Genomic DNA, 120,956 nt, shown 5'->3' on the forward strand with positions numbered 1-120,956 from the left:
GTAACAAAAAATGTACAACTATGATCATGGTGGTGATGATGAAAATAATAATGAAAAATTAAAACAAACCATCCACAGCTTTGTTGCCCTGACCTACAGTACAGACAAAAATCAAATTTAACTAGCTCCATAACGGTGTCATCACTCCACGAAAATTGTTTAATTGAATAAATCAAGTAATGAAGTATAAATTAGTCTTTAAAACCCACCGAGCTCTTCCGTAACAAAATTATGAGTCCAAATAGGAAGTTATAGATTCGTTTTTCCAAGTAATTTAATCATCATGTGTAATCTCACACAACGTCACACAATTAAATTCTCTTTCAGATTATTATTCTCTTTTCAAACTGTGCAGTTAACGAAAGTACCACATCCATTCTCTTCATTCTTTAATCAGGTTAATGTCCAAACTACAATATTGGTCAAAATCACACACACACACACACACACACACACACACACACACACACACACACACACACACACACACACACACACACACACACACACACACACACACACACACACACACACACACACACACACACACACACACACACACACACACACACACACACACACACACACACACACCTCATGTGGGCCAGCCAACAATATGAATGTGTGCAAAACAGCAAAAGAACAAAGGAGCTTTCCAAACAAACAAACATACATATTGAAAGTATTCAAACGTTTCACTGAATTATGCACACAGTTTATGTTCGTAAAGTGTAATAAATCACATCGCTACAATGTTTACAATCAGTTCAGTGCCATGTAAATTGTAATGCAGCCCGACCCAACCTCTCACTCGATTGACAGGTTTCAGATAGGCTCCCTGTTCTCAAATGTGTGTTCTACTCTACAGTATCATCTCCAGAACCTGTGGGGTGCTGATGTGTAATATATATACCATATTAATGTAACATAATATAACATATACAATTCCTGAAGAAGATCCAGCCGGATCGAAATGTTGAGAAGCAATAAGCTGAGATAAAACCAGTGTTGCGGACTTTATTCCTTTCCAGTTGCATTGCCGTTTGTTCTGCACCTGGGTGAGATCGCCTTTGTGCTGATGTGTAAAACATGGTAAAACATGTGATAAACAACTGTCACAGTTTGTTCTGTACTGTAGATCCAAATATTTTTATTTTGTGGCAAAAGTTCCACTGTTCACCGTTAAGTATACATTTGAACTGTTGTGCCCTATGCTGCATTTAAAAAAACAATACACAGAATCCGCAGTAATAACAGTGTGGCTTCCCTGTGCAATCTGTAGCTATGGATAGCAAGTTACTAGGTGTGCGCAATTCGTGAACAAAGCATGTGCAAATGTGCTAACATGAGCTTAGCAACGTGAGGTGAGCTGATGATTGTTGTAGCAGCGTCAGCTGAGAGCTACGTGGTTCACTCTGATTGGTCTACATTTGCGGGGACATACAAACTTACATACCGAAAAACCCTGTTCTAGACAGCTGGCACCAACGTGTAACAAAGCATAAACAGGCATCTCAGGCCTGTGGGTCCTTTTCAGGATATTAGTTCATAGGCTTACTTTTTGGAGTGAGTGTTTCACTGTGTCTTTTGGTCAGGAGGTTTAGCACTTTAGAGGTTTAGTGCTTCTACTTGCTGATGCTTTCCTCCAAAGTGTCTTGTTAATGAGAGGGCAGGTGCAGGGATTGAGCCATGAACAAGAGAGAGGAACGGATCAGCCTGTGCTTTTACTGGTCACGTCAGCTCTGATGTGAGTCTCAGTGTTAGCAGCAGCCAGGTCACGACGCTCAGCTGATGACAGCACCCTTTATCTTTAGCTGGACAGCAAGAAAGAATTGGTCAATAGGCTACGCAGTCAAATCTTCAACTCTTAGAATTAAATTCACACTGAAGATTTTGCGTACTATTCTGTGTGTTTTTCTTATGTCTGAGAGAATAATGAATTGGAAAAACAGCATTTGACAGTACTTCTGGATGTGAAATAATAATAAATACAATGGTCAAGGTTTTCGTTCTCATACGTACCAATAGAATTTCGTCCTTTCTTAAGTCTTGGGTTCTCTGTAGAAACGTAAATATATCACACTCACACCTTTATGCATAAGCAAATAAATCTGAATGTATCTACTGTATTACACAACCAAGACTCACCAAACACAATGAGACGTGTGTGGGTGTCGGTTGAGCCCAGAGGGTTCTGCGCCGTGCAGCGGTACATGGAGCCGTTGAGCTCGGCGGGAACGCGGTCGAGCACCAGTTGTCTCCCATCATGCGACTCTCTGCCGTCCAACAGCGGCCCACCCACCTTTGTCCAGGTGAACAACGGCTCAGGGAAGACTTCATTCTGTGCACATTGCCCAACAGATGGGAAATATAAGCTGTATTTTACCCATTGTGCAACTTTACTGAAGAAGCTTTTGGTTTGGTTTAGTTGCATATAAAAATGAGACATTACGCTAGGAGACCGGGGTCCCCCAGGGCTCTATGCTAGGTCTGCTATTATTTCCCTCTATACCAAATCTCTTTGGTAAAAATAGCAGCAAGCTCACTATGTGCTGTGTTGTGTACACAGAGAAGAATAAATGAACGCTCGCATGCTGAGGGCTCCAATACGACAGATGCTTTATTGCACAAAAAAAAAGCTGAGAGTCTGAGGAAGAGCCTTGTGCTCGAAACGTCACAGCTTTTTTTTTGGTGCAATAAAGCATCTGTCGCATTGGAGCCCTCAGTGTGCGAGTGTTTATTCATTCTTCTCTACTTACTGTTCGTCGCTCAGCACCTGCCCAAACTTGGGTTGGGGATGTGCATGTCGTTTCTCTTTTTTTCTGTGTTGTGTACACCCCAGAACAGGGATGCTTGTGTTTAAACTGATTTAAAAATGATAGCGATTAAATAATATAGTTCTATAACCACAGGAAATGATAGTTACACATTCGTGCAGACAAGGTACAAAAAAATAGTTTGACCTCTAAACCCCTAAATATGAGTGTGTTATGTATTTCTATATGACTGTATATAATTAGACTCTTGATTGTTGTTCTTTCTCATGTCCCTTTGTGTACTGTGGTGGTCCCTGTCCGTTGTCTGGGGAAGTTGTACACTGTGTGCTTCCTCAGAAGTCTAAAAATAGGAAAAAGGTTTGTTTTGTTTGTTTTCTGACTACTTGGATTGTAGACTTGCTAGTGCAGAGAGACATCTAGTGGTGAACTGCTGTCTATAAGAGCAGCAGTTTTCAAACTTTCTGCGCCCAAGGCACACCAACAGGCAAGTCAAGTCATGCTGCTTGATGGTCGCTCACTTTTACTTTACCTCAGCAGAAAATGTGCAATATGCAGTAGACCTATAGAAGATTTATGCCACAGATGCACTTGCGTCAGGGTGTGCCCACCTAAATTTTGCTACCGTTATCTTTGAGAAATTTGAGGCGCACAGCGCAAAGGGGTTGCATTAACCACTTGAACCCTATATGGTTGACCGGAGTACATCAGGCCTTCATACTAAAGTGTCTTTTCTGTTTTCACTCAACATGAAATATCTTCATTGAAAATAGCCGCTCTGCAAGCTCACAATCTGCACGCAACAATGAGACGGTTAAGTCTCTGAATAAATTAGATTAGATCAATCAGAGAGACTCCTCCCCTTCCCTTTAAGAGCAAGGTTTAGGTGCACACTTGAGCATGGCATGTTGCTATTTAAATGATGGATTGGAGGAGATGCGAACAATTTTCTGCTGAGGTAAAGTGAAAGTGAGCGACCATCGAGCAGCATTAATAATGTGATGTAATGATTTCAGGAGACGACGGAAACTGGCATTTTGAGAATGCAATCATACTAATCACACCTAACTCGATCCAGCAACGTCTTCTCATTTATGCTCCAAGTCACATCCGTGATATCTTGAAATATCAACTTAAATCATTAATAATCACATTCTCATCCTCAGTTATGTTCTTTATTTAAACCTATTAAAGCATGACGGGGTGTTCTCCAAAGACACATAGAGACATTCTTATCATTATTCATGACAAAAATCAAGCTTGAAAATGGTTTATCTGTGCAATAGAAAAGGCAGATAAACCATTTTAAACCATTTTACTTGAATTCTGATGGATTGTTGATTGCAAGCAGTGTGCCCAGATATATAGGTCAATCTACTATCCATTGTGCTCTCTAAATAATAGCATGGAAATGCTGCGCTGGGGGGCTGCACTAGACTTTAGACCAGTGGTTACCAAGCAGAGGGTTGAGTAAATATCATATTCAAAACATTTTCTAAAGAATTTCAGAAATGTTCTAAGAAATCTAAGAAAATTCGATCTTGAGCTGAAAAGTTTGTGAACGACTGCTTCAGACCAGGTCAGAGCAGGTCTAAAGCACAGAAACACCGCTTTAGACCAGGTCAGAGCAGGTCTAAAGCATAGAAACACCGCTTTAGACCAGGTCAGAGCAGGTCTAAAGCACAGAAACACTGCAGGTCTAAAGCACAGAAACACTGCTTTAGACCAGGTCAGAGCATAGACCAGGTCAGAGCAGGTCTAAAGCACAATCGCTTTTCGACTCTTCTCTCTGTGTGTAAGATAGCATTGCGTGTACTCAAAGATCTGATAAAATCAAAAGATAATTCATAACTTTTTGTATAACTGTAAAGACAATAACAACGTGTGGTCACACAGCACACCAGTGAGTGTTCCTCGGCGCACCTTTTGGGGAACACTTGGTCTACAGTGGTGGAAAGTAACTAAATACATGTACTCAACTACTGTACTTTATAAGTACAATGTTGAGGTACTTTTGCTCTACTTGAGTATTTTTCAATACTTTATACTTCTATCCCACTATCAGAGTCAAATATATAAATCATACCACTAATTCATTTCTGAATAATATAAAGCTGAGGAGAATATTGCTTCAGACATCCCTCAGAGTAGAAAGTCTAGCACTGAAAATATGAAGAATATGAAATATGATCTCTGTTCTGTTATAGTTGTAACTTATGTTGCTCTTATTTTTCTGTGCTCAAGGTCTTTTTTCCGGCAAGGGACAAACTCCCCCTTAATTCTTTCTTTATTGAGAAAATATTGGGTTTTGTTCTCTCCCTGTTTCCCTGAAGCAGAGATGGAGATATCATAATGGAGATATGGAGACACCATACAGCCATAGACAAGGCTCTGATGGGATTACATTCCAGCCCAAGAAGGAGGCATACAGTGTTTCCCCAAAGATTTTCAGCTCCAGACCCAAAAGAGAAATTTGGTGTCTCCCTGGGACCCAAGCGTACACAAATACATGTATTAACCACTTATGCCCTATTTCAATATTAGTGAAAGACGCAGACCTACAAGCTCACAACATGTTGACACGCTGTGAGCTTGTAGATCGGCTTCTCATATTTGCACTATTTTGGAAAACATTTCAACATTTCTGGAAAATGTTTGATTTGGGGATCATGACCCTATGGGAAACAGTGATAATAGTTCCTGAGTTTTAACCATTATACTGACTATCTCTGGACACAGTTAAATGACAATTATACATGCTCTAATCAATTAAATCAATGTGGAGATGTAGACCTTTGTTGTTAAAACAAAGAAAGCTTAGACTTTTTCAAAAGTGTTCAATTCGTTCATGAAATATAGTTATTGAAGCTGGTAAATGTTAACATGCTAACAGGGAACTGCTTTAAGGTTTGTCAGCAGCACCTTCCTTTACTCTTTGCTCCTTAATGACAGGGATATGTCAAACCTTAAAGGAGGAGTTCACCCAAAAAATGACTTATTTTCTATCAATTGCACACCCTATGAAGCCTTGAATCCATGGATTATTTTTTGTTTTTGTCGCATTCTTAAGCTAATAATTTGATTCCCGTCTCCTACCGGCTAACGTATCCGGTAGGAGACTCAAAGTAGATTATTTGTGTCTCCTACCGGAAATACACACGGTCATCAAATTATTGTCTTAGGAATGCCACAAAAACAAAAATAAATCCATGAAATCAAGGCTTCATGGGGTGTGTAATTGATAGAAAATAAGTAATTTTTTGGGTGAACTCCTCCTTTAAACCTCTGGTACAAAGAAGAACACATGAACATTTACATCATAATACATGTTTGATCAAATCTGTGATTTTACCTGTTTTTCTGAATATATTGAGAAAATAATATTCTCTCTTTGGGAGACTGCACATAACTGAACTGAATCAACCTGCAGTGCGGTAGAGATGATCATATTTTTGTCCAAAACAAAGACGACAACAACAACTACACTTGCAGAAGAACAGTGTGTGCGATGAACTTACTGGAGAGGATCCTAGCTGGAAGCCCTGGACCACGATGCGGACGGTGTCTCCTACTATGGCCCTTTTAGGGGTCATGAACAGCTTGGGCCCTCTGGGAGCAGCTGAGAAGGATGCAGGCAACCATGTTGGATCAATACTTTACAGTAGGCTACTGTACCATTTTAAAACGCTCTCACATTCATTCAATCCTTTGTTTTGGCCATTGATCTCTGTATGTGTGCTATTGTTGTGGCACATAATGGATTCATTCTGGATTATCTCGTTTCGTCAAAATCGTTCAGGACCCAACGATTGCTTGGGCTTGCATTCGGATTAAGCTTGAAGCTGCAATCCAGAACTTATTTTAATGAATAAAATATGTTTATAAAATTATAACTAGCACATCTGCAATTTTAGGAGGTGGTCTCCCTGCACTTCCATTGAAAGATGTAGATCCTGTTGTCAAGTAGAGTAGGACAGCACCTACTGGTTGACAAGTAGTACTGCCTGAAGCTCTAAGCACAATATCTCCACTGGCCGAGCAGGCATAAAACATAAAACATAAAAAGTTGAAATGTGGAGATACAAGGTTTCTGCCCGACGGCAACGAAATATAACTTGCACCAACAGCTACCTTTGTAACAAACATTATATTGGTATCCAGTAGATACATAGTACTTTTTACGTTGTTACACCAAAGGGGCTTCTGTCTAGAACAGTGTTTGTCTGTATCCTGTATATGTAAGTACCCTGCATGTACTGTATGTCCAACAAGGACAATAGATACATCACAGGAAACTATACACAGCTCAGATGCTGCTGCTACACCAATCACAGTCCCCCCACAAAAGTAGGCTGTAGGGTGGGCGATGGCTGATTTAGCACAGTATATAACACTATTGGTATTTAGTACTTGCCTACATATAAAGCTAAATCTGGAGTGTTAATCCAAATTTCAATTTCCACATTGCCACACACGACACACCTATGAGACTTGAACACTATACTTGTAGATATTATGTGAACATTTTTGGGGTGTTATCGGCTGTTCAGAGTAAAACCCGCAGCCATCTCCCTTCCACTGCAAATTATCAGGAACTAGCTGCTCCAGAACAGATAAAATCTTGTCTTGTTGTCAGGTGGGCGTTGTCAAAGTGACTGAGGGCATCCAGTCCTATCTTTTCAATCAGAATTTGATCAGAAAAGATTAAAAATTTATGTAATAGCTCACTCCTGCTCACTCTGTTAATCCTAACTCGCAAATTCCCCCTCCATTACTAATGGGTTTGTGCTCAAACCACAGAATGTCACATTTCTCTCAGAAAGTCCCACCCAGGGTAATATATTTGCATTCTAAATAAGGAATAATATTACAACTCTTGAAGACCTTGAAAATCTGGTTCTTATAAACTATTAGAATCCGATAACTACCATCAAGTCTGGAATATGTCATAACATGGCGTTGACATAATTGAATCCCCAAAGGTGAATTTCAATAGATCACAGTTCCTTATCTAGTAATTTATGGGCTTCCAAAAGTGCACCAAAATCCTACTAAACCTCCACTCAAACCAATCATCAGCAGTATTGGCTCAGTCACCAAGATGTTGTCTAATGACCACTTCCTTAAAGACATTTGTGCTAAAACTTCCATCAATAATTAACCACTTAATCCCTAGTCTAGACGTACTAAACTGGACCTGAGTTGGCTCTGTAATGAAATGGTATTATCATATCATTTGTTTGTTTTTTAATAATCAGATGAAAATTATTTCCATACGTTTACTTCCTATCTCAACCATACCACACCCTTTCTTAATTTACAGAAGAAAGCAGTCCTATACATCTGCTAATTTCCTTGATGTAACACTCTCCAAGGAACATGACAATAAAATCCAAACACCAATCTATCGAAAACCAATGTAAAGGAATATCATCTTGCACTTTAACCACAAAAACCCTTGCGTCCCTGGCGAGAACATTCTGTGAAACTAGCAGATCAGATCCCAAGTATATCTTGTTCCGATATTTCAACTTCCTTTGATGGTTTTTACACTAGTACAGACTGAAGCTTACATTTCAGTGAATCAGTGAAGATTGACTATGCCAGCTGTGAGCTGTGACAGGAAAGGTTACGGCAGCACTTATATTTGTAAATTACTCTGATGTTATTTGGGTCACTCAGTACCACTAAGATGTGACTAAAAATCAAGCTTTGAAATGTCATTCTCATGCTGCACTAAAGTTTTTCAAAAGCCGTCATAGTTCAACAAGAAGTGAAGTTGGAGTGACAAGTTGGACCTGTTTTTATATGCTTATATATCTTAAAGGTAGGGTAAGTGAAATGTTTTGGTTGAAACAAAAAGTTTTTTGTTAAAAGGTTAAAGCACTATATTGTGATAACAATCATTGATATAGACTAGAGTGTTTGTTCATTAACAGGGGTCTCCATGTCTCTCCATCTCTTTAATTAACAGAAAGTACATTTTCAGGTGGGTTGCAAAATTCCAGCCAATCAGGCGAGAGTACTATCAGCTAGTGTTCCAATTTTGTCTGCTCATTTCTTTGTGTCATCACTTCCAATTCCACTTGTTTAATCTGTATCCTCTGTGAGTTCTCGAACCTGATTGGATACAATTGGTATCCTGACCTGGAAATGCCTTTTCTGTTTTGGAGAGACATGGAAACTCCTGTTACTGAGCAAACACTCTATAGCAATGATTACTATCACAATATAGAGCTATTTAACACTTATTTTAACAAATAAATATCACTTAACTATGTTCCCCAGTGGTGCATTAAAAAAATAAAGAAAGCATAAATAAAATATAATAAGGCAGTGGCGTTTATATCCGTTTCTCCCTCTCCCACAGGAGAGAGATAATTGCAACAATGTCCAAACTAAATCTGGTGTACCGTGTACCCATACCTTCACTGACATTGTGTACACAACTCCAGTCTAAATTTGTCAATGGAAGAGAAGGGAGACCACCTCCAACCACTGCAGATGTGCTAGTTATAAACATACTCTACCATACAGATCTGTTAAAATAACAGTTTATTCATTAAAATAAGTCCTGGATTGTAAGTTAAAGAAGGATTTTCCCCCCTCCAATTATATTTCATCTAAATATTTCCAAAAACAAATTTTGGACATTTCGGAGGGTAAAGATGTTTTTACACTCTATACACTCTATTCTAAAACGAACCCCCAGAATACGGATGCTGGGGTTCTAGTGCTTAAATGAACACTCGGCATTTGACTGTGTCCGTGTGCCAGCTCACCCAGTGTGACTTCGGCCTGCATGGGCATGGACAGCGCCGGGTGCTTGACCTCGCAGCTGAACAGCGCGTCGTTGTCCAGCTGGGGGTTGAGGCTCCAGGTCAGCATGGCGCGCACCTCCATGGTGCCGTCGCCGGACACCAGCCGGCGGTTCTGGAAATGGTACAGCGGGTCCGTGCTCTGGACCCAGCGGGGGAACTCGCGGCTCACCACTGTCTCGGGGATCACCTCCGGGGTGGGGTCCGGAGCGGGCTCCATCTCTTGCTCCCCACCGCCGCCGCCTACAGGGCCGTCCTGGTTCTGCTTCTGTCCCAGCTGAGACGGCTTCTCGTCCTGCTCCAGCAGGGACAGGGACCGCTGCACCTTGGTGTCATCCAGGTCTCGCCTGATTAGAGTCAAAGGGGTATTTCACTTTAAAACACTTCTGGGTTCATTTTCATGTCTGCTCTGCCTTTTGTGTGCAGCCCAGACAGTTTTTTAAGTTGCTTGATTCAATATTTAGATATTTCATATTAATTTGATCAGACCTCCTATATGCTATAATCCATTCAACTTCAAACTCCACGTTAATCCCATTAGACTCATTGAAATCACTCACATGTCACTGGTTTTTATGACTGATATTGTCCTTCTAATGTAGTTATTTCATTTTGTTCATATTATTTTCTGTAATGTAAAGTTGTATCAAGTCCATCCATGAAATCCATGAAATTCATGGGTGCAGTCTTTTTTAAACATTCCCCCTGTCAAATACCCCATATTACAACTAAAACTAAAACTAAAACTAAACTAAACTAAACTAAACTAAACTAAAACTAAGCCTTTTAAAAAATTGTAGCTAAACCAAACGAGAAAACCCATTTCAAAATCTAAATTAAAAACGAAAAGTCTAAACAAAACGAATGAAAAATGCAAAACTTGAATAACCTTGGACGGGAGCTCCGATGGGCCCTCCGCTTCGGGCTCTGTTCTGGGCCCTGGGTCTTGCTGAGGTGTCCCTCTGTGGAGGAAGGCTGGGCAGGTGGCACCACGTCAATGAGCTCCCCGTCCCGCTTAAAGTACACCTGAAACAGGTTGCATGGAGTTGTGACTCGATGTGACAATAACCTTGTCTCACTCATTCGTTCCCTGGACCAAAAGCCACCACAAAAGCAGGAAAATAAACCAATGCATGGAATAAACATGGAAACAACTGAACAGAAATGTGTCATTTGTGAAGGTTGCTGCTAAATGAGCCAGTCTGGAGATAAGCAATGAAAATGTTACTCCCCCCCCCCCTAAACCTACTATTTTTTGCCAAAAATAGCCGATTTACTAGCTTACAGGGCATCGCAACACAACATTTCTTGTGCGCATGTATACATCTCTAGCTAGCCTACATGACATTCCCCATAGGGATGCTAGGGTTCATGTACATGTAACAGGCTCAAGCTTGCTTCCCATTTTAATTACGATTGGCGGATTGCCATCCTGCTCTATTTAAAGCTGCAATTCATAATTTGTAATCGCAACTGTAACACCCGGGATTCGAACACGCATCTACCACGTGGGAAAACCAAACATCTACTGCTCAGGCCAGTAGGGATCCCTGCTTGTCCAGGGGAGATACTGAGCCTATGAGCTTCAGGCAGTACTACAGGTCAACCAGGTCTACATTTCTCAAAGGAAGAGTAGGGAGACCACCTTCAACCACTGCAGGTGTTCTAGTTGTATTGTATTAACATACTCTGCAACAGACTTGTTAAAATACTCTTATTCATCAATATAAGAGCAGCTTTAAGAATTCAGTGTCTACTGAAAAAGTGCTCCCTGGATGCACCTTTAAGTTCCAAGACAGCACTGCCAGCTATATGGGTGGGTCCTATGGGGCTAGGCTCAACCAATCAAATCACTACATCCTCAGTGAGCATAAGGTAGAACATATGTGTATAACACAAATATCTTAGCACACAGCATTTGTGGGATAAGAGGTTCTGCCAACTGCAACTGAAAATAATGTGAGATAAAAAAAGAACACATAGACATAGGCCCAACAATTATTGCAAACAAAAGAGGAGGACATGAGAAACACATTTCAGTTAGTGCTTGTGGCTCATAAACCACTAGGTGGTATTCAGCTACTTTATTAGCTGGCAGAAGATCTCAGGGTTTAATCACCTTTGGCTCAGATTTCTGACATCCAGAAGCAGGGCCCTGCTTGCCACAAGTCTGGGCAGAAACCCAAAGGTGATCTTGACAAATCGTGGGCCACTGGCACAAACTCTTTTCAAATGGCCGTCCAAATGGGGGTCCTGATACATATACATTTGGAGGTCTAATACATTTCAATTTCGAGGTCCTTGACATGAAAATATTTGAGAACCATTGTTGTTGTTGTTTTTGGTTGCTCTGGTGTGTCCAATTCCACACCACCACTGTAAAATCCTTGATTTTACTGTGCAGTTGCACAGAATCATTAGTCTAATTATTATTAGTTACCACGGGAGCCGGCTTTCCTCCAGTGACGACGCAGACCAGAGTGAAGTTCTGAGCCTCGTAGCGGCTGAACGGAGCTGGACTCTGTGCTGCCACCACCGATATGGACTGAGGAGGAACTACAGACGAAAGAGAAGGTCAAATACTAGAGCCACACACACACACACACACACACACACACACACACACACACACACACACACACACACACACACACACACACACACACACACACACACACACACACACACACACACACACACACACACACACACACACACACACACACACACACACACACACACACACACACTTATTGATTTCACTTGAAAGTGTAACCAATTTTCAACATTCAGGAGTTTTCTGCAGCAATTGAGTGATCGTTAAATTGAATTTTAACACTGACTTTCCAGCATTTTGTCTCAAAGCCACAACCCATTATCCAGTACATATGGTAGAGCTTTTAAAATGTCTGCACTATTTTGTGTTTAGAAGTAAAAGTGTCTCTTGTCGCAACGTATAGGTGCTTTAAGAGTTTCAAATGATCTGCTGGTTAATGCAGTCTCTGGTGAGTTTTTTTGTATTAATGCGGAACCATTATATTGATTTTGCTGTGCTACATTGTAAATTGAGGAGCTGTGTGGCTCTAAACTGGTTCTCCTTTGAGTAAAGATATGGGTCACTGCCAAATACATTGCTTATTAAGCAATGCTTAATGAACAGAGCTGCTGTACCCACCAAGGCAATTCAGAGGACATTAATTATTATTATTTATGTTTTTTGATCAGCAATAAGCAGTGCAAACAAGCCTCAGTACTACTCTGCAACTCTGAATTGCTCTTAAGTGGAAAACCGTCTTGTGTGTTTAAAATGATCAATGACCCTGAAAAAAGGCAAAGGACCACAATGGAAAGAAGTCTTAGGACTTTGTTGTGTATATCCTCGAACTGCTGTAACCCTGTAGTTTCATTGCATTTCAAAGCAAATCAAATCAAATTCATACCCTGGGAATATCTGCACATGGAGGGCAATTGGATAATCAACAATTATTCCTGAAATTACAGACAATTTCCCTCCTTAGAAATGGCAGGTTTCTGCAATAATGTTTTAACTGTTTATAAAACAGAAATCTTCTCAGACAATGACGGTAAAATTGAATTAAATGGATAGTTATCCTGAGTGAAGGTCTTTTCAGCCATCATATGTATACATTAAGTATAAATAAAGCTTTAATTGAACTGCTTATGGAGTACCGACTTTGCAGAGGACTAGTTTACTGTGAATCTCTCCCTCCTCCCTCCTACCTATGACAGTGAGCATGAAGCTACCGGAGGCTAGGACCACCTTGTCCCTGGAGGTGCGGTCATAGATGCCCACATGACACTCGTACAAGCCATCGTCCGCCATCTGGACCTCAGGCAGCCTGCCCACAGACACAGGAACCAAACAGATTACTGGGGGTATTTAAGGCCTTTCACTGAACAGGTGGGTTCTGCTAAATTGAAAATGTTCAAGGCGAGCCCTAGCCAGAAAATCAGTTAACAATAACATACTGTTAACTTTCAAAGAAGCAAAAATATCATTCAGTGCATATAAAATGTATCACATAAAGTGCAGAATGAGTGAGGAAAGGTCAATACAGCTGTATCCATTAGCAGACCAGTAGTGTTATTTTAAATGTAATTTATACTCCAACGCACGAGGGCAGAGGGAGAGAAAGAACAGATCTACAAGCTAACAACTTGTAGATCAATTATTTTTGGCAAGCAATTATTTTTGGCATCATATAACAGAACATTAATTGGGCTTTTTAGGAGCCAAGCCTGCATACGTAGATCCTGAATAAGCTAAAAAATAAGGCTGCTTATTGATTTTGTCAATAGATCACTATAATTTTAAGAGCACTAATCATTTACCAAGGTCGTCCAACTCTTTCAAATGTAAGTCATTTTGTAATGAGCTTCAAGCAGCGGGATTGGAGTGCATGGCTCTACAAAGTGGTCCACTACGGTGAGCCAACAATATCTGCATCTCCATATGGTTCAGAAACGCTAGCTTTCAACATATGGTTGGTAGAAACATACAACGCCACTGTTTTTCTTTGTGCTCTTTAGATACCTCTATAAAATTATACAGTGTACACATCGAAAAGCAACACAGCAGAAAACAATGTGTGATATGTCTTCTTTTATTTACCTGAGCAGAGTATTTTATAAAGGTCTCAATCAGTTCAGAAATAGTGTTTGTTCATAAGCTGTCCAGCTTGCTCTCATAGACTCAATGTTATTGTGAAATGTTATTTCACTGAACTTCCGGTGTGAGTCTGCCACCCAGTGCAACGAATCTGCCGGCTGGAATTGTAGGATAGAGAAAATGACGTTGGCGTCTCTTCCTTTTAAAATAAATTCCTTGCTAGAGGCCAAGGAAAAACCTTTGCCCTGCATTTTTCACATCTGCCTTTTATAGTGCCACCAGGAGGACGACTTATGTAAAACAAAATGTTTGATATTACTCTTTCAGATTTTATAAAATGTTCATGCAAATCGGTATACATGATCTCTATAGTCTGTAGTTTGTCGGTTAGATTTTTCTTATTCCATCCTTATTGGCTAAGATTGACTTCTAAAGTTTGCTGGAGTGGCCCATTTTGAACAAAATTCCACAAATCATGAACGCAGCGTCCGATTGCGGTGAAACTTTGCACGCACATTCGCACTATGTTGAGGAACAAATGCCACCCTTTTAACATTGCCCTATTATAGCGCCACCAGGAGGCCCATTTTTTCATGTTACTCCAGCAAATGTTGGCCAAACATCACACAAATCATTATCTCTATAGTCAAGTGATCAAGACGGATCCGTCCGATTTATCATATTCCATCCTGATTGGCGAATTCCGAACATTGCTAGCCCACAATAACCTACCTAACCTGCCGGAGAGCCGGGCTCCGAGGAGCACTTTTTCTAGTTCACAATAAGTTACAGCTATAGTACACTACAGTATGAACTCATAGTACACTCACTATGAAGTCATAGTGCACTACAGTATAACTCATAGTACACTACAGTATAACTCATAGTACACTACAGTATCAACTCATAGTACACTCACTGCAGTATCAACACACAGTACACTACAGTATCAGCTCAAAATACACTATTGCATCAGTTAAAACCAGCAGAATCATTCATGGAGGTTAATTACCTAACAGTAGACTGGTACACCAGGTCTTCTCGCTTGACATTGTCCTCCATGTGGGAGTAATTAGTGTTGTACATGGCATCATATGTGAAGATCTTCTGCTTGGCACTGCCCCCATCTGCCACCTGTGCGGGGAGTTGAGATGTATTACATTTGTTAGAGCTAATTAGAATCATTTCCTAAAACCTCTGGGAAATAAAACATTATATGTGCCATCACTGCAACTGTACGTAAAGACACAATAACACTGGTTATTGATTTAACTGAGCGTAAGAAAATGGACCCTACGCTTTTATAATTCTAAGTCTCCAAAGCCCTATGTGACCAACAGCGACTTTTCTTCAGCTATGAAAAATGAATGATATACCCTCTGAGCCCTTCTAAAGCAGGCTTTACATACCAAATACAAGCATGCTACTCTTTCAAGGCAGTGCCTTCAAAGGGCTGCACCTTAAAAAAAAAAAAAAAAAAAAGTCTTTCAGGCTTTTGTTTGGTTGCTTTGATCAGTGAATATATCAAGGTTTAAAGGATTTATGTCTCAGCAGGACTTAGAGAAAACTGTCCCTGCATTCATCTGTTGTAGACTCGACTGCTGTAACAGTGTCATTAAAGGTCTCCCTAAAAATCGATCAGACAGCTGTGGTTGATTGAAAACGCTGCAGTACAAGTCCTTACTAATACCAAGAAAGTGGACCACATCAGCCCAAAGATATTTACACCGACCTTCTCTCTGTCAAAGAATAGATTTCAAAATACTATTGTTGGTTTATAATTATTGTATGGTTTAGGAACAAAATACATTTCTGATCTTGTGCTACATTATTAACCATCCAGACCTCTCAGGTCTTCGGGGACAGTTCTGTTTTCTGCCCCCAAATGAATGAGAAGCAGCATTCAGTTTTTCTGCACCACAAAACTGCAGGTCTGCTACAACTCTCCGTTATTTTTAATCAAACCTGAATACTGTTGGCCACTGCCTTCTAACTTTTACTGATTAATTTCTTGTGCTGCACAGTCATTTGATTTTCTTGCTTTTCTGTTTTATCCATATTTTCTATTCTCTTAACACTTTAATGACCTTGAAATATCCTTTTAGAATGTGTGTAATAAATACAGCAATACAAAAATAATAGCCAGCACTCCGAAGTCCACAAAGTGCACCCGGCAAATTGCATTTATATAGACTGAGTGTGCTCGTTTTGTTTCTAATTTAATAAGTAATGTCTTAATGCTTTTAATGTTTTGTATGAAGCACTTTAAATTGTATGGTTGTTGAAATGTGCTATACAAATTAACCTTTCTTGGCTGGACATTGAAGATGATGCTGGTTTAAGAGTGAAGACACTCACAAGGTACTCTTCAGTTCATCCCCAAGTTCTGAAGAATGCAAACTTATTAATCGTGCAGTGGCATCTCTGCAGTGAGCTGTATTTATTTGTACTGTGTATTGGGATACTCTTGTCTCTTCTCTCATGTCTCCCTTATGCTTTGATCTGAGTTTTAATGAAAGTGCCAGTGACAAACAGATAATAAATATTTCATGCACTTTAAAATGCTATGGAGTACATATAGCTCTATGGTCAGGTAGGAATTGCTCTACAGGGATGTATCAATAATGTATATAGCGTTAGAAATCATGGCCAGTTAAACATTGTTGTTTCTTGTGTGGTTGATAGGCGTACTATATAGTTCCTTTTAATTTACTCACTGGTCCTGAAGGATATATTTTATAACCACACTGAACTTATACATACAAGATGAAGCTATTATTACTGTAAATAATATATGATATTTGATGCTTAATATTAGAATGGTCTTTTATCAATGTTTTATTGTTATCCATTTCTATTTCATACAGTATATGTCTATATGGCATTCTATGATATTAATTAAATCATACTACATAGTATAGTATAGTATTGTTTATTATAGATCCCCATTAGTGACTGCCTCAGCAGTGACATTTATTCCTGGGGTCAAACCAAATAAAAAAAATGATGAAGTGATGAATTAAAATATGACATGATTTTTTTTAGTATACTATACTAAAACATTTCATGTCATATTTTAATATTTTAATTCATCATAGTATAGTATAGTATAGTATAGTATAGTACATAGTATTCATTTGTAATAATTATGGTGAATGGCTGGTATGAAGTTCACCTGTGTGCTCACCCGAAACCATACAATCTCTCGGAGGTTGCCGTCGGTGCGGAAGTTGCACTTCAGTGTCACCGTGTCCCCAATGACGACAGGCGAGAGAGGCTCGATGACCACATTTAAATAACCTGCAGGGGAGAGGGGTATTGTTATTTGTGAGTGACTCGCTTACACAGTAAATTCCGCAGTGTTAATATATCCATTTGTAACAGATTTTCTACAGTGTAGATGAGGTCGATCGCTGGTCGAGAGACGGAGAGAGGCAGGGGCAGCCCGTTGAGACAGCGAGAGGCATTTACCAATTAACACTGCATTGTGTGCCAGAAGGTCATGGGAGAGAAAATTGTGGGCAGAGAAGATAAAACGCAGAGTGAAGAACCGTTTGCACTGTTTCCTTAAAGCGAACACGTTCATTTCGGCTTGTTGTAGTTTGTGTCTGTGGGAGAGTCGTGGTGTATGACTTATTTCCAAATGAACAATGATAATGTTTATTCTCCACATCTTTCCATGCAAAGGAAACTTGTCATATACCTCTTACTACATTTGATCATTCTCATAGCCTGTTGCAATGTTTATGTTGACTTATGAATGAGCTCATATCCATGCATTATAGCATTGGCCTACATCTACAATACACATAAAACATATGCCATTTATTATTATCCCATAGTAATCAGTCCCATTGTCAGAGCACTTAGTGCAATACCCTTTTTATTCTTCTATCTATGTGAGGACGGCTGTAGCTTACTGGCTAGAGAGGTAATCTGGTAATCAGAAGGTCACCGGTTCGCCTCCCCGCTCCGGCCTATCAAAGTGTCCCTGAGCAAGACATTTAACCCTGAAAGTCCTTGATAACCATCGGAGCAGCCAATAACATTGGAGCAACCATCAGCTGGGTGAAGCCGAAACCGAATTTCCCCTGCAGGATTAACAAGGTCTACAAAAAATAATAAATCTATGATGTCAGTACTATGATGTCAGCACTCGTTGTCAAAGTACTTGGGGGCCTTTCTATGACATTAGTCTAGCTCGCAGCTGGGACACACCTACTTGGGAGCATTTGGGGAGCTTATCTCTGTATTTGGGACAAACCAGACAGGCAGGCAGACAGACAGACAACTTTAACTTAGATGATTTACTTATTATTCACTCATCATAGCAGATGGTGTGCTTTGTGACTGCTTTGTGATGTCCATGGTGTGCTCCTCAGTTATTTTCCTGTCCATTAGTAGTGCTGAATGTAGGCCTATTTAATTGGCTGATAGGTGTATCATGTTGCTGCTTCAATGGTAACAACTGCATGTGCTCTTAGAACAGGTTGTATGTGAACTGACAGAACCGGCAGTAATCATAGAAGAGTCAAGGCTGTTGCATATGTCACCAACACTGCTCAATTTTACTTAAGAGCGATTCATCAGAGAACTGCATTGACTGCATAAAGATCTGTGGAGAACCACTGAAAACTGTGAAGTCCACCTACCATAGCCTCGTGATGTAGGATTTCACACCACAACCATATGGTTTGATGAGAAAAGGGGTATGTAATGTAATGGTGGGGGACATTTATTAAACCAACAACAATGTAAGTTTTATGTCTGTTGTTTCACGCTCCCGACAGAGGTAATAAATAATAAAAAAGAAAGGGAAGAAGAAGAGGGGGGGGGGGCAAGGGGAAGACAGATCAATCAATAAAAAAAAAAATCAATCCGGTGTGCCCTCTGCTTCAAATAATGACACTGTCGGTGTCCTACCAAACACCTGGGTCTCCCCACTCTTTCTCAATGGAAGAGTAGAGGGACCACCTCCAACCACTGCAGATGTGCTTATATAGTATTAGCATACTCTATTTCAATTCAATTCAATTCAATGTTATTAACCCATTAAGACCTGGAACTGTGTCATTTTTTGATTTGAGCTAAAAAGCATTATTTTACATTTTTGGCTATTCAAAAATAGCAGATCTACAAGCTCATAGCGCGGCACCGAGTGCCGCGCTACGAGCTTGTAGATCTGCTTTTTTTTAAATGTGTGCAAATCTTTGAATATATAGATTTTTAAAGCGAACATTTTTAATTCAAATCTTTGCTTCTGGGGGTCCCTGGAACAAAATATTTTGATGGGGGTCTGCGGCCAAATACATATAATTGTGGGGGTCCTTGACATGAAAAAGATTGAGCACCACTGATATAGAAACATAGGTTTTTCAGAACACTGTTGAGATTTAGGAGACATGTAGAATCGGCTTCAGGTCTCAATGTTATTAAAGTGTCATATCACAACAAGTTGTCTCAAGACACTTTACAGAGACCCGACAGTCCCACCCTGAGCAAGCAATTTTGCGACAGTGGCAACGAAATAAGACTGATCTTTCAGTATGCTACTCTAGTCTACCACACAGATTGATTACAATAACATTTTATTCATTAAAATAAGTTCCGAATTGTAGCTTTAAGCGGATACTGCTGTGTTTTTTTCCCCTCATTGGTGCTCCATACAGTACCTAACCCATAATTGTTTTAATGTGGATGAGTGAAAGTAAATAATGATTTAAAAGACAAATATTGCACTGTATAAAAACGTTTTATTGTCCAACATCATTCTGCAATATTTGTTATTGCACCCATAGCTTCATGCTATGACAAGTTTCACAATAGCTTTTTTTTGCTTTTGTTTTTACTTATCCACATTTTGACAATGATGGATTACATCTAGCTACAGTATGGACCTAAATCCGAACCAAATCTATGCTCACTATCCGCCCCATTAGACTGATCTTTCAGTATGCTAAATACTGAAATAAAAACAAGCCTAAACCTGCAGAACTATCACACAGTGTGCCTGATAAGGCATTTGAGGTCATGGCAAACAATACCATGTGTTCCTTCTCACCCTACTGTTTTTAGGCTTTATTTCAGATATAGGTCAGCGTAGACTGTAGAGAGACATGAAACCATTAGGGCAGAGAGAGAGAGAGAGAGAGAGAGAGAGAGAGATAAGGATAATTCCTTTAACAGGTCCGTTCATGAAAGTCCTTGCTGTCTTGTTTCCAATGAGGGCCTGTGAGCAATTAGGGGTTAAGAGTCTTGCTCAGGGACAAATTTCATTTTCATCAACACATTTGCTGGCCTGGCCTGGAATCGTACCTGGGGCAACCAGGGCCTCTGGCTCCCTAGGCGGGCTCACTAACCACTCAGCTATGGCCGCCCCGAGAGAGAGAAAGAGAGAGAGAGAGAGAGACATGCGAGGCAAGACAGGGATCAGATTTGAGCTCACACTCACAAGGACATGCTCTGTACACTGGCTGAACCTCCGGGCACCCCATTATGTTTGGATTCATATAGTGTGAATCTAAACATAATGACACAATGACACAATATGCGTTTATTGAGTGACACTTAACAACTCTCAACCTGGCATGTCACAATTAAAAAATATATCAAAATAGCAGAGCTCACAACGCATTGGGATGCGATGTGCTGTGACCTTGTTGATCAGCTATTCATTCTATTTTTGCGCAACACCATTGTACGACAAAGTATAAAACAGGGCTTAAGTGGTTAACAGGGCATAAGTGTGAATAAACATGACGGCTATTAATACCATGCAAGTTTAATGTGTGTTTGTCCTTGGTTTCACCCACTAGGTGACCCACTGGTGAGGCTTGATCTGGTGCACTTGGAGCCAGCTTTGCTGAGCTTCTCACACAGTCACAGCTTGCTAGGCCTTTGGAGGCAGCGTAATCTCCTGCATCGTAATGGACAACCCATCTACACAATGCTAGGCTCTCTAAATCATGAGGGCGGCAAGCCTGCAGATTATTTTTCCCATGTTTTTCCAGCCTAATCCCCGTTTGCTAGCGTTTCATCTAAGAGTCGGCCATTCGCCAAGCACTGGCCTAGTCCACACACACACACACACACACACACACACACACACACACACACACACACACACACACACACACACACACACACACACACACACACACACACACACACACACACACACACACACACACACACACACACACACACACACACACACACACACACACACACACACACACACACACACACACACACACACGTGCACGCACATGCCCACATACACCCCCCCCCACCCACCCACCCACACACACACACACACACAGATGCCAGATTGCCTCATAGGAACAGCCCCGAGAAATAACTGACTTTCAGAATCCAGTCTCTAAACAACAAACAATACGTATTCACTGAACTGAGTGTGCTAAGAGAAAACATGTTTTAAAATGAGATCCCAACACTGAAATTAGATACTGGTGCATAGATATAGATACTGTATAGGCTAATATCACTGTCACTTCATTGGTTCCTTTAAGACTGCAGTCATATTTGCCCAGGTATTTGTAGGCTACTTAACATTGGTGACCAACATTGATACAGTAGAAACAATATGTTCAGCTTCTGATTTACGGCTTATGCCATGTCTAGAGATAAGCCTGGTTTATCTGAGCCTGAATCTGTGCTGTGTGAGTTCACCCCGAGATGTAGTAAGGGACCAGGGTGTCAGCATTTTAGAGAAGACCAGATTTCCAAGTAGTGGCACATTCAAAGGTTAAAACAATCTTGATCTTGAGTTAGAGTAAGTTATGAATGGTCGACAACCATTCAAATGAAAGCTGTGCTCTACTGGTAATAATGCCAGCGGTTCAACTCATATTAATGCTCTGCTTTGATCACAGAGCTCAATTCCATATTCAGGAGGGACACAGAGTCAACGAGAAGCATCTGTCATCTCCAAACTCTAGCCAAAAGAATACACCCGGTAAGGCAACTGGCATGTTATTTCATGATTGTAGACAGTTGAGTATTGAGGTCACCACTGTAAATAAGAATAGTCTTTAATGAATTGTCTGGTTAAATAAAGATAAATATTAGGCTATTAGTATAAAAACCTGGGGGTGGGGTGGGGGTATTAGCGTTTTTCAAGCTTTACTTTGGCAGAACAAAATCTCTGTTCTGTCAGGTCACATAAACATCAAAGTGACAGTCTAAAGAACATTGTGGACACATTACTGTATTTGAACTTGAACACCCAAATGAGCCATCATTTATTCTGCTAAAGAAGCAAGTGGCCTTATAGCCTTTATAATTACCATTGTTACCATTGTCCACTGAGCCAATCTTCCAATAACTGTAAATGAAATCGATTAATTAAAGGTCTATTTATGTCATCATGAGTCAATCTTAGCTCTCTTATTTGTAGGTTTTTTTAAAGACATAATTTGTGGGGTAGCTGAAACAATTATTTGTCACAACAAAAAGAAATGGCCAAAATAAATGTCCATTGAAAATGTAAAAGTGTGTAATTTTGTATGACAAAGCTCTCCCCAACATGTGAGTCACAATTCACAAAGCATATTCCTCATCAGCATTTCATTTTGTCTATATAAAAAAAATAGATGACAGATTACATTCTAAAGCTTGACACAATCTTCTTGCTCCAATGTACAACAACCAAGGATTGCAGAAAACATTATGATTCTGAGTTACATCCTGATAATAAATATTACACAGATAATCACAAATTATTCAAGGACCCTGGGGGACCCCACTTTGAGAACAACTGAGTAACTATAACCCCCTACGCGAGCGCACACACACACACACACACACACACACACACACACACACACACACACACACACACACACACACACACACACACACACACACACACACACACACACACACACACACACACACACACACACACACACACACACACACACACACACACACACACACACACACACAAACCTTGTAGTTGATCTGCACAATAGGTCTAATAGACAATAAATGCCTCCTCTCATCATAGTCTCATCACAGCACACTTCCAGAAGCTTACAATTCACACTGATCATAGGCTATACTTTACACCATTAACCTTTTTATATCTTACTTGTATATTTTATACTTTATCCTCTTATCTCGCTGTATATAGGCCTTGTGTCTGAGACTCAAGAGTAATATGCACATATGGTAGACTACTAGTCCTAGGATATATGTGGAAAATAATTGGCAATAGGGCTAAACAGATGCTGATCTGATTGCAATCCGATCAACATCTGTTTAGCCTATTGTAAGTATATCCACATAGCCTGCAAGGACGAGTTGTCTTGATGAATTGCTCTGAGACACAAAAAACTATATACAAAAATAATATAGCCTAACAGAAAATAAGAAATTCACACAATAATGTAGGCTATCCAGTTTTAGAGCTTGGTGGGGGGGCAGGAGGCGAAACACTCACACGAACATCTATACAAAATACTGCAATTAGTAGACTAAATGTGCGTTTGGCGCGCATAACCTATAGCTACCATAGGTCAGGAATACAAGACTTTCAGGTTGACTTACCCACTACTAATTCGGAAAGAGCCGCACAAACGAGTAGCCATAAAGTAAAAAGACAATTCATCTTCTTGTGCTCTTAATATGTTGCTCAAGTGGACAGACACGCCATCTGTTGTCGGGTCAGGTCAGTTAACGGTAATAGCGTGGCATCATCATCACCATCATGTTCCATCCATCATCCATGCTGCTGGTCCTGCGCTCAGCTGCGCTGCTGTATCCTCACACTGGGGAAGAATGTGCGCTCTGAGGGGATCCTGCTTTCTATTAAGCGGGACGGGGGATGGTGGGGGGGGGGGGGGGGTGGCTGGTGCTCCACTTCACTCCACCCCCCTTTTCATCGCTGCCCTGCACAGTAGGCTAAAAATCCTCAGTGTTCATTTAACGCTGAGTTAAATGGACACCCGGGATTTTACAGTGTGGTTTATCGTGTGAGGATTAGATAATCACACGCCCCCCCTCAACCCCACCCCCCCTCCCCCGGCCCCTTTCTCTCAAAGAAAACAGATGGCACTACACGGCAGCAACTGAGCATTTTTAGTGTTAAGCCATTTAAAAAATGTCATATCGTTGGCGAAACGCCACAGACAGTGAATGCACTGCTTCATGCTTTTGGAGTTGGGATGGAGTGATGACTGCCTGGAAATGGAACTGTGCATAATTCAGCCCCCTTAAGTGTCAATGTAAAGGCCAAAGGGACCACCCAACTTTTAGTCCTTTGGGGACATTTCCAATAATATGCAGCATATGGTTATTAATTGTTGGTATAATGGTATTCCACATGTCTCATCTCATACACCCAATAAAGAAGTGGAAGAAAGTAACTAATTACTCAAGTTCAAGTAGAATTTTAGTGGTATTTTTTACTTGACTTGAGTATAATTTCAATTACTTGATATGTTATATTCTACTCAACTCCACTACATCTCAGAACGTTTTACTTTTTGTACTTTTTACCCCACAAAAATTGTTTGATCACTTTAGTTACTAGTTACTTTGCAGATTTAGATTATTAATACAAAACATAATTTAACTGATAAATGATTACAGGTTAATGCACCAGCAATCATAAAGTCATTCAAATCAGCCCCACCTGTACGAGCTGCAACATAAAAGTGATGAACACATCACTAAATACAATCCAATAATATGATTGTGAAATGGACCGTTCTGCATTATGAGTACTTTTACAATTGGTATTGTACCTTACAATACCAATACCATAGCCTACTTGAAATATACTTGGATCTGGTTTTGATTTGTAATTTTACAAAGTAAATCTTTTAATGGACTTTTATTTGTAACAGAGTATTTATACAGTACATTGTGCTATTGCTACTTTTACGGCCTTAGTACTTCTTCCACCACTGCAATAAAGTATCGACTTTATGTTTACAATTGCTTGAAAAACGAAATGATGGACTTTTTAATCTAAACTAAGTGAATCTTCGTGGAAAACAGCTTTATTTTATGCTGTACACTCATTGAAATATCCCATCGATGACTATGATGTTATATCTATTTTATGTTCAGTAGCTCTGTGCATCCATGATGAAATACACATGAACATTTTTCAGGAACTGGAAAAAGAAAAGTGTGCCAATGGATCCAGTAGTTATTTAGTCGCACGCATTAATAATGAAAAAATTTAAAAAGATAAAACATGGAGATAGTGAGGATATGGAAAGTGCTCAGTATATAAACTGAATGAAAGACAGGAGCCTATATGTGTTGGGTGGCATTAATCCACACAAGATTCCCTGACTGTCAATCCTTAAATGGCCTGATAGGGGGATAAAATACAGTATCTATGCATCATCATACCCTGCTCCCTGGATTACCTATCGTCACTGTTGGGCAGAAAACTTAAATCTCCATTATATTTTGTATTTTTTCACAAAAGTTGAGTTTATTTTTTTTGTGTATACATGCCCCAAATAGGGACAAAAGGTTGAAAGTGGTTAAAGTGGTCCATTGGAACACAGGTTATTTTTTCCATATCCTGAAAAGTAATGTTGTGGACACATATGTATGTGACATGATATTTTTCTATGTATTACCAAACCCTCCTCCCTGGATTACTTATATAAAATTAATTATGCTAAAACTATGGGATGGGATAACAACAGACAGACCCATGTGGAAGGGTGGAGAGACTACAGTATATCCTTCCCAGCATACAATTAACTTTGAAAGCACTGCCTGTTCTCTCCGATACTATAATGAACAAATAGATCTGAATATCCAGATTTCTATGACACAGGGGAAAAATCCAAGGGTGAGATACACTCTCTGACATTTGTACACTCTCAGGATTCTAATGTGTAGAATGCTTTATGTGTAACTAAATAGTTACATTTGTATTCAGACAATCAGTCAGAATTCCTGAAAGATTTAAAAACCCTTATCTTTTGAACATGTTATGGCAGTCGGTGGCAAATACGTACATTTATCACAGCTCACTGGTTAATAGATGACAAAACTAAAAATGATTAGATTGACAGTGAGAGAAATGTATTTAATTAATTTAATTATTTACATGGACGTGAATAACTGACATGTTGATCAATGTGCATTGTCCCTGTTAAATAAATAAATAATTGAAAACTACTAACCATAAACAATATTTTGTAAAGATATTTTAACCACAGATGTACTGATCTAGAAACCTCATTTATGTTTTATGTACCATGAGAAATTATTTACTAGTCATTTTCCTTTTGGTAAAGCACTTAACTTCTACTCTTAAAGCTGCAATCTGGGACTTATTTTCATTAATACATTTTTATTTAAATTAATCTGTATGTGGTAGAGTACGGTAATAAGATATCACTAGCACATCTGCAGTGGTTGGAGGTGGTCTCCCTATACTCTTCCATTGAGAAATGTTGACACCGGTGTCGAGTAGGATGCCTACTGCTGGTTGTATTCATGCATGCAGCTCTTAAGCCCAATATTTTCCCTGTAAGTGGGGATTCCTTTGTGGATGAGCAGTATACCTGTATATTTGGCCCCCCACACGGGGATCTGAGTTTGAATCCGAGGTGTTATAGTTCCATTGACCTCTCTCCTTCGGGAGAGGACATAAAACTTACTTTAATTTAGAAGCAAATGGCACTTTCTGTTAAATCGTTTGGAATATACAGATTGCACAATTCTTTCTTTTTTTAAAGATATTTTTAGGTCTTGTTCTGCCTTTTTGGAGAGGAAAGTAGGCTGACAGGAAATGGGGAGAGAGATGGGGAGGTGACATGCAGCAAAGGCCATTGGGATCGGGAGTCGAACCCGCGACACGCAGTCAGACTGGATTACCAGCCTATGTGGTATGCGCCTGGACCGCTAGGCCAGTGGGTGCCCCAGTTTGCATCATTTTGATAGCAGAGGCAATTAGTTTCAAAACATATGTTAGTTTAGGTCAGACAATAAGCGTCTGTTTGAAGCCCAGATGTTAAACAGTTCTTAATGAATTATTGAAAGTTGCAGCACCATAATAAGACGAATGATGCTGGCAAGAGCGCAAATCACCAAGGCTTTTATGGGTAATTTTTATTTGGCATTTTTATCTCAGGACTTCAAGTTTCATTTTTTCAAGTAAACTAATGTCTAAAAGTATGGCAGAATATTCAGTTGATTTGCTGTTGTGTTGCCATCCTGAACCACTGCCAGAGGCTTGAGCTACAGCAAATGTGGGATTGATGCCAGACATTGCCAGTGTTACTTTACTCCAAGTTGGTGGAGCACGACTACAGATTCTTGAGACTTGTGCTGCCGATTAGGCCGAAACGAGCTATACAGTAGCACGAAGCCTTTCAGAACACAGGAATACAGAATTGAAAAATGGCTTCAGGCTGCTCTTCAGGGACCAAAATATGACACGTTTCTTAAGGTATATCATTGACATAAGCTAGGGTGTAATTGGAACTGTAATATTAGGTGTAATTCAAACAAATTACACCGTAGTAATATATAAACATTACAATCGGTGTAGAGTACAAGTTCAATATTAATTCCTCTTGGCTCCAAACATTTCCATCTCTAAATAATTAGCAATGTGTGTTAATGTATGGTTTTGGTCTGGAATTCTACATCTTACACAATCAAATATTTTTGCTCATGTAATTCTTTGGTCCTTTGCTCAGTTTAACATCAGTGTTATCTAGAGACAGAACTCACATATGGTTCGGTGACGGTCACTCACCTCCAGCGTCTGTCTGTGGTATACAGCCACTTTTCCATTGGCCAGTCCTGCAAACAGGAAGGATGCTGAGTGTTTGAGGCACAGCACTGGACAGCCATCGGGGGTGGAGAAGCTCTGCAGGCACTGGACAGCCGTGACCATGCTACCGTACACCAGGGTGCTGGCATGGTCAAGAGAAGGCTTCTTAATAGGCGAACGACCAATTTGAGAACACCAACATCAGAATTGCATTTTGATGAAGCGTGGAAAGTTTTGTCTGATTTTGAGGTGTTTAACATGTGATTTGAGAGACATCAGACTTCAATAACAATCACGAATAGGCCAATATATCTTAATAACTGAAAAACATTCAATCTTACTAAAGAGTGTCAAATGACCCACATGTCAAAAGGGCTGGTATCCTCGGATCCTCCCTTATATTTACAGCGTATGACCTTTGTTACTTATTAAATACAAAGAATTAGTCAGCAAAGCTGGAGGACATATTGTCCACCATCTTGACATGCTGAGTAGGTGGATCATGTGACTCACTTGCCATCCTGCAGGCCAACACAGATGGCATTGCCTGTCTTGGCTGCACAGCTAGGGGGCATCCTGCGGCCCCTGTCCCTCCGTGGTGGTCACATGCTCCAGACACAGGACCAGGCCTCCCACCTGGATGGACTTGACCAGGCGGGGAGATCTCTAGTTGGCCGTGATGCAGAATCTTTCTTCCACTGGCCACTTGATCATGTCAAATCAAACAGAATAAAATATATTCATGAAGGTGTGGTCAGAACATGAACTCACTTTAGGAGAGGAACACAGGATGTACTAGTTAGATAAACAGCGGAGCCCTATAACAACTATTTGACTATAATCAGACAATTTCTAGTACTTATAGCTGTATGAAATTATGTATGTGATTGTGTGTAGAACACATTTGACTGCTCAGGAACGTGTCAATTCATTCTGAAAGTGTAAAAAGAGTTCAAGCAGGATGGATTCCTCAGAATTTGACTGTGTATGTGTATATATATGTTGAAGTGTCTGTAGCTAGTAGCTACGCACCCAGAGGTAGCCCTGTGGGGGGGACCAAAACTCAGTAGGGCACACTGGGCTGGACTGTGAAGAGCTGCTTCCAGTTGCAACTAAATGTAAAAAGTTTGAAGTAAAATTAAATCATTGTTCAATTCCTGTTTATTTCCTCCCCCCTCTTTCTTTCTTCTTTAGCTTTGTGCTTTCAGCAATTTATACAATGAAACAAATGAAAGCGAATGTACTGGCGATTATTTGTGTACTTTCATTATATGAAAGTGTAGGGCTAATCCCCTACAGTAGAAATATTGCCCTGTGATGCAACTATACATTGATGCAGACATGCTTGCATGGTAATCTCCACAATCTCCTCACTATTGAAATGAGATTTATTTTTAGTTTGAGATTTGTTTTAGTATGGAAATGTCATGTTTCAGGTGATGTATGTGTGATTATATACTCATTCTGGTGTTGAACAGAGACAGTAAGAAAACAAATAACTGTTCAAAAAGAGTACAGGTCGGAGTACAACAAGGCAGCCCTGAACCAACATTTACATAATTTCTGGAGGGCTGAAGGCTGATTCTGACATACACGCCTACTACTGCACAGATATGCACACACTGCACACGAAAATCTACTGTTTACCATTGCATGATTCCCTTGTAATGACAACCTCTCTTCACATCAGGTGCCAACAGATATGAGGAATTTTCTGGCTTGCGATCTGCTGATGGCGAGCCCAGCCCCCCAAATAAAGTATACTGAAAGTTAAAGGGATTGTAGGCAACATTAAGCCTAAATTTTAAGAATATTTATATATATATATTTTGAATTTTTTCCCCTCTATCAGCCACTATATAATGATGCTGGGGTGTTTTCCTGCACAGTCCTCTTTCTGAAATCCGTATTTTCCCTACAATTTATGTTTTGACATCCGGGTATCCGGGACGTAAATGCATGGACGCGCATGTGCGCGTCCGTGCGCGTCCGTGCGCATCCGTGCCCGTGTGAAGTGTTCGGGTGAAACCGAATGGGACCGAGTGCAGCCGACAAAAATGGAACGAGCCGCCATTGTTTTCTCTGTAGGCAGTTTATACTTCTTACTTTCGGTTTTAAAACGCTCTCAAACGTATTTTTTGAGGCACGGAATTTACTTTTAAGATAGCGTTTGGATAGAATGTAGTTGTTTAACTTCATATATGTGGTCAATTTATCATGAAAGAGCCTATTTAAAAATAAAAATTCAGAGAACCGGCAGGGGCGGGCAGTGACATGCATTGTATCCGAATAAAGCAACCTATTTTCGGCATGGCCCGTTTAGAAGTCCCCCCTGCGTCACCCCCCGGCGGTCGGGGAAACGAACTGCTGATGAGGAGGGGGGGAGTGGAGGTGTGGTGTTTGACAATAGTTTTTTTCTTTTTTTTATCTCTGAACTCGCCTACAATCCCTTTAATGGAGTAAACTGTGATCCGCTTTAAAACTGGACTTACTTTCTAGTAGCTGAAAACGGCATTTTAGTGTTGCAGTGTTTGTTTGCTAAAGTGATTATCCTTTATTGTTAAGGATATTTATATTTATATTATATTTATATTTATATATATATTTTGAATTTTTTTGACCTGTGAGATCAACACAGGCATACTGTATTATTAAATTACAGAAAAACAAAACAAATTCTCAACAAAAGCTGAATCTATTTGTGAAAACTGCCATCAAAAGTGTACAGAGAAAGTGTAGTGAGTGAGTGATTATGTAAGATAAATGTCTGGTCTCCCAAATCAAACTGAACAGAGATAAATAGTATACAGTACATTCATCTCATGCCATTGGTTCTCAACGTGGGGTCTGGGGGACCCCCGGGGGTCCTTGGGGGGTTCCAGGGGGTCCCCAGCAAAATGTGTTAATACAGCATCACAATCATTTTAACCACTTTATCCATTTACACGTTGGCTATTCAAAAAATTGCAGATATACAAGCTCACAGTGCGTCACTTAGCGCCGCGCTGCGAGCTTATACAGCTGCTATTTTTGAAAAGCTTGAAAGTGTTTTAAAAATTTTAAACACAAATCTTCTCTTCTGGGGGTCTCTGGCACAAAACTTTTTCAGATGGGGGTCTGCGGCCAAATATATATAGTATATATATATAAGTTTGAGAACCACTGGTTTAAGCTAATGCTGGCATGATATTCTCGAGAGCATATCTATGTCTTCTTAACATAATTGTTGCACTTTGACCTTTGTTTTTAGGCTACTATTAGGAAAAACGAATGTCAAAGTGCAACGATTATGGTTCTATCCTTTTTAATTAGTTTGATTCCCTCTATTCTTTATTGCTTTTTAAATGTCTTTGTATGCATATACATTTTATGCTTGTAACTTCTATCTGTATATGTTGGATATACAGTATATACTAGAGGATCGGGCCATCACATAAGTTGCACCGCCAATTCGACCAATATGTCTGAGTCATAGTGTCGGCGGCTTTGTCATAAAGTCTGTGTCCCTTTTGTGCCCATATATGGCGATGTCTATTTCTGTCTGTCTACCTAGCTGTGTCCCTTTTATGCCCATATAATTCAATATGTCAGTCCTTGTCCCTTGAATGCCCATATATATATTATTATTTTTCATTGGGCCCCACTCCTTTGGGGGTATTTTTTTTTGTCACTGTATTATTTGCACATTACGTGAAATTTGGCCTCTGCATTTTACCCATCCTATAATCAATAGGAGCAGTGAGCAGCCATTGTGCGTCGCTCGGGGAGCAATTAGGGGTTAAGAATCTTGCTAAGGGACACACATCTACAGGGGCAGCAGTGGCTCAGGGGTAGAGTGGCCGATAGAGCGGGAACCGCAAGGTTGCCAGTTCGATCCTGGGCTCCCCCAGAGTTAGTGTTGAAGTGTCCTTGTGCAAGACGCTGAACCCCTAATTGCTCCCGATGAGCAGGTTGGTGCCTTGCATGGTTTCCTTTGCCATCGGTGTATGAATGTGTGGGAGAATTTGTGAATCTAATGCACAATCTATGTAAAGCGCTTTGGATAAAAGCGCTATATAAATTTACCATTTACATGGATACATTGCTGGCCTGGCCTGGAATCGTGGTCTGGGACAACCAGGAGCACTGGCTTCTGGCTCAGCTATGGCCACCCCATATATGGAGGTCCCTGATGTCATCAGCATATGCATATATTGGACCAATATGCCCATATATGGGCATATTGGTTGGATCGGTGGTTCTGGCTAACTGGATATCCGAACTGCTCGACGGCAGGCACCGTACTCACAGTCCCTCGAGTCCATCCATGGTTGGTCACATATATGCACATGACCATATATGGGCATAGTGGCATCTGTGGCTCTGGACAACCGGATCTCTGTATCTGTCAGTCCTTGTCCCTTTAATGCCCGTATATGGAGATCACTGATGTCATCAGTATATGCCCACCCATATATGGGCATGCCCCCTTTTGTGCCCATATATGGAGCTGACTAATTTGTTTGCGCCTGATGCCATGACAACCTTGAGGTTAGACAACACACTCCATTTTGGAACTCCTTATATGGTTAAGGGCCGAGTCATAGTGACATGAGCGTGATGACGTGGTCCGCCGGCCTGCCCGCTGGTCCCATAGAGGTATAATATAACTAGAGGGCGGATTGCCCCGCCCCCAGCTATTCATTTCAATGAAAGTGCTCAGTGGCGTTTTAAGCACCTGAAGCACTACCTGCCGGAAGTAGAATTATTGAGACGTTTCGAGCAACCATAGAGTTATGAGCATGCGCACTAGTGTCCTTTTTGCTTCCTATGGCAGCCGGTGTGTTGAGCCATGAACGCGAGATATTTATTAAATACACTCGAGATGCATATTTATATGTAAATGCGTATTTATGTATAATATGTTTACATATTTGTATTATATTATGCGTATTTATGTATAATATGTTTACATATTTGTATTATATTATACATATTTATATAGTGTTTTTGGGTCGTGCATGTATTTCTCCCCGCATGCAGTTCCAGCTTTGGCCACTGGGGTGGCGGCTTCAATGTTTCTCAGCAACTCTGGGGGCCTGACTGGTCCTCCCTTAAACAAATTTAAATATGATTTTAATATATATATATATATATATATATATATATATATATATATATATATATATATATATATATATATATATATATATATATATATATATATATACACACACACACACACACACACACACACAATAGCCCTAGAATGTCTGTGATCTTACATACATTTCAAGTATTCCAAATACACAGTCATAGATCGCTCTCGTCGACCCACTGTGTAGTGACGATCTGCGCGGCCATAAAAGTGCTCTAAACTCCGTCTGTACTCACCCAATAATTAATTCCTAAGACTTGGAGTCATATTTTGTCCTCTAGTTTCATATCCATGTGAAAGTTCTGCCAGAAAACGTGTGTTTAGTCAAATATCTCCACTTTTTCACGAGCTGCACACGGACGACTTTCTGTACGGAGCTAGGGGGCGCGACTTGAGTAACCTCGCATCACCAGTCTTTCCACCTCGGAGGAAAGCCTGGTGTCTGTTACTAAAGACCCATATGATCCGGTCTAGGCCACGCCTACTGAAAAAGAAAAAAGAATCCTGTTTCCGGATTGTCGCGATCCGGTTTTGCGGTGCCGCTTTGTTTTGGTTCCCCAATCCCTATTTAAATGGAATAGAATTTCCCCGTGGGATAATACGGATAATACAGACGCTAAATAGTCTCCGGAAAGTACACTCACATTTATATTTAAAAAATAAGCTAAACTACGCCGCATCAAGGATTTTATAGGACGGACCTATTTTGGGGTGAGACGTGTTTCCGGTTTGTCGCGATCCGGTCGCTGATGACGCGGATGACGTAGAGCTCCCGACCGGATCATATACCCGAAAAGGAATGGTGCCCAGGCTACGACTTGAGTGACGGACCGAATTTACCCAAACGGTCCATCACTCAAGTCGCCCCCCCTAGCTCCGTACAGAAAGTCGTCCGTGTGCAACTCGTGGAAAAGTTTGGAATACTTGAAATGTATGTAAGATCACAGACATTCTAGGGCTAACACACACAACTGCTACCCTGAACATGGCTTCCTCGTAAAAGAGATCTTATATCTCAATAGCTTTGGTAAGAAAAAGCATTTGGGAACTTCCTTTGTGCATTAAAATGTGATGCACAAATAATCTTGCACCACCTTCTACACAACTGCACCCATGACAATCACACAATGTGCCCTCAAAACTTCTATTCCACACTTCAGTCCAGTTGGTGCGGATACGGAAACAACAGTGCCTGCATGTATAATAAAAGGCGGGCCCTAGACCGGATCACACAGGTTTTCCGCCGTGTGGAAACCGGTCGAAAAAGAAAGCCAGTTGAGTTGGCGTGAAGCAGCCCAGTAGACAACGAAGTGAGAAATATGAGAAGAAACCATAGAGACGGAGAAGAGTACTGCTTGCCTTCATTTCACGGAGTGATCATCAAACGCTGCAGCTGTTAGTTATTTTTATGATTGTTCAAGTTGCCCAGCAGACCGTAAACAACAGAGTACTACTAGCAGCGATGCTAGCCTAGCCAGCCAGCCTGGGTCGTCCCAATCGATCAGTGTGTGTGCAGACTGCAGAGGGGGCGTCGCTCCTAGTAATGTGGTGAATGAAATGTGCATTGTGCACCCTGGTCTGCCTGCAAAACATTACCAGTGTTGCCTTGTCCGCTTATTATAAGCCACTTTGGGCTTCTTTTTCTTTTCCCCATACAAGATTTGTGTTGTTAAAATGTTTCAAAAATATCCCCCCCCCCCCTGATGATGTGACGCATTGTGAGCTTGTAGGTCGGCTATTTTCAAATACAGCAGTGTGCTCAATCTGCTCATGTAGCTTATAGTCGCAATTATTTTGGGCTTGTTTTCATAGACCTAGTATGGTTGCTTATTTCTATCGCAAAATCTGGCAACACTGCCAGGGAAACTTCCACAGGCGTGCTTCAGCTCGCCACTTAGCTTAGTTAGCCTACTTAAGCTATTCGGGGAAATGGATGGAACCAGAACCGCCACACTATCTGAGCATTGCAGACTGTGTGGTTTGAGAATGCTTGTTAAAAAAAACAAACACAATTTATTTAATGGTAAAACTAACAACAAAGCAGACTACGCAGTGGTCCTTGAAGAGCTCACAGGAGGACCGGTGAATCGCGGTGATCTATTAAAGGCTGTGTGTGGGAGCTGCCGGAGTAGATTACAGGGTTATAAACGATGTAAGGACGAAGTTCAAAGACGTGGCGACGAGATCAAAGCCTTGGCTCTTCAGAACCAAGCTGCTAAACGGTGCGCTGGGTCCACATCTGACCCTACCGAGAAACACGTTTCTAGTGTAGAGGACGACAAGCCAAGTCATGAACTAGCGGGTGCCACTGAGGTGAGTGAGTCTAAACTGTCTCGATCTGTGTTGTAGCAAATCATCATAACAATAATTGTGATATTTGATTTCACATTGTTGTGTGTAGCCCCAGGAGCCAGCCTCTGTTGAACATATGCAGGCCACCGGGTTGAAACCAGACATCAAGTCGAACAGTCTTGGTATGTGCTGTTTTATTATTTTATTTTATTTTATTTTATTCTGTTTTCCTTATTTTATCCCCTCTCTGGCTAAATCCCACACTTCCTGCTTACTTTAGCTTAGCTCTTAGTGTTATTTCTGCACACTGGCTCATCAGTGAGGCATCATTCTTAGCAATATTGTTCTACTGTCTGTGCTGCAATCATTGTTATGCCTAGTGTTTGAGAGTGTTGCATTCAATTTCTTATGCCTAGGTGAAGGTTCTGAGATGGATTGATTGATTGATTGATTGATTGATGTACTTTATTTAGTAAGACATGAGAACATCAGTACATGGAAGTACAAATTCACAATACAAGGTCTACTAAACTGGGAGTCTCATTAAGCACTAAGCTTGTTTAAGATGAGATCCCCATGCACACAAATCATGATAATAATAATAATAATAATAATAATAAACTTTATTTGTATAGCACCTTTCATGACATGAAATGCAGCTCAATGACATATAAGAGACAGACAGATATACACACTGCTATACAGAAAGTCATACAATCAGCTTACAGGTTACTGGTATGAAAAGTGAAAACAAAATGTACAAAAGAAGAAAAAGAAAGGGGGGGGGGGTAGGTTAAGACTTAGACAGGGGCCATTTTCGAATTGCAGCCTCCTGAAGGTGTATCTTTATGGCAGTTTTGAAGGTGAGTAGGGTTTTACACTCCTTTACTCCTTTTGGTAGGGCATTCCACATTTTTGATGAATAGCATGAGAAAGAGTTCATTCCCTTTGTTGAGCCAAATCTGGGTTGCACATGATTTGTGGAGCTGCCTCTGGTGTTATGATCGTGGACTTCATTAACATTTAGGAAGTATTTAGACAAATACAGGGGGATCCCAATGTTGTGGTGTATCTTGAAGACCAGGCCCATAGCAAGTTGCTGTACTCTGTCCTCAACCCTAAGCCATCCAATCCTAGCAAAATGAGCAGGGGTTAGATGGGTTTTGTAGTTGAGGCCAAGAAGTAGCCTTACTAGTTTGTTTTGGGATGTTTCAGAAGTCTCTAATCTCTGTCTGTATGTATGTGTATCTTCTATTTTGTAGCCTTGTGACAGAACTCCACTAGTACCTCTGTAAAAGACGTCAGAGGCTTATTTACTCCAAAGAAAGTATTGAAGTCTTTGTTCTATTCCTTAATTCTAGACCAGTCGGTGGAGTCCAGCCTGCAGATGAAGATGAGTTCTCCAGTGCCTGCCAGGACCATTTCTATTAATCAGGAACCTGTAGCTGAAATTGAAGTTGAAATTGAAGACCACCTGGATCTCAGTAAGTTTCATGCTTTCTTTCCTTTTTTTCTGTTATGTTGCAGGACTATCATCTTATCAACCTAATAATAATTAGTAATATATCATTATAATATATATGTATACGTATCTAGCTATCATTTGAAAGATATCACTCGAAGGCGCTCTGTGGCGCAGTGGTAAAGTTCTTGCCCATCACCATGGAGGTTGTGGGTTAAAACCCACCGTGGTGCATCCGGCTTTGTCGAGCGTCTACACATCCTGCTACACAATCAGAGTCTGTGCCCTTTCCTGTACCAAAAAGTTTAGGTACAGCTCACGGCCAAAGCAGTGGTCCAATTCTCTCCCAACTTGCTACAAAATCATGGCTCATGGCTTTTCTGACAATATAATCTACTTTCTTTTCCACCTTCACGTGTCTCCACTTCTAATAATCACAAAGTGTTTGCAATATTTCAGCTCGCAGTTTACTTCCGGGATGTGCTGCAACGTCAAAGTGATCACAATTTGGCAAGCCAATCATGTGTGAGAAACAAACGCTGGCGTTGCCACATCCGTGAAACGAGAGAGAGAGAGGCTAATTGTATTTAGTTACTTTACACGTGTGTGGGGGGGGTAATTTACTAACATCAAGCCATGTGTTTCATTAAGCACAATATTTGTACTAATAGTAGCTACGAACTACTTCGGCGCTCCCGTCCTGTGGAAAATTACTGTTCCGCCTCTCCACACTCTCTCTCTGTGTGTGTATTTGTGCTGCGCACGCTGTACTGCTGACTTTTTCACTCAGCAGCAGACCCACACCAGCACACATCACGCACGCGGAGGCACACACTTCACGACTGCAATAACCACCTAACCACATAACCACAAACAATATATCGCCCATTTTGGGATGTATATAGAGATAGATAGATTGATAGATATATATAGCTAGCGCATTTGGCTGTCTTCACTTGCATAACCATGCTGCTTCACAGTGTTGTCATCTGTACAGTAGGCTACCAACATCTTCTCCATTTACCTTGCACAGCTCTGTAAACTGACTTCATTCATTAAGCCCTCATGTTATCCAAACTCACGTCCCTTTGCATTTTGTGTGTGTACTTTGTTTGCAAACTCAACCCCCCCCCAAGTATGTGTGTGTGTGTGTCTCACACACCTCCCCCCTGCAGTTTCACAATTACTACTGTTCCGTTACAATTACAGCTCAAATCATTGAACACTCCTTCACATACAAACACAAATGTACGTATTAAGGGTGTCACGATACTCGCTCGATACGTACCGAAAATGTACCGAAAATGGCGTTCGATACAGTGTATTGAAACCGTATCACGATTCAAGGGTTAATTTAAAAAAGATACTCCCGCGCATGCACACATCCGATTGCACGTCCGGGTGAAGCCATGCTCGAGCCGCTGTTATTGTTTTTCCATGCATCGCGCATGCGTGCTTACGACGGGGGAGGAAAAAAAAGACGACAGGACAAACCCACACACACCACAGAGGAGTTTGGAGGAGACAGAGAGAGAGACAGCTGTAGCGTTGCGTCTGTACTTTACATTTCACCATGGCCACTGCTGAAGCCAGCGATGGTAATGATGATAACACACAAACGGAAGAATTGGAAAACCCTCCCGCTTCCTTTAAGTCAAAAGTCGGGCAATATTTTGGTTCCCAGTGAATTATGAGGGCACCCGACGCGTTGTCGACAAATCGGCTACCGTTTGTCGATTATGCTCCACACGCGTATGGCTTAGTTCAGGGTCTTCAACGTTTTCAGCCCAAGGACCCTAGTTGAGAGAGAGATGAAGCAGGGACCCCCTCTATATTGTATAAAATTGTGTTTCAGATGAAACACAAATTTTTACTTGGTCTTCTCTTTTTCCCCTCTACACCTATACCTCTTTGCCAAAAATAGCCGATCTACAAGCTCACAGCGCGAGGCGTTGTGAGCTTGTAGATCGGCTATTTTTGGCTAAAGTTCACCTCAGAAAAGGGATGGGTTTAAGGTAAAAAAAATAATTATATCACACAAAGATTTGGCGGACCCCCTGTAGTAACTCTGAGGACCCCCTAGGGGTCCCGGACCCTGTGTTGAAGACCCCTGGCTTAGCTTATTATTCACATTTCTTGTTTTTTAAAGCTCTTACCTGTTCAAACAATGTGAACATACTTAAAGAAGTTTAAGAACATGTAGCCAATTAACAGTTGTCTTTGGATCCTTTTGTTCAACTTTGCATTTAGATTTTATTTAGTTATAGAGCTTCACAAGAATGTTGTTGTTAACTCCTCTTAAAGAAGAATCTGAAAATGACAGTTGTTGTAAGGGCATAAAACCCTTTTTGTTATTCTCATTCTCATTTGATATTATTCAAATAAAAGGGACTTATTGAGAAACATGTGTTTTTCTTTGCAAATCAAGACAATAGCCTAAATTAATAATCATATAGCCCTCAAAGCTGAAAAAAGGGACGTTTTAAAAATATATATCGTATCGAAAGTCGAATCGAATCGTGGATTAGGCGTATCGTGACACCCCTAGTATGTATGCAACATTCTGCCTCCATCCACATTTTCTGCATGAATTAACATGTGATAATTATAACACCTATACTGTGTGTGTGTGTGTGTGTGTGTGTGTGTGTGTGTGTGTGTGTGTGTGTGTGTGTACATTGTTTGTGCCTGAGGTGAATGTGTGATGCAAAGTGCATGCTACGTCACGCTAGATGTGAGGCCTGTGCAGCGGGCCGAACTTCTAGTTATCTTCAATAGCCAATCAACTCAACAACCCCTTGGACTGGTCTCCCCTTCCAGGGTCTGCCCATTGGAAGTTAACAGAAGTAAGATGGTCTTTTTCCAATATTAGAAAATGAACATGTTCACTGACAAAAAAAAGAAGTGTTCTTAATAGCTCTGAGCCAGCAAGCTAGAATCAGAAGCTAGCTAACAGTTAGCCACACATCTGCTAACGTTAGCTATATCAAATACCAAAATAGCCTAATGATGCCAAGAAACAGTAACAGTAGCTAAAATTTGCTAGCTAGCCAACCTTTCCTGTCCATCCTCCAGCTATATACAGTAGCTCCATGGGTGGCACAGGGTCACAGGTAAGATGCACATTGCACACTAATGTGAAATAGTTAAGTTGTGAGATAAGCTTTGTTATTTGGGGCACATTGATCTAGTGGACACAATTGGCCCGTGTTCAGGGGAGGGAAGCCGGGGGGTAGGGTGATAATTGTCACTGCACCTAATCCTACGGGCTGGGGTGGCACCTGTCAGCAAGGAGTGGGCGGGAGGAGTAGGACGAAGGCTCTTTGTCCTCCCGGTGGGGGCTCCTCACTGGTAGGTGAGTCAGTAGGGATACAACAGCATTGACAACACTAAATTGGGGAGAAAGGGGATATATCACTCACAACTCATGTTTAACATTGTTTTATTGTGCTCTTTTGCATCTCATTGCCACTTCCTGCAAAAGCATCTTTTGTGTAAATGCAGTACCAAAATGAACACACATACCCCCCCCCCCCCTCCCCCCCCAAAAAAGATGGTAGGACTAGGAGCTGACTTGGTCTGTGGCTGGGCATTGGGGTTGACATGAGGCCCTGAGCCCCTACAGTCAAAGTGTATTGGTACATTTATTTATAATGGCTGTAGCCAATAATGTCTTTGATGAATGAGAATAAACAGTTAAGAAATGGAGCATTTATTTACAATGTAAGTTCTTCTAACTAACACAGGTACAAAAGAGGAAACTCTGCATGGAAATATTTAATGTTCAAACGTTTAATGGTTTTCTCTCACGTCATCTTTTGCCTAGACTTCCTGTACCATCCCATGTGTACAAAGGAGGTTGCTCCTGAACAGCAGGAGAGAAGCCCCAGTTTGGTCCAGGAGGAACCAGAGACTCTACAGAATAAAGACGAACAGGGAAAGCTACTTCAGAGACCAGAGGAGGCTGATGGGTCAATGATGACATTACTCGCAAACAAGCGTGAAGATGCTGATGAAAACAAAAACTTACGTTGTACAGTTTGTAGTAAAGTGTTTGCTTCAAAGACAAATCTGAAGCAGCACACAATCATTCATACAGGGGAATACCCCTTTACTTGTACAGTTTGTGGCAAAGGCTGTCGTGATATCACTAGGCTAAGAGAACACATGATGACTCATACAGGAGAAAAGCCCTTTACTTGTACAGTTTGTGGCAAAGGCTGTGTAGATAGGTGTAGGCTAAAATCACACATGATGACTCATAGGGAAAAGCCCTTTCGGTGTGCAGTTTGTGAGAAAACATTCAGACTTAATACGTCTCTGAAGTTACACATGAGGATTCATACTGGGGGAAAGCACTATACTTGTGAGGTTTGTGGCAAAGGTTTTAGTAGGGCACGTGTTCTAGAAGGGCACGCGAGGGCTCATACAGGAGAAAAGCCCTTTACTTGTGAAGTTTGTGGCAGAGGGTTTTCTTCCAATGATACTCTTAAAACACACATGAGGATTCATACAGGGGAAAAGCCCTTTCCGTGTGCGGTTTGTGAGAAAAGATTTCGTAAAAAAACTCATTTGAAGCTTCACATGATGTTTCATACAGGGGAATACACCTTTCATTGTACAGTTTGTAACAAAGGATGTTGTACAGGGAGTGATCTAAAAAAACACATGATGATTCATACAGGGGAAAAGCCCTTTCCATGTGCAGTTTGTAAAAAAAGATTCAGTAAAAAATTTAATCTGAAGAAGCACATGAGGATTCATGCTGGGGCTGAACAATTGAGGAAACATGTTTAATTGTGATTTTTCAGACTAATATCGCAACTGCAATTAAATTTGCGATTAAATGTATTTTTTTTAAGTCGAGCTTAAACTCTTTACTGTTGACAGTGGAACTGCCACAACATTCGATTTTATCAACAAAAATAGATATGTAAAGGACCACTGTTCACAGGGCAGCCCTTTGCAGGCATACTTCAGCTGTTTCCAATAATTACATCAAGCCGGCTTGGACGTGTCTGTTTAGTAACATTAAGGTGCATGTGTTCATAACATCTGTACTTAATATATGTCTAAACACACAGGGACTAATTTGTGTTTTTTTAAACATTTTCTGTTTATTGAAAGGACACATTGGTGATTTTAGATGTGGGGTATATAATATGTTAAGGATTTGTTCGGACTCAGCCTGGAAAGTGTCTCAGGTGGAAAGTGTGAGAAATTAACTGGAGCATACACATTTAGAAAAATACATTGACATGTGTGAATAAAAGTCTGCCACAACCTCCAATGGGGGTGTGCCGTTACAAAATGTGTCTTGTGACTGAAAGTAGATTTTGACATACTGCACAGATAAGCACACACTGCCAGTGGTGGCTTATCCAACGGGCTTGAGGTGCTGAAGCACAGGGCACCAACCTTGTGGGGGGGGCACAAAACGGCGTGAAAAAGAAAAAAATAACTGAAATTTAGAAGCAGGGCTCCGCGCATCACAGAGCATGTACAGAAATCAAGTGAAGACGGAGGAGCGAGCTTAAGCCACGCACGCAAACGCGCATCTACGCAGCACACATGTGTCGTTGTTTACGTCATCAGGTGGTTTTAATTTGAATGTTTAACAGGATGTTCAATGTGTTTTTGTGAGTTAAGATAACTGACCAGCATGCTCCATGCAGTTGTGCTGTGTTAAGTTACACAAGTGACGTTGTTTGGGCGGAAACAGTACTCTCTGATTTTCACAATAAAATGATACCCGCCCGCGATTAGTTCAGTACCGCCCGTCCCCGTGATCTTATCAAAGTAAAGATTTCACCCGTTGCGTGTACCCGGCCCGTTGCAGGACTCTGGTCCAAGCACCGGGCACCACGAAGGGTTAATCCGCCCCTGCACACTGCACAGGAAGATCTCTAGCACTATGATGATCTTGTAGTGAGTGGGCCTTTCCTATTAGGTGACAACCAATCTGGAAACCCATCGCCAAATGAAAAGGAAAAACAGCGCCCTCTGCTGTTTTTGACTCTCACTTGGCTCTGGGAGGAAGTCGACATAGCACACGTACGCAAGGAAACCGTGGTTTTGGTCTGCCTTCAGCCTTTCACTTCCGGTGATGCGACTATGTTTTCATTCCCACAAACAATATTTCTACACGAACGCTAACACCACTTCTCCCAGAGAACATGGATCGTTTTGGTTATAAGCCCACTTGTTTCTATGATGAAAGAGCAAGTTAAAATGTGAATATCTTTCCGTGGTTTTGTCTGCTACGAGGACGCTATTGTTAAATTAGTTTCGGTTTGTGTCTAGTGGGGAAGGATCGGTACACACGTAAATCCTGCCCACTACATTTGATTGGGTAAAGCGCGGCCTGCTTCCTGATCTGAAGGCACGCCCACTTGTAGGCCAGTGCGTACGCGAAATGACGAACCCCCCCGACAGATTCAAACGCAGAGCAGAATCCGTTCTTGAGAGATTAGGTGACAACAGATGTGAGGAATGTTTCTGGCTTGCGAGCCACACAAAAAAAAGAAAAAGTACGCTGAAAGCTTCTGAGCTCCGCCGCAAAACCTGAACTTACTTTTGTGATCATTTCTTCAGTATGCCTGTGAGATCAACACAGGCAGATATTGTCAAATTACAGAAAAGCTAAATTCTCTTAATATCTCGAATTTATGTAGCGCTTTTCTAATTAACCAAAGACGCTTTACATGGGGGGCATGAGAAAACGACAAAAAAAAAACTTTATTCGGGGGGGGGGGGGGGGGTGTTGCAATCCTTTGGTTTAGGGGAAATGAAGGATTGTCACATAGGGGTTGGAAAGTGAAGTCGGTTTTTATTGACCATTTATTTTCTAATTTCTTGTTTGAATTGCATGATTTGACAATGAATGAATTATTTTATAACATGATTTTAGACAGAAGAAAATAGTACCTGGCGCAAAACAACAAATAAACCAACTTAACCCTACCATTGCTTTTAAACCTCTCCTAATATGAAATAAAAATGACATGAGAAATCTAATCCAACTACTCTAGTTTAATCTGAATCAAAAGTTGTCATTTACAAAAAGCTGGCGCCACAGTACCATCTCCACAACAGTGTTTGATCAAAGTTAAGGTGTCTCAAGCATCTTTAGCAGTAGCAAGCCCAAACTGTCAGTCAGGCTGCTCTGACTACTATTTAGTGGGTTCAAACAAGGTGGACCACCACAAACTATGTATACACGCACACATGCATCTTCAGAAAGACTTGCACACAAGCAAGCTTAACGAAGATTAACTGAACACAACTAGGGACAGCAAATTATATAAACATAGACAAAAATATGGCAGGGGACAGCACTACTGCAAGTACTGACAAAGTCCTCAGGTGTTTGGTGTCATTAAGTAGCCAACCCCAACCAATCACTGGAAGGGCTGATGATTGGCATCCAGCACTCAGCAGATAGGCAGCACCTGGAAGTAACCACACCCACTCACTGACCAACTCTCTGACATACACACCCTACTGTCACACTCTTCCACAGACACATGTAACAGAGGGGAAACACTAATAAAGGGCTATATCTAAGGAATAAAATCAATAAAAACAGTGGAATGAAGAAAGGGGGGGGGTTGTGGAGTTAGCTGGGGAAAGCGATATTGAAGAGGTGGGTTATGAGGTTTTGAGCTCCATCACCGCAGGTACGGTAGGCTACAAGAGTTATAGGGAGACAGATTGTTCAGTGCCTTGTAGGTGTTTAGTAGTATTTTGAAGTGGATTCTTTGTTCGACCGGGAGCCAGTGAATGTCTTGGAGGACTAGTGTAAGCTAGATCTACAGTATTTGTGCAAACTGCCATCACATTTTAACAGAGAAAGGATAGCAGTGTAATGATTAAAGGTAGGGTAAGTGTAAGTGATAGTTTTTGGTCAGCTCTTTATCAGCTCTGTCATTTCTTTGTGTAATCACTTCCAAATTCACTTGTTTATCCTGTGCGAGTTTTGTCTCCAGATTGGATCAAATCGGTATCTCGACTTGAAAATGCATTTTCTGTTCACTACCACCTGCTGTACGCGGATGATTTGAATTTGGCTCATACTGTGACATCATTTACAATGCAAAGAGTACCATCATGATTATAAGGGGGAGGGAAGACCGTAAACTCATTCATCACATCGTAATAAGTCATGTTTGTGTCTGGTACTGTCCTTGAGGTCTGTGGTTAAATAATTTGGCCATTTTATAACAAATGACCTGTCTGATGATAGGGACATCTTCAGGCAGCGTAGAATGTCATATGCACAAGCTAAGATGATTGTTTGTAAGTTTAGTATGTGTGTGGCTTCTGTGAAGTTCACACTATTCAGAGCTTTTTCACTATGTATACTGCCCACTTGTGGCAGCGCTACAGAAAGAGCAGTATGCAGAAACTCCAAGGGCCTCATTCAGAAATGTTATCTTAAATTTCTCTTATATATATTTTTGAGCGGTGTAACCGCTCCTATAAGTGGGTTTAGGACCCATCCGTGGTGAAAGTTTTTCTTTCCGTCACGAAAATGTGTCTTTCGCTGTGACGCCATGCTGTGGAAAACACGCCCATAGGCTAAGCTCTGCAGGACGTGCTGTGATTGGCTAGCGAGACACATGATGAAATTAACTTCAAACTTCGCAGACGCGCTGTGATTGGCTAGCGAAACGCATGATGAAATTAATAATGTAAAAAATGTAAGCACGTCACTTCGCAGGATGTGCTGTGATTGGCTACCGAGATGCATGATGAAATTAATAACTCATAACATAAATAGCACCGCTCACTTCACACTGGGTGTGATTTTTTAACTGTCTGTTATAAAATAACAAATTCCTACCCGGGATTCATCAACCTGTTAACGTCCAAATCTGTTCTTACCCAGGTGTGTTGAATGATGAATCCAGAAATCCTACTTAAATTAGACAACGCCCAGGTAATGCCCCCTAAACACCAGATAAGTGCAGTTTTTGAAGATCCGGATCTGTGGATCCAGTCCGGGTCACCACGCAATGTAATTCAATGAGGAGATGATAACTTTCTGAGCAATGAAGATCTATTGAAGAAATATGACCAAAATATGGATAATTTCACCCACTCTGTTGTATGTGATGCAGTGGGATTTTAAATTGATGTTATTTTCCATAGAATTGACACTAGGGATATCAAAAACACTGCTCAACACCATTGTGCACATATTTATAAATAAGGCTATAGTAGAGTATAGGGGCTGAACGCATACAATATCCTCCAGTAGTTAAGTTTAATTGGGATCAAGATAATTTTTTAGCCCATGAATTTAATAATCCAATCAAATGATATTCATGCGTTTCCTAAAAACATGTTTTCTAGCATTGATCAGACAACATGTGTGGACTGTGTTAATGATGGCATGAGACGCTGCTTAAAGGGCAAGACCACTTTGGTTGAGGTTTGGGTTGTGTAGTTACCTTGCCATGATGCAACTCCAAGGTGGACAAGAAATCAAAAATAATTTCTCCATTGATTAGCAATGGATAATTCTGAATATGCTCCTCATCGTTAAATGTAAAAAATAAAGTGTCAAAATCTTCAGCGATACTGATGTGCTGACATGGCTACTTGGCAAAGGTGCACAATGAACCACTACATTGTTTACTTTGATAGCTAGACAATAGCTTCCAAAAGGAGTATTGGGGTTGGTTCAGGTTCAACAGACCAACTCCCTTGTACAAGAATAAAAAACAAAAGTCATTTGAAAAAATATTTATTTGCAGCTTGTAAAAAATAGAAACTGCGCTTCTGGAAAAGAAATGAAAATGTATGCAATTTGGAAAGCACAGTGAAAATGTGCTGCTGACATTTAAAGCTGCAAAACAATGTCCAAACCGGAATTCCATTCCGGGTCTCCCACATGAGACCACATTTCCACTGCTCTTCAGGCATCCCCACATATGTAACTACTAAAAAGTAATGTCGGTCAAACAATTACAGACATACCATACGCAACATGAATTACAACCATACATATAAAACGTGACAGTAATGTCTGGTAAAACAATTGCTGCCACACCATAAAAAAAACAAGACTTGTCAGGCACAGGTGCTTCGATAGTGCCCAACAATGCCTTGTTGAGACACCAGTGAGGTGGCCCGAGCAGATCCTGGTGTGCTAGTGCAATAGGACCATCACCGACGACTGACAGTCGAGTTCAGCTGTCCCGTCTTCATGTTGCCTTGTGCTGCCTTGGATAATTCTCGCTGCAAGGAAATAAAGATAGCCTTATTTATTGAAGTTCTGACATCATTGCAGCAGAGAGATCGAGACAACGGACATAAAACATTTGGATTGTAGCTTTAACCAGCATGCCTATTCTGGGTGAACGTTCACCAAAGATAGCAGACCTACAAGCTCACAACGCGAGCTTGTAGATCTGCTATCTTTGGCTAAGAGATTTGGTGTAGATGGAAAAAAGCGGTCCAAGTGCAGTGTTGACTCAGGTCCATTTTTACTAAGAATAGACGGTTTAAGTGGTTAATGCCAGCCAACAATTGATTAAGCATCACATGAGATGATGAAACTCATTCCAAATGAAACTCCTACACATTTAATTGTTTGGGATGAAATGTGCGTCAATTGCAGAGTGTACAGTATTATTATTTTTCTTCATTAACAGAAGCATTAGAAAAATACACTTACCGCAAATTCTGAATAGCTCCCGGCCAATGAGTTTGAGCTGCCGTCGTTTCTCAAGGCACCAAGAGGGGCTCTACTGACGTTCCCGTTGTTTCTGTCCAGCGCACGAGGAGGCTTCCCCAGCCCATGGCTTTTCTCACCCTGGGAACACCATTACAGTTAATAATTACTTTCAACCAAACAGAGGGTGTGTGAGATGGTATGCATGGCTCCAAAATGTGTATCCATAATGTCACGTCAATCTAAACCTCCTTAAAAGAATCTCTATCCTAGGGACTTCCCTCTCCTGATTGCAGGTCCACTGTTAAGTACAAATACAAGTAACTATTCTCAATTCTGTCAGATTAATTAGGCCAATTATTGTGGAAAATAGCCTATTGTAAGCATGGGGATATAATTATGGGGGGAAAAAGAATATCAATATCAATTTCTGAACAGTAATTTCCATTGACACCTCTGAACGATAACATAGCAGGCGATCAGTATGCACATACCTGGCTAGAAGACATTGGAGGCCTGTTGACTGTCATCTTGCAGCTAGCTGCTGAAGAGCCTGAACTGAAGGTGGCGTTGGGAGTTGACAATGTTGTGCTGCTGGTGAGCTGGGGGGTGAGAGGTGGTGTCAACCGTGTACATTCACATGCAGAATTATTTTATAATGACCCAGGGCTGCACCTATCAATTACTTTTTTTTTAAACACACGCCCCTTGTTCTGGTGACTGATATTGTCCCATGTATGAACATTTTTCCAATAACCTTTTCTCTTTTTTCCTGAGACGATGAAACTCATTACAAAAACATTGAAATAAAAAAATGACAGTCCACTCACTAAACAAGGGATGTGTGTTACTGTTTTCTATAGCCAAAGTACAATTCTCACATTTCTGCCTCCTCACATTCTCGCATGGCAGTGTTATGGTCAAACTGAAATATGTGGACATCAATGGCCGTACATAAATCACTGCAGTTTATCAACAGAGTTAAACCTAGTGATATTTAGGCCACGTATTGCAAGACCTCAATGTACGTTATGTGAAGTCCACAAGATTGTCATACATCGGCCGGTAGGTCACCAATTTCACTGCAACACCGCCATACTGGAGGGCGCAGAAATTTGAGTATTTTGGCTAATGAGTAACATGGAGTTTTCCATTTAATGGTCTGAAGGGGGCCGTCTGATCAAATGAGTGTCAAACGTCTAAACACTGAAAAGGCAACTTAAAAACTGAATATTCAAATCAATAAGCTTTTTTTAATACAAAAATGAACGAAAATAAATTCCAATAGATTTTTTGTGATTGTCTGATTAACCACTTAAACCCCATTATAACCACTTAAATCGCATTATATACTTACAACAGGGTCATGCAAAAGAAGCAAAAACAAATGTACAGGCTCAATGTGTAGGGAGCTTATAAGTTTGTCATTTTTGTTACTGCATTAAAGAAAATAAATTGTTACGGATTTATACATTTTATTAAAGTCAATATCGTTTTTATCGATTAGTTCTAACTTTTACACCCCAACCACACAAAAAAAAAGATCTTACCTTTCTCATTTTTGCAGGTGTGGCGCCGGACTTCAAAGTGGGAGTGGCTACCTGCCTCCTCTTGGCAGGAGTCAATATTGTAGTACCGAAGCGCATATCCTCTTCTTTTTGCTTGATCTTTTTCTGTTGCTGTTGAAAAGAACACGCTTTGAAAATAGTTTCCAAATAAGATGAGACTTAAATAGACAGTTTTTAGTCCAGAGTGGTTTACCCTCTCCATCTTTTCCAGCTCCTTCTCCATCTGGAGGTTGTTCCACTGCATTTGGACGAACTCGATAAACTGCTGCCCGTTAACCAGGAACTCCCTGCCGTGCTCCTGTTGCCATGCCTCAACCTGAGCCTTCAGGGTCTTCTCCAGCTGGAGAAGAGAGGACAATGTTGACACCAACATGGGACCATTTTTTGTTAGTTACACTGAGGATTTAGCTGTGTGCTGTAGACGTAACACCACCACCATGAGGATTTTGCAGTTTTGATTGAATACTTTAACAATTTTATTAACAATACACTTGGTACAGTCAAAGGTTATTCTAAAAGGATAAAACAAAAAGCCACAGGGTTTGTTTCCATTGTGGTCCTTTGTACTCAATAATTCATTCCTGTGTGTGCTAATAACTGATTACATGTACCGTCTGATAATGTCTCGCCTATTGCGTATTCAAAATGACAGGTTTTTGCCCCATATACTTGATATATCCCCAGAATAGGAATGCCACTGCCAGGGTTAAGGTGTTAAACAATTGATGACCACTATGCCCTGGTGTGTTGAACAAAGCTAATATATGCTTTATGCCCTGCTGTGTTGAACAAAGCTAATATATGCTTTATGCCCTGCTGTGTTGAACAAAGCGAATATATGCTTTAAAGAGCACCACCTACTGTCCAGTGCCAAGTAATACAGACTATATTCACCCGTTTCCTAGGCTGTGTGTTTTCCACTTCCTGTCGATTTCATTGGTCATCTGACCAGTTTCATTGGATCAAATCGACAGGAAGTGGAAAACACACAGCCTAGGAAACAGGTGAATACAGTAGCTTCCCAAAACTCATCTAGCTGGCACATAACAATTTCACTAAATGTAATTTCATAATCAAAACATGTAGGCTTTGAAGAGCATTTGAAGCCCAACCGTTTTGGGTTTCAGTGAGCATTTTGTTCCTGTACAGTACTTCTATTCATCATTGAACACTGTGCCAATAAAAAGCATTTCAAGATGCTCACCTTGGACAGAGATTTATGCACATCAGACCTTTGCTTCTGTTCTTTAAGAAGGTTCCCTCCTCTGTTGTTCAATCTGGAGGGATCATTGGCCTTTTTCTAAAGGTGGAACAATGTGCATACAAGGAGTCATGTCACTATACACAATTGACACATTAAGTATTTCACTTTCAAACACTTCTGGGGTCATTCTAACATCTACTCTGGCTTTTGTGTGCACCCCAGACAGTTTTTAAGTTGCTCGATTCAATATTTAGACATTCAATATTCATTAGATCAGACAGTACATGCGCATTCAACTTAAAGTTAACCATGTTAGTCATCAGAACAGTGTTTTCAATTAGTCTGATATTGTCCCATGCATAAGGGGATCGTCATTTTTCAAACACTTTTCCCGAGATGAAAAAATAATGAAAATGACCGTCCACTCACTCTTTAGGACAATATCAGTCACCAGGACAAGGGACGTGCGTTTTCTATAGCCAAATTCCAATTCTCACATTTCTGCCTCCTCACATTCTCCAGCATGGCAGTGTTATGTTCAAACCATAGACCGTAAAAGAATATGGACAGCATCACGCCATTGGTTTCTACAGACCGTACATGAAGCCCATTTTGCAGCAATTTCAAATCCGACATCTTTCTAGATTCGATCCGAAATGCAAACTGAAATTAATGCGATTGGATGAAACTGCAGCGAGGGCGGGTCTTCACTCAGTAGAAACCCTAGAAACATACCCTACTTTATCATTATTTTTTAAATAAATGGGATAATTTACCAAAACGCATATCATGGTGAAAGAAGACTTTAAACTAGCGACTGGAAGCATATAGTATTTATGACATGTTTATTTGTAATAAAATCAAGTGTTAAGTTCAAAAACCCAGCCGCTTGAATAGAGCCCAATTGCTTCTGCAACCAGCAGGGGTGAAACAGCGAGACTACAGACTTCATATGAACTGTCACACTTCCTATATAGCCTCAATTTACAAGCGGGATGCTAGCCTCTTGGTTCAAACTGGTGACCTGCTGAAATATGTGACCACCTTGTGGGCATAAATCACTGCAGTTTGTTTATTAGCAGAGTTAAAACTAGTGATATTTAGGCCATGTATTGCAAGACCTCAGTGTGAGTTATGTGAAGTCCACAAGATTGTTGTATCGGCAGGTCACCAATTTCACCGTAACAGCGCCATACTGGAGGATGCAGACATTTGAGTATTGGAATTTGGCTTATGAGTAACATCGAGTTTGCCATTTGATGGCCTGAAGGGGGCTGTCTGATCAAAATGAGTATCAAAAACTGAAAAAGCAACTTACAAACTGTCTGGAGTGCACACAACAGCCTGAGTACTGAGTTGAAAATAAATGCCCCTTCACCATGTTTGACATCATATACAGTACATATTTTCTAAAGATTACCTGAAATTCAGTGAAAAGTTCAAATTGACTAAATAATGGAATGGTTTTTCAATATCCAGCATTTATTTAAAAATAACATACTACTTCGATGTTTGCTTTGTGTTATGATTTTGCCCAAGGGGGTAGCCAACTCACTGGATTCTAGAGTCTCCAAATAAAGATTTGTGTTGAAGAGTCAACACATAAACATATATAATTTTTCCATATGTCTACAATCTCTAGACAGTACTCACATCAAGCTCCACAAACAGTTCCCAGCTTTCTTGCCAGTGTGCGACTCCCTCAAACAGCTTTCTGTGATCCTCATAGTACTTCTTGAGAATCACGACCTCATGTTCGTGCTGGTTGAGGAGCTCCTCTGTGAAGTCGTCTTAAGAAAGATGCATTGTTATCGTTTGCACTCAGGTTAAGCCTTTTTGACAGATATGTACAAATATGGTCATGCATAAGCACTTTGTCAAGAAAAACACCAATCAATGGGGTGTCAGGTCAGCTACTCACCACCATAATACGGAGTGAAGGCCTGTCGCTGCTCCTGGCTATAGAGACATTTGTCCCACAACAACACGACCTCCGCTCTGATAACCTCAGTGAAGGTTTTCATGCTCTTCAACTTTAGCTCCTCCAGCCGCTGGAGCTCATCTTCGAGCTGGGCAGACAGAACACACATGACAGGTAAATTGAGGCAATGACCGTCAGGAAATGTTGACAATGTCGCCACACAATCACATCCATAAACACACGTGTAACTAAAGTAACTTACTGCCGCTCGATTCCTCTTCTTGGAGTTGGCCATGTGGTCAGACATGGACTCCCGCTCTTCCTGAGGAATCTGCAGTCTCTCCCACATGTCCTGGATCTTGGTACGGACTTTAGAACAATGCTGCTCGTTCTGCAGCTTTGCAGCTTCCAACTGGTGGAAGAACAAAAAAAAGGAGGGGCATGACCACGTTTTTGCCATTACATCTTTATTTACAGACAGGAGGGGTGACATCGTCTGAATGTGAGATTGCAGATTTTTGGTGTAGAGAGATAAAACGGAGTATACCAAGCATAGACCCCTGGGAAACTCGATCAAATAAATATTTAGTGGTTAAGTGTAATTGAAGTCTTTACCTGACTGAGGTGGAGTTTGAGGCGGTCAAGGTTGTTTGTGGAAAGGCAGAAATGCCCCTCATCCTCACACAACACCTGCTTCTCGAAACTTGTTTCAGGGACTAACTCCAGATCACCCATGCATGATAAGACCTGCTTCTTTATGCTGATGAACTCCTTATGCCGACGCTCCTGAAAAAGCAGACGGTAGGCAGGATGCCATTTTGCTTGTGTGATTAATATTTAGACATGTTGCACAACAGGAAGAACCCGGGTGCCCGTGACAGCTATAATAGTTCAAAGTAATGCAAAAGCACCGTTGGGTCTCGTATCAACTGCAGACATTTACAACAGAGAAAAAACAAGCATTAAACCTTCTCTTTGGCTAGGTCATCCAGGTATGAGCGGTAGTCCTGTAGCTGCTTCTGGGACGGTATATCGTCATGGCTGATGACATAGGGGGAGGAAGTCATTATATCACACAGCTCACGGTCTTCAGACACGAGAGCAAAGAGCCCTTCCATTCTGTCACCCTTCTGTCTCCGCAAATCCTCCACACATGTGCGAGTTGCCTTCTCCAGCTGCAGCATGGTACCTCTCCTTTCCGCCTAAAGTCACATGGTGAAGGATTTTAATGGCCTTCCTAAAACATATGAATGATGCAAAAACAAAACAAAAAAACATTGGAATGTACCTCAAAAGGGGGCAGCTTAAGTTGCTCGCACAGCGCATTGATCTCCTGCTGAAACACTCGAATGTTTTCAGCCATCCTCGTCTTCATTTCATCCTCTTCTTCAATCATTTGGTCCAGCAATCCCTTTAAATACAAATAAACCGAATGTTGATTAGCTCTCCAGTTACCTGAGGCCAACAACTAATGGCAGACTTTTCGCCAGGCAATGTGGTACTCACTTTAATGTGTTGAGACACAATATGTGTTCTCTCTATACGCTGTTCTTCTAGGATCCCTACTTCCTCCCAAATGTCCTGAAGTTTAAGCAAGGCCTTGCGGAGGTAGGTCACTGCCTCCTCTGCATGGACTTCACTGCAATGACAGGAAGAATGAGGTCAATTTTAGAGGTATAATGTCAAGCGTAACATATAGATAGGCAGGGCTGAATCGAAAGAGTTAGCAGTAACTTTATACCACCTAACTCCCCTAATTTTGCGTACTGGCCAGTACGCAAAATTAGGGGAGAAGTAGCCCTGTTCTGTGACCTTCCCCGCCACTATAGCTCGACGACTTTAAACTTTTAAACCAGGTTTTTCTGCAAGCATTCCCTGTATTTAACATTGAGGGATGCGCTTGCTCATGAAATAAAGTTCAGGTTTAATAATATAATTACTGGTTCTCAAAGTGGGGTCCACGCCCCGGAGGGGGTCATGCCAATGTTCCCTCAGTTTAGGACTGGGATTACTGTTCGTTTTGAGGGAACATAGGGCTGAGGAAACATGCTCCCACTTTGAGAAGTTCCCTGTATTCCTCAATGGCTGGTAGTGGCGGGGCGCATCAGGTGAACGTCGGTATTACATTCGATGTAAACGAGTAATTAAATGGCGTTCGGGCAGACAGGATTAAAACACAAAACTGTTGAAAAATACGGACTTAATACAGTGCACACAGGTTCCTAATGTCAAGTTAACACCCGTGGCTACAGGGTCAGCACTTTCTTTTTGTACATGACATGTACGGGCTTTGCGTGCGGATGTCCAGTGAATATAGGGGGGCAAAGACCAAGACTATCATAGATACAAAAGCAAAGTCAGACTCGATAAAAAATACATCTATGACAGTCTCGATCCAAGGCTTCACTCATCTCTCCAACAGCTGAGCTACATAGCGGAGAGTGAGGTTCCAAACGGGGCTACCGCATTGGTGGGAAAAGTACTCAAATGTTTTACTTAAGTAAAAGCATCAATACTGCAACGCGATAGAAATACTCTGTCTGTTACAAGTAAAAGTCCGGTATTCAAAAGGTACTTGAGTAAGTAAAAGTACAAAAGTATTGGCATCACAATATATAAAGTACCAAAAGTAAAAGTACTCATTATGCAGAATGTTCCATTTCAGGGGTTTCAAATCTTTTGAAAAGTAGATCTGCCAAAGTTTAAATAGCGCTGAAGTGGTTAATGTAAGTTTTGTAATAATAATCAAAATCTACAAAATAACTTTAATATATATATGTAATTGTTGAGTAAAAAAGTACAATATTTGCCTCCGAGATGTAGTGGAGTAGAAGTAAAAATGGAAATACTCCAGTAAAGTAAAAGTACCTCAACATTTTACTCAAGTAAAGTACTTAAGTAAATGTACTTAGTTACTTTCCACCACTGGGCTACCGTCCCTAGATCATTCATGACTCGCCACTTCTGCCCTTTTGTAAATTGAGACACATTAACGGCCTTTAATTAAAAACATGGAGTGTGGTGGTTCACTGGTGAAAGTTATTAAATGCTAAACACACTGGCTAGTGTTGCCAGGTTTTGCGAGAGAAACAAGCAACCAGGTCTATGAAAACAAGCCCAAAAGAAGCGAGCCCCGTCGACCTTTAAACACATATGTTCACCATTTGAAAATAGCAGATCTACAAGCACAGAGCTTGCAGACCTGCTTAACTTACAAGCAACGTCACAGAAAAACAAGCACAAAGTCACTTATAATAAGCGGACACGGCAACAATGCTAGGAAGCTAGCCAACGGTTTAAATTAACGCTTGACGATAATAAGCAATCGAACAACAATTTCATCTACATTTTCAAAACAAAACAAAAAATATACATATAAACTAACCTTCTCCTCATGTTCATGGTTACAAAGGGCAGAAACGAACGTTCGATTGGACGACTCAAATAAACAGCTGACTGAGCTCTAAACACTAAACAGACAAATAATACTGCTACTGCAGACAGAGAGATAGACCTGGCTGAGTGTCGTGAATGTTTCAAATGTTGAATCTGAATGACGTTACGGCTCTTTATTGGCTGAAGCAGTTAGCGTCACTAGGCTCTGAGTGGTGGTCTGGTTTAGAGCCCCGCCTACAACATACACACGCACGCACGCACGCACGCACGCACACGCACAGGCATGCACGATGCACACACACACACACACACACACACACACACACACACACACACACACACACACACACACACACACTTAGCTTCACTTATTTTGGTTCTGCATTAAAATACTACATTTTTGTTATATCTGTTATTGATGCCATTTTTATAGGATGTGAAAGTGATCTAAATCTAAAAAGAAAAAATACATACAATTATTTAAAAATAAAATACTACATGAATATATGAATCAAGTATTTCAATTCAATCAATGACCCCAAAAATGGCTAAACCTGAAAGGTTTAAAAAACCCTTATCTCTTGAACATGTTAGTGGCAAAAATAAATGCATTACAGCGCACTGGTTAATAGAAGACACACCAATTAACAGTGTGATGGAATAAATGTATTTAAAGGAAAAAAGTTATTAACCACAGCATTGTATTGATCCCAAAGCCTCATTTATGTTGTATGTATTAACATTGCTTAATTATTTGTCCTTCTCCTTTTGGTAAACTATGTGTTTTGATTGAATATAAAAAAAAAAGAAGGCCTGAGGCCTCCTTGTTTCCATTGTGGTCCTATCTTCAATTCATTATCAACACGAGAATGGCTAAGCATCCACTTAGTTTGTTATAGGATGTCTGCATGTAATGTTTCCTATGTACTAAGTATGTATACAGTAGATATCAGTACTGTTGTTGTTTTTTTGCTCTCTTTGTGGTTTATGTATTTGTCTGAATGTGATCTAATTTAGAAAATAAAATTAAGAAAAAAAGAAATATCCCATCCAACAGGTTAAAATGGGGCTTTCACCATGTTTTATTAAAAAAGGGCCAACATGTACTTTGTACCATTAAATAGTCAGGATGCTGTGACCGGCAGAGCTACACATCTTTACCACTGTTTTATTCACATGTTCTTGATTACTGAAAAAAATGGACGATCAAAAAAAATAAACAATTAAACAAACAAACACATTTCTCAATTTCACAAAACATCACAGTAAAAGGATCAGGTGCAGGAGCTTGTTTCTGGACAGTCTTTTTATGCAGTGCACATTCTATCCACAGAAATAGCAGATGAGAATAGATGTAAATATAGTTCCCTTTTTTCCCCTCGGGGAGTGTGATGCTTAATTTATATCTAGCATCACATCATAAAATAACTTGTATTTGTCGTATGACAAAGTATAAATCAGGGTTACAGCAGCAGTAGTAGTACTGTGCCTGCATTGTTCTACACCACTAACTGAAATCCTTTCAAGTATGCCTATTATTATTATTATCATTATCATCATCATCACTACTTTATTTATTTCTACTTTTACTTTGCAGTGCTCTGGGGGTACATTTCACACTTTTGATTAAACAGTTTACATGGAAAAGTATTTCAAACATTATTCTGTTCCTGGTCGAGTCATTATATGCAACAACACACATAAATATATACACACTATTATGTACAATCAGCACATTGCCTCATAGCCCTCAGTGAAATAACATATACAATTCATAAGGAACACGGTATCGTCAACTATGTGACGCATAGCTACAGAATGAGCTGGCACTGGGAGGTAATATGCTGAAGTCTGTGAATCCATCAAGTACCGCTTACATTCTTGAAACGTCTCCTTCTGTCAGTCAGAGCTCCCACTTGGTACTGTGAGAAATGGTTGTTTTATGGTTGAAGAAGACTTTTAGAGTTATACTTGCAATTAGGAAAATATTCAGGTTGGAGGTCAGGGTTAGGATTTGGCATTTAGAGGTTAGGTTTATGGTTGGAGTTATGCCTGATTTAAACTTAGTTGTGCAACACCGGGCTGCAAAAACATATAACTCAGGCTTTACGGTTAGGGTTAAAAATGGTGTGTGTGTGTGTGTGTGTGGCACTGCATCAAATCCAAATAGCCTTTCACTGGCAGAAAGTCAGGGGGAGCTGCCAGACTAGCAGTGTGCTGTCAGTGTCACTCGTGTCCCTGCAGCTGGCTGCTGAAGCCCCCTCCCCTAGTCTGCGGTAGCCCCGCCCGCCAGAGAAGACGGCCGACGAGGTGACCTTATTGCGTCTGGATGTCCCCTCCCTGGACAAGCCTATCGGCTGACCCCGCACCCACACCTCAGGGTCCTCGCTCAGTTCGTAGATGGAGCCGTCCTCTGGGCTGTGCTCCAGGGAGTCCTCCGGCGTGGGGGATTGCTGGTGGTCTGGCTCTGCAGTCAGCGGCTTCCCAGGTAGCTGGCTGGTGGAACGGAGACGGTACTGTAGCAGAACCCCCCTGGGTTTGTCTTCCCTTTGCGGGGAACCCAATGAAGGCACAGAGTCAACGGAGGGATGTCTCTGGACACTACCCGTCTCCTCTCTCCCTTTCTTTTCCCCTCCCATAGTTTCCCCGCCGCCACCTCCTCCACCTTCCCCTCCCTCGTTTCCCTGGTCACTGCCGCTGCAGAGCGAGTCTCGTTTGAGCATGTCTGCCGACAGTGTGCTGCAGGTTGCCACAAGGAAGTCGACAGGACCGCAGTGAGCGTTCAACGATGTCATTCCTTTACCTGGGGGGACAAAACAAAATAATCAATAGTCTTCTCATGCAGGTATAGGCAGCGAAATGTTGGTGTCACATGTTCTACTAGACTGTGTGAATACCTTAGGTATTACCTTGAGGTATTAGTAGAGTATTATCATAACTCAGATTTTCCAAGTTTCATTATCTCAAATAAACTGTTTAAAAAGTATGGCAGTAGATTTTCTGGTGTGTTGCCATTCTGAACCACTGCCAGAGCTACAGTAACTGTAGGATTGATGCCAGTCAACACATTTCGTTTTACATACAGTATATCAGAAATATAGTAATCTGTAATTGGAACAAATAATTTGAGAAACATTATTCAAATGTGATGTTTCTCCCATGCTGAGCCCATTCTCACCCGTTATCTTTGGGATGCCCTCCAGTGTGGGCACAGGAAAGGTGAGGATGAGACCCTGGGCAGTGCCAACCCATAGCAGTCCCTGGTAGATCAGCAAACTGGTTACCTGGACCGTGCCCTGACCTGGAATATAAAAATCCATGTTACTGCGCTGACACTTTTTTGTGTTTTCCTTTTTGTACATTGAATGATTGCATAACAACACCTACTGCAGACAGATGGCAGATGATGCAGTAACTCAGGTGTAACTAAGGTGAGTAACTAACACAAACCAGTCCCCCAAAATTGGATATGATTGAAATTAAAATATAGACATACAGCAAGATATTTGTTGGTTTAAACCTGGCCAGTATATGATTGTAATATTGTAACCACGGAAGGTGATGAGTTGATGTACAATACTATCATTCCTATTACTAGTTAACCACTGCTACTTTAGTACTGCGCTTGAGAAAGAGCAGTACTCTCCTTAGGCAGAGAGAATAGGCGGAGCGGTGGAGAGGCTGGCCATGCGAGACTACTGCTACTTAGACTAGTTTTATCATTTCAAGCAATAGCATGAAATTATTATGGCCATGCGAGACTACTGCTCCTTAGACTAGTTTTATCATTTCAAGCAATAGCATGAAATTATTATAATTATGCATGAAAACATTTGAGAAAATCTAATCTGGTTTTAGAGAAGAAAACATTAAAGTAAAAATTTGATTTGAAAAATACTTTGTCTTAGTGCAAGGTTTATTATGCTAGATTTCTTAAGCAGTGCTTAAGAAATTGCTTTATTTTAATGAAATAAGTGTATAAAGACAAAGATAACTGAGGCCATCAAGAACACAGCAGTTATTGCTTCAGCTCATATGTCTGACATACAACATGCTCCATCAGTTTTCGAAACCTCCTCTTTTGCATAGTAATTGTGGCACATTATGCCTCAGGACACATTTTTAGTACCTCATCCTGTTTTAAATTTCCATGATCCCAACAACTTGCCTATTGTAAGATGTGCTGAGCGAGTGGAGATGTTAATTTCCTGCAGGTGTTGGAGGGTCTCAGTGTGAAAGAGGTGAATGGAGGATCCCTGCGAGAAGGCCATCCACACCCCACCGCCAGAGCGCATCATGTGACTCACACTGGATGATGCATCTGGGTGGGCTTCAAAACTCTGCAGTATAAGACAAGACAAGACAAGACAAGACAAGACAAGACAAGACAAGACAAGACAAGATAAGATACTGTAAGATGGATATATTTACTAATAAATATGTTACCATTTAAAAATTGATAATTTCATGAAAATGTCTTAAATGCTACTTTTTTTTAGCACACAATGTAGAGTGGGAAGAAAGTATTTCATTTCTTAAGATGCTGATCAAAAGTAAAAATTTCTCTAGAAATGAACTGATCCCCAAACTATGGTGGATAATGATTTTCTTGCTGAAGCAATAAAATGCAACAGTTCAACATTATTTGTTGAACTGTTGGCCTTTTCATGAAGCTCAATATGTAGAGACAGTATAAATAAGGCTTGAGAGTGTTTTCACACTGCCGACCTGAATCTGGAGGCTAGATTTCTGTATGACGCTGATTTGGTTGGCACAGCTGGCCCACACACAGTCTTCCAGGGTGAGGAGGGTACGGACGGGTGCAGTACCCAGAGTCACCAGCCTGCAGGACTCAGGATCCCAGAGGCTCTCTGAAAGACATGTCCACAGTGATGGATGCCGGGTTATCAATTGCCAATTTTCTAGCAGCACCGTCCACAGCTCATCCTTGTGAGTTGAGGAAGGTGCCTGTCTCAACTCACAATGTTTGTAAAAGTTAACTGTCTTTTATTTATTCGTGATTAAAGCCAATAGCCAGTGCAGCTACAGTTGGTAAGAAAACAATTGTCAGCAATATTTGGAATGTGGCCTGTGATCCCACAATATGTACTGGTCCACACGGACCATATGGTCTGTACACTAATGAATCCTGAATTCTACTTCTTAAACAATCAAGCAATTTTCGATCATTATTATTTGGTCCTTTGCTCTGTTTAACATCAGTGTTATGTAGAGACAGAAGGCACATATGGTTCGGTGACGGTCACTCACCTCCAGTCTGTCTGTTGTACACAGCCACTTTTCCATTGGCCAGTCCGGCAAACAGGAAGGATGCTGAGTGTTTGAGGCACAGCACTGGACAGCCATCGGGGTTGGGGAAGCTCTGCAGGCACTGGACAGCCGTGTCCATGCTACCGTACACCAGGATCCTGGCATGGTCAAGAGAAGGCTTCTTAACAGCATATTCACAAAGGCAAACGCACAACTTGTGCGGGGTGTGTTGACAAACTATGGCTTTTGTTACTTGATAAATACAAAGAATAAGTCAGCTAAGCTGGAGAACTGACATGTTGTCCAATATAACATGCTGAGTACACAGTAAAATCCTCAGTGTTGTCCATTTGTAACATTGAGAGTGCACAAATATAAAATTAAGATTTGTATGCAGATGAATAACTTGGGTACCTGAGCCATGCATTCGTGCTGTGAATGACGACGTAAATGAGGGAGGCCACCCATGGTGAAGCTAATGCTAACTACGGCCAGGGCTGGCTATTGTTCTCTCGCCGCAATAGTCTTACACGGGTAGCGGCGAGAGAGAGCAGCCTGCAACCAGCAGCGAGGGGGGGTGAGGGGGATGGTGGCGCCGACAGCGTTAGAGGTAGTATCATTTTATTTTTCTGAGAATCATGATGGGGGCCGCAGTAGACCCCTTTCAGGCCTGCGTAAATGAACACTGAGGATTTGACTAAGTAGGTGGATCATTTGACTCACTTGCCATCCTGCAGGCCAACACAGATAGTATTGCCTGTCTTGGCTGCACCAGGGGCTTCCTGTCCCTCCGTGGTGGGACAGTGCTCGGTCACATACTCCAGACACAGGACCGGGGCTCCCACCTGGATGGACTTGACCAGGCGGGGTGTCGTACGGTTGAGGGATAAGATCTCCAGTTGACCTTGGCTCTGACATTTACCTCCACTGGCCACCTGATCATGTCAAATCAAACAGAACCAAATGTGTTCGTGAAGGCCTGGTCAGTTATAGACTCTCTCGTTAGGAGAGGAGCTAAGGATGTACAAGTTAGATAAATAGCTTAGCCCGAGACAACAATTGGACTATACTGTGATCATGGCCAGAACTATAGCTGCATTAACCCATTAAGACCTGAGGCCGATTCTAAAAATGTCTTCTAACAGTTTTCTGAAAAACCTATGTTGCTATATCAGTGGTTCTCACACTTTTTCATGTCAAGGATCCCCAAAATATTTTGTTCTCAAGGTGCCCTTACTGTAAGGCCCCATTAAAACTAGGAAAAGATAAGAATGATGCCATATCACAATATTAAAAAATCCCTGAGAATATCTTATATTATGATGGATGAATGGATACAATGTCAATATATTGCCCAGTATAATTATTTGACTACTCATCAAATTCCTGAGCGTGAATTTAACTCTGTATGGGTAATACTGTATGGGTTAAGTGTCTGTACTGTAGCTACTCACCCAGAGGTAGCCCTGTGGAAGCGAGGTACTGGCTGCACCAAAACCCAGGAGGGCACACTGGGCTGGACTGTGAAGAGCTGCTTCCAGCTGCAACAACATGAAAACATGAAGAAACCTTTACAGTGAAATTGTTGTTAATTTGTGTACAAATGTAACCAAAACTGAACAAACACCCTATAGCAATGATTGCTATCAGAATCTATAGCTATTTAACACTGATTTTAACAAGAAATATCACTTCAAGTTGTTTTCTAAAGAAAGGGTTTTATCGGTGGAGTGTTCAAGTCAGTACGATAGTGCAGTATGTTCCAAGGTTTCTGCCACAGCGGCGCTGTGCCGTGATGGGAAACCCATGGGCTCTGGCGGGCAATCAGCTTTCAGCTTTGAGAGACTTCCCACCATGTCTACAGTATGTTAGACTGCAGGGTTGCAGAGGGAAGGCTGATGAATTTGACAATTAGGCTCACTTTAAGTCACATACATACAACACATACTGTACAGACATGCATACACTGCACAGGAAGACCTACAGATATTGAAATTGAATAATGTGGCACTTCTTAAAAAATAATAATTCAGCCACTTCGTAAACAATGAATGCTCCGAGTTTGTAATACAAATATCTAAAAGGAATACTGTATTCATCTCATTAATTCTACGGCTTACATAACCTCATCAAACGTACAATCATTCTCTCTTTACAACCAATCTATCTAATTACCATACACAGTGAAATCCTCAGTGTTCATTTATCCATTGGTAACTCAGAGAGTGATACAAATGTAACCAAATGGACAGGTGTAGCAGAGTTAGATTTAACACTCAGGAGTTTACAGTGCACTCATCATACCAGGGGTGTATCTACGGGCAAATAGACAGTGAATAATAAATACATTATTCATATTATAAAATTGATTCATGATAATTCATTATAGTAATTCATTATAATATTAAGCTGTATAACCTCATTAGATATGTTCTGTATCCACCACTGTATCATAATCTCAAATAAAGTAGAGATGTTCCAAACCGGTGTTGAACATCAAATGTGCCTACCTTGGTCGCCTGTGTTTTGTTGGTAAATATGGGTAACCGACAGGCCAACAGCGGACACCAGAATGGAGCTCTGGTCCTGCCATCGTCCTCGGGACAATCCCAGCCCGGTGTGTTCTCCTCTCCTGTCAAAGGAAAACAACTCTTGAAGTGGGAATTATCACACCTAAAACAGACCAACACACGCTCTATAGCAGACCAACACACGCTCTAAAACAGACCAACACACGCATGCACGCATGCACGCACGCACGCATGCACGCACGCATGCATGCGCGCACGCACACACAGCTCTATGAAACTGACTGTAACCCCAAAACTGTATGGTACTTCATGGCCTGGCTCCTGATTACTGATTTTAGAGTTACTAACACCTTACAAGCCTGTGCGCATCCTGAGCTCCTTAGGCACTGCTGGTTGTTCCTGAAGAGGTGACACAGTGTCTTTGCTGCCAGGGTTCCTTAACTCTGGAACAACCTGCCTGAGGAGCTCATACGGTCTTCTTTTAAATCACTTCATAAAACATGTTTCTACCGGAAGGCCTTTCCATAATTTTAATGATTGCCTTGATGTTTTTATTTCACGATGCACATGAATTTTATACACATCGAACCTTTTTCTTGATGTATTTCTTCTGTTTTGTTTATTCAGTTTTAAGCAAAGTATGTTTTAGATAGGTTCTATATAAATCAACTTATCTATTATATTATTATTATAAATAACAACCCTATTTATCATTAGCTAGTGTCATGATAAATAGGAATAATTGGGGATTTATACAATAACCTCTAGTCCTCTACAGTAGTCTCTGCACACTATACTTTGTGCTCGTGCCAATTGCTCTTTGCACCCTTTACCCTAATCTGCTGGCTAATCTACATGGCTTTCTACTTTATAGCTCCAGCATTCTGGTATGCAAGACAATGCTCACACCATTTTTCCTTTACATTCAGTCCAGCTCAATACATCTGCTCCCAGGTTTTTTGAAGCTCGTTCCATACTTACTGCCAGAGGATCAATAACCTGTTGTTTTTCAGAGATGCTCTCAGGACCAGGATCATTTTTTTCTGAATTGAGCTGAAGGAATTTCTGTGACATCCAGTCATTTATAGCTTAGCAGTCTTGCATGACTGACAGCTTGCTAAGGTAATTTAGCAAATCTGCATTTCCTTGGCTCTTGGCTAAATGCCATCTTTAGTTATTTCCACATTTCTGTGTGTTGTCACTGCTGTTGGATCCTACTGGCTCACATACCAGTGAGGAGCCCCCAGCGGGAGGACATAGAGCCTTCGTCCTCCTCCTCCGGCCCAACACTCCCCACTGACATGTCCCGCCCCACCCCGAAAGAGTACATAATGACAAATATGACCCTCCCCGCCAGGCTGCCCTCCCCGAACACGGGCAAATTGTGTTCGTATAGACGCTCGACAAAGACAGAAGCACCGCGGTGGATTCTAACCCCAAACTCTGCAGTGGTGGGCAGCTACTTTACCACTGAGCCACCCGAGCGCTTTCGTCTAATGCCATCTTAATATGCAGCTTCTGTGGTTCGTTAGGCAGGTACTGCACTTACTCTGGGCAATCTTGGCCAGGTGCAGTCGGTTGACCCAGGAGATCTTACTGAGGGCGCTGGGAGTGTTGAACACCACCATGACGCTGACAGGACGACCAGACCTGCAGGGCACAAAATCATGCAGATACTGTATGTGAAAAAATATTCAAGGAGTTACATCCTTGGCCTAGTGGCACTGGATCAGTCCAGTGGTTTGTGAGATTACACACAGGCCATCTTCTAGATGGATTGCCCCCTAGGTACCATGCAGTAAAGAACTTGAGCTCTTACTTGTCAGGTTTGCCTGGTATGGACAGACGCAGACGACACTTGTTGGCACACTGGATCTCTTCTTCCTTCATGCGGATGAATCTCTGAAGCGCTAGACACCAGTCCTGAGATACCGTGGTGTTCAGATTCTGTGCATAATGAAGAACAAACCATCATTATTCAAAACATTTTTATTACAGTCATAATTGGCAAACATTCATCAAAAAGTAGCTGGTCTACAATCTCACAATGTGTCACCTTGTGACTCGTTGTGAGCTTGTAGGTCTGCTATTTTCACCAAAGAGATTTGGTGTAGACGGAAAAAAGGAGAGGTCCAATTACAGACCCCTGGGGGACCCTGGTCAACAAACACATACAAATTACAATGTAGGTATTTAGAAGACGCTTTATCCAGAGAGACTTACAGTAAGCAAGGTAAACACATACTGTACATCAAATGCATAGACAGGGGTCAAGCAATCTATGATCATAGGTAAACCAAGAACCTAGCATCAGTCTAAACAGTATAATATCAAAAACTATAGGATGCCAGGTCAACAAATGAACCTGGCATCTGTCTAAATGCCTTTGCCTTAGGGTTGTCAAGGCTAGGTCAAGTGCTACGGGCTATAAGGTGGAGTCAGATTACGGAGAAAGTATAGGGTGTAAAAAGAGATTTACCCGTAAAATACACAGAAACACCAGCCTCCAAAAGATTATGCATACAGGTGAAAACTCCATGAAAACAAATGCTACAAATAATAAGATATTATAGAATTAAAGGCCTCATAATACCCGTAAAATAGGATTTAACAAGTAGCTTATTGTGAAAGTTTGAGCTCCCCAGGCAAGATTGTTCCAGATCAATCAAGAACATTGTGCTCAGACATACAATTAAAACAACATACACGACATAGACACAGTTGCGTAAACCTAGCCAAGCCGCGGATTGACTGAATGAAGTTATTGTCATCGTGAAGAAGGCATGAAGCCTTACTTGTGTCAACAGAGCTTGAGTGTCATTTCTATTGGCGCTGTTGCAATTCAGTCATTATCGTCGAGCAACACGGTCATACAACAAAGTATGCATTAGGCTTCATTATTAATAAAGTCAAGTGAGAAGAAACACTACCTGGTAGGTGCCGTTGAGTGTGCCAACTAGCAGGGTGACCTCCTCAACTACACCGAGATCATGTTGCAGTTCCAACAGCTCCTGGTACAACTTGGGAGGACCCAGGAACACTTTACCTGCAACACACGATGCACGATGCAATTGCAGTTTGTGAGCTTGTTGATCAGCTATTTTTGAACATTTCTGATTTATTTTTATTTTTCCTAGTAAAAAAGAATGAGATACCATAATCCCATAAAAATGGTGATTGTGTTGATAACTGATAAACTGGCACATTCTGATGCTGGCAAATATTTTACATTTGTTTATTATTTACAGTACCCCCATATTGATATATTTTTACAGTTCAATCTGTATTTGAAACAAGCTTTTTTTTGGTTGTCTTTTATTTTACCATTTATGCTGGAGGTGGAGTTGAGTTGTTTCTCTGTGCCACGTGGCTGGACGAGGCCGTCCTTGATCTGGAAGCTATCCTGTCCCACCTCCACCACCTGAGTGTTTTGGAGCGGGCCACTCCACTTCACTGTGTACTTGGGACCCATGGGAACTAGGCTGCTGAGCTCAGGGGGACCCCTAGTGGACACAGAAATAATAGCAATAAAAAGAATACATTTTTATGCTACAGAAAATAAAAAGTCCCATGACACATTCCTCTGTGACTGATGTGGTTTTTGGCTGAGCCAACAGAATTAGGCTCACCAGTCCACAGAGAATATAGGTAACATACAATAACTTTGGCAATTACGGTATGTTACCAACATCCTTCTGTGTTGTTATGGATACAAGTTCAGATGAATAATCACAATCCTTGCCAAATCTGCCATTATTATCAGTGCATGGGTCTTGAACAGCATGCAGAAAATGGTACTAAGGAATTACTGAAATAAATGGGGCAGGACCATTTTAAGACACAACATCATTCATCCATTTTCCAGTTCAGATTGTGCACGAGAAGCAATATGATGCATACACTGAATCATTAATCATTTGAGGGCATACAGTATAATGTATTTAGCTTTAAGACACTTATGAGGAGAATGGCCTTATGTCTGCTCTTTGAAGAGGTCTAATTGTGGAGCTAATTGTGAAACAAATTAATAACTGATAGTCAAAACATTTCCAAACCACATTAGCAACTACGTAGCATGTAAAAGGAAATAAATATTTGATGCTAAAGCATAAGATATCAAGGGGGACAAGACTCACTTAACGTTGGCACAGATCAGGGTGTCACTGAGGAGGAATACTTTGCGTTCTTTAGACTTGAGAACTTGTCCTTTCTCCCCGTACACTATCTCAGTCAGCATCTCACAGTGAATTAACTGCCTCTGGTCTGAGTTCAACAGCTGGAGAAAGATAGAGGGGGGGTGGGGGATAGGGAGAGAGAGAGAAAGTTAAATCAACACTGAAACTGGTAGTGGTGCCAAGCTCATAAGGTTGACACTAATCTGATCTGCTGTTCTAGGTGCGTAGATGGTACATGGGTGGATAGATGGACAGACAGACAGACAGACAGACAGACAGACAGACAGATCATCATTGCAATGCATTGTGAGCATGTTTATCTGCTTTTTTCACCAAATGTTTGGAGATTATGACATGCCAAGAATAGAGACGCTAGGGTTCATGTGGTTATAGATCAGACCAGACGTTAAACCCTAAAAACCATGTGTAAGGCTGGTGCCTTACTTGAACAGCATGCAGAAAATGGTCTGGAATGCAAGAAATGCAATGTGTGTTCACATTGGGTTCTCTTGTCTCTGATAATCTAGCAAAACTGTAACATAGAAAGTTGTTTATTAACCTAACATTTGCCATTGCTGGAGAAACAGCCTTCTCTGTTCAATTGAAAAGTTATGCTGGTCAAACAGGTCAATGAAGTAAAGGGCGGTCGAAATTCGAGGCTCTCCACAGACTAGCCAGCTCTGCCGAGTTTGAAAAAACCTAGCTTATATTTTATTTGATGTGAAAGGTATAGGCTGAGACTCAATATAAATTACAGTCACCTTATTGAGGCTGCGGTCTCCGACGCTGCGTGCTAGTTGCCGGAGCTCCACCACCTGCTCGGCCAGGCGCTTCTGCTCGTTGAGTTTCTCGGCAAGCGTCTCCAGCTCTGTGAGAGCCATCTGCAGGGGCAGCCGGTCCGGGTGAGCCCTCGGAGTGTTCTTCAACATGTCCTGGCACACGACACACGACACACAACATGGCACGACACATCGTTAAAGACAGTCCGTCAAAACATATTATAGGCGGGTTTCTTGCTTACAGAAATGACTGGGTGTGTGAGCATTGGGGGGGGGACTGCTTTGACATTCTTAGTTGACAGTACTGTAGTTACTATAGCTATAATCTAAGCACATTAGCTATTACGCTTGTTTCACTGCAAGCTGGACACAATGCAGCTTTAAAAACATTACGGATAAAAACCTTTTTATCCGTATATGAGGTAGAAAATACAATAAACTTGTATTTGATTAAGCCTCAAAGACTTACAAAATGTATTTTGGGGAGAACATGTGAATGTAAATGTATACACAGTATATAATGTGTGTGTTTAGTATGGCACAGAAGCATCACATTATAAGTATACTGTATATGGGTTAGAAGTTAGGATTGTGCACAGACTTTGTTTTGTCTTTGTTCTTGTTTTAGAGAAGTAGGTACAGATAAAGGAGGACAGACATCATGAACCATACGGAGGCTGGTGCAACGGCAGAAAGCACAGCCTCTCACTTCCCTTGGGCGGGAACTCCCACTTACAGTTCAAATGGAACATTCAGCCTTTCATTGACACAAAGAACTCCCAGAAAAAGCACTGGGGTTTCTACCTCGTCGCGCCCGACGGAGCACGTCTCGTACTGGCCCGGCCCTTCCTGCCCGAGTTTCTACTTCCTATTAGAAAATGTTTAACGGGCCTCGTTATCATGCAACTTGTAACGATGTCATCTGAAACTAGTCAGAAATACGATGATGAACGTTGTTTCTTTAAATTAATTTCTATCACATCATGTCACGTAATGTGTGTGCTCATGCAATAGTGTTAATGTGTAAACAACAGCCATTGGGAGTGAAATGTATTTGTATTCACGGCAAGCCTTAAAAAAGAAATACAAACTCTGGCTTCAGGCTTCAGGGACAAAACATGGTATGTAAAGTTATTGTGTTAAAGCTGCAATCGGGAACTTATTTTTTATGAGTAAAAAGTTGGTTACAATATATGCTAATACAATATAAATAGCACATCTGCAGTGATTGGAGGTGGTCTCCCTACTCTTCCACTGAGAAATGTATATCCTGGTGTCAAGTAGTATGCCTGAAGCTCAACGCTACATGGTAGAAATTCTGCTGGAGACCTGGGTTTGAATACCCAGGAAGGACATACATCTTACAGATTGCAGCTTTAAGTCTAATATACTTTAGTACAACGGTGTCGCCTTCCAAAAAGAACTGATTGTTGTGACAGGCGACACCGTCGTATTACGGAGTTAGTATGAATGAGACATTAGGCTTCTCTGGCCTGGCTGGCTACTGACCTGGAGCAGCAGAATGAATTGTGGGAAACGCTGGATAGGTTTGACCATCAGACCGTACAGAGTGATTCTGTCTGGACTGGCCACCTGCTTCTTCTGGAGACATTCAAACAGAAAGGTTATCAGTACTCTGCTCTACACAGCAAGGGATAGCTTAGCATTTAATATAGCGGTCCGGATCACAAAAAAACAAAATTCACTGAATTGTATTCAAAAATAGGAGGGAGGAATTCTAGTTAATCTCTTCTGTGCATAATTGAAGTAACAATCTCTGTTTTGGACTCATTTCAACAGTGTCCCTCACTCTGGAAAAAAATTGAACAGAATGTTTGCGAATTTGTATCGTTTAGCAATTTAACCTTTATCTTTTTAACCTTTTAAACAAAGTTCAACAACTTCTTGACATCATATTTTTAACAAAATCATACAATGCCAAAAGAAGAACCAGTGAAAGCACCTTCAGAAATTCCAGGAAAGCTTGTTTGGAGAGGCAGGCGTTCTTGATGAGAACCATGGCATTTGTGAAGTTGTTCACGTAGTCGCTGTACACCTCAAAAACCATTGATTTGGAAAACTGTGAAAGTAAGGGGAGGCAAGTGACGTCATATAAAAAATAAAGTTGCAGTCGTACAGTATGTGTGGGCAGTTCAAATAGGTATGTATGTTACAATACATAAAACATGTATTGTAACATACATTAGGTCTATATCTTATTCTGTAAGGTTGTATGAGAAAATATCAAATAGATATATATCTATATATCGATCACCATTTTTATGGGATTATGGTATCTCATTCTTTTATACTAGGAAAAATAAAAATAAATCAGAAATGTTCATCAAAAAAGATAATGTGACAAAACCCACAACACCAGGGGACTATAATCTTCACTAATATAGGAAGATTAACCCATCCACAAGGAAATAAAGTAGAGAAATAAGAAAAAAGCCATTTAAGTTTTTGTGGAAGTTTTGGAAAGTTTGAGCTTCAGATTGAAAGGGCTCCAACATGCAGTGCGAGCATTAGGATCAAAGAGCTGCATGAAAGAAGCAAATGACAAAAGAATAATGGAAGGAACAAATGACGGAAGGAAGAAGGGAAGGTAGGAAATAACGAGGAAGGAATTATGGAGGGACGTTCAAAATAAGTGAGTCAGTAGTCTGACTCACCGAGGCCACGAAGAGATCTCCGATCTTCTCGCTGAGGTCCCACTCTGCCACGCGAGACGCCAGGGCTATCTGGAACATGGAGTGACACTGATGAATCTCCCGCAGCCGGTGGAAGATGACACGCACCTTTTTGGGGTTTATTAGACGAGTGTCGGACTCCAACAAAGGCTTCTGGTACTCCTGAGAGCAAAAGGGGGGTCAGACTGTGTTAGTTCTCACTCCTGTTCATAGAAGTTTCTATGCTTTGTACGGATGCACTTGGGTATAATACACAGTATATAATACTCTCCCGTGCTTTATTCAACAACGAATATGCACTATACCCTATTGATGTGGGGTATCATAGCGTTCAGTCTCAGCGTTTGATGAGAGCAAGAACCATCTGTCCTTAAGGAATTAAACTCTATACTAAAACCTGACCATGTATTCTGCAGTGCAGTCTCTTATACATCATATTCAAGTTAATGGATTATTGACCCGATTGAGATTCCACTGTGTTCACATTTTATTTTACTAACCTGTAGGATTCTCTTCAGAGAGTCCAAGTAGTTCCTCTCACTCTGCACAATGGAGTTGAGAATGTGACGGCGGACAATCTGACAGAATCAACCCAACAGAGAAACACATTATCCACACAAGCCTTTGCACCCTCACAATTAAGGCATTTACAATTTAGCCATTTAGCAGATGCTCTTTATCCAGAGCGACTTACAGTAAGCAAGGTGAACACAACATCAAATGCATAGAGACAGTGTAGTGCCTCAGTAATCTAGGATCATAGGTAAACCAAGAACCTAGCATCAGTCTAAAGCTAAGCAGTATAATATGAAAAAAATAATAATCTGTACATTGAAACTTATACAAACTATAGGATGGCAGGTCAACAAATGAACCTGTCATCTGTCTAAATAACATGGTATCTACATTTCATTTTACCATTCATACCTTTGCGTAAGCCTGCAAGGTTACGGCGGAAAATTTGGGAGTGGGTCTGCAGTTCTAACTGCAATGGGGAGTTTGTTCCACAGTTTGGGAGCCAGAAGGGATAAGAGTCTGGGTCGTGTGGAGCGTTGTCCCGGATGTTTTAGGGAATCTTTTCCTAATTGGAAGCCTAAAGGTCATTACACACTGGGAGTGTGTATTTTGTATGATTAATTTGCATTAATTTAAAATGCTGTTTGTGTCCTGAGTACATCCACACTGAACGCAAATATTCCGTGGTAATAAAGCGAGGTAATTATTTTTCAAAACAAGGTTGATTTTTCACGGCCTGGACCGCTGGCGTTGATTTTTCACCGCTAATAAAAACATCAGCCTGTATGAATGAGACATCAGGAACACCAGGAAAATGGTCCTCACAATGTTCATTTCTCAAATTCTACTATGCTTGTGGGCACGTTTGGCCTTCACAAGTATAGTAATACAAGTACACACACACACACACACACACACACACACACACACACACACACACACACACACACACACACACACACACACACACACACACACACACACACACACACACACACACACACACACACACACACACACACACACTCTCTCTCTCACACACACTCACACACACACACACACACACACACACACACACACACACACACACACACACACACACACACACACACACACACACACACACACACACACACACACACACACACACACACACACACACACACACACACACACACACACACACACACACACACACACACACACACCTGCTGGCTGCTGAGACCCTCTGGCATGGGACTGAGCTCGGGTGGGGGATGCTTTAGCTCGTTTACAAAGACATCCATATAACCTGTATCATCCTCGCCTTCCCCTGGGAATCAAACAGAGAAAATAGCTTTATTCATGGGGCCAAATAAATGTATAACAGGACCTCACATACAAAGGCAAGATAGTATAGTACATGTCTCAATATATTATACATTCAGCATTATCAGTCTAGTTGGTTGATCGATCATGTGCGTAGGATGTATGTACTGTAACATTAGTATATCATTCCTGTTGGGTGTAAACCTTTAATGTAAAAGAATAGTTAATGTAGTTATTTAGTCAAAAGCTCTTGTTAACACTTTTCATTTAGTTGAATTTTCAACCAGTGAACATTTTCAAATATTCACTGGTTGTCGTTTGTCCGTGCACTATAACATCCTCAGTGTTAATTTAACTCTGAGGATATTATTGTGTACTGATCACAATTTTTTTTTCAATCGTTTTTGTTCTAATGCCATCTTGACCTGAGTCTCCCTTGTAAAAGACACGTGTATCTCAAAAAATATATATTAAAAAATGAACAAATCCCATATTATCAATATACCACAAGCCACTACTTTTGTCAATTATTCAACTCCCATCCCAATTACCTGCAGATTCCTTTCGCTGCAGGAATGAGACTTTATGCATCATGGCCAGCTTTGTCTTTTCCAGACCGTCTTTAGTGCCATGCCTAGCTGCTTTCATAAACTGCTGCACCTGAATGGCAAAAAGAAGAGAAAAAAAGAAAAGAAAATGCAGATGAAGGGAATAGATCTTTTTCAAGTTTTTGAGCTTATGCGCTTCAGGCAGTACTATTTGACAACCAGTAGGTGTCCTACACCAGGGTCTAAATGTCTCAATGCAAGAGTAGAGAGAATAAAATAAGTTCCGGAACGTAGCTTTAAAGGTACATTAGTCAACATCTTTATGAAAACGGATGATAAATGTTTTGAATGTCAAATCAAAAAATCCTTCAAAGTCTTCAATAAAGACTGATTGACTGATTTAAATAAAAGGACTGATTTACACGACAGCAGAGTGGAGACATCCCAGCCGTGGCATATGGATTCCTACCTTGGAGTCACAGCTCTGCTTGATGTTGACCACGTTGCATGCACCCCAACGCCCCACCAGGTCTCGCTTGGTCTGTGCACAACGATCTTTTATACGGCGCGCATCTGGAGGCTGCTGGGGATAGAGGAGAGGAGAGGAGCAGGGTAGTCGAAGGGAGGAGAGGAGAGGAGCAGGGTAGAGGAGGAGAGGGTGTCAATTCAAAGAGGATAGGAAAACTAAGGCAAGGGACCAGTAGATTCTAAGTCATAAACAGTCATAAACTGTCACTTTATGAACAATACACTGTTGAATCCATATCATTCCATTGTTCAATGAGATTGTCCAAACGTGACACCTACTGTACGACATGACACTTCCCCATTGCCAAATACCGTATTAAAAAATCCACATTAAAAAATGTCAGTTTCTCAAAGATATGAAAATGAGTTTGTGTTGGAAAATCCATTAAATGGTCTCCTGCTGTCTCTGTAAAATGAAGCACTGATGTCTTCAACAAGTTCTAACAGCTCATCACTTCATTCAACACAGACAGAGAAAGCAGAGTCGCTCATCACGGCCTGATTTCGCATGCCGAAAATAGCCGACCTACAAGCTCACGATGCGTCGCGATGGTATGCGTTGTGAACTTGTAGATCAGCTATTTTCACAGGGACAAAGAGGAAGTGAGAAAGACTGCTGACGGAGCAAGGGACTACCAAAAATATACAGTATTCACTTCCTCAAACCAGTGCACATAGAGACTATTATTGGAAGCAGATTCAATCAGGGGCTTCTCTCAGTCAGTGTTGGAAAGTAACTAAGTGCATTTACTTGAGTAAAATTTTTAGGGACTTTTACTTGAGTATTTCCATTTCTTGATACTTTTTGACTCCACTACGTCTTAGTGGCAAATATTGTACTTTCACTCCACAATTAGTTGTCAACTTTAGTTACAAGTTACTTGGCATATTTAGATTAACACAAAACATACTGCACATTAGATAAATTAACGATGTATTTTTATAGGCTAAGCTACTCAGTAACAATCAGCCCCACCTTTGCCAGCTGCAACATTAAAGTGATGAACACACTAATGCATCACTAATTATCAATAGTATGATATGTGAAATGGACCATTCTGCATAGTGAGTAATTTCTACATAGTGGTATTGATACTTTTACTTAAGTAAAAGACAAATATGATATGCTGTTCCAGCAAGATGTTTAAAGGGGTAGTTCACCCCCAAAATAACTTTTTTTCTATGTATTCCTCACCACCTGGAGCCTTGAATTCATAGATATTTTTTTGTTTTTGTCACATTCCCAAGCCAATAATTTGATTATAATAAATTTGTCCCCATTGATTCCGGTAGGAGACACAAATGCATTTGTGTCTCCTACTAAATAAAGGAAGGAATGCGACAAAAACAAAAAAATATCCATGAATTCAAGGCTCCATGGGGTGAGTAATCCATAGAAAAAAAGTTATTTTGGGGGTGAACTACCCCTTTAAGGGTTCTTGTGGAACAATCAACCAGAGAATAAAATGCACTGCGCTGCCATCTAGTGGTGAAGTCATAGCAATGACACCAAGAACGTGGCTTCTCATTGAGGGGAGAGATGCCATTCATTTCTGTATTATAGAAAAATATAAAGTGTTTCTCGATTCCAGAATATCAGATCTGAGCACTGCTGACTGCCAGCATTTTCAGCCAGCTGAACACGTTTAACTGGATAACTGCCAGGCGGTCCTGACTACACCATAAAGTACCTTTCTGTTTAGGCCCTAAGGCAAGGGACCAGTAGAGTCTAAGTCATATACAGCCATAAACTGTCATTTTATCAACAATACACTGTTGAATCCATATCATTCCATTAATCAATGAGATTGTCCAAACGTGACACCTACTGTACGACCTGACACTTCCCCATTGCCAAATACCATATTAAAAAATCCACTTAAAAACCAGTCAGTTTCTCAAAGATATGAAAAATGAAAAATTATGCACTGAAGTCTTCAATAAAATATAAAGTGTTTCTCGGCTCCGAAATATCAGATCTGAGCACTGCTGACTGCCAGCATTTTCAGCCAGCTGAACACGTTTAACTGGATAACAGCCAGGCGGTCCTGACTACACCATACAGTACCATTCTGTATAGGCTATAGGCTGTAGGGGCGCTCTGCTACCGCCTGCCGCTGTACTCGACCCTCCAGGCCGCCACCTATGTTTGCATTGACATGCCTGATATATCGTCACTGTTGGGCAGAAACCTCTTATCTCCATATTCTAACTTTTTGCGTTTTTTTCTTAAATGTGAAGCCCTATGTGATGATACTACAGCGTCACACAAAAGCATCAAAAGTAGCAGATCCACAAGCTCAAAACGCGGCGCGAAGAGACGCGTTTTGAGCTTGTCGATCTGCTTCTTTTGATGCTTTTCAATTTGAATCCTGAAAAGTAACAGTTTTGGACATATGAGGTTTCCACCCGACAGAGACGATATGCTGCTAAATGATGTCTCACCTGCACGAGACTATATGCACAAAGATTTATGGTATGTTCTATATCTGTTATTGTTCTATTGCTGCACCTTATGTGTATATGCTGCTACTATATCAATATCTGCTGCAATTAACAGCCTCATCTCAAATATATATATATATATGACCTGCTTCAGCTGCTTGTATATCTGAGCTGTTTTCTTGTTCTTTCTTCTATTCTCCTTCCCTTTCCGGAAAACTACAAATGACGGGAACTTGCACAAAGAATAATTTCACCCACTGATTTACACCTGTAAACCTGTGATGTGACGATAAAGTTGAAGTTGAACTGAATAGATATCTGGGTTCCCAGGACAAGATTAAAGAACCACTGCTCTAGAGTCTAGGGTAGGGATGGGAATCAACGGATAGTTTTGCAATCCGATGTGTCGCAATGCGATGCGTTAAGAGCTTGTAAATCAGCTATTTTCGCTATTGTTCAAAGTTTAGAAAATGAGTAGTTTTTTCTCCCCTGAAAATGAATGTGATTAAGTCCATGTGGTTAAAGGAGTAGTTCACCCAAAAAAATACTTATTTTCTATCAATTGTGGAAATTGATGTCCGGCTGCGTTTCCGGTAGGAGACTCAAAAGAGACTCTTTGAGTCTCCTACCGGAAACGCAGCCGGACATCAAATTATTGGCTTAGGAATTCGTCATAAACAAAAAAGAATCTCATTGAATTCAAGTGTGTAATTGATAGAAAATAAGTAATTTTTTTGGTGAACTACTCCTTTAAGGACATTCTCTTTTTTTTGTTTGTGTATCGTCCAGCTCAACATCGTTTAGCCGTGCCCTTGTCTCTGGTCCTACAGATGCAGATGAATGTTCATTTCCCACTGAAGTGACGAGCGTTTGGTGTTTGTTACCTTGCTGCTGCTGAGGGCTTGAGATTTGGTCTCGCTGTCCGACAGCTCGTCGTAACTCTCAAACTCACTGGAGCTCCAGCCGTTACTGTTTGAACGATGAGGCGGTGGTCTCTGGACGTCCTCATAGATGTCATCTGGATCTACCGAACAGCGGAGGAAAGAAGTTAGCATATTCTAGCGATAGCAATACTGTATGCTTTGTATTAGATGCACATAATCATAATAGCTACATACTAGATACTAAATACAGCACACTGACTGTACATAGTATGGACTGTATGGAGACAATTCTTTTCCCCTAGGATGGCAGGGAAAAGGAGTGTTTTTTTTATTGTATTCGAATGTCCTTTTAAAGTGTACAGCCATCTTAGGAAAACAAATATTGTGTAGTGTTTTGTAAGTACAGGTAAGGGCTACAATACAAATTATACAATTGAAATTGAACACCTCTTTCTTTCTTTCTTTCTCCTTTTCACTCTAACCCTCCATAGTTTTACATGTAGTGACAGTTGTACATTCCACTGAATTGTAGTCATTCCACAGCCAACACTATTTTCTGCACATATCCAGAGACATAAAACTGGCTTTAACATCTAACCCTGACAGCTTCCACTTTTATACATCTACTGTTGGAACAGTAATACCGTAATACTTAGATGCTATTTTAGACAGGAACATCCAAAAAGGGTAGTCATATGCTTCAAAGATGCTGACATAGCATCAATGTTGCCATATTCACCCAGTTTGATTTAGCAAATAAGGGCAAGTCAATTTAGCTTCCTCAGTAATACCTTCATTTAGTTTTTTTTTTTTTTTGTCTATGGAAGCACTTTCAATTTCAATTCAAATTAAGCCTGATTTATACTTAATTGCTTGCTTCAGTGTCGCACGCCAAAAATAGCTGATCTGCAAGCTCACAATGCGTCGCAGCTGCTATTTTCATGTGCAACACTGGCACGCAACTGAGTATAAATCAGGCTTACCCTAACCCCAATAAGTTACACCAAACATGCATCCAGTTTTTACATTGTTGACATTAAATGTCTCTTCCTATTTAAAAAGCGCACATACAGTACACCTATAAAATCACACTCACCTTCCATCGGGGACAGCTGGTTTTCAGAGGGCACGTCATCGTAGATCACATCCAGACTTCTGTGCTGCTCTGGAGCAGCTGTGCTCTCGGGGCTGTAGTAGGTCTCACTGTCCTGGCTCTCCTGCGCTCTCAGGCCCAACACCAGGTCTCTGCTCTGCGGCCTGTCCACACCGGACGTCTCTTTCTCACCTGGATCTGGTTCTGGACTGGAAACGTTTTCAGGACTGCTGGCCTGGTCTTGACTGGTAGTTGGTGTGAGCGTAGCATTCCCTGGAGGCAAATGAAACCATATTGAAGCCTAATATATACTTTGTTACATGGCTGTGTTGCTCGCCGGAAATCTGTTATTAGTCGGCTTTTAGTCAGCTTTAGTGCTACTGCTAACTGTAATACTCTAATATACTCTAATATACGCATTACATTTAAAAGATAATGGCTACATCTCGTGGGAACCACGGGTAGAGGAACAGAGGCACTGAACTATTCTTGGTATGTAGGGAGTCACGGACAGCAAACATGCACGCACATGCACGCGCACGCGCTCACACGCACACACACACACACACACACACACACACACACACACACACACACACACACACACACACACACAAGTAAACAGGAAAAGGGGGGTGTATAAACATTTCTACTATTTTGGAGCAGCTAGTGTGGAACGCTTATCATTTCAGTCACCAGGTTGAATTCAGTCAAACGGAAAAGCTCTTATCTCTCCAGTTCAGTGTCTATTCTGCTGGGGTTTGTACTGTCTACTTTACTGAATGTCTGCTGACAATGAGTCCCCTCGTCCTTGAGGACAGTGCAAAAATGTCAGGACAGAATTGTGTCTTTAGTTATTACAGAAATAACTATGAACACAGGTATTTCATCTATAGTCGTGCAATTAACTGGAATAGGATTCATTCACTAACATGCAGCAATTCATCTTACTTGCTTTTAAACGGTTGTATAAGAACCTTTAGTTCATGAGGTTATACCTGGAGAATTGTCTTTAGTCCTGGCTATCACAGGACTAAGGCCAGCTCAGTGTCGTGGTAGCCATGCCCTCATCTCTGCTCCTAAGTATAGCAGACAGGCATAAAGACAATTCTCCTTTTAACTCTTCTAAATATCTGTCAATTTGAATTATTTTCCTTTAATCCTTCTCTGCTCTTTCACAACATTCTGAAAACTGAACATTTTGCTCAGTAGGGCCCAAATGTAGTTTAGAGACATTTTATGGTATTATATAGTATATACTTACAACTAACTGAATTGTTTACATCTGTGTAAATCTATGAGCAATGTAACTAGAGCTCTGAATGCAAACCGTATAGGTTTGGTTCCTTATCCAGGAAACTGTGTGGTTGAATGTTGTCATGGATATCGCCCTGTGTACGTTGTCATGGATACTGCCCTGCATGCGTTGTCTTGGATACTGTCCTGCGTAGGTTGTCCTTCACGCCATCACTTATTTTATAGCATCTGTGCCACGATTCACAAATAATGATACATTATTCATCTTTCTCTGTATAGCCTAAATTAGCGATTTTTATGATTGAATCTAGGCCCCCCAAGGTGTTTTGTATAATACAGTTTTGTTTTGTTTTCTGTTATGACTATGTCTTCAAGGTTAGGAGAAACAGTTTTTCTGGCTTCCTTTTGTACAGAGATGTTTTTTTTGGGTGGATTGGTTGGGGTCTGGTGAGGGTAGAGCGTTGGGGGGTACCGGGGTGGACAGTGTGGAGGGGACAGCTAGCTAACAGCACACATCTGGGGGCTACAGTGTACCTTTGTGCAATCGCAATGTGAGCTCTGAAACCACATTGAGCCATTCCTTGGCTCGACGTGGCGTTTGTCCTGAACACACACACACACACACACACACGCACACACACACACACTTTTGTGAGGACACAGACAACTGTCACTGATAGACACAACAAGGCACATGCACACACATACGTAAGTACACATACATACACGTTTACAGACAGTGATCGTAAGGTATATTTACTGCACAGGCAATACGCCTTTCATCCACCTTACACGCTTCTTGTTTTGTCAAGGTCTGCACTTTACATCTTTAAATCCTTTAATATACTACTACTAAATGTATGCCTTTATACTGTATGTTTTCCGTACATTTTCTACAGTGTAAATGTTGTTTACAGTGGAGATGTATTGTGTATAATTGCAAATCAACTTAAACTTCAAGTGAATCCTGTAAACTTTAAGTAAAACAAAGAAATTCAGATATCAAATAATGTGGCTTATAGTCACAGGCACAGCCAAAACATGTTTAAGCTGATCACAGGGACAGTTTTAAGGAGTATAAGCCATATGTGGACTGTCTATAATTGTGCCACATAGAGCAATGATAAACCTTTCTTTCATGAACCTTCCGCAATAGGATGTTAGAGATTGCAGCATTCGTGTTGGTCTTTACCTTCATAGATACAGTTGGCTTTCATGCACGAACTCTCCGCATCCCCGCTCACTCCTAGCTCAGAGGAGGTGGACCGCCTGAAACAACAACATACAATTAGTGGTTTCACATTTCTTCCAGACTGATTTATACTTCAATGTACAGCAGTGTTTTACGACAAAAATAACGATTCTATAAGCTCACACTGCACGAGGCATTGTGAGTTTGTAGATCGGCAGAATGAAGGCATATTATATGAGGTTAATTTAGCTTGTGTTCCATTCAGGTCGAACAGAATCAGGGTGCTGCTATTGTGCATGTTGGCTCACTGGAAAGACTCTGCTACACTAAATGGAAGAGAGCCTTAATTAGTATCATTGTAACACCTGTGTTTACCTTACTATTTCATGTATTATATGGCTGCCCTGAAAAAAGTCTATTACTAGATGTTTGATGAGATAACAAGAGAGTTGATAATGATCTTACCCTTCTGGCGACTCTCTGGTCTCCATACCTGTCAAAAAAACAAAAACAAGACGGGGTGTAAACACAGCCTTTTCTTCCCTGTGGATCTCTGACTTTGAGTGATTGAGTGATTTGAGTGATTTGGAATTGCTACATTTCTTCATATTAATGAGTGCTCATTTAGACCTATTTCTAATGTTAATAGGGGGACTTTAGACTTAGTAGGCTTAGAATACAGGCTGTGTTATCTCCATTATAAAACTAAAATATGTTTTGCGTCTCCAGAAAGATTACTAGTTTATTTCTTTGGCCAAAATAATATTTAATAATAATATAATATTTGGGCAAGGTTTTTGCTAAAAAGTTAAAAGTTTAAAACATAACACTATGTGAAAGAAATGCATGGAGGTACTTGGCCTAAAGAAAAAAAACCTTCACAGCATGTGGAGGGAGAAAAAAATACCCTAAAAATCCCTATTCTAGTCGTCTCACCTCTGAGAAGCTATGCTGTAAAAAATACAATTCATAAGCATTGATGTCATTTCCATTTACATATCCTATCCATATTCAATTTCCCTGAGCTATGAGAATGGAGGGTTGTTGGTTCTCCTCCTGTGCAGGGAGCATACCATTGATTCCTGGCGCTACTTTCTCTTCTTCAGCTCCTGCTGCGTTGCTCCTGGGCGTGTCATGGTCGATAAGCTTCGGGTTCTCCGTGCTTGAGATTATGTTGTTCTTGATCTCGGCAGCAGAATTACCTGGTGCCACTTGTTCCTCGTCACTGTCTTCAAACTCAAACTTTTGGCCCTCTTCATCCTGGTCTTCCTCCTCCGTGTGGGTCGTCCCATTAGGTATAGGCACTAAAGAAGAAAACAGGCCAGTGAAAAAAGGACAACGGGAGTTGTTCCTTACATTCAATTCTTAAGACATTACCTTCAAATAGCAGTGATTCGCAACGTTTTTCATGTCAACGACCCCCAGTTTGATATACTATGTGGGATTTTAAGCCCAATTATCAAATTTTGCATAGGACAACGCAGCTACAGTAGATACAAATCTTGCATGAAGTTTGCAGTACTCTTCCATCCAAACATAGAAAACAAGGACAAGATGTGCATAGCTGAGCCTCGTGGCTCATTGCTTTGCTTTGATCACCAAATTGGATTATACTGTATAATACTATATGTCAAATCTTTGGAGATTTGATACATGAAGTTTCATTGCCTTGTGTTGTGATTTGATGATGATAGTGTATTGAGTCATTGCTGACAGTCACACTCACACATACACGACCAGTGTTTTTATGTGTACTTGCCCAAGGCACCCCAAATCTCATAACGGTGTAAAATCTAAAACACATGTTAACACTCTTATCACTCTATAAATGTGTATTTTTATTTACTAATGCCAAGTAAAAAGTTTAAAATATATTTTTTATGACATATAATTTGCCACTGTATTTGAAATGAGTGCACAAAATGTACTGCTATAGCAAATAAAAAAAAGTAAATAAAAAAAAGAATCATAAGTTTTGTGGATGTCAAAAAATCCCATGGCACACCAGGACTTGTCTCACGGCACACCAGTGTGCCTTGGCACACCGTTTGAGAACCACTGTCAGTCCCTCATCTCTGGACCCACTTCTACGTCTACTTCTACTCGACTGACCAGAATGTTAGAGGCAGTCACCTACTGTAGCCTACCTTGACGTGTAACGTAACCGATCCCAGAGATTCCAGGTTGAATCACCAAGTCTGTCAGAGATGTAATGATGTTTCCCATTCAGTTATTCAGACTAATATGACACACTGAAAACAATTCCCTTTCCCACCATATAATCCTATATGTATACCCTATAATTTAATAATGTCCTCCTAAACTCAACACAAATTTATATTTGTCTTGCTCTAAAATCAAAAGATCTCTGCTCCTCTTGTCTGGGTATTTCACTTCTCCTCTTTTGTGTGATTTTCAACTCCTGTACAAACATAGTCTGAGCACAATTGCTTGACCCTTGTACTTGTCGCTTGCTCGTAATGTCAACGTACTGTCAGCTGGTAAGCTTGTTTTATTGTGCATGGTGTTGCAAAGTCACTCTGGATGACAGCATCAGCTACAGTACAATAAAGGGAAATGTAAACCTAAATCAGTGCTTCCCTTTGAACGACTTGAGAAATGAAAGCCATTCAAAGGGGATGTATTTGTGGTTTGTCGTGCCACAACCGAGGCCAGCTGAGAGGAAGGATTACAATCTAAGCCTATATGGCTTTTAACCACTTAAAGGTATCATGACATTCATTTTCACTTTTTTTATTTTCAATGTTTTATTTGGGGTTTTATGACCTCAATTACACCCAAAAAACCTGAACTTAGAACATTCAGTGGATTTTCTGTGGTCTGGGGTTTTCTGAATAATTAGGCTGAAAAGTAATCTGAGCTTGGCCCTTCGACAGTGAGGTCACAGTCGATTAATCCCGCCCACTCTCCTCCTCGCCCCTCCCCTCCCCTATCCTTTCCTTTGGGGGGGGGCGGAGCAGAGGCGATGATTGACAGGCAAAATCCCTCACCAGCGACACCCGCAGGCAAAGATTTCTTTTTTCATTGCAGTTGAAAAGGCTTTAGAAATGTGAGAGAAAAACACCTGCCATGGATCAATGGAATGGAATTTTCACTTAAAACTTTTTGTACACTTTTGAAGGACCAGGACAAAGACTTTGAATGTGGTGTAAAAGTGAATGTCATTAAACCTTTAAGCCCTAATACTTTGTTATATGGCAATAGTGAAAATAGCCGATCTACAAGCTCACAACATGTCGCGGTGTGCAACTTTGCAAGTTTGTAGATATTTCTTTGGTATGTTTTGAAAATGTTGGGGCAAAAAAACATTTGAGATTTTTTTCAAAAAAGAAAAAGAAAGGAAGATTTGCCCAAAATAGTCATCACCACACCACACAGTAACCCTATAGCTTATATTTCTCATCAGGACACAATACATCACATACACACATACACACATACAAACACAACCAGACAGCAGCAGCACTTCCAATTCAATGTCATGGAAGTCATGTGACAGATGAAGAAGTGCAAGAGAAGACATTACAAGGTCTGTCTTGCATTGCCAGACTGAAACGTCTGGTGACAAGTTAACTCATTTAAATATATGGGCTAAAAACTGTGGCGAAAACCTGAGCTAAACAAATGCAAAGTGATTATTCACATAAAGACCTTTAACCTTCCAGTAAGTAAAGGCTTTTTTGGGAAGGAATACAAGTATTATTAAAACAAATAGGAGAATATACTGAAAATGCAGGTGATTGGAGCACCCATTTAAAATAATAATTTGTATAAATATTTTTAACCAAAATGTGCAGGACAATACTTCCATCTGGCACCAGTTAGGATGGATAAAAGCGAAGTACAGATTTCACATACTGTACGTGAAAATGTACTGTGACAAAAAAATACCACAAAGGAGATGCAATGGATAATCTTTAAACAGGAGAGCTGAAAGAAAACGGTTTCTTAGTACGTGAGACTTCAATTGCAGCCACTTGGGGGAATCAGAGAGACCACTTTTTTTTAAGCTACCTGGTCTTGCCTATACAGTACATTAAGTATCTTTAAATTATATTAACAAACAACAACAACAATCAACCAGACAAAAAGCCATTTCGATCAGGATTCAGGAGGTATTATGATGAATGAAATGTCTGCGGAGCCTAATGGCTGAGGTGTCTATAATAAGCCAGCCAATGGATCATCCCTTCCTTTCTGAAGTAACAGGCAAATATTAACCTCATAAAACGATTGTGTTAGATGTACTTACTGTATAAATTTGCATATAGTTGGCAGTCTCGTAAGCAATGATATTGCCTCTTAACCCATTAAAAACAGGAAAGCATCTGTGTCATTTTAGATTTTAACCACTTTAACCATTATTTTATACTTTGGCTATTCAAAAATACTCATGGGGTATGGTGGGTGTGTGGATAGATGCTCATCAAGATAGGGATCTAAGATAACAATAATCAACCCCTATAATGAAGATGGTAATACATCTGGTAGTAAATTGAAAGCCTTCAGCAAGAAGTGGGGGTCGTCGTCCATATTAGGACCATACTATTGATAACGTTTCATGAGATGGTATCTGGATGTGGAGCAGGAAGCACTTCTGCTAATGGCCTCCCTGGCTGTGGGTGCTCAGCTACAGTCAACACTAAATACAATGGCGGCACTCCAAAAAATGAAAATGCAAGACTGTTGGTAGATTTTTATGCGTACCTCGAAGGAGGCTCGCAAAACCAATACTGGACCAATCCGTGCCAACTTTCTTGTGCACACTGCCAGTAGACCAGTGGTGTAAAGTAACCAAGTACATTTACTCAAGTACTGTACTTAAGTACAATTTTGAGGTATTTTTACTTTAATGGAGTACTTCCAAATTTCAGTACTTTTACTTCTACTCCACTACATCTCAGAGGCAAATATTATACTTTTACTCCACTGCAATTATTTGAAAACTTTAGTTACTAGTTACTATGTGGATTTTGATTATTATTACAGAACATACATTACCCATTGTAGCCGTACATACATTTTGACCGTTCTTTTGAAAATAGCTCACAACGCGTCGCTGCACATTGTGAGCTTGCAGATCTGCTATTTTCAAAAGATTTGTATACATTTTATATATCTGAAAACTTGTGAAATGGTACATTATGCATAATGAGTACTTTTACTTTCGTACTTTAAGTATATTTTGATGCCAATACTTTTGTACTTTTACTCAAGTAAATTTTGATTACCAGACTTTCACTTGTAACAGTATTTCTACATTGCAGTATTGATACTTTTACTTAAGTAAAAAATTTGAGTACTTTTTCCACCACTGCAGCAGACCAACTTAGTACCTCCATGCATTTTTGTCTCCGCCAGGCCGAAAGGCATGGCGAGAGAGTATGTTTTGCCCCCTGTCCGTCCGTCCGTGTGTGTGTGTGTCCGTCCGTCCGTCCGTCCGTGTGTCCGTCATTCTGTCATTTTGTGTACAGCTAATCTCCGGCACCGTTGGCTTGATCGCAACGAAACTGTGCACACACACTCCCTGGATGCCAGAGCAGAACCTCTGCCCCAAATTTTTCAAATTAGCCTTTCATAGCGCCACCAGGAGGCCGCTTTTTGCAAAACACACTTCTTGACAGTACTCCTACAGATTTTATCCAAACATCACGCAAATCAGTACACAGTATCTCTATAGTCATGTGATCAACACGGATCTGTCCAATTTTCCATATTTCATCCTGATTGGCTAAGGTTGGCTTCCAAAGTTTGCAGGATTGCTCCGTTTTCAACAAAATGCCTCAAATCATGAACGCAGCTTGCGATTTCCGTGAGATTTCACACGCACATTCCCACTAGGCCGAGGAAGAAATGCCACTTGAAAATGTTCAAATCAGCCTCATGGTGGCGCTATAAATGGACGATTTATGTTTTTAACTATAACTGCACCGATCTGCATGAAACTTTGCACGCACACTCCCTAGAGGCCAAGGAAAAACAACTGACCTGCATTTTTCACATTTGCCTTTCATAGCGCCACCAGGAGGCCGACTTATGTAAAACACATTCTTTGATATTAAGCCTTCAGAATTTATCCAAATTTCACGCACATCGGTACACTTGATCTCTATAGTCATGTGATCACGATGATGTGATCACGATGGATCTTTTAAAATTTTCATATTCCATCCTGATTGGCTAACATTGACATCTAAAGTTTGCAGGAGTGGCCCGTTTTGAACAAAATGCCACAAATCATGAATGCAGCGTCCGATTGCGACACTTTGCACGCACATTCGCACTACATTGAAGAACAAATGCCACCCTTTTAACATTGCCCTATTATAGCGCCACCATGAGGCCAATTTTGCAATACTTTTCTTTTTTATATTACTCCTACAAATTCAAACATCATGCAAATCGGTACACATATAGTCAAGTGATCAAGATGGTTCCATCCAATTTTTCATATTCCATCCTGATTGGCTAATTCCGAACATTGCTGCCCCACAATAACCTACCTGACCTGGCGGAGACCTGTGCTCCGAGGAGCACTTTTTCTAGTTTCACATGTTTTACATATATATTTTTTAAATATTTAAGATGGTTAACTGGCTCTGATTCGGATCTAGAAAAGTGTAAAAGAAAAATAAATCTTTCCAAATGTGTGCACTCTTTTTCAGGATGGCACGTTGTTGACACAACACAAAGGTGTGGTCCTGAGGGCAGCATTTAAAGGTTCACGGTGGTAATCCTGTTGTGTTTGACCGCTTAAGGGTCCCTACAGTCGGCAGCCTGGACAGGTGCTTTCTTGTGAGGGACATATGGCTCGGGAGGAGCCTACTTGTCCTTAGAGAGCATATGGTCACTATTAGGTTAGAGCTGACGTACCAGGGAGCTGCCTTCTGGCCTGCATCAGATTAACTGATCAGTCTTCTATGACAGAATGAGTTCCCTGGAATAAAAACCGCTGAGCCTACCGTTTATTGTAGTGGTGCAACAGTTAATCGAACTAATTGATTGGGGGAAACAAAACATTTAATACAGTGGCAAAAATACGGGTCATCATGCAATGCGTTGTGAGCCTGTAGATCAGCTATTTTTTGCGTGAAATTGATCTATGACAAAGTATAAAATAAGCTTAAGTGGTTCATCTTTTTCATCATTTATACTTTTTGAAATATTTAACTTTAACAATATTAACCCTGGCTTTCATACAATGGGCTATTTAAAAAATTTAATAAAAAAATGACAAAGTTCTTCAAAACCATGTTGAAAATAGCCCATCTAATAGCCAGTTGTAGATCGGCTATTTTCGCGAAGTGGTTAAAATATATTTAGGCAATGTATATGTCTCCCAAGTGAGATGAACATCCTGTGTCAGACCACAAGATATTGAGCCCACACTGTTTCTCCAAGAACAGCACGGTCTGCTTGTCTAGTTCAATGGTTCTCAAGTAACGTGGGGTCTGGGGACCCCCACGGGTCCTTGAGGAGTTAAGGGTCTGTGACTCTGAGAGTGTAAAATGGAACCAGATGACTCTCCAGAGTTAAAATAACACTTAGGATTTCACAGTATAGAGTGGGGTCACAGAGATATTATCAAACTGGGGGTTCTTTAACTCATTAAGACCTGAGGCCGATTACAAATGCCTTCTAAATCAGTAGTTCTCACACTTTTTCGTGCCATGGACCCCTAAATTGATATTGTAACGACAAAACAGTGCGGCGCCCCGAGCCGGGATCGAACCCAAGACCCACGGCTCACCCACATATGAGTAGAGGTCACATGATCCAAATGGGAGGGAACTGGGTTTTACTACAAAGAGGTTATGTTGACTTGTCAATAAAATATTTGAGTGGCTCACCATGGGCTTGACGGATGAGAGGGAGCGGAGAAGCCATGTTGGGTTTCTTTGTGATTGTCACATCAACTGTGAATATGAAACAGACAGAGAGACCAGTTTAAAAGTGATTAACAGCACACAGCTGTCTTTTCCAGTGTATTCCCATCCCAATCCAAGCGTAACCGGTTGTTCCAAACCTGCCGCACGACAGTTAATCATTTCCGTTGTCGATAGGTGAAAGGTGTGTGCCTGTCACCTCACTGGAAATCTGTAGCATCTTGAACGTCTTGCAGGCAGAGATGTTGACATGTGTGAGTCAGCATGGCTTCCCAGAGGGAGCCCTGCAGTAAACATCTCTGGTTCTTGTCACTGCATGTTACTAGACAGTGACTAAACATCCAGCAGCTTGCATGCTCAGTGTAAGTGTTAAAAGAGTTGGGCACGCTCTCAAACATAAACCTGGACCTAAACAGTGAGGCACATGATATTTCAGGTGAGGTCGGACAACATATCGTCGCTATTGGGCAGAACGGGTTACTTTTCAGGAAATGGGAAAAAGAACCTGTGCTCCAAAGTAGTTATTATTTAGTCACAAGCTCTTATTGGTTCAATATTTATAAAACATACACACTTAATCACTTTCACGTTATTTCACGCAGATCTACAAGCTCACAAGCGTCGATGCGACAGCTTGTAGATCAGCTATTTTGCTACCTTTGTGTGACACTGAAGTAAGGCATTACATTACGTAACAAAATATTGAAATATGGAGATAGAGATTTCTTCCCAACAGCAACGATATGTGAATGTTATGCCCTCACATGAGAGCACACTTGTACTCATGCACACAGTACAGTATATGCATAGCAAATACTCTGTTATTATCAGGGGAGGAGGGGGGGGTTGATGAACGGCATAGTCCAATAGGAATTACTACGATGCGATGACTATACTCTTTTTGTGAAGCACATTGAGTTTATTTTACACTAAATATGCTCTATAAATATATTGACATTGATATATTGACTTCACTTCAGAATGTTGGGTTTCAACTTTCAAATTCTTTAAATCACATCCCTCACTCCCATGCACACACAAACATGCAGCAGTCAAGGTAAACACATCATTATCCCCATGGAGGCCACAGGTACACCTGTAGACAGCTGTGTGCTGTGCAGCAGTGGCGTGAGCGTGCTAACATTCCTTGGACGTTTATAGCAAATCCAGACTTGTCAACTTGTCATTTCCAATATATGTTTGTTTGACGTCAACTCAAGACACTAACCTAACACAAGTAACACTGACTCCATCCCAATATAACAAAATGATTTGTCAAAGGGTCAATCTCAAAAGTGTGATATTTACCTCAATGTGAGGTATGTGTGATCAAAATGTGTGGATAAATAAAAAAAAGACAGGCCAACAAAGCTGCCCGGACCCCACATTTCCTATACTCAAGGGTGTGATGTCAGAGCTGGAAGTAGTCCACCCTGTTGAACTCACTCACCTCTCTATAGGAGGATACTTATGTCATTGATATATTTATTTTCACAGTTAACAGTAGAGAGGCTAGACATTTACTAGACATTTGCTAGACATTTACTGTATAATGTACATTTATCAGCCAATATTGCACCATGTACAGTCAATACAGTATTAATCTCTCATGAACAGATTCCGAGCTGCAGTTGCGCTGTTTTTTCCTTTTCTTTTGATGATGGGTTCCCAGATTGATACAGTGTGTACAACTAGCTACCTCAACTTGTTATGTCATTACTGTGCAATTCCATTCTACTACCTGCCAACTTTTAGAAACTCCTCATTTTAAGTCCTTTCTCCTTTCCATATAATAATATAAAAAGCAATTGTATTGTTGTTTAGATATGGACTAATATGTAAATATCTGAAGTTGTCCTTTATCTCTTATCTTTAATTAGCATGTCAGTACGGATGGTAAAATAATGAAGCTGCAACTGCATCGGGTACAAATTGAGAGAACTATTATCAGTAACACTTGACACTCCAATACGGTAAATGGAGTCCTGTATTCACCCTAATTTCAGAGAAACATTTTTGCTCTCAAACTATGCAAAGATGAAATGCGTCTCAACAGAGATGAATTATTCACAAGGCTATAATTTAAAAAAAAGTCCATCCGTGGATATTGTGGGCACAGTAAATGTAGAACAGCTGAGAAAAAGAGATTACATGTACTTCTGTCATCTCTGATGAGAGAACAGTGTTGCGATTGTCCAGACCAAGGGACCTTTTGTCAGCGTGGGACCGCTGGCTCCCACCGCAAAGGCGGCCATTCAATCTGTGTATGACCCACCCATCAGTTCTTGCAAGGAAAGAATGGTGGTTAAATGAGACACACACACATTCTTGCATATCTCATTAAAAAGCTGATGTGAATGCCATCGTACGTGAAAAGGGCTATTCTTACAAGAAGCAGGCCTATGTGTGACTCTACTGGTTATAGCTACTGTACATGCACATGGGGTTTGAAGAGAACACAGATGAACTCTTAAACTACAAATGATGAAATAGTTCATCACAAGCAATGACTGTAATAAAAAGAATGGTCACAAAGGGTATTCCATGTTCAGCATTTCACAGTGAAATTCGTAGTGGTCATTTAACTCCGATGGATTGGTTCCATTTTGGTACAATTTGTACACAATCTCTGAGTTAGATGTTATGACAGTGAGGATTTTATGTGTTATTGTTGTAGTTTCTATTCAACAACAAGCACTCAGTGTCTCTCTTGGAATTCAAGAATCCTACACATTTGCACCAAGCACCCAATATTCATTAATCAATACAATGGTATGGGAGTCTGTCAAGCCAGGACTTTTAGGAGGAGGACCCCTCTACCTTTGTACTCTCCTGCAATGACAGCTTTAAAGACGACTCGAGGGGTTTAAAGCAGTCTGTCGTCGTCATAGCGATAGTCAGGCTTCCTGTGTAAACAGCACAGTTGTGCCTTGCCTTGAATACATGAAAACAAGGCACGGTCTAATGACAGCGTGGCTTCATGGACCTAGGACGTCATGTGGCCAGTCTGTGACTTCAATCCTCTATGACATATCTATAACATTATGACAGCATATTTGGACAAGATTTCAGCCCAGCCAACAGCCAGTGACTTCCATTTTCTAAATTAAAGTCAAAATATTTCAGAGAATATAAAAACGGGGAAAATTGAGGTTATTGGTGTGTCCAATAACTTCAGTGCTAATCGGTCCAGCCGGTTTGCGAGATTAACCCCGGACACACAGACAGACCCCCTTCTAGACGACTCGCATGACATCTATATGAACTACTACAGTATCTATATCTATCTAGGTCACATGCACCTATAAACATGTCCTACTTGAGCAGGTCATTGGAATTTGTTACTGTTGTTATTTCACAACTGTACCATGAAACCGTTTCATTTTCTCTGAGGCCTGACTCATGAAACAGACCTGTCATCATGGCCTCCTGTATTACTCCTGACTGTGTACTCATCAACATGGGGTCCCGGGAACCCCAGGGGTCCTTGAGGTGGTTCCAGGGAATCCCAAGCTAAAATTACACTGGGGATTTTACAGTGTAGATAGGGAACCCCAGGGGTCCTTGAGGGGGTTCCAGGGAATCCATAGCTTCAGGTAAATTAACACTGGGAATTTTACAGTGTAGATAGGGGTCCCAAAGATAGAAATCTAACCCTAACCCTAGGGTTGTTGATAATCACTGTATGCTGCTCAGCACTGAATGACGTATGATGTATGGAATAGACAAGTAACTTCTGTGAGAAACTGGGTGGTGTCAGCAGGTATTGGGAAACCTTTTAACACACCCAGTGATTCAGTTTCAGATGTTTTATTGTGCCTTTCAGTTTCACACCAACCAAGCAAGGTCATAATGTACTTGCACCCCCCCCCCCCCCCCCCCAATGTAGTTTTGACACCACTGCACAACCATGCACCATTTCACTCCCCAGCATTCCAATCTGCTGGTCACCACCAACCAGCCATGATCAATCAGGGGGAAACATTTAAAACAAATATTGTTATAATACAATATTATATGAATCCTGACATTATGTAAAAAGAAAAGCATCAGTGTCGCTTTTCTGTTGCAGTCACAGTAGGGTGTGCAATGACGTGCATGCATGGTGCAGAGGATGAGAGACAGACAGACAGACAGACAGACAGGTAGGCAGAGACAATACCTCCTCAACGTCCTCTTGGTACACTGGCACACTTCTTCTTCCACCTGCTGTCTGGCACAGTTCTTCAGCCTCTTAAATCCCTTGCAGCACCTGGACGCATTGGTTTAGGATTGAGAAGGGCTGCAGCAGCACCCACCACCACCCATGGGTGCTCCCCTCTCTTCAAGGCTCTGGTGGTGGGCTTTCTTTCTCCATCTGCCACACAGAGCTGCTGCAGAGAACCTAAAGAAGGCTGTCAGCTATTCCCTGGTATAAGCTGTTCTTCTTTCAATGGGTTTTTGCTGTGTTCTGTTTCTCCTCCCTCTCTTCCTTTATCCCTCCCTCCACTACTGCGGTGCTGCCGGACGAGAGAGAGAGAGAGAGAGAGAGAGAGAGAGAGAGAGAGAGAGAGAGAGAGAGAGAGAGAGAGAGAGAGAGAGAGAGAGAGAGAGAGAGAGAGAGAGAGGGGGGGGGGGGGTGGCTTCCACCAATCACAGACAGAGTGGACGGTTAGCGTCTTCATTCCATAGCCCCGAGGGACGATTGCGTGTGATTGGCTTGGTTGTCGGACCCCCTGACGACGAATAGCCTTATTAGCCTATCACAGCGTGACAGTGCCTCCAAGCAATGGGATGAAAAATCCAGACAGATAAATGTAACCATAGTGCATGTTTTAAATAAATGTGACTGTTTTGTTTTTCTTATTTTTCCCCCTTTTTTTCCCTCAAATGTATACATTTCAGAACATTCGGAATAGTAATGATACTCCACGCCTCTGTCGCAGAAAGGACACAAAAAAATAAAACATATATTTTATAAATTAGATTTCTGACATGAGCAATAACATTCACTTATGAATGATAATATTCCATTGCGTGAGAGACAGTGTTGAAAAAGAAAAGAACAGATCTTTTTGGCAAGCGGTCAAAAAGTGGAAAACCTGGTTCTCATTTACTGCTCGGTACGCAGATCCGGTCTAAAGCCCCGCCTACGCGTATCCGGTATTCTCCACATACACATATATGCAAACACAGACGGTTTCCGTATTGGCCCTGGACCGGATATGGGAACTGCAAAAAGTGAATTGATCCCTGTGTCTAAAAAACTAGCAACACCACGATACTGCGAAGTTGTAAACAGGGTTGCCATGTCCGCTTATTACAAGTGACTTTAGGCTTATTTTTCTGTAAAGTCGCTTGTAAATATATGGTTTTGTTTGATTGATTGACTGAATACTTTATTAACAGTTTGCCAAAAAAAAGCACAGAAAGTACAGTTCTATACAAGGTCTGCTAAAAGGATTAAACCCGAGAAAGCACTATGTCTTGTTTCCATTGGGGTCTACTCTGGGATCAAATTGAACCAACAAATTATACTGATCCCCAGACCTATTGGGGTCCATGTGTATTCAATTCATCTAAACATTTAATGACCGACGTATACAATACTTACTTTAATACTTTAAACATCATATAAACTGGTAATCAAAAAGAAATATATGTTCAGGAATCAGTTCGGGGGGGGGGGGGGGGGGGGGACTATTTACAGGGGCCAGTTCCGAATTGGAGCCACCTGTAACCAGTGGTGGATTGGGCATCCGACATACAGGGCAAATGCCCGGTGGGCCAACCAATAATGGGCCGGCGGCCGGACAGTTATTATTTATTTTAATTAATTAATACATTTTATTGCCTCCATCTTAGGATAATTACGACAACATGGCTATTCCCACCCTGATTGCCACACTGCTGCCATCCATAATCATACACCTTTATTTTTGCCACAGTCATACACAATTAGCAGTCAATAATATTACCAGAAACACACAGACCTAACCCTAAACGTACTGTACACTAGTAAAAATAATAGAATAGTAAACTGTGCATATAATAGCACCTTTCTCGAAAGTGCAATACACTCACATTCACACACCGACGGTGCAGGAAACCATGCAAGGCATCAACCTGCTCATTGGGAGTAATTAGGGGTTCAGTCATTGTCTTGCTCAAGGACAAGGACACTTCGACACTAATCCAGAGGGAGCCGGGAATTTAATAATATATAAATACATATATATATATAGTTGCCCTGGTGTCCCTGATGATATTAGTCTACTAAGAAGCTGATTAAACAGGAACTTCTGGACAAAACACCTTCTTGATCCATTGCAGTTTGCATGGCATTGTGGTGTACAGGACGCTACTGTCACCTTGCGTGATCTATTATTCACTGTAATGCCAAGCTGTTTGTTGATTTTTCATCATCTTTCAAAACTATTCAACCCCGCCTGTTTGTGGATGAACTGCTTCACCCCATGGGTGTGTTCTGTAATTACTCATTTATATTCTGTGTAGGCTACAGATGACTGTCGAGGCCAGTTTGATAACCAATATATATCCTGATTGACAATTGACGGCCATGACAATGAATCATTCATGGCCCTGTGGTTGGTTATGTTTAAACTGGTGCAAAAACTCCTTCAACTCAATGTATCTGACATTTTGTTACAGACCTCTTCTACAAACCATGAAAAGTGAGATTGTTATTGATCATTGAACCAAGGTATTTGTTAGGCAAGAAGCAATGACCTCCACCTATGTCCTACATTACAAAGTCGATTCCCTCCAGGAGGAGAGGGGAGGGGAGGGGGGTACTGCGAGGGGGTACTTTATTGTATTGGAAACCATAGATATTTTGATGCAGTGTGGTGTGGTGTGGTGTGGTGTGGTGTAGTGTCATGTGATGTGGTGTGGTGCTAAAGCTGCAGTTGAAATCCAGCAGAATGGTGTAGTCAGTGTATCTTGTGGACCAGGCCCATTGCAAGTTGCTGTACTCTGTCCTATACCTTGAGCCATCCCACCCTAGAAAAATTAGCAGGGGTTAAATGAATTGTAGGTGTGAGACCAAGCAGTAGCCTGCCCAGTTTGTTTTGGGATGTCTGGAGCCTTGTTTTATGGCCTTTGTGGTGCTATGGTACCATGAGGTGCATGCATAGTCGAAGTGACATTGGATGAGTGCTCCTGCTAGAGTCCAATGCCCCCAGCCACAGCTCACTGGGAGGGGGGGGCAGGGTTCCGTTCACCTCTACCACCTGTTCTCTCCCCTCCAGATAGGATTGCATCCAGTTCACTGATGTGCTTTCAAATCCGATTGCTTTTGGCTTATCAATCAATGTAGAGTGATTTACGTGTCAAATGCCTTTTGGCCTTTTGGAGGTCCAGCATGACCATGCCGCAGTATTTGCCCTCATGTTTGATGTGGTCGTTTCAAATACAGTAGGCATGTGTCAGTGGAATGGGATGTTCTGAAGTCAGATTGGAGTTCATACATTAGTTTTTTTTTCAGCAAGATACTTTTCAAGCTGTTCATAAACTTTTTTCTCCATAACTTTCGAGATGTAGTTGCGGGTTGCGTTTCTTTGGGCTTGTTTCTAAAGTGTAGTTGCTTATTTGGGCTTGTTCCCCAATGTTGTTTAAACCAGTGTTTCTCAAACATTTTCAAGTCAAGGACCCCCAAATTAATATGTATTTGTCTGCGGACCCTCATCTGAAAATATTTTATGCCAGGGACCCCATACAAGATTTGTGTTGTTAAAATGTTATAAAAATATTCAACATGTTTCAAGAAAATAGCCAATGTATATATGTTTAAAGGTCGAAGGGCTCGCTTCTTTTGGGCTTGTTTTTCATAGACGTGGTTGATTGCTTGTTTCTCTCGCGAAACCTGGCAACACTGGTCGTAAATGGACCCGGCCGGCATGATGAATAGTAAATGAATGAACCACGTGGTTTGTTGATGGAGACACTGCAGATTCTTTTGTTCCAAATCAATCAAATAACGAGGAAGAAGCTCGACCTGCTGCTGAATCAGGAAATCAGATGATTTGTTCTGTCATCTTGGAAGGATCCAGCTAAAAAAAACAAGTAGAAGCCGCCGCGAGTGCAGCCGAGCCATCCTATCGCGTTAATCCACGACCATCTGGTAAATAGTTTGTTTAAAAAAGTTTATTAGATATCGCGATATTTATATTATGCGTCCAGACACTGTTGTTCATGTTGTGGCTTTTGTTTAAGACAAGGCGACGGTGAGGTGACATAGATAATAGTAAACCGTTAATAATTACGTCAATGAATGCTGCTTTTGTCACATTGTGTTATTAGTTGAACTAAATACGTCTATGTAAAATATCCCAACTTTGTTTGGTTTGTTTACAGCAGTTTATTGAGCTGGTATAGCGTGCTAGCACGTCGGCTAGCCTGGTTAGCCGTTGTGAACAAAGAGAGCTAGGTGAGTTAGCTTCGTGATGCTAATTCACCAGGCTCCTTTATGTCGGTTGTTGTTGTTAAACTTTGACTTATCATTATTGAAATGGACGCTGAACATCCATAGAACGATAACCATGCACTGGTAGGGTACAGAGATGATAAAGAGACAACTACTACAAGAGGTTTTACATAACAGATGGCTCAGAAGCTCTCCACTTATGAACATGACTAGGATTGCAGGTGTCTGTCATATTTATTAATTCATAATGGTTAACTTTAACCGACTCGACCACAACCAGGGTCAGGGAGATGCAGACCAGTGTCATCCAAAGAAAGCTCCTGAAAATCAATGGATGCTAAATATTCCTGCTGAACGGATATGAATCTTTTCAGTTTGTGACCACTGCTACATGATTACAACATGGTGGGAAAAGTACTCACATTTTTTACTTCGAAGTATCAATACTGTAATGTAGATAATATACTCTGTTACAAGTAGAAGTCCCGTATTCAATATGTACTTGAGTAAAAGTACAAGTCTTGGCATCAAAATATACTTAAAAGTACTCATTCTGCAGAATGTCCTCATTTCACAAGTTCAAAATGTATAATGCAACGCATTGTGAGCTTGTAGAGCTGCTATTTTCAAATGGCATAGATAGATAGATAGGGCTGAAGTGATGTTTAGCAATAATAATCAAAACCTTCAAAGTAACTAAAGTTTTCATATAGTTGTGGAGTAAAAGTAAGATATTTTCTACTGAGATGTAGTGGAGTAGAAGTAAAAGTACTGAAAATTGGAAATACTGCAGTAAAGTAAAAAATACCTCAACTTTTCCTTAAGTACAGTACTTAAAGGTGTAAATGTACTTAGTTACTTCACACCACTGCTTCTGTGTCTACCACGATTCAATTTGTATTGATGGTCCGACCAGTAGTAGATATTGATGCTGCTGTACAGTCATAACCTAACATACATGAAGGATTCCCTCATAGAAATGTACTTGCTAAAAGTTAACGTCAGTGTGTGCTGTAACTTCAATTGCTATTTATTTTTCTTGTCTTGCATTTAGCTTGTGAGTGAACAATGCCCCGCAAGAAGGTGACAGATCATGACGCTGACTATGGGAAGAAGAAGAAGACTCAGAGGTCAAGTGGCAAACGGAAAGATAGAGACTTCAGTAGCGATGACGAGTTTGACGACTATGAGCAGGAGAACAACAAGAAACCTGGGAGGCCTGCAGCCAAGTCTGGTTTCCAGCCTGTCACTGTGGCGGAGGATGTGAAGGAAAAGATAGTGAGTTCAGATTGTGCACACACACCTCATTTTACATCTGGTGTTGTTAACCGCTTGTTAATTGCTAACCACCTGCCACCTGTTTTGGGTGTGTCATTATATGACATTTTCCAAAATTGCAACTAAAAAAACTGATCTACAAGCTCACACGGCTGGATGTGCTGTCTGATTTGTGCCAGTATTGCCAGGATACATCATCTTTTTCATAATTATCTGGTTAACTTTCTAATCCTGCTTTGTTAAATTTGGACCCTAACCCAAGTAGTCCTATCCTACATCCTTTAACTCATGTTACCACGACAAGCAATATTGTAAATTGTGCTGTACATCATTATTTCATCTTTGTTTTTGATAGTCTTGGGAAGATTCAAATGGATTCCCAAGTAGAATAAAACAGTGGCTAGTAATTCAGTTGCCTGAAAGCACATACATTAGATAAATAAAATAACATAACATTTTGTTTCTTTTATAAAAGAGTATGGTCTAGACCTGCTGTGTGAATAGTGCCAACTATTATTGTGATTTGGTACTAAATTGGGGGGGGGGGGGGGCGTTGTAAAAAACAAAATTCCCAAGGAATTATTGTCATCTATTTTACATTTGTAAATAAGTTGCGTATTCAGAAACCCTAATTGGTGACTTCTCTTGATGGGGCTCAATGGGGAAGTGTTTGGACTGGGGTCATTTTAGATACAGCATGTGATTGATTGCATTATGGATCATCTTTGAAGGAGGAAAACGCAATCCCAAATTTCTAAGCATTCTGAGAATGTGATGAATAAGCTTCAGCTGAGTCAGACAGGGCATGGCAGTTCACTGACTTTGTGCTATCGTTTCTGCAGAAACTGGAGTTACCCAAAGTCAAGGGCCAGTTGGTCATCTTTGGAGCGACGAACTGGGATCTAATTGGAAGGAAAGAGGTACCTAAACAGCAAGGTAGGATACATCTTAAGTCTGTTGTTCCTTAACCACCCACCCCAGATATTTTTAACCTATTACAAGGCAAATGCAATAACACACACACAGCCTTTATGCCATAAGTCATGGTCTGGTCTGTCATTTCTTATTATCCACACAGACTATTGTAATTTAGCTGTTGGACAGTGACTTATGGGCTGTACCCCGCTCCCATTGTTGAACTTGGATGTTAAGGATGATTTATACTTCACCATGCGGAACCGAGAACCAAGTATAAATCAGACATTCGTGTGTAGATGACCTGATGGACATGACAGTGTGGGTCTGTCTGCAGTCAAGACAGAATCAATGACTGAATGAATGATTGATTGAAAAGTGCCATCGCATCTGTCTATAACGGGGAACATTGATGTTTCTCAATCCAGGGCTGGGTCTGCTCTACACCCCAAGAACAAAGCCCATGTCAGAACGTATTGGTTTGTCTTTAATTCACCAGCCCAGTTAAAGCAAATTTGAACTTTGATTGAACCTGGGGTTGTATGATTGCGTCAGCATTGTGTAAAACCAACTATTGTAAATTCATAATCTGTTTCTCCTATAGTTTTATTTAGGCTCTGATGCAAAATCCCAGAATTAAATGCATACCAGTGTACATGTTGAAGATACTATAATGAACCAAAACAAAAAAGGCTATACCAGCCAGTTTATTCATTATTTTCATAAAAACTAAACAAAACCAATTGAAGTTGTTATCGTCTGTTTTTAAAAGAAACGGGACATATGCACTTGTGCAGCCAGCAGCAGTTTGTTTTAAACCAGCCAGATTTCACTAATACCCTTGTTGTGGTGATTGTCTCTCATCCAGTAATGTCTATTCATATGTATGCATAAAAATGACCCCCCCCCTCCACCACCCCTGATTCATGTCTCGGGTATGGTATAGATAGCCCTGGCTCCACGGCGCCTTGTCTTTTCTACATTGGCACACAGTAAGAAGCCTGCATTGTAGAGACTGGGGGGGTGGGGTATTGCTAAGTGCAGCTGCGTTGTATAGACAAAGACCATCTCTATTTAGAGCGCCACTGTGATTCTCCATTCAATTCACAGGGCAACAAAAAAGCATGCAAAATCTATTTGACATTTAAGTATCAACATCAGGCAATTCAAGTCAAAGAAAGTTAAGCTAGCGTTGTCTCTGCTGTGTCATGTTTAAGGCTTATTCATGTTTTTAAAAAGGCGTAAGTGAACAGATGATTTTTATTTTTTCGGTGTACATTTGCCTTTATGCTCACTAACTATCGGCATTCACGGTACATTGCTGTTGGAAATGAATATGATTACAGGAAAAAAAAGCATGGCTCTTCGTGTTGACATGACTGGTATGTGCATTTTTGCTTCCAGTGGCATACCGGAATCTGGGCGTGAGCCTGTGGGGCCCCCACCGCTACGCCAGTCTGAACGATGTCCAGGTCAGCGTCGTGTTTTCTGGTTCCTGTGCTGCCCACAGCTGCCTCATCACCACAGAGGGCAAGCTGTATAGCTGGGGTAAGCCCACACGCAGCACCTCTAATCTCCTCTTCACCTTTATGAATGACAAACCCAATGAGTCTACACACGTACCTCCTCATTTCATGTGCAGCTGTTTGAATTTGGAGAGGCATGATGTGTCCATATTAACATTTGGATTCCTATCGCCGCCCTGTAGGTCGTAATGAGAAGGGCCAACTCGGACACGGTGACACAAAGCGCGTTGATGTCCCTAAGCTTATCGAAGCCCTGGCTGACGAAGTAATTGTTGGAGGAGCCTGCGGACGTAACCACACCCTGGCACTCGCGGGTAAGGCTCACCCTGATATGGGTTCTAAGTGCTTCATTTGGACTTGAGCAAACCTGTGGGTGTCTGTCATCTCCTGACTGAATTATAATATTTTTGTGCTTTAGGTTTAAGGGTGTTTATTGTCCATATGCAATTCAAGGCAGTGTGAAGCATATCGTTGCTGTCCGGCAGGAACCAGCAACTCAATTTTTCCACTTTTGCATTTATTTTTCCATAAATCAGGGCCATTGAACACCCTTTACGTCTGTGTGTTGATTAAAAAATTATTGAACCAATTAAAAGTATTAAAAAGCGCTTCTGACAAAAGCAGCTAACTCCATTAGATCCTCAAACTTTCTGCTAAACCAGCTAACTCCACCAAGGGGGGTGGAGTTAGCTGACTCCAGGCTCCACCCCCTTTTGACCTCCAACCTCATTGTGAGCTTGGAGGTCCATTCAGCTGTTCTTATCAATGAACAAAACCTCCTAACTCCACTTTTGTTTTTGTTTTTGTCATGTCCTGAAAAATGAACATTTTTGAGTACGCTGGTTGCTGCCGGACAGCAGAGATATACACTGAGCCCCATCTGTGCGCCCTTTGGTTAATAAGCAATGTTCTGATCCCATGTGGCTCTTCAGTCAAGTAAAAGCACATGGCGTGAACACAAATTCCTGAAACATTGACCATTTTTGACAAATGGGTGCATTTTGAATTGAGTGTTCAAAATGTTAAGCTCCCCCTGAAACATATTTGACTACGTGGACATGTCATCCCTGCTGACACGCCCACTTAACTTAAATAAAGCCATTCCTTCTGCTCATGAACCTCGTCACTGCTTCGGTGAGCTTCCGTGGAAGTCTATATCATGTAGGCTCAAATGAATCTCGGGTGGAGATAGCAATCTTAAGAGGCAAAAATTTGCTGGAGGGGAGCTTGAAAATGATCAACATGACAATGACATGGTCTCTGGTCTTTCCCCAGAGGATGGCACCGTCCACGCATTTGGAGAGAACAAATTGGGCCAGCTCGGCCTGGGCAACCAGACCTCTGCCGTCTTAAGTCCATCTCGGGTAAGCTGCCATCCAGTCTCATGCTGTCAAGAAGGGATAAACTATTCAATTTGTATTGATCGTCCGATCAGTAATGGATATTGATACTGCTGTACAGTCATAACCTAAAATACACAAAGGATTCCCTCATAGAAATGTACTTGCCAAAAGTTGAAATGTCGGTGTGTGCTGTAACTTCATTTAACAACGTGTCCCGTCTTCCCCCTTTTTTTTTTTTTACTGGCATCCTCTTGTCTTGCATCTAGCTTGTGAGTGAACAATGACCATCAATATTTTCCCATCCTGTTTGACCTTGTAGATATTGTTTTAATACATATCCATGCCTTGTAGCAGTTGGGCTTCCCACGGTGTAAGGGTGAATAATATCTTGAATTGTATTGGTACTGAGGTATGAAAGAATACACGGGTGACATTTAGATTCTGACCTACTGTTGCATGTAAATGTAAACATAATGTTTCTAATCAATATGTTGCTGCTCTGCCTCCCTCTAGATCTCATACAATGGCCAACCTCTGGTCAAGGTAGCGTGTGGCGCTGAGTTCAGCATGGTGGTCGACTGCAAAGGGAATATCTACTCATTTGGTTGCCCTGAATATGGCCAGCTAGGTACGCTCATAACCAGCCAACCATATGTGTAATGCATCTGTGAAGTAAAAAATTATAATCACACACCAAAACTTGAACTAACAAACTTCCTTGCCCGTTTTTAAATGCAGGACACAACTCTGATGGGAAGTTTATCGCACATGCTCAGAAGATTGAGTTTGACTGCGAGGTCATCCCTCGGCGCGTGGTGATCTTCATCGACAAGTCCAAGGACGGCCAGATCACGCCAGTGACCAACGTGGTGGTCCGAGACGTAGTATGTGGGTGCAACCACACGGTGAGAAAACAAGCTGTTAACCCATTAAGACTATACGTTGTTATACCTTTTTAAAACCGTGTCATTTTAGATGTTGCTATGCAACAGGTTTTTATTTTTTTAATAAAAAATAAGACTTTCTGAAAACTTAGGTTAGGATTTTAGAAGGCATTTTTTAAAATCGGCCTCAGGTCTAAATGGGTCAAAGGAATACGGTTTATGATTTAGGTGTGATATTGTACATCCCAAATTTCTTGCCAAATAGTGGAAAACTGAATTTTAAATCAGCGCTGTGGTTGCTGAGAAATGTCCACTGGAAGCTTATTACATTTTATTTCAGTGCAATAGTATCCGATGCTAGCTGATTCCATGCGTAGGTACATGGAACTAAGCAATATTGGACATCATAATTTGGTACATAAATATCATTATCAAAAAGCCATATTGCAGTGTTCCCGATGGGAGTATTGATAATGTTGGTGTGTGTGTTCACAGCTGGTTCTGGACTCTCAGAAGCGTGTGTTCAGCTGGGGTTTCGGGGGCTATGGGCGCCTGGGTCACACTGAGCAGAAGGATGAGATGGTTCCCCGGTTGATTAAGCTGTTTGACATCCCCGGACGCGGCGCCGCCCAGATCTTTGCCGGCTACACTTGTTCCTTCTCTGTCAACGAGATGGGTAAGCAGCGTGCCAGCCTCAGTGAGGATGATTACAAGTTGAATACAGCCATGTTAATTGTGGATTCATAATGCACATAATTAATCTCATTTATGCACGGTCAAGGGCATTTTAATTGGTTGGGTTGTTTAAAAAAGTGAGCAAATAAATTACCTCTAGGTTGTATGGCCTAGAGGTAATTGTACAGTTCTACAGGTTGGTCAGGATGCTGTTTGTTCAGTGGGGTGTGGAACTAGGAGGAATAGCATGTTCTCTGCATGCAGTAGGTCCTTCTGGTGAAACTCCTTACACTCAGGTGACAAGAAGTGGCCTTGATGTCACATGTATCGATGGAGACACGTTGTCTGCGCTCACCCTAGGACCAACTGTCGGAGTTAGAAGTGACAGGCAGGGGTGTAGTGCTCGCTTCACGTGCCACCACAGCATTCCACCAGTCTTTTGAGCACATGCACGTGCGTGCCCGCAAGACTGCTTTCCCATACTACTGTCACACGGCTACATCATGTATGATCCCTACACCGCTGTAGTAGTAGCATAGCATGCAGATAAGTTGTTGGCAAGCTGTTGAATGCACTTCACACCCCATCTGATGTGCAACCCAACCCCCATATGCGATGCTAGAGTGCCGTCTAGCCAACACCAACAAGGGACTCCCTCCACACTCTCCTATCTAGCAACAGGGTCTTGAGCTCTACAGTGTTAGCTAAGCTGTCGCGCCGTAGTGCATCCATGTAGGTGGTGTTTCTTGCCTTTTCTGGCTTTGCCCTGGGTTGGCTCACCATAGTGTCGGTTTGCTTGCCACTAGTTCCGGGTGCCTGACGCAGTGCCCTGCCAGCCTCATCCTTCTCTCTCTGACTTTGTCTGTGACCCGTGGTAGGTCCCCGTAGAGGACCACATGTTTGATTTCCACACTTTCCTCATGGCATGCAAGGCATTCCAGGCAAGTGCCCTCCGGACCTTCAGGTCCTGTTCCGTTGAAACGGTCCAGGCCCAGAGATATTTGAAGTCCTCGACTGCCTCGAGCACCGTCCCGTCCGCAGTGGAAACCCCCATCTAGTCTCTCCATTCAGTAGAATGCGTTGGTCTAGCCAGAACAATCAAAGGGTGAAAGATCAAACTTGTTTCTCAAGCCATAGTCAGGAATCAGGATAGCCTAAATTCTTGTTTTTCCACCATCGCAGCACAGGTTGATGGCCTTTAAGCATTCTATTTTCCTACTTTTCTTTCTTGGGTTCTATAAATCAAAGCATTCCTTGGATAAGTTAGAAAGACATCATGAAAAAAAATAGCGTCCCCCCCCCACTGGTGACAGGGGACTAAAATACATGTGGAATTGGCATACCGACTAAATTAGCAGAAAAATACTAATTTAAGACTGTCAACCCTGCCCGTCAGGAACTGTTATAGGCCTAATATATGTATAATATGGCCACACCACCAAGGTGTTGTGAGCTTGTAGATCGGCTATTTTCACAATATTTATCCGTGGAACCGAGTCAAACTAAATAGAATGCCTCAACTCCTACAATTCCAAGTGCTTGTCAGGGTGGGGGGTCCCCAGTTCAAATATGATTATTTTGGGGGGTCGCAGCCTGAAAGGTTTGGGGACCCTTGCTTTAGGCCCTAGGATTAAGATTGGTCTAAACTTTAACTAAAGGGGTAGATTATGCAATTGACCCCACTTGTATTTGCTAAAAGTGATTTTTCAATTCCAGAAAACCTTTGCATTGAAGGAGAGATCTGGACCCAAATACATATATATTGTGTCTGCCTATAATCATTCACCAACATACCTGATGCAGTTGACTTTTTTCATAGAAGCCCCTGTGCTCCATTCTGCAGACCCCTTCCACAGCTAGCCTGGAGCCTAGAGCGTAAATCTAATTCGGCTATTTTTGTCGCTCCAAACTATTTATTTTCACGAATCCTCTCTATGTTGCATCCTGGCACTCACACATGCACTGTTTGTCACTCATGAGCTGCCGTTCGTACAGAACGGCTCCGAGATTTTTCATGTAGCACTCCCCCTCCCCTCATAAGTGACAAACAGTGCATGCATGTGTGAGTGCCAGGACGCTACATAGAGAGGATTCGTGAAAAAAGAAGAAGTTTGGAGCGACGAAAATAGCCGAATTAGATTTATGCTCTAGGATCCATTCTAGCTGTGGAAGGGGTCCGCAGAATGGCACACAGGGGCTTCTAAGAAAAAAGTCAACTGCATCAGGTATGTTGGTGAATGATTATAGGCAGACACAATATATATGTATTTGGGTCCGGATCTCTCCTTTAAGGGAATCCCATCCAGCTCTTAGTTGAAATCAACCATGTAGCCTGGCTGGCTGTACACTACATGTCATAATGTTGCACATAACACAAATGAATGGATCATAGTGCCATGCTCATTTCTAATCTTACCATTCACCCATGTCTTTGGTCTGCAGGAGGGCTGTTTTTCTGGGGGGTAACAAACCCTTCCAGAGAATCTACAATGTACCCCAAAGCTGTGCAGGACTTGTGTGGCTGGAAAGTCCGCAACCTGGCGTGTGGGTGAGTGTCAACTTTGTTTTTGTTTATCTTTTTTTTTTACCAGGATATCTGATATTTACCCCTCCCTAGTCACACCACCCAGCTCCCTACTCCACACACAACACTACACTGCACGCTAGGCCTTTCACAATCATTACATAATCGTCTAATCGCAACAAATCTTGCATAATCCTTTCCATGTTATATTTTTCACACATTTTCAAATGTTAAAAAAGCAGAAATGGCAGATCTACAAGGTTACAACGCGTCACAAGCTTGTAGATCAGCTATTTTTTACATGTATACAATTATTAAATATGTCTAATTTCTTTGTAATTTCAGTTATTTGTCATATCTACGCTGTGCAACTTTTGATTACGAAGCCTAAAAAGGCTTCATATGTTCAATGCCAAACGCACAAATCGTTAATCGCAATTATTTGAGTGACAATTAATCGTCAACTTAAATTTGTAATTGTTACGGCCCTACTGCACGCTGGAGGAGGGTCACTACCCAACCCATATCCTTATCCTAGTGGGAGCTACTTCAAGTGACGATGCTGCTCCAAAATGGTGCACAATGGCAGCTTCTATTTGTGTTGAATCTTGAACTGCTCTACAGTGTATTGGCAATTTGGTGAAGAGGGCAACGGAGAAGTCTTCATTAACCATATGAACCCTAGTGTCCCCATTTTGCGGGGAGACATTTAGCGAAAAGGGCATGAAATATATAATATTTGATGTGAATTACGTACGTAACTGATAAGTCTTTTGAACACTTTTTTTTCTTGAAACAGGAAAAGCAGCATCCTCATTGCTGCAGATGAGAGCACCATAAGCTGGGGCCCCTCTCCTACGTTTGGTGAGCTGGTAAGTTCTGTGTCGCTACTCAAATGATCCCTTAACCCATTAAGACCTGAGGCGATTCTTAAAAATGTTTTCTAAATCCTAAAAGTTTTTTGAAAAAAATCACAAAAAAAATCTAGATTTTTCAAAAATAGCAGATCTACAAGCTCATAGCGCGGCACTCGGTGCCGCGCTATGAGCTTGTATATCTGCTATTTTTGAATAGCCAAAGAAATCTAAAGTGACACAGATGCGTTCCAGGTATTAATGGGTTAAGTTACTTCTTGGTTCTAGAAGAACATCTAATGACTGCATTGTTCTGTCATTCTAAGGGCTCATCACAGCTTTGGAAATGGATGAATAAAAATGGCATCAGTGGCTTGAATTAATTGTAATACTTTGCACAGAGTATAACATGTCTGTTTTTATTTTAGTGACATGGATTGTGTTTTCTGAACTGTATTTGTCTTCTGTCGTACAGGGCTATGGAGACGGTAAGCCCAAATCATCTACCACTGCTCAGGAGGTGAAGTCCATGGAAGGAATCTATGCTGAGCAGGTAAAACCTTAATCAAATTCCGATGTGGTTCTTGAATATGAGTTTTATTTGGGGCGATAGAGCTTTTGCTGCCCCAACCCTGTGGAATGCACTGCCCCAACCTTCAAAACCCACCTCTTCAATATCGCTTTCCCCAGCTAACTCCACCCCCCCCCTTTTTTTTCTTCATTCCACTGTTTTTATTGATGTATTCCTTTGTTTCTTTTCTCTCCCCCTAATAAAGTTGTTTTTACCGTATTTATTTTCTCATGCCCCCCATGTAAAGCGTCTTTGGGTACTCAGAAAAGCGCCATTTAAATTCGATATATATTATTTTACATTTACTATATTGTAAAAGGTGCTCATTTTGAAAAGATGATATGGCCCTTTGGCAGGTAATGGCACATAGTGCGGGAGGAAAATGAGAATGGCAACATAACATGTTGAAATGCCATAAATAAAACAATCTTAAGTTAAGATTTAAACGGGTATCATCAGATGTTGCCAGTGGAGATTAAGTTACAATTGTACATCCTATGGGAAACTGTGGCCTGTATTGATATTTTGTGTTTACGGTTGCAGGTGGCGATGGGTTACTCTCACTCCCTGATCATTGCCAGGCAGGACAACGAGGAAGAGCAGGAGAGACTGAAGAAGCTGCCAGAGTACACTCCCCGTACGCTGTAATCGGCCCCATGTCGCCAAAACACCCTCTCACCTTTTCACTTCAGGAGTGGCCTGACGATGCTCGTCAAGAAAGGCATCTGCTGCCCTCTCTTCGAGTCACTGTTAAAAAAAAAAAAATGTCACGACGACTGTGCACTTGCGGAATGGTCGGGTCTTAAGGAGGAGGCTGGCTTGTCTCACCGAGGGTTTAGCCGTCTGGCTCTCAACAACGGTCATCCGGACATCTTCAATCTCAGCTATAGACAAAACACAAAATTTATCCGGAGCACTACTTGCTCTCCAGAGCGGTGTTTCCCAAATACCTCTGCACTCTGTACTACGTAGATGCATCCATTCCCATCCGCATTCCTTATGCTGATTCATACTTGGTCGCACGATGGTCGGCCAATTTGGTTGCACGACACCATCGTGCGACCAAGTATGAATCGGGCTTTGTTCTTTCCCTTTCATCACCATTATTTTGACCAATCGCCTTCCCATTCACATTAACGGGTGCTACATCAGGTCCCTCAACCTTTTTTCCAGTGAGGGATTTTCAAAGACCAACACTCCATATCTGTGCCTTTTTATACAAAAGCGTGTTTACAGGATATGGAATTACAATTGTTTGATTTTTGTCGTTCCCAAAGACCAGTTGTATGACTGTGTTCCCATGGCAGTATTAAACAACTCCATGTGCTGCTGCCAAGAAAATACAATCAGGACAGGGGACGTGATCTCCACTCACTGATATCTGTTACATTCCTTTGTTCAACTCGTTTGATTAAATGTTCGCATCGAAGATGCACACCTCAGTCCTTCCAAGGCCATAGTTTCTGCCTAGGTTTTTCCTTTTACCATTTCCCTGACTTGAGCGCTATTAATTGTTCCAGCGCTTAAAGCAGTTCCAGCCCCATGTCAGAAAGAAACTTGGCAGAACCAGTAATGCACTCATGAATATGGTTGAACGTCTAACAAATGCAGGCATGTCCTTGTTTTTAATCAAAATATTCTCAAATTTAGTTTTTCCTGTTTCATTAATTTGTTATGGTGGTGTATGTTTCTGGGCTGCAAAGCTCACACAAGTTAAAGTTTGTGTTTTCATTGAAATGGTAATTAAAGATTCATGTAAATTGTTGTGGCCGTTCTTTAATTGTTCATACCTGTTCTCATAGGCTTCTTTCAAGATCGCAGCAACGGTACATTTTTCATCAAATATGATTCACATGCTGCAGTGATTGGGACATATTTTGGTATTGGAACTTAATGGACCCTCATGTCAAATGGACAAAATGTAGACATTTGGAACACAAATGTAGGCAGGATTTATTCCACACCCGAGCCACCAACCCAGATTAAGGGATTATGTTGCTTAACACTGCATACACTTGGTACTTGGACACAAATAATAGCTTGCCATACCCACCATTTTTAGGTATCTGCTGACTAGAAACTTGGGTCACATGTGACAAGGGTCAGTATCTCTTGCAAATGCAGTATTTTACAACCTTGAGGATCATCTAATACAGGTTTCAAACTCCAAAAACCGTACATATATGAAATTGTAGTAAACCATGCCTACATGTTTTGTGTAAAACTATTCTCCACTATTAAAGCTAGAATCCATAGCTTTCATGTCATACCAGGGATTTCAAACCACACGTGAATTTCTACCACTCTGACAAGGGCATGTGAGAACAACTGCCAATGTAAGTAGCCTTAATATTTCCTTGATTTGTGGAAAAGGTCAGGAGCTTGTCTCCAGTTACTGGAGGCAACTTGATGTAGAAGTACGCCTCCTGGACGCTAGTATTCTGCAGGGATTTATCCCCAATCAAACCTTTAATGCTGAGTGCCAAGCAGGGTACCATTTTTAGTCTTTAATGACTTGGTTGGGGATTAAACCCTAACCTCCCAATCTCAGGTGGAAACTGTTAACCACAAGGTCACTGAGCTGGTTGTCCCACTGCCTATGCTGACAAGTTTATTTACCAGCAATGAAACACATTCAAGTGTGAACGGTTTAAAGCATCCTCCCTCAGCCAAGGGAGATCTTACGAACCTCAGGCAGTACTTGTCAACCAGTAGGTGTCCTACCTGACCACTGGGTCTAGGAGAGCATGGAGACTACCTGCAAGTACACACTGCAGTTGTTGGTCATGTATTAACATTCTACCATAGATTGGTGGTTAAAATACACATTTTATTCACACAAATTCCAGATTGTAGCTTTAATTTAAGTCCAGTCTTGGGGATGTCCATCTTCAATCCTATTGATGGGTTAAGCTGTTACATAAGTGGCTCATCTGTCTGAGATCAAGTGCAACCAATGCTGACATTTTGACTCAATCACTTAAGCCCTATTGTTGTATGAAAATCGCCCATCTACAAGTTCATACAATACATATTTGCCTGGAACATGCCCAAAATAGGGATCTCAAGTTGAAAGTGATGTGTGAAGGTCAGGTAAAGTTTAACAGTATTTTTTAAGGCATCTCAATTTCTACTCTGGATTTTCCTCCCTTTATACCTGCTTTTATGTAATCTTCACTGTATAAAACATAACAGCATTCCAGTAATATTGAGCAGGGCTCAATCCCCCTGCAAAAAGTTACTATATTAGACCAACAACTAAACATGAGATTTGTCTAGACTGACATTTTATTGTATTTGTGTACATCACATAACTTTGACTTCCGTCTTCGACGTATGCCACGTCAACAATCTATATCCTGAACATAAAACACCATTTTGCATTCAGCTCTCATTTAGTCAAATCAATACCAGGACTTCAAATGTGGCAATGGTCAGAGGTTCCACTTCAAACTGCTTCATGCATTTCAGACAAATGTGGAAATATGTTCAGATTTCAGAAGGTGAATACTTAATCACCCAAATAGGATAATGTAATTTATCATAAAATAACACGTTTTCAGTAATAGAAAGTATTTTGTCATCATCAAGATGAAGCAGTTTGAATAAACAATGATGTCAACACACAATGGAGAACCAAGATATCCATGCCGTCTCACCTGGCCTGTGATAAAATATGTTTAGAAATGCCAGAAGGTTTCCTATTAATGACAAAGAGGCTGGCTGTGGTACTGTCAACAATTTATTAATTGTACAAAAAACAAGAACAGCTCAATCCTCATCTTCCTCCTCCTCTTCATCCTGATTGATTTGGAAGTAACGGAGCTCATAACTCTCCTTAGTGTTGGCCACGACACGCAGCCAGTCACGAAGATTGTTCTTCTTCAGGTACTTCTTGGTCAGATATTTCAGGTATCTGCAATCAGAGACAGGAAGGCCATTCAGATTCATTAGGTCTTTCAATAATGATGACCACTGAGCTTAACACTGCAGGAGCAGAAGCACTACTGTTTCAACATTACACTTCAAGTGTTGTCCAACACAGTGATACACGGTATAAGTGTACACAGGGTATCTGCACATTTGTAAAGTTAATTTAATGATTTTAAGACCTTTTTAATACCAAATTTAATATGTAAGATAAGGCAAACATTGTGAAATATTTATCCTGCAATTCCAAGTGCTTGTCAGGGTGGGGGGGTCCCCAGTTCAAATATGATTCTTTTTTTTTGTGGGGGGGGGGGGTGGGAACCCTCGGTCTAACAGAGCAAGATGGGAGTACATAGACACCCATTCAATTTTATTTTAGCACACAATCACAAGTTGTCTCAAGACACTTTACATGTAGAGCAGAGACCCAACATTTCCCCATGAGTAAACACGTGGCAACAGTGGCAAAGAAACGAAGGCTACCCTTTAACGGGAAGGAACCTACAGCAGAACCAGGCTCTGGATGGGCGGCCATATGCATTCAACCATTACTATCTACCAGCTTTCATTCACTGTAATACACATGCTAGTGTTAATAATTAATGTCATGGTCATACAGAAGTTCAGTGACCCTGTGGTTAGTGTCCACCCTGAGACCACGCTGGGCAAGACCTGGGCTGTTGGTTGTCTAGGAAGTGACAACCGGAAACGGTTGAATACCGCCCAAGGAAATGACGTTGAGGCTTTACAAATCTGTTAACATTCTCCGTGAATGAAACAAGTGTTGTGATTGGTCAAAAAATATAGTTTCCGGGGGAAATCCTACCCACTCAGGACTTCCTAGACACTCGCTACTTTAGGTCGTGACCAGGCTCTTCTCTTCGCAGATGAGTGAGGCTGGGACCGAGGCTACCCTGAGACTGGGAGGTTGGGTTCAATCCTCAGCGGAGTTTGATTGATTGAATATTGTATTAAGCAAAAAATTTAAACAGAACAGTTACATTTAAAAAGTCATACCAAAGACAATGAAAATGGCGCCCAATGCCTCCGTGCTTGGAAATCAGCATTAAGGGTTGGATTGTTTAAGTCCCTGTGACATACTAGCATCATGTGCAGGGGGGGTGTACTTGTACATCAAGCTGCCTCACGCTACTGAAACAGGAGAAAAGCTCCTGAACTGTCTCCCGCCCATTGGGCATAGGTTTGTTAGCGGAGGTTTTCTCAGCTGTTCTAGCCCCTGCTAGAACAACAAATTCTTGCAAAACCCTGGGTCCCTGTAGCAACTGGTCTCGCGAGGTCACAGAGCCATCTGTTTGCAGGTTGCAAGCTACAGCTTCAAGTTATGCCCCTCCCTTCCTATCCGCACGGCAAACAGACAAACCCTGACTCGGTAGAACTGTACTGCCTGCACACCAACACTGGAATCGCACACCACCACTTTGATAATATAGGTCAAGCTGAAACAGGCGATCCATTTGGCAATGATGGGTTGCAGACTAGTTCACAAGCAGACTCGACCAAAGATGCAAGAACTTTGTATGGAATTGTCCCTAATAGTATACGTCCTTCATTTCTCGGTGTGCCTTATTGTTATTTGAACAAAAACATTATAAAGGTGTAGGCTATACCGAGTCTGACTGAATAGATATTGGTTTGATGATCAGAATCAGCTTTATTGTCACATCACAGGTTTATGGGTGTAGAAGTAGGTTCAATTATTTTTGTGTGCGCTCCATCATTTTGTAGTTTCCGTGAGAAGAGAGGATACAGAGTAATATCATTTCACGTTCCAAATCAAGATAAAGTGGTCCATGTCTATCACAACTTCTATTAATAACCTGGACTTTTACAGTATTTTAACCATTATATTGCCTAATCTTATTAAAATGAGGCTATAGAATATATAAAGTAGGAATCACTCATTTAATCTCACAAGTAGGAATCATTCATTTGATCTCGCAAGAGCACACATTTCTCAGCACCAATCACGATGCATACGTTTTATGCAATATTTTGAAATAACTTATCTCAAATAACTTATCTCAAAGGTCTCACCATTTATTAGAACCAGTGATGTGTTTTTTCAATGAGTCTAATATGGAGTTTGAAGTTGAAAGGGCTTATATAGGAGGAGTGTGTGTTGATTGATGAAATGAATATCAAATATCTACATATTGAAAAAGTGTCTGGGGTGCACACAAAATCTAGAGTATACGTAATGTAAGTGTTTTTTTAAGTGAAATTCCCATTTAACAGGGTTTTGAATAAATTACCTTTTGGAGAAGGGAACCTCAGAGGACACTGTAATCTTGCTCTTGCTCCTCTCGATGGACACCACACCGCCACCCAGGTTTCCGGCTTTCCCGTTCACCTTGATGCGCTCCTGCAGGAACGTCTCCTGGAAATATTTAAACACAAGGGTCAACATCAGGTCTTTGTGACACCGACAGACGCCTACTATGGTGCTAAAAATAGCCTATGTATTGACGTCTTTTTCAACAACAAGCCCGCTGCTATCCGGCGGTCGGAAGCCGACCGAGCTTTCAACGCTTGCCAACAACTTCCGACCCGACGCAACAGTGTACCCACCCACCGCCCATTCAACAGCAGATGCTCAGCAACCTACGCTTTCCAACACGTCATCCTGCCTCCCACCTAAAATCAATCATTTCAGCATTCAGGAGGACCAGTAAAGCATTCTGCAACTAAGCCCTGTGGTTCTCTTTATAGCTCTGTGCAAATCTATGCGTCTGCGTCAGTCAATCAATATAGCCTATTCAAACAGTGGTTCTTCTTTCTTGGGGTCGGGGGTCCCTAGAATTCTTTTCAAATATAGCATCACAATCAGAAAACCACTTTAACCCTATATACATCGCCTATTTAAAAACAGCCGATCAACGAGCTTGTAGATCTGCCATTTTCTAATCATCTTGAAAAACAAATACATATGAATTTGGGGGTCATGGAAAAAGTTTGAACCACTGGCCTATAACAAACAGCAGCATCGGCCTGTCAACGGACTTACAAAGTTGGCAGCGTCCATGATGCCATCTTCAACAGGATGGGTGCAGTCCAGAGTGAACTTGAGAACCTGCTTCTTCTTCTTACCACCTTTGCTGGTACCACCTTTGCTGGTGCTCGTCTTCTTCGGCTAAAACAAGAATACAGGGGGGATTATTTACAGCAAATGGTACCAAATGGACCATTATTGGTTTGTAAGTATTGGTCTGTATAACTCTAGTGCAGTGGTTCTCAAAGTGGATTCCAGGGACTCTCAGGGTTCCTTTTGGGGGGTCTAAATGTACATCATGATTTGTGTGCATGGGGATCTCATCTTAAACGAGCTCAGTGCTTAATGAGTCTTCCAGTTTAGTAGACCTTGTATTGTGAATTTGTACTTCCATGTACTGTTGTTCTCATGTCTTACTAAATAAAGTACATCAATCAATCAATCACCCTTACAAGTCTGACAGTATACAAATGGAAATGACGGGTCCATTTGTATACTGTCAAAGTTGAGGGGAGACCTTGACATTTAAAAGTTTGAGAACAATTGCTCTAGTGTACAACAAGTGTCCATTTCATTTATACTCTCTCAGAGTTAAATTAACACTCTGAATTGTACAGTTTAGCAATCTAATGATGGCACATTTAAATAAGCATCTGTCAGCTGTGTGGTTTGTGTGCCACCATTGGTTCCAGCTTTCCACACATAAAATAACAGTCACTCACATTTAACCACATAAAACATGTTAACAGCACACAACCAACATTATAACGGTCTATAGGTCCAATCCGAGTTACATTTAACCACACAAACATGCTTACAGCATACCTAACATTATAACGGTCTATTCTGAGTCACATTTAACCACATAAAACATGTTAACGGCATACAACCCAACATTATAACGGTCTAATTGGTCTCATCCGAGTTGCCAAGTTTAAAAACACATCATCTTAACACGAGAAAAAAATACACAACGTGGTGTGTTTCAGAGGAGGCTAGTGTTAGCCTAGCAACAGGCCTCGGGCTGGAAATAACGACAAAATAAGAGGCTTTGCGGGGCGTTTGTAAACACAAGCCCACGAGTTGTGCGTTAATGCAGGTTTAACACGACACGTCGGTGTGTTTGTGTGCCTTCTAGGAGTGAATGTGGAGTGTTTGGAGGTGAATGCACAGACGCGCCGTCACACTTACGACCGGGGCCATGGCGGCGATGTTAGCAGAAAGGAAGAGCGGCGTGTGCGCACGCGCCTCATGTGGCTGTATGAATCCAACCCAGAGTCATCGATGGAGTCATTTGAGTTTAACCGAATCGGTAATTGATTTACTACAGAGCAGAAGTAAGCAGTAAGTCCCCCCAGTGTTTCATGGACCCCCATAAGATACTCTGGCCAACACTAACAATTAAGCAGGTAAACATGCATGTATCATTAAGTAGGAGTGAAGTCAAACCACTTAGCAGTGATGGGAAAAGTACTCAAATGTTTTACTTATAAGTAGAAGTATCAATACTGCAATGTAGAAATACTCTGTTACAAGTAAAAGGCCTGTGTTCAAAATGTTACTTGAGTAAAAGTATTGGCATCAAGATATACTTAAAGTACCAAAAGTAAAAGTACAAAAATGTTGCCGATCTACAAGCTCACAACGCGTCACTGTGAGCTTGTAGATCTGCTATTTTCAAATAGCCTATGTTTAAAATAGGGCTGAAGTAGCCATGGTTCACATGACGCTTGTATACAAGCGTCATGGTGCCGAGTCCCCCTGGTCTAAAGTTGTGTTCGATTTTTTCACATTGCCATCTCTCACATAAACATGAACGTTCAGATTTCAAATATAAAGTGCTTACCACCGAGCCACGGATGTTACAAGGCGATGCGGACCGCGATAAGTACCCGTATCTCCCGTATTGTTCAATAAAAAGCATTTTAATCCCATCGCCGGCCATTTTCTCCAAATTGTCTCCGATACTTTCAACCATGCGACACTAATGGTTGGGAGGTGTTTTGCACTCTGATACATTACAAAACAAAAAAGAACAAAAAAAGAAAATGGCCGGCGATGGGATTAAAATGCTTTTTATTGAACAATACGGGAGATACGAGTACTCATCGCGGTCCGCATCGCCTTGTAACATCCGTGGCTCGGTGGTAAGCACTTTATATTTGAAATCTGAACGTTTATGTTTATGTGAGAGATGGCAATGTGAAAAAATCGAACACAACTTTAGACCAGGGGGACTCGGCACCATGACTGTCATGGTATGACAGTCATGTTTCAGGGCTAGGGCTGAAGTGGTTAATGTATGTTTTATAATGTAATAATTTATATCTGCAAAGTAACCAGTAACTAACGTTTTCAAATAATTGTAGTCGAGTAAAAGTACAATACTTTCCTCAGAGATGTAGTGGAGTAAAAGTAAAAGTATTGAAAATTGGAAATACTCCAGTAAAGTATAAGTACCTCAAAATTGTACTTAAGTACAGTTTGAGTAAATGTACTTAATTACTTACACCACTGCTTATTAGGACATATACACAGTCAGTATGGCAGGAGTATTGTAATGATGGGGAGGTTGGAAGACACCTGTATAACATTCAAAGACAGGTCGGTACTGAGAGGGCGGTGGGTTGGAATAGGAAGGAAGAGAGTATTATCACTGTCTGAGAATTGGGCATTCAGGTTTTTCTGTTTTATTGGTTAGCTGTAATAATCTCTAGTTCCACACTCCTGTCCAGTTGATGGCGGTAATGTAATGCACCTATATTGGTTTGCCAACCGCCAATAAACCCGAAAGAAGAAGGAACCCCCATAACTCTCAGAGTTACAGACCTGTAAAGGTCCAATTTAGAACCCAACCCCCCAAGGAACCCTGAGGGTCCCTGGCTGGTTAACAGGTAGGTCTTGCAGGCCTATACAGTGTGTGTGTGTGTGTGTGTGTGTGTGTGTGTGTGTGTGTGTGTGTGTGTGTGTGTGTGCGCGTGTGCATGCGTGCGTGCGTGCGTGCGTGCGTGCGTGCGTGCACCCCATTTAGTACCACAATATTTATTTATCTTTTGGGGGAAATTTGGGGTGCGTTTAAAACACACCAAGAGTTATTATTTAAGCCACACCAGAAGGCCTACAGCGTGCGTGCGTGCGTGCGTGCGTGCGTGCGTGCGTGCGTGCGTGCGTGCGTGCGTGCACTCAGGGAGGGTCCCTGAGTGCACTCAGGGATTTCTACTGGTTTAGCGGCACAAACGTGACACTCCGCCAATCCATGAAGCACGACGGTTTGGATTGGCCAATCAGGGAAGCGTGCGCCTTTCTCAGACCCGCGGGCTGACAGATACAGATATTCGTGCCTTTTCAGTTCTCTGAAACCATTTGTCCGTCTGAATTGTAGTTCAACGGAACACACCTCTGGGTAATATGAGACGACACGATGCGAGAAACACGCGCCAAATTTGAGATTTGAGATTTTCTGAGTTACAGAGTGGAGGACAGTGTGAAGTTGTCAGCATGGTCCCATCCCCACACGCATGGTTTCAGTGGAAAGTGCATGTCCTCTTCAGTTTACAACATTTACTGTTTTTACTGAAATGAGTAAAAAGATAAATGAAGGGAAAAATGTCCATTCCAGAGGAATGGTTCCCAGGATATTTAAAGAAATATACAACATTTGAGGAAAAAAAATAGTGGAGGTGCTTCCTTGACCTACTGGCAGTGTGCATGGCACTGATCAGTCCAGTAAATGGACCCGGACACACTCACTCACAGACAAGACTCAGCTCATCTCCAAATTTGGGCAAGGTTTTAGCCCAAGCGACTCCCCAATAAAAATGGGAAGGACGCCAACCAGGAAAAAAAGATGAAGGAGACAGTACAGTGTTGAAGGCCAGTCTATAATATCATTGGCTGAAGGCTAAATCAACTTCCCTGGTTGACAACATTCAGATTCATTTGAGGTGGATGACGTCATCAAACTTCTTCATGATGCGTTAGTGTGGTACAGAGGTTCTCAAAGTGGGGTCCGTGGAGCCCCCAGTGGTCCTTGATGGGGTTCCCCAGCAAAATGAGGAACAGTTTAACCACTTGAATTTATAGCGTACTTCGGTTATTCCAAAATAGATGATCTACAATTCCCAACTCGTTGCGATGCGTTGTGAGCTTGTAAATGGACTATTTTCGAAGCAATTTTAAATATCTTGAAAATGTTTTGAATAATTTTGAAAATATTTTTATACACCATCGTATGAGGGTCTCTGGCACAAAACCTTTACAGATGGGTGTCCACAGCCAAATACATATCAATTTGGGGCTCCTTGATATGACAATGTGAGGAAAAACTGTATAAAAGAGAATGAGAGACCACTTGCCAAAACTATTCTCAACATGGGGTCCAGGGACCCCTGTGAGTCCTTGAGGGGGTTACAGGGGTTCCCCAGCAAAATGAGGTACAGTTTAAGCAATTTTTTATTTTTGGCTATTTTTGAAAAATGTTGACAAATCTTGACAGATGTTGGCAAATCGTCTCTTATGGGGGTCCCTGGCACAAAACCTTTTTCAGATGGGAGTCCGGGCCAAATACATTTGGGGGTCCTCGACACAAAAATCTATGAGAACCAATGTTATAGCTTGATAGATAGATAGATTAGATGTTCATCCTGATTGGTCTTGCAAAGTGTTGTAATTCAAACTACAATTCCCACAATGCACTGCAGACTGAAAGGCCCAGTGTAGCAGTGTTGAATCCCCCTCACACCATGAAGTTCTTAAGCTCTTTGTCTTCACATTTTACTTGAACAGAAATGTTCGAGTGTTATGTGGCCATGGAACAATGGTGGCTTGCTTTCAGTCATAATGAAGACCAGTGTAAAATATTATCCACACCAGCAGAAACAGCGCAAAGGAAGTCATGAAGCCTTCTTTGGTGAGTTCCCACGGGCCACCATACTCCTCCTCGTCAACGTGCCGCTGAAAGCTTCCGAAGTATGCATACAGAACTCCAGCATTGATGATGCAGAAACTGGCTATTCCATGGAGTCCTTTCAGTGGTACAACACCCCATAACGCACCAAGGACTACTGCAACGATTTGCCGAAACCAGTAAATCACGTCTAAAAACTCGTCCTTCTCTTCCCAGACAGCATTGCCGTTAAATGCTTTCTTCCATGTGTTAAGCGCTTTGCTCCATCTGGACTGCTTTATTGCATTCACCACACGCACATCTTTATTGTTCATCATTCCCTGTTCTCACCACGGTGTGTGAAAAAGCGTGATGCAGGCCAGCTATATATATGGTCTATGACGTCACAGTGACGTCACTGGACAGGGGTGCGGCATCATGCCACATGCCATGCCACACCCCTGCATGGGCAACATTGGGAAATTAATAAATTGTGTTTTTTAGCATGTTTGTCTTGTTGGTGCTATGGCTACAGGGAGAGAGGAAAGCCTGATTGCCAGACCCAAGGGGTCGGGCTTACATGAGGCTTTGTACCTGTTTCGTCCATACATGGGCAGGGGCCATTTGTCCTCCGGCCCCAGCCAAAAAAGTCTGTCCCCCTTTCGTCCATACATGGGCATACACAGGCTGACACGTCATGTGAAGTCCGGCTTAGCCGTGACGTAGTGCATGTTTTGTACCTGTTTCCTCCATACATGGGCATGCCCCCCTTTGTCCTTAGGCATGCCCCCTTTCCTTAAAGGGTAAGACCACTTTGGTAGAGGTTTGGGTTGTGTAGTTACCTTGCCATGATGTAACTCCAAAGGTGGGCAAGAAATCAAAAATAATTGCTCCATTGATTAGAAATTTATAATTCAAAATATGCTCTCATTGACTTACATTGTACGGTAAAACAGCTCTCAAAGTCACTCTTTTAGCACATAAATGAACCCAAACATAGCTGATTCAGACAATATATAACATCACCAAACCCAGTACTGTTTGTTTTTTTAATAAAAATGTGAACTTCCTGTTGATTTTACTATTTGAAGATCTGGATCCGGATCCGCGGATCCAGTCCGGGTTTTCTACTTATTAAAAATGGCAAAATCAACAGGAAGTTGAGATTTTTATTTGAAAAAAAAACAGTACTGGGTTTGGTGATGTTCTATATTGTCTGAATCAACTTTGTTTGCGTTCGTTTTTGTGCTAAAAGAGAGACTTTTAAAGCTGTTTTACCGTACAATGTAAGTCAATGAGGAGGATATTTAGAATTATCAATTTCTAATCAATGGAGCAATTAT

General features: G+C 41.2%; 5 protein-coding genes and 1 long non-coding RNA gene across 8 annotated transcripts; 2 read left to right on the forward strand and 4 right to left on the reverse strand.

Annotated features, from left to right (window-relative positions):
* Positions 1 to 1,731: 1,731 nt before the first annotated feature.
* Positions 1,732 to 28,580, reverse strand: LOC308096531 (immunoglobulin superfamily member 21-like; the record flags this gene model as incomplete). The annotated part of the gene is made up of 12 exons (XM_080443950.1): positions 1,732 to 1,814; positions 1,993 to 2,058; positions 2,149 to 2,341; positions 6,293 to 6,393; positions 9,557 to 9,939; positions 10,482 to 10,618; positions 12,033 to 12,148; positions 13,334 to 13,452; positions 15,235 to 15,356; positions 17,398 to 17,561; positions 27,963 to 28,147; positions 28,519 to 28,580. The coding sequence occupies 12 exons, from the start codon at positions 28,578 to 28,580 to the stop codon at positions 1,732 to 1,734; spliced, it is 1,731 nt and encodes a 576-aa protein (XP_080300076.1).
* A 6,461-nt stretch (positions 28,581 to 35,041) lies between these two features.
* On the forward strand, positions 35,042 to 42,108 carry LOC308097104. Its single transcript, XR_013934186.1, has 5 exons — positions 35,042 to 35,455; positions 35,544 to 35,616; positions 36,796 to 36,918; positions 39,590 to 39,742; positions 40,723 to 42,108. It is a non-coding gene; the product is annotated as an uncharacterized lncRNA (long non-coding RNA).
* A 4,551-nt stretch (positions 42,109 to 46,659) lies between these two features.
* LOC308097009 (protein regulator of cytokinesis 1-like) lies at positions 46,660 to 55,791 on the reverse strand. 2 transcript variants are annotated; one of them, XM_080444561.1, is made up of 14 exons: positions 55,656 to 55,791; positions 53,777 to 53,909; positions 53,559 to 53,681; positions 53,239 to 53,472; positions 52,886 to 53,056; positions 52,533 to 52,682; positions 52,271 to 52,418; positions 52,003 to 52,139; positions 50,350 to 50,445; positions 49,339 to 49,485; positions 49,128 to 49,256; positions 48,072 to 48,179; positions 47,581 to 47,691; positions 46,660 to 47,141 (listed from the first exon to the last, which is right to left on the reverse strand). In XM_080444561.1, the coding sequence occupies exons 1-14, from the start codon at positions 55,670 to 55,672 to the stop codon at positions 47,070 to 47,072; spliced, it is 1,776 nt and encodes a 591-aa protein (XP_080300687.1). In that variant the 5' UTR covers positions 55,673 to 55,791; the 3' UTR covers positions 46,660 to 47,069. The 2 variants fall into 2 exon arrangements, with proteins under 2 accessions (XP_080300687.1, XP_080300686.1); XM_080444560.1 differs by having other exon boundaries at positions 47,581 to 47,718.
* Positions 55,792 to 56,730: 939 nt separating this feature from the next.
* On the reverse strand, positions 56,731 to 93,259 carry LOC308097708 (rho guanine nucleotide exchange factor 10-like protein). Its single transcript, XM_080445681.1, has 28 exons — positions 92,956 to 93,259; positions 88,758 to 88,823; positions 81,960 to 82,190; positions 81,352 to 81,379; positions 80,887 to 80,963; positions 78,441 to 78,710; positions 77,345 to 77,484; positions 73,957 to 74,070; positions 73,491 to 73,599; positions 72,840 to 72,943; positions 71,616 to 71,693; positions 71,098 to 71,277; positions 70,386 to 70,502; positions 69,932 to 70,024; positions 68,405 to 68,575; positions 67,605 to 67,744; positions 66,793 to 66,971; positions 66,399 to 66,514; positions 65,288 to 65,415; positions 65,018 to 65,118; positions 63,448 to 63,569; positions 62,392 to 62,478; positions 61,661 to 61,872; positions 60,938 to 61,095; positions 60,395 to 60,537; positions 59,831 to 60,006; positions 58,845 to 58,990; positions 56,731 to 58,469 (listed from the first exon to the last, which is right to left on the reverse strand). Exons 2-28 carry the CDS (start codon positions 88,792 to 88,794, stop codon positions 57,841 to 57,843), a joined length of 4,086 nt encoding a protein of 1,361 aa, XP_080301807.1. The 5' UTR covers positions 88,795 to 88,823; positions 92,956 to 93,259; the 3' UTR covers positions 56,731 to 57,840.
* Positions 93,260 to 96,717: 3,458 nt separating this feature from the next.
* On the forward strand, positions 96,718 to 109,553 carry rcc2 (regulator of chromosome condensation 2). Of its 2 annotated transcripts, none has more exons than XM_080444103.1 (13): positions 96,718 to 96,915; positions 98,273 to 98,496; positions 99,339 to 99,432; positions 100,816 to 100,959; positions 101,120 to 101,251; positions 102,213 to 102,301; positions 102,794 to 102,908; positions 103,019 to 103,185; positions 103,660 to 103,840; positions 106,282 to 106,387; positions 107,163 to 107,235; positions 107,693 to 107,770; positions 108,332 to 109,553. In XM_080444103.1, the coding sequence occupies exons 2-13, from the start codon at positions 98,287 to 98,289 to the stop codon at positions 108,434 to 108,436; spliced, it is 1,494 nt and encodes a 497-aa protein (XP_080300229.1). In that variant the 5' UTR covers positions 96,718 to 96,915; positions 98,273 to 98,286; the 3' UTR covers positions 108,437 to 109,553. The 2 variants fall into 2 exon arrangements, with proteins under 2 accessions (XP_080300229.1, XP_080300230.1); XM_080444104.1 differs by lacking the exon at positions 96,718 to 96,915 and adding an exon at positions 97,175 to 97,221.
* A 1,964-nt stretch (positions 109,554 to 111,517) lies between these two features.
* LOC308096154 (large ribosomal subunit protein eL22) lies at positions 111,518 to 115,969 on the reverse strand. Its single transcript, XM_080443463.1, has 4 exons — positions 115,920 to 115,969; positions 114,744 to 114,869; positions 113,992 to 114,116; positions 111,518 to 111,704 (listed from the first exon to the last, which is right to left on the reverse strand). Exons 1-4 carry the CDS (start codon positions 115,929 to 115,931, stop codon positions 111,560 to 111,562), a joined length of 408 nt encoding a protein of 135 aa, XP_080299589.1. The 5' UTR covers positions 115,932 to 115,969; the 3' UTR covers positions 111,518 to 111,559.
* Between the last annotated feature and the right edge of the window lie 4,987 nt (positions 115,970 to 120,956).

This window comes from Gymnoscopelus braueri, assembly GCF_963280865.1.
Source record: "Gymnoscopelus braueri genome assembly, chromosome: 12".
In the NCBI taxonomy this organism is placed as follows: Eukaryota; Metazoa; Chordata; class Actinopteri; order Myctophiformes; family Myctophidae; genus Gymnoscopelus; species Gymnoscopelus braueri.

Coding starts and splice junctions, on each gene's coding strand:
- LOC308097009 (XM_080444560.1), bottom strand. Junction 52,683..52,885: donor TCAAACTCCACCTCAGTCAG/GTAAAGACTTCA, acceptor TTCTTCCACCAG/TTGGAAGCTGCAAAGCTGCA. Junction 49,257..49,338: donor AGCTGGAAAAGATGGAGAGG/GTAAACCACTCT, acceptor TCTTTTCAACAG/CAACAGAAAAAGATCAAGCA.
- LOC308096154 (XM_080443463.1), bottom strand. Junction 114,117..114,743: donor TCATGGACGCTGCCAACTTT/GTAAGTCCGTTG, acceptor AAATATTTCCAG/GAGACGTTCCTGCAGGAGCG. Junction 111,705..113,991: donor GAGGTTCCCTTCTCCAAAAG/GTAATTTATTCA, acceptor CTCTGATTGCAG/ATACCTGAAATATCTGACCA.
- rcc2 (XM_080444103.1), top strand. CDS start 98,287: ATGCCCCGCAAGAAGGTGACAGATCATGACGCTGACTATGGGAAGAAG. Junction 102,302..102,793: donor CCGTCTTAAGTCCATCTCGG/GTAAGCTGCCAT, acceptor GCCTCCCTCTAG/ATCTCATACAATGGCCAACC. Junction 107,236..107,692: donor CTCCTACGTTTGGTGAGCTG/GTAAGTTCTGTG, acceptor TCTGTCGTACAG/GGCTATGGAGACGGTAAGCC.
- LOC308097708 (XM_080445681.1), bottom strand. CDS start 88,794: ATGGCTTCTCCGCTCCCTCTCATCCGTCAAGCCCATG. Junction 80,964..81,351: donor ACCAGAGAGTCGCCAGAAGG/GTAAGATCATTA, acceptor TTGTTGTTTCAG/GCGGTCCACCTCCTCTGAGC. Junction 73,600..73,956: donor AGCAGAGCTGTGACTCCAAG/GTAGGAATCCAT, acceptor TTTGCCATTCAG/GTGCAGCAGTTTATGAAAGC.